Genomic DNA, 144179 nt, shown 5'->3' with positions numbered 1-144179 from the left:
AACAAAACTCATATTGTTAGTATTAAGTTCTGAATAAAGCTATATATTCTCCAATGTGGGAAATAATTTCCACACCACTAAAACGCCCATACAGCTGTGGTAAAACACTATTTAACAGAGCACCCCAACACCCATTTCACTTAGGAAAGGAAATAAAATTTCTCTAAATCTACAGAAGTCTACATGTAAGTAAACATGTTAAACCAGTAAACTTTTGCCAGAGAGGACTTGGCAAAGACATTAGAATTAAAAAGTCTTTAGATAAAAGCTACCATAGGGAGCAGACGTAAGCAAGACTCTAGTTTCAGACTACACTGAGGCATTGTTCTACTTTTATAGTTGATCCTATGTAAGGCAAAAGAATCTAATAAGAGTAAAGAATTTTATTTGTTCTGTTAGTGCAGGCAACATGAAAGGGAATAAGCAGCATGAGCTGGTCCAAAAGAGGAAAAATAGTAAAAAACCAACAACAAATCATAAAGCAGACTAAGATTTTCTAGAAAAGAAGTGACACAGGATTCAATAAAAGAGAAACTATATTGCACAAACTAGTTAAATGAGTATTAGTGATGTACATTATTTTCTTCCCGTCACAAACAGAAAAAGTAGAAAATGCTTCAAAAAGTCTTGCTTCTCCTGATCTTATTTGTTTGGCAAACAAACTCCTATTTTTAATAAATGTAATGTTCTGCTTACATACAAAAAAAGTAGCAGGTAGAATAGAGGACAGCAAGCATTTTATCTGTATCTTCCAGCCTGAAAGTTTGTGTTCCTTTGAAGGAGCCCTTGTGTACTTTAAAACACAGAATCCAATTGAACAAGTGTGGTCACTCCAGAGATGCAATTTCTGTAACTCCAACAACAAACAAAAAAATTTTAAAAGTATATGAAGTATAATGAAGTTCATGCTTTTGTTGCCCTGATTTTTAAATAGGAAATAATAATATCGCACACACAGCCAACTCCAGAGGGGAATATATCCCCTTCTAAGGCAGATGTAAGAGAGGGCCTTGGTGACAACTGAGAGACAGAAAAATCCTACCTTTAGTATAAAGATCTGTGTAGTAAGAGATGCACAATTATGGATTCAAAACATACATAAGGCATGCAATTGAAAAACAAACAAACACACAAGAAACCCCAAACCAACAACCAAATAACACTTCCAAGTCTGCTCATGTCTCACAAGAGGCTGACGCTTTTTCCCAAAACAACTTATTTTTTAAAGTGTCTCTGTATAATTTAGTCTTTTGTTTTATATACACCACACACAAAAAGAAAGGTAATGACATACAGTGAAATGAGATATAACAGAATATATTCTTAGAATAATGAATATCAAGTCTCAGTAAGTCAGTGGTACCAATTATTGAAAATCAGTATTCCTGATCAGTGTAGATACATCTACACTACTACTTCCAATAGTATTTCATAGCAACCAGAGTCTGAAAGGGTGAACCTTATCTACTAACTGGTTTTATTCTATCAGAAGTTATGACTGATCTATTTGTAAAAATCTGCACTGATCTACTTTTCTAGCCACAGTTCTGATCAAAATGAAATAGTCTGCTGCAAGGTAACAAATTGCCAATATCTAGATGCTTTTACTGACAACAGTAGATTTAGGAAAATAGTCATCTAAATTTCTGAATTAATTTATTCAGATTTAATAAAGAGATCACCAAAAAGCTATGAATGCATTGAACTGTGGATGCCTGTTGTAACAATGAATTGAAACTTACGAATCTCACTTCTCCCTTTTTCAAACACTTCATTAGTCTTTTCAAAAGCCTAAATTCTGTTTCCCTGAGCTGATTTTCCTCTTTCCCCCATTTCTCCTTTTACTGATACTGGCTACAAGAATAATTAAAGCTAGAGGAGATATAGATATACCATATGCATTTGAACAGTTAGAAGTCACAGAAGAGCAGTGATTCTTATCTATGCTGTGCTTTGCAAAGCTACCTTTGAATGTCTTTAAATGATGATACTTAATTTGAGCACATGTCCTTATAACAATTCCCTGCTACTAGGTAATTATATGGAGGATAACATGGATATGTTGAAAATAAAATTTAAAAAAATCATAGCTCCTTGTAAAGGTAAACTTAACTGGTCTATATCTGTAGTTTCATCACTACCTGCTGGTTGCCAGAGAGGTTCCATGGCACATATGCAACTGACAGTAAATTAGAGGAAGTGGTGACAGTTGATGGAAGAGTCTTTAGATGGAAAAACCTTTATACTCTTGAGGTTTAGGCCAAAAGAAACCTCATGATGTTCCCAAGGTGGCGAGGTGGGTTTGCAGCACAGGATAACCCTTAGCATGAGTAGGAAGCAGGAGTGGAGGGGGGCTTGACAGACACCCCCAGCAAGGGCAGAGCTGCGACTGCCCTCATCTGAGTGGGCAATGGTCCCACCTGGAGTGTGAGGACCCCTTCAGAGGGCCTCACAGCCAACATATCCCTGAGTTTTATACATAATCATGAGTATTCCAATTATTTAGCTGATTGGAAAAATATATGCAATTAAATCTTTTTAAAAACACTTTTATTTGGGACTATATGTCTTTTAAGTATCTTAATACCATGTTGATTATTTCAGAATAATGCTCATATAAAAATCAAGTTCCAGCATATATATTTATGTACCATAAAACTTCAAGAGCTCTGAAATAATAAGCATTCAGAAAGGAACTTTGTCTGCTAACTGAAAGAACAAAAGAAATTTGTTTTTCTATTTTTGCTGTCCTTCTCAGATGTCCCCACTGAATCCAGGCAAAGCAGGCAAGAGACGTGACAGCACATGTGGTGATGCCACATGCTTCCTCCTGCCAGCCCAGCCACCCTGAGAAACAGAGAAGGGGAACACCTGGCAACAGATCTGCCTAAAATTTACAGAGGCTGCAGTGAGCAAAATTCTATGGTGAACAATCAAAATATAGCAACCATTGGATCCTATATAAGATAGAAGAGCTTCCCCAAAACTCATCTGTTACACCAACCAAGAAGAACTCCAGAGAAGTGGTGAATGTGCAACTGTTGGCACTTCCTGGCCTCTGGACTTGCACTCAAATGATGCTGGACAGATCATCCAGATGTGCATTTCAGTGTTGTGAGAATTCCAGTGTGACAACACAAATGAGTAAAATCAACTTGATTATATATTATCTAAAATAAAGCCACCTCTCCCTTCAAAAGGCTCTCACAGTTAGTTGCACTTACTTCCTGCAGCTCAAGGTCTAACTGTGAGGAGAAGAGCTGGTGCTGGCACCAAAGGCAGTTGATCAAAAGAGTTGATATGGCTCTCCTAGACTGTATGCCATATAAACCCTTCAAGCTTTTCAGGATCCTTGTGATGATTTTAAGGCTATACCTTCAATTTCTTCTCACAGAGTCTGAGCAGAAAGGTGAAAGAATGTAAATAAATCACAATTGGGTGTAAGAAAGCAAAATAATGATTATTCTAAACACTTCCATTGGAGGGAGAGAAACGTTTAAGAGTCAGTACTCAAAAACAAGGTACAGGCAGTCTCTCAGTCTGTCTGTCTGGTATTTCTCTGCTGGGCAGTTCTGCGTTTCTCCTCTTGCTTTTCCAAGATAACACACACACCCGCATACTGACCTTGAAAAGCTAAGTTCCTAACAATCTCTCTGGTTCTTGGCTTTTTTCCCCTTTGCCTGCTAGCTCTGGGAAGGGTGGGGGGTGGGGGGGTAGGGGAAGAAGTGGGGTCCCTCTGGAGCCAGGGGGCTTTATTCTTTTTTTCTGTTAATTGTACATGCTTGTAAATGTTGTCAATAGTGTATATTCGTACATATTCGTTGCATTTCATTACAGATTGTAGTTTTGCCTGTAAATACAGCTTCATTTGCTTCTGAACTGAGCTAGTCTGGAGTTGTTAATGTGGGAGAGGAATTTCAGCCCACCACACCACAACAATCCTCTTCTACCAAATTGATAATGGATTGGATATTTCTGTACTGTAGCTTGGCTTTCCGCTGAAAATTTTACCTTCATAGTAGGGGAATAAATAACTCAAACAGAATATTCTGCTATCACTAATGGTGAAAAAAACCCAAAACACAACAAAACAAAACAAATAAAAACCCAAAATAAACAAACAAATCAACCAAAACCCCAAACAAACAAAAATCCCCCCAAACCTAACAAAAAAACCACAACCCAAACTTAGATTAACATTCTAAGGACAAAAACAAATAATTGGCTTATTTGTATTTGTATGTGGATTTTTTTTTCATGCTAATAAAACTGACAAGCCTTTAGTTGTTTGCAGAAAATGTCTGTCATTGCTTTACTATGGTAGCATAGTAGAAAAACTAAAAATTAATTATTAATTCATTGGATATATTTTCAAGCCTTCCAGACAGGGCTTTAAACCCAGCACTTTCTCTAGGAGCCCAATCCAGTCAAAGGGTATACAATTTAAATGCAACAGTAACCTTAACAGAGCATATTCTCATTCCAAACATCTTTACTCATTTACTTCTTTTTGTAAAATGCAAAAACCCCACGGAGCTAGTTACTTAGCATACATACCTTACACATTCAGAAGAAAACTATGCACAAATTCAAACTTATAGAAAGTGAAAATATTACTCTGTTTCCATCCAGATAACGAAATTGTTTGGAGCAGTGCATTTAAAGCCAAACCCTATCACACTCACTTTAGAATGGCACACTTTAAAAGGAAATAGAGTGACAGACCTATCTGTTGACTGGCACAGAAATCAGGACACGCTGATAGAAAAACATTAGTCAAGATCCCCTACTAATAGAAAATCATTAGTAGACAGCACATCTGCAGCAATGTCTCTTAGGTTACTTAGCCTTCTTTTAACCAAAACCTAACTATGGGGCTAGTTTCTCTGTAGCTTTTGAAGCTTCTGTGGCATAATTTATTCAAGACTCTTGGCATAGTACATTCCTTCTGGATCACAGTATCAGCTTGAAAATTAAGTACAGAGTAAGCATGGAAATAAAAGGGACAAGGGGAGTTCTTACTTTACTTGAATATACTGAGCCATCATTAAAACCCCTAGTCTAAACTCACACAAACCATAAATTTTCAAGACAAACGCTAACAGTTATTCCTTTGTTTCTGTTTATCAGCCGCAGGCATCTCAGTTCAGGATATATCTCAGTAGGATTGTGATTACTGCCATAAATAATGCATGCTTCATTTTGATTCTCTAAGTGTACCTGCTATGCCATTTATTCTGATGTCTTCAGGCAGCCTGGCTATCAGGTGGACTGGCAGGATGGACCCAGATTCACTGAATGCATCTGTGTGAATTCTGACCAAGCAACACTCTAAGCAAAAATCAATGGCATTCAAGGGAAGTCTGCATTTTCACAATAAGGACAAAGCACGGAGATAACAAAAATTGATTGTTTTTAATACTTATTAATCACAATTTACAGTTCAAATGGAATGCTTCAGCTACAACTGCAATGAGCTGCAGGAAGGCTGAAACAGGGTTTCAGAAGCAGATACATTCAAAATGCAAGCACTTTGTTACTTAGTGTTTGTAGAGGAGGTTTCAGTACACATTTTTTGACAGACTTTTGAGTTGAGAAACCCAGATCCAGGACTAGACTTTCTCCATGTTTTCTTCCTATCTTCTTGGGGTTTTGATGCTGATTTTTTTTGGGGGGTTTGGTTGGTTCGTTTAGGGTTGGGGGGGTTTTGCTTGGGTTTTTTGGGGTTTTTTTGTGTGTCAGGTAATAGAACTGTAATACTGCCTGCTATGATCCACTTATGTTTTTTGTGGATGTTCTGACCTTCAATGTTTTATATATTCTGAGTTTATTATAAATGCCTCGTAAACAGCACCTGTGTTCTACTCTTTATTGCTTTTTCATCATCTTGTGATAACTTCACATGTTCACTATCTTTAAAAGAATCCTTTCAATATTAAAATACCATATGAAGTTCCTTATTACATAGAGGACAATTAAGATTTTCCACTTCTTGTTGTTGGGTTAGGGGTTTGTTTTTGGGATTTTGGTTTTTGGGGTTTTGGTTTTTTTTTTAATCTCAGTACACTTGACCATTTTCAATCCACAAAAAAGTGGTGAAGCTAGTATCAGCTGGTCCAAGGCAACATGAAGATACAGAAGACACTCAATGATTACAGACTTATGTACAATTTTGCATTTCCAGCACTTATTCCTTGTAAGAGATTCCACTTCCCTTTTGCATAAGTTCTTCTCATATCCCACCATCTCTTCTAAGAGCTTGACTTCATCATCTTACCATCTCTTTCTGTAATAGGTTGCCCTGGTCTAGCTAATGGAGTACAGGATTCAGGAACAAACCTGAACTATTATCATTGTTATTATTTTAAGGATTCTAGATGTATAACTGTTTTGAATATTGATTACTCTCTAGTTGAATTTAACAAGTAATGCTTATTGAGCCTCCAGATATCATTCTGCTAAAGGTAGAAAATTCTCTAGATTTCACATCATGTGTAGTGACACTCAGTAACCTAGTTAGAAAGAAGCGGTGGGGTAACTCACTGTGCTTTTTAGAGCCCACATGAGTCTTGAGTGGATACAATTGTAAGGCCCTTTCACACACAGTATTTGCTTGAAGAGCCTGACTGCAAGAGGAACAATTCTGACAAACAAGACTGCCAAAGCAAGCAGTGTTTTTTTAATTGTCAGGGTAACATAAAACATCACTTCTTAAACAATTAAAGATGTTATCGCATAATATTTTTTTATTTTTTTTTTTGGCCACAACGGAAACATGCAAACTGGACTCTCTTCTCCTGCTGGTGGACACAGGGAATAATTGCAGTAAAATGCCATGTAGCAGACCTCTGAAAAGGAGACACAAGCCTGCAGTGTTTGCACATATTGTACAGACATCCTTTTCTCTGTTTAAAGAAGGTAGTTCTTCCACCAGACCTGTCACAAAGCCCTTATTTCATCATGAATCAGTGCACATTCAGGATGCAAGAACAGGCTCAGAAATATATGGCATACTGCTGATAAGGAAGAGGAGAAAAGAAAAGGTCAAGTCTTTGAAGCAAAGCAGCTAATTTGGCAAATAAAAAGCCTGGTTAGGGAACAACTAAGAACTCAATGAATACCCAGGGAACTGCCTTGCAGAATCAACAGGTACTAGATAACCCATGAAACAATATCTTCTCCCTCCCCCCACTAATAATTTGCCAGCAGAAACAAGTGAGGTAATATTTTCTTTGCTATTTATCTGACTTTCTGGTTTCAGAGTTGTATGGTTAGTACCTGGGAGACATATTTAAAATGCTAAGCCAGCTGAAATGTACCAGAGAGGCAGGAAGAACATGCCCTCCAAAGGATGTAAAAGATGTGCTGTGTGTCTGTCCATTTCACTGTGTAAATACCTACCTTCCAAAAAAAATAGCAACTAGTTTTGCTGGCAAATATCTCTATACATTTATATGGGATACTTAAACACAACTTGCCATTATTACGTGCAAATACACCTCTGAAAACTGTATTGCCTCTTAGTCCATTACAGTACTTAAGCATATCAAAGAACAGCTTTGACCATTACTTTGCCTCTTCTATTCTCAATGCTTTCATCTCTCTGCTGTTCTCACTACTTCTGCATACCTCTAAAGACCCTGGAATCTGGAACAGGAACAGAAAAGATACCTTTCATGCTGGCATGTCATGTCTTTCCTAACTTGAACCCTAGATGCAGACATAAGGTAATAAACACTTAGAGGCAGATTTTAACAATGGCTAAGCAACCATTCCAGAAAATTCAATACCATTCACAAACACACTTTGGCATAAGAGCCATGTCAAAACCCTTAAGGAGAAGGGCAAGAAAGTAGGGATTGTAACCTCAAATGTTTAAACATTTGACAGGAGACTGGACTGCTATTTCTGGTCTGTTAAAGAGCAGTCAGTGGAACATTTTGATATCCAAATTTGGTTGGTCAATGTTTTAGCCAAATGAACAACCAGCGCTTTGGATCTCATTATTGCATGTTTGGACACCGTAATTCAGTTATACTATGAGAAGCCATGCTTTTAACATTACTGTTTATACAATATTTATCATTGCTCACAGATACTATAATCAGATTAGTTGCAGGCAAAAAAATAGGAGCAGTGGAAAAATAAAAATGAAAACTGCTTTCCAAACATTTTTTATAATTTATTTTTTTCCCTGCATTTTGAATTATATTTTTAGCACAGTTGCAGTTATTTTGTTCTTAAGTACATTGTGGTATATGTCATACTATTTGGATGGAATATAATTTTGACCTAAGACACTCCATACAGATGGGAAGATACTTTCAAGCTGAAGGGAAAGACAACACTTCAAGATATGTATTAGAATCACTTAGGAAAAAAAAAAAGTGTGGTTACTTTTTGAAGTTAATCTTTCTAAGCATTGTCAAACAGCTTACATAAAATGACTGGAGTTTATGTATTCAGTAAATTAACAACTCTAAACTAGTCAATATGAAAACAATGGGAGCAACATCCAGTGCAAGTCACTGCAAGCTTTTGGTTTCTTCTCTGAAGTCAAACATTTAATAAGAATGAGCAAGAACAAAACTTACCAAGGTCAAGGAAGAGAGGAAGTATGCATCATGTTTCAGATGACTTTAAATCATCCAACTGGTAACCCATTATACCATATGTTGATGAAAGATTTTGCCATAACCATCAAGATCCTAAAAAAAACACACCAACCAAACAAAAATCGAAACACACAAAAGTTAATCAGACATTGAAACAGTGAAAATTGAGTTTAAAGTCAGGCTGGAGAGTTGGTCAGTGAGAAATTTAATGAAATTCAACAAGGGCAAACACAGAGTAGAGTCTTGCACCCGGGAAAGAACAAACCCAGGTATCAATATAGGTTGAGGACTGACATGTTAGAGAGCAGTGAAGGGGAAAAGGACCTGGGGGTCCTAGTGGATGGAAGATTGACCCTGAGCCAGCAATGTGCTCTTGCAGCCAAGAAGGCAAATACCATTCTGGGGTGGGTTAGAAGGGGTGTGGCTAGTAGGTATATATACGTTCTCCTTCCCCTCTACTCTGCCCTGGTCAGGCTGCATCTCAAATATCATGTCCAGTTCTAGGCCCCTCAGTTCAAGGATAGGGAACTGCTTGAGAGTCCAGCACAGAGCCAGAAAAACGATCAAGGGAGTGGAACATCTTCCTTATGAGGAGAGACTGAGGGAGCTGGGGCTCTTTATCTTGGAGAAGAGGAGACTGAGAGTGACCTCATTCATGTTTATAAATACGTAAAGGGTGAGTGCCAAGAGGATGGAGCCAGGCTCTGCTCGGTGATGCCCAATGACAGGACAAGGGGCAATGGGTGGAAGTTGAGGCATAGGAAGTTCCATGGAAACATGAAGAAAATTTTTTTCACTGTGAGGGTGACAGATCACTGGAACAGGCTGCCCAGGGGGGTTGTGGATTCTCCCCCTCTGGAGATATTAAAAACCCGCCTGGATGCATTCCTGTGTGATCTGGTATAGGTGATCCTGCTCTGGCAGGGGGGTTGGACTGAGTGATCTTTAGAGGTCCCTTCTAACCCCTAACATTCTGTGATTCTGTAAAGCATACTTTTTAAAAGACAGACTTGCACATCGTTGCAAGAGTTTCTCTCCAACCAATGCCATGTATGTTGCTCAGATACTTCATTCACAGTTCTTTCACAGGGTTTTTTTGGCCTTCATCTGACTTTTCAAGATTCAGATCTTTTACTTACTGTTGTTTAATTACAATAGTTTTATGTGTCAGCATTTTCCTCAAACCAACATTTTTAAATGCTACTTGTTTTCCTTTTTTTTCCCTTTTTTTTCTTTCATGCAGGACTACATAGTGCATTTTACACAAAAACATAAAACCTATGCTCCAACATTCAGTACGAAGGTACATAATGGGGAAGAGAGCTGTGTTTGAGCAGGCAGCCCAGCAAGGCTCACAGACCTGCATTGGCAGGTGGCTGACAACACCAACACCTCTAACACAAGGTACACTGCTTAACTTGGGTTAGGAGCGTGCACAGAACAAGGAACAATCACCATCCCATCAACAGTAACATACTCCTATTAATTCCTTGTTTCTACTTCAGTAAGCCTGAAGGTCAGTGAGACAAAACTTATTTAAGGATCTGATCTCCAAGTTACATTTTTAAATGCAGGTGATGAGCAGAAAGGCAAGAGAGGCAGGCTCCAAGCTGAGTGACTATATAGCACTGAGGTAAAAGCCACTGAGGTCAAGTTTTTTTTATGTTTATAAAAACTGCAAGGAGACTCTCCTAATTATTTCCTTTAAAAGATACAAAATTAATGTGAAAACTCCAAAAGTTTTTCCCACTAAAGCAGTATCTTCCCCAAAATTTTCACAAACTTCACATATTTTTCTTTGCAGTGTGAAAAGCTGTAGAATGTAGAAAGCCATCAATGCGCACAATGAACAGGGCCTGGTCAGACGATTTTTGCAGTCACATTATAATTTCTGAATAACTGCACCTTTGTTTAAACAATTACACTGTCATAACTTGAAGGAAATTTGTGGTTAAAGTAAGTGCACTCTGTTTATATGTCAACGGACTAGTTACATATACATGATCAATCACTGCATCTCAAATGCAAAGGAATTGATTTACTGCCATAAAGTGCAAAGTTACTAAAACAGAAGCCTCTAAGCCATTATCAATTATATGATTGAGGGCTGTATTGCAGGACTAGACTCACAAGATGCTCTTAAGGGTGGCTTTAGTGACCAACTAAAAAAGCTGGAAATGTTTGCATATTCTGCTGATCGCCTTAATCCTTCAAGAAGGTATCTACAGAGTGAAAACAATACAAGTTCTGACCTTTCTGTGTCATTTTGATTGCCCATAAAATTAAAAGCAACTAAAAGACTTTGATGTTTTCAAGTATTTTAAGATTATGAAAGAAAAATAAATCTTGCAAGGAATAACATCATTGTAATTTTTTTTAATAAGCACAAAACCAAATAAGATAGCATTCACAATACAGAGGCTTTTTTTAGGGAAGCTAATAAAATAGGAGCGAAAGCTACAGAACCCCTGAAATGCAAACTAAAAAATTCCTCATTGTAGCCACTCTTGATATGTTCCCAGCACGTAAGTGGCAGAGGAGGACAGTATGAGTTTATTTGTGACTTCACTGCTGGACACAAAACCTCTGGTTGGAATTAGTTATGGATACAACCGCATGAAAACAGTGGTCAGTCTCTGTGCATCAGCAATACATAGGCATCCCATCTTCCTGAAGTCAGCCCCAACAAGTTCAGCAGTACCCCAGCACAGGTACAGGGACTGGCACCAGAAACCTCCTCCAGCAACCACCTCCAGCACAAATGGCAGCCTGTTCCATGAGCAGAAGCTCTCATGTCAGTAGAATACAAAAAGACAGTATCTGAGGAAGTAAAAATTTTATCCTGGGTTTAATTCTCAGAAATGTGGAGACAGTTTTAGACTGTATGTATGCCTCTCCACTGCCATCTCCACAAAAGCCTTTCTAAAAGAGTATCACAGAGGAGAACATTCTGTGTACCTGTACCTCTAAATTCTAAGCATAACTCTTGATCCTTGCTCTTTCTTTTATTAAACTAATTAAACCTATTGTTACTACCAGGTACAATGTAACAAAAAGAAAACAGAAAAGCCCAATGGTGCTGCCAGCTAAGCACTGTGCAACCCAGGATGGACATACTTTGTAAATGTATACAGGTGTTAAAGAGTTTTCATGATAAAAGCATTCAACATACATCTTGTTTTAAATCATTGACTATATTCAAACTGATTGCTATTTATAAAAAGTTTTCTTTATTTAAATTAAGCCTCCTCCACTACTTTTGGTTATGCTAAGACTTGCATCAACAACATGCTGAATGCCAATTGATTATTGTAACACAGTGAAGAGTAACAAGATATTAAATGTTTACACAGCAGGAAAAGAAACTGGACGCATTTGTCCCCTTATAATGAACAAACCTGGCTCATACCCAAATGACCAAACATTTTGGCCCTTAGCAACTATTCTGTTATTTAATCATAATATTAAACAATTTGAATATGTCATATTTTAAAACTGTGGAGTAGCATAGTATTGCTTGCAACTCTCATTTGTCTTAACAGTGGGACCTTAAAACCACAACGTCTAAAGAGTACTGATAAAGTGCTTTTTAGTCCTTACACAAACTCTGCTAGCCACTGATTTATTTTGAAAGTGCAACAAATTAAGTTTACATACACAACAAAAAGTCTACTACTCAGAGGCCAAAGAACACAATTCTCCAGTAAAATGCTATCCAAGCTGCACTGGGAGCAGAGTTAACTAAAAGGGCATCTGACAGCAAGTATTGATTTAAAAAAAAAAATTACTGATGAAGAGCATCAATTTGGTTTAAAACTAACTTAGGGCTACACATAGTCACTAGGATCCATTATTTCTGTTGAGCATTTTTTTGAGTATTCAGATAAATGCTTTGTTCCCAATTTGCCATTCAAACCACAGCCTTCATTTAGGCTGTTTATTTCATATTTGTTGAAGCCTTACAATTTGTTGAAGCCTCACCAGTATCTGTCTGCACATATTTTAAGAAATTTGTGGGAAAAATACCCATTTTGCTGCTGTAAGGGCACAGAACAGAGGAACTGACATGTCTGGGTTTTAATCAAAAGGTTCTGAATATCACTTCTATGCATAGTAATAAATTGTGCATATAATATCATCTGAGAATAATTCCTAAAAGCTGTATAATTTAAAAAATACTTTCCTCCTAAAAACATTCCATGAGCTTCCCTTATCACCCAGTCTCTTCCACTAGCATGACATAGGAAAAAGAAATAGGGCTAATGTATTTCCAGTCAGAGATACTGGTCCTGAGCAAGAATGTCATGAAAATGTGACATTCATTCTCCAGTGCTGCAGTGCACATCTTTTCTATGATACAAGATTAACTTTCACAGCAGGTTTCTAACAGATTCTTGACCAATGGACATCAGTAGCAACTGTGCTTTTTTCTTGTCAACAGCCTGTTTATTCTTTTTATGCTAGGAAATAGCTTTATATATCTTTTCCACCTTGCAGAATAAAAAAGCTTGAAATACCACATATATTGCAAAAAAAACCTTCCAAGAAGAAATGAGGTTGAAACAGCTTCATGGCACCTCATCCTTAATATGTCAGCACCAGCAAAGTAGACTCAAAAGTGAGATGGGACTGTTTTTAACCTCCTCAGAAGGGTCATTCATCCTCCTCTCCACTGGTATGTAGGACACTCAACTTGGTGCAGCAAGTATCCATTACACACATTAACTGGGATTACAAAATACAAAAACAATCCTGGTTTCTTGGAAGCAAAGATAACACTTAAAATGTGGGGGAAAGAAAGCAGCCAATCTCAAAGTCTGTAGATTACAACACGAAGTCATACTATATAAGGTAATTTAAGCAGTCAGTAATTGACCATTATGCTGTGCACAGATTGATGTTAATCATATCTATTAAATAATATTCAGCTGTCTTTCCATTCATGGCTTTCCTGTTAGTTAACATCAGTTGTCCCCACTTAGAAACTTTTGGTATTACATGCTTGTCTAGAGTTTATAAACTTTGATTCCCTCACAGATGTGTACTTGGGTTGCTCTAAGGCCAGAATCTACTTCAGAATAGAAAATAACTGGTCAGGAAGAAGATCAAACGTGTCAATACTATAACTCACCTACCTTGTACATTTCAAATGTTCCTTTACCCTGAAGCTTGTTAGTAATGCTCTAAGCAATTCAGAGGCTACCTTTTTAGAGCAACAGGTCGGGGGAGAAGGAAGTTTAGAACCTCAAGTCAGGTTACTCTGTTTCTTGAGTAAGGAAACCAGCTGGCCCATTTCCTCTGAGGGACCCAAAAAATAATGAAAATATCAGAGGTAGCAAGCAAATTTTTTTTCTCATTGTTAAATGGGAATGGAAGAAGCATCCCAAAAGCAGGAGGAAAATCACAAGAGATGGGGAGAAAGTAGAGTTAGAAAGTTTCATTACATTTTTTTTCTCTGAAAACACCATATAGCAAAATTGTTATCGAACAATTTTGTTATAATGAATAAGAGATACAAAGTTCAAATGTCTTTGAGATAACCAAGAAATTCCATCAGTTCAAATTGTTGAGATTAGTTCAGCAGATATTGTCTGTTTTAAGGCATACCTACATATTGTACAAACCCTAGGTAGTCGAGTTGTATTACTAATTGTCATAAAGGCAATAAAACCCAATGTTTAAAACACTATTTTTATTACTGTTCTTACTATAACTTAACACCAGGCACCAAAAAAAGAGCAAGAAAATTCAGCAACCTTTTCCCCCAAATTTAGCACTGCTGCCCTGACCAAGATGCTGTTAGCCAAATCGGAGCATTCTTTTTGTACATTACTCTTGCTCTGTGGTACCATACTGCCTAGAAAGGGCCTTTTTGGTGGGGAAGTGAGACAGGAAGGGCCCTCTTTTTTCTTCTAATAAGATAAACAAATAAGACAAAGAATTCTAATACTACAAGGATGTTCTGTACTTTACTATGTAGTAGTTTTGTTAGTAATAATTTCGAACAAGTTACACACACAAATCATTAAAGAGAGATTAAAGGCTTATGCTAAACCTATAAAAGCTGTGACCTAAAGGCTAACCTTCAGATATTAAAAAAAAAAGCTTCCAAAAGGCAAGCAAGAGCATGCTATATATGGAAGGGTAATCACTTCATAAAATTTAGGTAGGTGTCTGTATAAACAAATGGAAAAAGAAATAGTAGTTTTCAGTCTTGACAGACTTCAGTAGAACACCTTCCTTTGAAACTCTTCTTTATCTCACCCCTTTTCTTTAGATGAAATGGATACATGTAGGAAGATAGCAAACCTTTGAACAACTTTTGAGAAGGCTATGTTTTGTCTTTTAGTTGGAAAGAATGTAAACACCTTGTAACTGAAGAGAAAGAGTAGGCAGAAGTTGACTGGAAATGTTAAGAAGCTTGTTTGTCAGTATTAACCTATTGTATGCTTTGCTTGGACCCATGTCAGTGAAAGGATAGCCAGTTGGGATGTGGCAGCTCTGTATTAGAAAAGTATGTAAGTTGACTATGTAACAGAGTAGTAGGCTTTGGCTTATGCTTAAGCTCTTGCTTTGGTTTTGCTTTTTGCTTGTGCATAGGAGACAGCAATATTGTGCAGTCAAAATAAAAAACTTCTCTCCTCAAAGGATTATAACTTTGCTAATTCTACCAACTGGGTTATAGATTTCTATGCCAATGAACCTTTTCTGATTTCAGACACTCAGAAAAAATGTTTTAGTCATTGCAAATTTGTATTTTGACAGAATTCCAGAATACCCAGCCCAAATGCTAACTTTATTTCCTCCCCTGGTAGCCAAGCTTGAAGAACTCAGCATGTGGCCCACATGCTTAGAAACATCCCTGTGAGCATAGATGCAAAGCCTCACTCCCCCTACATTAAAGAGGTCAGTAGTTTGTGAAGAAAACTGTTTTAACTCATGTTTCAATGGTAAGCATCGCTTTTATTTTTACTGAAATTTCTATTTCGTTCAGCTTAAAATAGTTGAAATTTGGAAATTTTAGAAAACAACATTTTCTTTGAGATGTATTTTTTGCTCAAGGGACATCCTCTTCACATGGAAGATGCTTAACCACATGGTTTTATCGGTTCTAAGATTTTTTAAAGTATTAGAGGACTTTGAAAAACTAGTCTGAATTTTGAGCATGTTCAAAACATACTTGTATTTGCTTCCAAAAAGTTAAAAGGGAAGATGGGGAGGCATAGGGTTTTTAATACAAATTTGGTTCTTGTTATTTTTTGTGTTTAAGAAAGAGTTGAGTCCTTGCTAGAAAGAAATCCAGTCACTAAAGATGCCTTATAAATATTTCATTTTCATTAGCATTTTGCTACCACTGATGGTGATGTTCTTCCCAGATACTCTTCACAAAAACACTGTTACACTTTCTGTCCACATTCATTTTGCAATTTGCTTCCAAAGCCACATAAACTACACAAAATCAAGATTTCAAATATTACTTCATTTCATATCAATAAAGCAAAATCAAGATCATCTAGAAGAAGGGCATCAAATTACCTCTATCTCCACTGTAAATAATTATCAGGTTACATGTGAAATTCCTATAAATCTTTTAGGTAATCATGGAACATCCATTGTTGATGGTATTGAAATGCAAATTCAGTAGTAGATTTTAGGCATTTGAAATAATAGAAATATCTCATTAATTTAGGAAGTTTTCAACCAAAACATCCAATGCCTGGATGCAAGAAAGTTACTGCAGTGACTGAGTTCAAGTCTTCTGTTTTCTCCATCCTATTGGAACATAGAGTAAACTGGATAAAACTAGAGATTGAGAGAAAACGTAGATTGAATTATGGTAAAATAAATTCAAGAGTAGGCTTAACACTTTTGACTGGCAGTGATCGTGACTTCACTACCCAGTTTTTTAGTTTAAAAATCTGTAGTTCAAAATTAGGCAGAAGAAAGTATATAAGAGGTAAATAGCATAAAATGAATCTGAGTGATAGGACTGCTGCCTTGCAAGGGACAATTTCGGTATAACTACCAAAACAACCCAAGGAGCCCTCTACAGAAAAAGAGCCTTAATGCAATGAACAGTTATACAGAGAGAGGAGATGAAGACTGTGCATCCTTTTCTAAAAAGAAAAAAAAATTGTTTTTAAAGTAAATCACTCATGAATTAATGAAAACAATGAGATACTCAACAATCTTAAACAAAGCTGATGAGCAAGTGCATGCCAAAACCGTAAGATGCTTGGGATACTTCTGAGACTAGCATCTACAGGCAAGACGTCTTGGGGAAGGAGGAATAGGAAAGGGTGAGGAAGAGGTATTATTTAAAAATAAATAAAATTTAAACAAATAATAATCTATTACTTACATGAAGTTTCAAATTATCCAAATGAATTCTAGAACGATCAATACAATCAACAGCTGTAATTTCAACAGTATATGACAGTTCTGACAGGAGATCTCTCACTGACATTTCTCTTTAAGTAGAGATAACCAGCAACTCCTCAAATACTCTGATTAATTGGAACTATGTTTATATTTTAAAGGACGACCATAAGTCAATGAATACTAATAGTAAAATAAACCATTTTTGTAAAACCGTTTCTCAAAGAATTTCTAAAAGACAGTAATTGTACATGTATGATTTGAATCTCAACTTGTGGAATTTGTGCTAAAGTTCACTCTGTACAGCCAGACAAATGAAAAGTTTTCCTGATCAGCAGCCTGAAAACATTTGATACTCCCAAAGATTATAATGTCTTCCTTCATAAACCAGAGCATAGGCCAGCAAAGTAAGACAGTCAAAGACTTCCTAATAAGAAATACAGGCTTACACAGTTTAATTCACATAAAATACGAACCACACCATAAATACTCTATATTATAGTTATTTCTTCCCAAGTAAAATATATGCATGGATGGGTATTTGGATTTTTTGTTTGTTTGGTGGGAAGGGGTCGGTGTTTTGATTTTTTTTTCTTTTCATGCTTTTCCTTTCCTTAGTTCTCTGTCATGCTTGAAACAGCTTTTCTGGCTTTTTAAACGCATTGTCACTTCAGAAACTTGTCGGAACATACGAATGCTGCACTGCCTAAGAAAAGAGTTCAACAAGATCAGACTGTCACTTCCAACAGTGGTCAAAAGCAAATGTCCAGGCAGTAACACAAGTGATCCCCAAGCATACCCCACCTTTCTCCCAGCCCTCAGAAACTTGACAAAAATTACTGAGCCACAGGTGGTAGTGGCTTCTGTGTATGGTATCATCTCCATCTCCTAAAATCTCTGTGCAATTCTTTAGTTTCCCTTACTATCCCAACCAAGCTTACATAATCAGAAAACACTGACACTCATATGATCCCAACAAAATATATGTTCATCTGAATGAGCAGTTCTAACATCAAGTTAATCAATTTTTGTAACATCAGTTACAATGAAATCACAATAATAATAAAATGGAGCTGCATCATGCCTAAGTGCTCATAAATGTGCAGGAAGTTTTAGAGAAATACAAACAAGTAAATGCTAAATCCCCAGCTGGGATTTTGTAGCCTAACTCTTAAATCCATGGGAATCTCCCTGATTTCAAAGAACTGACAGCTCCTTAAGCTAAGGGACCTTAAAAATTAGCACACTGAAGGCAGGCAACAGAAAATGCAAGGATACCAATGGGCAGGAAGAAACCATGCAGTAAGAGGGGAGAATGATTACAAAGTGAAAGGCTGTGAACTAATCAGATTTTATGTGTTCATCTCCACAGGTCTTTGAATTAACAAAAGTAAAAACCAGTGCATGATTCAGGACGAAAGGGAGGAGACAAGGATGCTGCTGAGAAGGCACCCACACACCAACTGAAATTCAGGAAATTTCTCTATTCAATACAGAGACAAAATTTGTCACCTTGTCCCACTGTTGGCAACTGTTCTGAACAAGACATACAGTCACTACCATGGAAGGCAGAAATTACTTAAAGCTCTCAAGATCAACAGCTCAGTACTTATATGGTATTTACAGGGGAATGCTGCCAAGACATTGACCTCCAACAAAGATGAGTGTGTGAATCTGTGATACTCAGTATAATCTCCTCATAAAATCTGACGGTGAGTCACCAGGCACAAATAGCTTCCTGCTCGTTTTGCAAACAAGGAGGAGGCAGGAAAGGGGTGAATGAATGAATGAATGAATGAATAAATGGTTCGTATATTTCTTTTCCCTGAAGCGCTGTCTCTGAAAATGACAAAGGCAGAAGGCAGGCAGGATTGGTACAAGCACAGTGGTTGCACAGGGATATCACATACGGAAAACAGCAAAGGAAATGGTCACAGTGAAAAACTAATGTAAGATGTGGCTCCAGGAAGGAAGAATAATGCTCTCTTAAGAACGAATGATGCTCAGACATCTTTTCAGCTTAAGCATTGCTTATAATTCTTAGCCTTGAACAAGTAATGTCTGTCTTTTTCAATGTAAAGATTTTACAGTCTTTCTTCCCCAAAAGACATGTAATCTCTAAAGTGTAGCCCTGTATGGACTTCAGTTGTACATACCTATATACGAACAGGGGAAAAAAAAAGTAATTAATCTGTTTCCTAAAAGACAAAAAAAAACCCCAACCAAACAAACAGAAAAACCAGAAAGGTCTATAAAATAATTTAAAATTAGATTTTGATGTGGAAAGTACCTACCAGGTATTCACACATAAAACCACCTTCAATACCCTGTGAGAAAGTGAGTATTTTAAAGGATTATTTTTTTCCCTGCAAATAATTAAAAAGGAAAAAAACTTTTCTTACAGTTTGTGCCAAGTAGGCTGAATATGTACAATTTTATCTGAAATATCCTAACTCCTCACAGGAAGTTCACCTATTTTTCAGTTCATTGCTTGGCTAGATACCTAAATTAAATCTGGACATGTCACATCCTTGGAGTAGCCTTACTATACCAGGAAGCAATTTGCTTTCAAAGACAACAACGTCAGCAGATGTCATCAAGATTTTGGTACCAGATTATCTCTCACCTGGAAGATCCATTCCTTGTTCCAATATACCATTCCTACAAGGTCTTAAGAAAGTCCCTTAACTACTTCATACTCCACCTTCAGAGAATTATGGTGTGAGAAAATCTATAAGGTTATAGGGATTATATCAAGACCCATTTATACCTGGATTCAGATTCATCAACTCTCCCTAAAAAGGATTCCCAATTCTTAAACATTTTGACTTCTGAAAAAGGTGGAAACTTAGATTAATCTTTTTAAATTTTTATCATTACTTCTTACTGTAAAAGTGTTGACTGATTCTGAAGCACTTAAAATGCTTTGGTATGTAGCCAAATAATAGGAAAAATTAGATTTGTTCTATGCAAATTTTATTTTTCAATTGTCAAAATGCAAGTTTTTTTTCTGGTCTAGCATTTTCTGGGAATAGCCAGAAAATCACAGATATCTACAGAAAGCTCATTTGGCTACTTAGAATTCACTTGTGCTCCATAAAAGGTAATCAAAGTAAAATTTCATGTTAAGATGTCTTTATCTCGTCAGATACATGGATGATTCATTTCTGCTTCATTACTTTGATGTCCAATTGGAATAAACTAGGATTATGATAGTAGAAATAGCTAAAAAAAACCAAAAATGATTGGCAAAGAAGGGGAGTGAAGGGACTCAATACCTTCATCTCAGAATGCAGATGTCTGCTAGCATCCTGGTTTGAGCTACAACAGAACTAATTCTGTTCAGCGATTCCAATTTTCAGTTAAGTCTAAGTGACTGCACTGTCTGAAGTTAACAGCCTATTTCTGCAGACAGCATCTACATTTAGAAATGATAGTGCTTGGTGTTCACAGGTGTTACTAAGGATTGGTATGCAGAAAGGCTCTTGCATATACTTGCTCCTAGGGAGAAAAAGGTCATTGTTAATCTTATGTGCCACTTTAAGGGTACAGTAAGAGGTCCCATCTGCAGGGAAGACAGGACAGGTGACCCTAAACTGACCAACTAGGCATTCCATCCCATATGTCATATGCGGTATAAACCTGAGGGATCACAAGGATTAAGTCTTCTTCAATGGACAGTGTCCAAGGAGGATGCTGTCTGTTCTGCCTTTGAACACAATCTGTGTGTTCCTGAATCCAGTTCCAGAATCCAGCTCCTGAATCCAGTTCCAAATTCCCACAGAGTCCAGTCTGGGACTTCCCCAGTGCCTGCCCACAGCACCAATGGTGATGGTGACTTAACTGCCATTAGGGCAGTTGGGTTCGATATTGGTTTTTTATATATTTCTATGTATTGCATTTTATTGTTCTCATAAAGCAGTTTTAGTTTTCTTTTCCAGTCCATAAGTCTCTCTCTTTTATTTCCTTTCTCCTTCCCTTTAGGAAGAGAGAAGGGCTAAGAGAAAGCATTTGTCATTTGTTTACTACCCAGCCCAGCCCTAGCCCATGACACTAAGCTACAGGAAGCCTTCATATAAAGAATCACCTTTAACTTTCCATGATTTTTATCAGAAAGTCACAGTGAAGAGACCACAGCTCCAGGGACAGAAAGCTAGGAAAACATAAAACTTTTCTGTGCCATTCCAGTGAAGGAACTTACGGAGCCTCCAGCTGCCTTTCATAACCATAGCAATATATGGTGGAGGAGCTGAAGTCACAGTTAAGAATTCCTAGACTAATACCCTGGGTAAAAACACTTCAATTTTGGGGGGGGGGGGAAAAAAACCAACAAAACCCACACCCAAAAAACCAACAACAACAAAAAAAACCCCACACATCTATTTGGTGAAACTGCCTGTCTGCCTGCTAAGGTAGAGAGGTGCTCCAAGCCATCCATATCCCTCCAGACTTGTGCCAGTGTAAGTGATGTGACAATGCAGAACTATTTTTTTTTTTAATGCTTGTTGAAAAAGTATGGCTTCTAAGTCTCAAAGGAAAATAAAAACCTAAAGGTGTTTCTCAATTGCAAGAAGTCCCACATACTATATTTATTGCTTCATTATCTGACCAGCACTTTTGTTATTACTTTGTACTTGGTTATTTGTAAAGTATCAATTAAACACAGTGAATCAGTTTTCTCTCACTCCTGAAAACACCTAGAGGCATCAATGTTTGATGTACAGTACACAAGAGGGGGTTGAGCCTTACAAACACATGGTGACCAATGGAGCTTTCTGGGTTTTTACTGTGTAATGTTGCATTTCATATCTATTTTATTTTTAATCCTATTTCCTAGTAAAAAACTTGTCTTCCTTTGTCCCTGTCTATTTTCCTCCCTTTTTCTGTTATGTATAAAACATTACAATTCTTTCTGCATAGAGTTATGCCAGTTGACTTGCCTCTATGCTGTAATATGAGAATATTAGTAATAGGAAAAAAAATCTAATTTCCTAATTACTGACATTTATGTTTTGATTCAGAAGGAGAATGGTGTGTGGTAAGAGCATAATATGCCTATTATTAGTGGACATTATATATTGGACATGCTTTGGGAATACTGAACATTCACTCCAGGTTTATACTGAACTTTGTGAACATAAACTGTAATTCTGCATCTTATCTGGCCACTCCAGCACCTCATTACCCTGCCAGGGAATGGCTGAGCCCCTAGGAAGAAGAGGTGGAGAGATACATGAAGCAAGAGGATTCAGCTAGGGTGACACATGGACCCAGAAGCTAACAACCTCTCCCAGGTCCTGCATGAGACTATGTCTACGTTACTAAAAAATACTCGGGAGCTGGCCTTCTTTGAAAGAAAATTCTTGATGCTGCCTGAAGGAGAGTGTAGAAGCCGAAGAAGAAGCCCGAGTAGGAGACTACTTTAGCAGTAGCTACCTGGTGTCCCCGTCACATAGAAAAGGTCAGCTGGCCATACAGATGGGATATTACCACCAAACACATTTAGTAGAACATACCAATACCAAGTCTTGCATCTCCAACAAGCTGGAGACAAAAAGCAGCCAAGCTCAAATTATATATCAAAGACAAGCAAGATTAGCAAATCCAGATTAAAAATATTTGCAAAGCAGAGAGAGAATCATGTGATGCTTATTGAAACAAAGTGTGCTCTCTCCCTTCCTACACAGGCCACAACAAATAAAAGCCCTAAATGCATGTTCTAATAAACTAGACACCACACTCATGTACTCGAAAATGCCACCACTCAACAGAGAGCAGACAGGTCAGAACTGGAACAATCTTCTTATTTCAGCTATCAGTTTACAACTGAAGCATAATGCAAGCACAAAGCACTGCAACAGAGAGGCTACCCACATGCTCTGATGACAAGGTGACCCTGACATCCTTTCTGAAAAAAAGTCATGGATGTTGCCTATTTCCTCCTAAAACCAACTGTATTTTTTTTAATAGTTTCATATTATTTTTGTTTGATTTCATGCTATTATGTGCACATTATCCCAAACCACACATGGGTTTGCTTGCATTATACAACCAGATGACCATGGTCATCAAATGTGTCAAAGCTGTGTCCCATCCTGCTTCAGTACTTGTGGAAGGTTTCTAACTGCTGCTTCTTCTCGAAGTGCAGCAGGGATATAAGACCAAAGGAGCCATAAGTCAAAAAAAGCAAACCCAAAAGACAACAAACAAAACCCACAGGCTTTGTCTCAGTAATCATAGAATTATAGAACTGTTTTGACCTCAAAGATCAAGTTCAATCATTGACCTAACACCACCATGGCCATTAAACCATATCCTTAAGTGCCATGTTTACATGTATTTTGAACACCTTGAGTGACAGTGACTCATCACCTCCCTGGTCAGCCTGTTCCAATGTTTGATCACTCTTCCACTATAGAAATTTTTCCTACAATCTAAACCTCCCCTGGCACAAGATGAGGCCATTTCCTCTTGTTCTATCACTTGATACTAAGGAGAAAAGACCAACACCCACCTCACTACAACCCCCTTGTAGGCAGTTGTAGAGCGCAATGAGGTCTCCCCTCAGCCTCGTCTTCTCCTGACTAAACAACTCCAGTTCCCTCAGCCACTCCTCATATGACTTGTTCTCCATGCCCTTCACCAGCTTCACTGCCCTTGTCTGGACACACTGCAGCACCAAAATGTCCTTCCTGTAATGAGCAGATCAAGACTAAACACAGTAGTCAAGGTGCAGCCTCAGCAGTGATGAGTTACAGGAGCACCATCACTTCTCTACTCCTGTTGTCCACATTGTTTCTGATACAGGCCTGGGTGCTGTTGGCCACCTGAGCACACTTCTGGCTCAGGTTCAGTGAGTGCCTGTCAACCAGCACCCTAGGTCCTCTTCTGCTAGGCAGCCTTCCAGCTACTCTTCCCTAAGCCTGGAACACTGCATGAACTTGGTGTGACTCAAGTGCAGGATCTGGCACTTGGCCTTGTTAAACCTCATGCAATTCACCTCAGCCCATCAATCCAGCCTGTCCAAATCCCTCTGCAGAGCCTTCTGAATCAGTACAAACTGAAACTTCCATTTCCAATTTTTAAAATACGTAGGCAGAAAAAAAAAAAAAAAGGCCTTTAGAATAGTTTCAAGCAATCCCCTACTTACATATATACTTTCAAAAGAATTTTAAATACTTGCCTGTACCACTGTGAATTTTAAAGAAAACATTATTTTCTTTGGAAGTGCTTTCCCCACAGAAGCATTTGGAAAATGCTGAAAGAAAAACTGCTAAAAAACAACCAAATAAACAAAATACCCAAACCAAAACCATGGTTAATTGAAATATTAATTTAAAAGCTAAATACCAAGGTGGAAAAAACAAAATTAAGAAGCATAATTCACTTATGCTTTCTGTCCTACCTGCCTGAAAAATTATTATAAAGCAGACTTAAGATTTCAAACAACTTTATAATCAATATAATGTAATTATCCTATATAGAAAAACAACTTTCTTTTAATTAACATTTGAAGAGGAGCTAGATATCTGGCACTCTGTTCATACCTTCTAACTATAATCTGCTTCTCACTGCAGTGAAGAAAAATTTCAACTTACCATGCCACAAATTCTGCTGTATGACTATTTCTGGGACCAGATAAAGTCATGGGATCAATATTATTCAGATCAAAATTCATAGAAAATCAAATATATAGCCTGAATACCAGCAGTTCTTAGATTTTTACCTGTTACTAAATTTTATCAACATAAAATGTGTAAACAAAGAATCTGTCTACCATCAACAAAGTGCAGCATCTAAAAATTAGTATTTGTCAATCTATCTAAGCAGCCAGATTTCTAAGATAGCTGGGCTCCTTAGATCTGCTTTGATTCTCAGCAAAGTTGGTAGTTAAAAAATTTTGAGATAAACAATCCATTTAAACCAACTTATTTTGAAAAGTTAAAATATTGTTCCTTGAGGAAAAAACAAAACAAAACACAAAAGCCCACAAAACAAAAAACAAACAAAACCCAAACAAAACAAGCTAAAAAAAAACCCAAACAAACCAACCAAACAAAAAACAAACAACAAAGCAGAGCTGACAGAGTGAGGCTCAAGCAAGTCAGTCACAAACCTACTGGCTCTGAACATTCCCACAGGGAATGAGACAGTCACATGTAAATGAGTTATGCTCTGACCTTTGAAATTGTTTTTTCTTAACTGTTAAACTTTCTTGTATTTTTTCAACTTTGTTAACTTGCTGTAACTGCTTTATCATTAATCACTAGTTACATTATCAACTTCACACTTTATTACTCACAACACTCTTCTTTAAAGCCCCCCAAGACTTATATTTGTGATCCAACACTTTTCTTCCTGTTTCTTCTCAGAGGAAGGATTGCCTTCTTTTGGTAGAGAAATCTTCTAGAAACTGTACAGTTCAAATTTTATAGAGAATGGGTTTAACTGAATACATGAGGGTAGATTCTTAGAAAATAAATTATTCCTGAATGTCCTAGTACTTGAACAATTGCCATCCTTCTATCACTCAGGACATGTTAAGATTTATGAACCAGCTTTGTCTGAACTGCAATTTGGAGCAAAGGACTCAATTACTAAGCCTTTCAAAGTAGTTATATTAGTATATAGTAGTTATAAAGGCTACACACTAAACAGTATTACTACAGTAGTTTACTATAGCAAGGAGATGGAAAATACACCACATACTAACAGTGATTAAATACTTAATGTTCTTTCAAAAATAAATGTTATTAAAAAACAGAAGAGCCTCTTGAAAGTAATTATGTGGGAATAAGAAAGTACTCCTGTTTTGGGCAAATTGATAGAAACACTGTATGCAACACTTCTTCTTGTTTGTTTTCTCCTTTCATTAAAATAATTTTACCGGTACCTGATGATCATTAGGACTTTAATTCTCTCTCATTTAATTCTCTCTCTCTTTAATTCTCTCTCATGCATGAATCATGCAGTGTACTACACCATGGGAACTGAAGAGCTTTCCACAAGAGAACTTTTCCCTTTCATTTTTCTGATAAACAATAACTGCCGTATAAAGTGCATTCACTGGGCAATGCCAAACCCAGTTTTAAACACCACTTTTTCTTGATTATTTCGGCAGCTTTGGACCTTTTAATAACATACATCTGAATCTCCAGAATTTCAATAATTTTCCTCTACCCCTCCAGAAGCAATTCATTACAAAAATTTTCTCAATTACCAAAAATGGAAGTCTTTACAAGAACTGTTTTCTTGAAGACAGAAAGTAATTTCATGCCAAACTTGTAAGCCAACCTGGTTTCCACAGCCCTTCCCACCCACAGTCCCCTTAAGTTTAACATGAACTTAAGTAGTTACTTTAATGAGTTATGGTAAAAATATTTTTAACTTATGTATATCATCTTTAGCTTAATTATGCATCACAGCTAGCTTAATTGGTAAACTGTTATAAAGGTAGAAAGCTAAAGAGATTCAGCAGAAATACACATGGAAATGTCATGCAGAACAGCAGTAAAGCAGAAGGGTGATGATATAAGTGATGATGCTCAGCAACAGAAGAATTATCATTTGCTGGCATTTTCCAGAGGCAAAGGACCCATTTGCAATAAACACTGATCTGTTCTGATATACAGTAACTGTAAGAATGAAATTCAGGCAGCTGTAAGCCATAACTCCTCCTGGAAAATCATAGGACTAAATTGATAGTTTGACAGTCTTTAGGGTGGTACTTGTCATTGATCCCAGAGGTATCAGGCAAATGGTACTTTCAGGATGATTGGTTCAATGTAAAATATTAATCTTTATTTAAGCAGAGTTCACTCCTCTCTTCTGTTTCTGAGTTGCTTTGCATGTACAAAATTGGACTTTTGAGTCATTTGAGCCATTTGCTGTGAATGACCCATGCCTGAAATCAGAACCGCAAGTGGATTTCTCATTGGTTTTATGGCATAGCTGAGGAACGAAGAACAAGGAGCTAGTAATGGTGATTGCTTTTTTTTTTTCTTTGTCACTTATTCAATTATTTGCTTCTGTCTGTCTGAAGAAAGCTACTGCTCCTGATGGGGCAGGGTTCTCAGACTACTCCCTTCAATCTGGCAAAGTTCTCTCCGACCAAGTGTTTAAAACAACATGTTTAGGCTCAATTTCCAATTTCAAAAGACATTTGCTCTTTGTTTCAGAAAAATTTATAACTAGCTTTAAACAGTGTGCATGTCTATACAGTAGACTTCTCAGAAATTGTTCTGTTATGTTCTCAGGTGTTAAATAATAAAATTACAGAATCAAGTAACACATCAAAGCTAAGAAGAAGTATTAAGATGAAAGGTAAAGAAGAAACGTGTTTTTAATTCACATTTGGAAAGAAATTTCACTAGGAAGTTAAATTCATGGGGCACTGCATACAAATGAAGTATAATGAAGGGAGATACCACCTGGTGTAACTTGCAAAAGTGCATGTATGTGAACATAAATACAGAAAAGGACCCTCCCAAAAAAACAAACAAGCAAACAAAACCAAAACAAAGCAAAACAAAAACCCCAAACAAACAAAGCAGAGGAAAAAAGTTTAACTCAAACCAAAAGAACACTACTGCACAGAAGTACTGTTTTCAGGATTATTGTTTGTACATTTTGCACATTTGGGAAAGGAAAATTTTGAACTCTTTCAGGAAGCTGCTGAGGAAGAAAATCCAGCCAGACCAACTTCTCCTTCCTACTTCTTGCTTTCCCAGCCAAATACAAGGTAGCTGATTGCAGCACATCTCCCCAAGAGACAGCCAGTTTGCAAGCACTTACTGGGTAGCAGGATGCTGCTTCTCCAGATGGAGATGAAACAGAGTTCACTCAGCTTCTCCGTCAGCATGACACCACTTCTCACAGATTGTCTTTCAAATAACCCAGTTTCACAACTGATAGGGGTGTACTAGCAAACTGCACTAAGGCAAGTCTTCTTTTCTTAAAGAAAAGTGGCAACGTAATAAAAACAAACAAACAAACTAAAACAAACGTCCCAGAATGTTAATTAAGAATTTGAAGCAAATGTACTAAACAGAGTTTGGAAACCATCCTGCCCAGATATTTATTCTTTTCCCTTGGCATTTAATTTAGAAACTGAAGGTAAAGGTAACTTGTATGAGAAAGTCACAGGGTTGAATATCATCTGATTAAATTGCATAAATTCATCAAGTTTGGAGATAAATACAGCTTTGTCAGAAAAACTGTTTTCTAAAATTTACCTGGAAGATAAAACATTTGGAAATTATGAAGCTGATGCATATTAAGACTGAAAATTACATCATACATTTTACAGAGTGCATCACACTAGTCTGCATCTTTCATCATAATATGCCCATCTTGCAAATGAAATTCAGATTGATTTATATGTTAAGAAGATACTGACTATGATCATAGAAGGAAAAACAAAAGGTAAACTAACTTCTTTGAGTATTGTGCTATATTTCAGTGTTCCAGAGTGCTCAAAGACACAGGGAAAACAAACAAACAAACAGTTATCAATTATAGCCTAAGTCTTTCTAATCAGAAATATCCCCTTCTTAGCAAGGGTACCTGGCAAGAATGTTTCTATTTTAACAAGTTTCTCCGAAGTTTCTGTATAAACTCCAATCGCTTTGGTGGCCAGAACAAGAGATTGAAACACCTGCTAAGAGTATAATGTGTATACATGCCCCCCAAAAGTATTAGCCTTGGCATCACTGCTAGGGCACTCTAGAAGAGCAGAGCCAGATGGGATTGTGGGTACCAATTCATACTGGCAAGAGTTACTCTAGAAAACCGAAATTTCCTGAAGAAGAAAGGAAGAAATTTGGTGGGAAATCATATAAAACACAGAACAAACTATTCAAAGTGAAAACTTGAGGGTTTTTTAGAAACAATGCTATGGAAAACCGCTCAAAAGGGGAAGTATGTGGATGGTCCTAAGGCAAAATGAGGCAGTTCTTCTTGCAAAAGAAATGCCACACATTTGAGAAGAAAAAAAATAACAAAAAAACATGGAAGGTAAAGATTATGTTTATAGCAGCTGCTAAGACTTAAAATAAGAGCTGCAGTATCTTTTAATATCTAGTGTTTGTTGCGGATGGAAAAAAAAACATAAAGAACTTTGGGTTTTATGAGTGATATTTTTTCAATTTATTATCTTAAATACAAGCAAACAAACAAACAAACTCAAAACCAATGATGTATGGCTATGACTTTTTTTAAGATTTTTATCTTTTAAGGGAAAATACAGCATCACCTAAGTAAGCACCATGTACGGCTTCCCAGCCCATTTATATTTTTAGAGAATAAAGAATCATTAGCTTTCTTTGGAAGCACATCTAAGAACAATTTCTGAAATAAGTCCCTCGATAAAGAGAATACAAGTAATGGTATTATAAACAGTGTAGGTGAAATATAACTTCAAGCCCAGTCTCTTCATATGCAATGTGCACAGAATAAGAAACCACAAATGATTAATGTGTCTACATTCAGACTTAAGCTCACAGTTTCTACTAAGACCATAATATGTCTGGCCTAACTTCATTTTTACATGTCTGCACAGCATCGAAACAATTCCAGATGGTTAGATGCATCATCATACCTGCACCCGGGTTCACAAAGCACATACACTTACAGAATGGCACAGATTTGTGCATTTACATCCATGCTGGCTTATCACCAGTAAGAAGTGTGAGTAATAACTCTTAACAATTATGCAATTGGTTCTGGTATAACACATAAATAATGTATGTGTATAACGTTATTCATATTATAAATACAGTTTGGAGTAAGTAAAAGGAACCAACTTGGCCATGACAGAAAATACAAAAAAGTAACCGTTCCCATTTTTGGCTGTGGTGTCTCTTTCAGAATAAAAAATTGTGTCCGCCCCAGCTGTCCAAAGGAATGTATCCCCATGCTGCAGTCCAATTTTATGTTATTTTAGTCTAAATAGTATGCTTCCTTTTTTTCTTTTCCTTTTTTTGTTTCTTCCTTTCTTTTTAAGTTTCTGACAATCATTTGCGTTTAATCAGTTCTGCCTTTTTTTCCTAGGTATTATCTGCTGCCATGATGTTGCCTCTACAATTCTGAAAATGCAGGTTTGAACTAAGAATGTGCAATAATTTATTTTAAACATAACAATGACAATAATATTTAGTGCAGTTGCCCAAGTAGGGCTTATTTTTCTCAGCTTTGAATGCAAGATGAATTCGTCTATGTAGTTCAGTGCAAAATCCTGCCATAACCGAAGATGGTGCTCCAAAACTATTAGCCACTTTGCAATGACAGCTATCCTGCAGACCAGACTGCCAAGGAGCTGCAGTGCTTCATCCATGAGGTTGTTACCAAAACACAGCCCCACAAACTGAGCTGTATTTCATAAGATTGACAAACTCAGTTAATGTTTTCAAAAGCACAAACTGGAACGCAGTCTTGCCTTTGAACACCTTTAAACCAGACTCAAATATAACACCTGGGATCTGAAAAAGTACTGACTTTCTCCAGGTAGGGGCAGAAATCACCTGTAGCCATGCAGATACAATACGGAACAAGCACCCTGTCAGTCCTACCTATACTAGAGGTTGTCAGAAATCCTTAGCAGCCAAAAAACCTGAACTAGGGTCTGGAAGAACCTATGCCAGGCTGGATAAAAAACAAGAATCCCTCTGAATAGGAAAAAAAATCCATTGAAAGGCAAAAAGAATCAAAGATTAAAAGGCATGGGAGCAGAGAAGAGGCCTGCATTGGGGTCATATGGTGGAAGGAACCAGGGAGGGGCTGCCTACCTCATGCACCTCTTCTCTAACATGTACACTGAAACCAGGGAAGAGGGATGAAGAATCTGCTCTGTGTGAGCACCCAGGCTTACCATGGCAGGAGACAAGAGACACCTGCCCAAATATGTCCTTGGAACCACTCCTCCCACTTGTGTATCCTAAAATCTCTTCTCTCCCTGCCCTCCCACTTTGCAAAGAGTGCAATAATGAGAACAGTATGACCTGCAGAAATTAAGAGGACTGCCAATTGTAATCAGCCTTTAAAAACACCTAAATTTCCTCTAGCCTCACAGTCAATGCTTCATCCGAGGGAGGAAATACCTTTCAGGCAGAGGAAGGAACCGAGCCCAAGTTAGAGAACTATTTTATAAAAAGACGACAATTACTTAATCTGCAGCAGTTTTCTTAACACATCCTTCCTTTTCTGTTGCTTTTTTTGTAACCAAAAAGGCAGTTAATCACGTTAGCTTTATAAAAGCTCTTCTAAAATAGCAATGGCTTCCTTAAAGAGACAAGAGCTTAGTTATAGATGGGGGGAGGGGAAAAAGGTCAACTGCATGACACACACTAGGCCTTAATTCTTTGCTTAATGTTAGAATTTGCGTATAAGATATGGTCCAGATCTTTGATTTGTTTTCTGATTAGCTCTATCATAAAATATTCCCCATACTTCCACAAACTACCATTAAAACAAGAGTTAGCTAGTAAGTTAAAATAATCATCATAGGTGTGAACTTGACTACTTCTACAAAGTGTAAGTATATTCCTTCTAATTAAAAGCAAAATCAGTACGGAAATAAACTGTTAAAAGTCTTGTTAATTAAAAGTTACGGTTGCCAGCCATGACATAGTCTTGTCAAATACCTGATTTTGTAATAAGAGAAAAATATATGCAGAAAATAGAGTTAACTACCAAAGAGTCATTTAACAGTAATACTTTAATAAGGACCATAACATGCACAACCAGCTACATTTATCCATTAGCGTTCTCTTGACAGCACTAGACCTTTGTCAGAGAAATATAATTGTCACCAAATACATTTCTTTGTGGAGAAAATCGGATCTAATTTCTATTTAGTCATATAAGTATACCAATCTAGAGTAACAAAAAGATAATTTGGGACATAACAGTTAAAAAAAGCTATTGAAATTCATGAATTGCAATGGGCAATCTTTGGAATTTACTAGAGGAGGGAGAAAAAAAAATTCCAAATCCAATCTCTTCCATCCTCTCTTCAAGATCCCAAATCCACCCTTCACAGAAAACATCCAGTTGGAAGAGACCTCAAAGATCATCCACTCCAAGCTTCAACCCAGCAATGAAGGGTCAATCCTAAACCATGTCCCTAAGCGCCAGGTCCACACACTGTGTAAACACCTCCAAGGACGGTGACTCCACCACTGCCCTGTGCAGATCATTCCAATCTTTGATAACCCTCTCTGTAAAGAAATATTTTCTAACATCCAGCCTTCCCTGGTGCAGCTTTAAACTATTTCCCCTGGTCCTGTCGCTTGCCACCAAGGAGAACAGGTTGGCCCCCTCCTCACTCCAAACTCCATTCAGATAGTTGCAGAGAGTGATGAGGTCTCCTCTCAGCCTTCTCTTCTCTAGACTGAACAACCTCAGCTCCCTCAGATGCTCCTCATAGGCCATGTGTTCCAGGCCCGTCACCAGCCTCATTGCCTTTCTCTGTACATGCTCCAGAAGCTCAATGCTCTTCCTTTAGTGAGGGGCCCAGAACTGAACGCAATACTCAAGGTGTGGCCTCGCCAGTGCTGAGTACAAGGTGATGATCACCTCCCTGTTCCTGCAGATCACAATGTTTCTAACACAAGCCAGGATGCTATTCGTTTTCTTGGCCACCTGGGCACACTGCTGACTCATATTTAATCAACTGTCAAACAGAACCCCCAGGTCCCTCTCGGAGTTGCAGCTTTCTAACCACACATCTCCAAGTCTGTAGCTTGACGTGGGGTTGTTGTGACCCAGGTGGAGGACCTGGCACTTGGCCTTGTTAAACATCATACAATTAGCCTTGACCCATCAGTCAAGGTCCCACTGCAGGTCCCACTGCAAAGCCCCCCTACCCTCTAGCACCCTTTCCAACAGAAGAGAAAGAATGACATGAACAGTCACAGATTCTGACCCACATGGGTGAGCAAGGTAAATCCAGTGTGTTGAAAAAAAATAACTAAAGAGAACATACATGCAAGAATGAACCTCCCTGATTAGACACTGTCACCTGAGATAAGACAGAGACACTTTTAAACTGTGTCCTCTGCACAGGTGTCAATTCCTTCCTGTGTATTTTAACTGGGAAGACAACTGGTTCTACATATGCTGTCACACTATTTAGTAACCAGCTCACCAGCTGCATGGAAGGGGGAACCAGATACTCTTACAGGAAGGACCTGAAAGAGGCCATCTACCCTCTTGGTTCTTTATTTTCTCTCAGTAAACTAGTGGATAGTCATCCCTTATATGAATATTATCAAGACTTTGATGTCTCTGTCATCAACAACAGCAGTGGGCTTCAAGACTTTCTGATAACTATCATTATACTTTGTGTCATTAGTAAACAATGTCACAAGTACAGAATAACAGTGGGAAAGCACCAGGATTAGCCACCAACAAATAAAACATTGATCTGTTTTGCTTTGTGAGTTCAGATAACACAAGCCACACTTAAATGCTTCATTACATAGAAGTGCACAATAAAGCTGTAAAACTACATGAATTGCCAATACAGACTAATCATTTTATATTTACCTAAGATGATGGCAACCAAGACTACTGCATTGCAAAACAAACTTACTAATTAATGTTAAGTAATTTATTTCATGCTGTAAGAATGCACCCATATTTTACACTTCTATTGTAAGTCCTGAACAATATGAGCAAATGTGAAGCAATACAATTATTAACAGGACACGTAGTGACCAAAGTAAGTTAGCAAGTTTAGAATAGAATCATAGAATCAAGAAGGCTGGAAGAGACCTCAAAGATCATCGAGTCCAACCTGTCACCCTACACCTCATGACTATCTAAACCATGGCACCAAGTGCCACGTCCAATCCCCTCTTGAACACCTCCAGGGATGGTGACTCCACCACCTCCCTGGGCAGCCCATTCCAATGGCCAACCACTCTCTCTGTGAAGAACTTTCTCCTCACCTCCAGCCTAAACCTCCCCTGGCGCAGCTTGAGACTGTGTCCTCTTGTTCTGGTGCTGGTTGCCTGGGAGAAGAGACCAACCCCCTCCTGGCTACAACCTCCCTTCAGGTAGTTGTAGACAGCAATGAGGTCACCCCTGAGCCTCCTCTTCTCCAGGCTAAACAGTCCCAGCTCCCTCAGCCTCTCCTCATAGGGCTTGTGCTCAAGGCCTCTCACCAGCCTCGTTGCCCTTCTCTGGACATGCTCCAGCAATTCAACATCTTTCCTAAACTGAGGGGCCCAGAACTGGACACAGTACTCAAGGTGCAGCCTAACCAGTGCAGGGGTACAATGACCTCCCTGCTCCTGCTGGCCACACTATTCCTGATGCAGGCCAGGATGCCATTGGCTCTCTTGGCCACCTGGGCACACTGCTGGCTCATGTTCATCCAACTGTCAACCAGTACCCCCAGGTCCCTTTCCACCTGGCTGCTCTCCAGCCACTCTGACCCCAGCCTGTAGCTCTGCATGGGGTTGTTGTGGCCAAAATGGAGCAGCCGGCATTTGGACTTGTTGAATGCCATCCTGTTGGACTCTGCCCATCTGTCCAGCCTGTCAAGGTCCCTCTGCAGAGCCCTTCTACCTTCTAACAGATCAACACTTGCTCCCAGCTTGGTGTCATCTGCAAATTTACTGATGATGGACTCAATCCCCTCATCCAGATCATCAATAAAGATATTGAACAGGATGGGGCCCAGCACTGATCCCTGGGGGACACCACTAGTGACAGGCTGCCAGCTGGATGTGGCACCATTCACCACCACTCTCTGGGCTCGGCCCTCCAGCCAGTTCCTAACCCAGCACAGAGTGCTGCTGTCCAAGCCATAGGCTGACAGCTTTGCCAGGAGTTTGCTGTGGGGGACAGTGCCAAAGGCCTTGCTGAAGTCCAGGTAGACTACATCCACAGCCTTTCCTACGTCCACCAGGCTGGTCACCTGATCATAGAAGGAGATCAGGTTGGTGAGGCAGGACCTGCCCTTCCTAAATCCATGTTGGCTGGGCCTGATTCCTTGGCCATCCTTCAGGTGCGCAGTGATTGCCCCCAAGACAATCTGCTCCATGATTTTCCCTGGCACTGAAGTCAGGCTGACAGGCTTGTAGTTCCCAGGTTCTTCTGTCCGTCCCTTCTTGTGGATGGGCGTCACATTGGCCAGTTTCCAGTCTTCTGGGACCTCTCCAGTGAGCCAGGACTGGTGGAAAATGATGGAGAGAGGCTTGGCCAGCTCATCTGCCAGCTCTTTCAGCACCCTAGGATGAATCCCATCAGGTCCCATGGACTTGTGAATATCCAAGTGACTCAACAAGTCTCGAACTAATTCCACATGGATTATCATGGATTATCATCACATCATTTAAAGATCCAGTGAAAACAGATTAATACCTAGTGGAAACCAAGGACAGGTTAATGAAAATGCTCATTTTCATGATTATGGGGATCTGTACAATGGGATGATTTGTACCTGTATTTCTCCTCAGGAAGAGTTTAGCTTAACATTTCCTTTTCACTTAAGTGATCCCAAGAAATAAGACAAACTTAATGTGGCAAGATAAATACTAATGATATGCTGAGAAAGCTTTTACATACTTCAGACTTAACCTGCAGTATCCCTGACACTCAAACTCACCCATGCAGAAAAGGACAATTATTCTGCATTATGCTTTACTATGGGACAGAAATTCAAGAAAAGACTGACAAAATAGTTTAAATTCTGCCTTATAACAGACTTAAATACAGATTCAGTACATGAATATACTGGGGTTGGACTAGATGATCTCCAGAGGTCCCTTCCAACCCCTAATATCCTGTGATCCTATGATACTCTTTCAGCAAAACTCCCAAATGGCAACAAAAAGGGCAACGATAGGGTTATTTAGAATTGCAAATACAAATAAAAATTGTATTGTTTACACACATAAAATAATATCTTAGATAATTTTTTTTAATTAATGACAAGTACTCATAAGGGAAAAGAGTTTTGTAAAAGATAAGCAATGAAATTGGCTGATTACAGTGCTTTAAAACAAATCAAATGAAGAATCTAGGAGAAATCTGTATTAAAGTGACAGTGAAAAGCATGAAGGAAGAGCATGAATTAGAGATACAGAAAAGAAATATACCCAGATCTGAAGAAGGAAAATGAAGAAATGCGGTGGTGACACTCAAAGAGATCACAAACCCTGAAAAGATACAGAAAGGAGTGAAAAGGACAGTATGTGGGATCAAACATTGTATATTCCTGAAAAGGGTGTATTACAGAAATGGAAAACTAAAGGATATGTTTAACAGTAGGCCTACTTCTTAGAATCCACTTTTAAAAAGATATGTGATTATCTGCTTACATGGACAAAATATTGGCTCTCGTCAGAAACCTCCTGCAAGAATCAATGTAAAAAAGTTGCATGAAAACTAGACTTTATTCATTCCTCCACAAAATTCAGACCTGAACGTTAACTGGTGTATTTATGGGTTAATGAAATATACTGGTAAAATTGTCTGTTATAACTTATGCCTGAAAAATCTGTGAAATGCTATGTAAAAAATACCTTAAAATGATAAGCTGTCATCTAGTTGCCTTCATGCAGATGTGAAAGAGGATGGGCTTGGGCATATTTTTATCCTTGAGATAAAGGAGGACAAATGGTTCAACATATGCTGTCACACTGGTTATAATATTTGCTCCTTTAGTAATAAGCTCACCAGCATACGTGGAAGTGGGCATCAGATCAATTTGACATCTGATTTTAACATTAAAACTAATTCTACTACAAAGGACGAAATCAAATATTTTATTTATAATTTAACAAAAAACAAAAACTTTACAATGATGGGCTACCTCACCAGGAAGTACACCAAGTTACTCTACATACAGTATAACACACGACCCAGCACTCTTGGCAATGTGGAAGAAAAACTACTTTTTAATCACATATTAGTACTACAACAAGTCATAATAGAAAAGTGGTAAAAGTCACCAATATGTAGCTCTAAGTCAGGCAATACTTATTTGCTCGTAGGATAACATGTTAAGAAGAATGCTATGTACCAGCTACAAAATGGTACTTTTGGTCAGCAAATTTCAACTACTATCCTTCAAAAACTTTACAAGGCTTAGCTAAGAAGTACTCTATACCTTAAACTGATGCTTGGAATTCAGCCACACTTCCAGAAGACTGGAAAACAAGCAAGCTATGGTACAAAAATTTCACAAGGTTAATGAGTAAACAAAAACAAAATTAAAAAAAATCACAGGTATTATGAATTTACCAGAAAACAACAGAAACAATGACAAATTACTCAAGAGTAGTAGTGGAAGTGAATAAAATTAATTTTCATTCAATGTGAGGGTTTAGAACATTGCTTTCATCAAATTTATAGGATTGTACACTTGGTTAAGTATATTACCACTTTAGCTTTGTTTTTATTAAGACCTGGTACCATGCAGCATCTTGATTGAGAAGCTAATACAATAAAAAAGCATCACAACTCTCACTGAACTGGTTACAAATCTGAATTCAGAAAATACCCTGCAATTAGTCCCAGTAGTTACTCGGAAGTTTATTTGTTCTCTTTCGTAACTTGCTTTGTTCAGATTAAGACATAAGCTGAATTTTTACCACTTGCTTGACAACTGAGGAAGAAAAAAATATGGTGTTGTAAAATGGTAGTTCTTGATGGAAACTCTTGATGAGTTCTTGATTTCAAAAGTATTTATCACTTCAAATAGCTTGTAAAGAGCTATTAATCTTTTTTGACATGGTCTTTGTAATATATCCATGTTATAATTGGAGTCCTATTAGGATGTTTAATCTCCCAATAACATTGTGAAAATAAACATTAGAGACCAGAAGTGAATGACTGGCTGCTGCACCACTTGAATAAACTTTTGTTCTCAATTTAGAAAAAGTGAATGAATGTTTACTTTCCTAAATACAAATATTGTGGCTATAGAATATTGGCTTGAGAGCAGTCTTGAGGAGAGGGCCCAGAGGGTGTGAGTTGATGAAAAACTGAAGAACTCAACATGAGCCAGCAGCACAGCCCATAAGTCCAACCATATCCTGAGCTGTATCAAAAGAAGTGTGACCAGCAGGTCCAAGGAGGCGATTTTCCTCCTCTACTCTGCTCTCATGAGACCACAATATCTGGAATACTGAATCCAGCTCTGGAGCCCCCAACAAAAGGAGGATGTTAAATTGTTGGAGTGGGTCCAGAGAAGGGCCACGAAGTTGATCACAGCGCTAGAGCACCTCCTCTATGGGGACAGGTTCAAGAATTGATGCTACTCAGCCTGGAGAAGAGAAGGCTCCAGGAATAATGGCCTTCCAGTACCTGAAGGGGGCCCACAATAAAGCTGGGGAGGGACTTTTTACAAGGCCTTGTAGTGATAGGATGAGCAGTAATGGCTTTACACTGGAAGAGGGTAGATTAAGACCGGATAGTAGGAAGAAATTCTTTACAGTGAGGGGTAAGGGTGGTGATATAGTGGAACAGGTTGCCCAACAAGTTGTGGATGTCCCCTTCCTGGAAGCGTTCAAGGCCAGGTTGGGCAGTAAGTATTAACAATAAATTTTAAGTGATTGGTTGGATTCTAAATGTTAAAACTGTGTAAACTGGGTAAGAACATATACTTTATTCCAGGATACACTTATGTCTCCTGAAAATGCTAAGAAGATCATATAAAAACCTCTAAAACTTTCTTGGAAGTATGAAAGAAAACAAGATTTGCACAGAATTGGAAATAATGCCGTTTGGAGAACATCTTCCTGTAATTACCATAACAATTCAGACATCTCTTAGGTCAAGCAAATATGCATAATAAGAATTTTCCCATCTCCAAGATTAAAACAATTTCTTTAATACTTTATACAACAATTAACTCAGTGTTTTATTTTCAGCAGTGATTTTAAGTAATGCCAGGAACCTTGGCATGCACAACATAGAGAAGTCATTTTAAATACCTTGTTCACTTATTGTAATTTAACCTCACTATACAAGCTGTACCTACAAAGAAGAGCCTCAGAAGTAGTTGTCTTTAACTCAAAGCAAATTTAAAAACTACTTTGCAACTTCCCAAAGCTGTACTGCTAAGATACAGCCACTGTTCACTCAATAGGTTTATTACTCATGCCTTTTTTAAAAGAGCTGTTAACGCTGTGAGAATATCATTATTTTCTGTGGACTGGTTTAAAAAACCCACATCAAATAATGTTGAAAAAAAAAGGTATGGGCTGATCACAAGTGAGAAAGTGCAGAGCTCTGAAAGCAAGATATCTGGTTCCTGACACTGACCCACTCATTCAGATTAAAAATAAAGAGAAGATTATGAAAAATCTGGTCCCTGATTCAACAGCTATGCATATTCTAGTTATCCTACCAAAGCTAATGGAATTACCCACTTAAAAAATTATTTGTGTGGTCACAGATGATGCCAAAGGAGAGACTGGAGGTGACTTTAGGGAAGAAAAGTAAGGCAAAGCATTTCAGGGGGTCAGGTAGGACGCCTTGTATTGAGAAGTTCCATAAACCCCCTGTTTCAGAAAACAAGCAGATTTAATCAGTTTGCAGCTGACTTCCCAGTTTTCAGACATGCAATAAACCTCATCAGTGCAATGTTTACTTCCAGTATCACCTAACAAATGGCCTAAGCAGCCTCACTGAGAGATAAACAGCAGCAGAGGTTTGAAAAGGAACAGATGGAGAGAGAAGTTGTTAAGCAACTCCAAGAATCCTTCCTTTGGGAGAACCAACAAGTTGCAGACACTAATTTTCTGTATTTTTCAGGATATATCAAGCCATGATTTACTAACAACGGATACTTCTTGCACACCTTTTTCTGCTTAGGAACAGCAAAATATGTGTGAAGAACTTGAAGAATTAAGCTATTAACAATTGCTAAGGGAAGATTAATAGACACACACCCCAAAAAGTTAAAAGCAGTTTACCAGGAAAATAAACATTGGAAAGGAAATTAGCCAGCATACCATTGCTAAATTATTCAAGGTTGCAAAACAAATCATTACTATTCCTGTTTCTATTATGGTGACATTTCTATATCTTGAATAAAAATTATACAATAGAAATAAGATAGTTTGGAAATATTTAAATAACCTGCATATTTATGGAAATAAATAACAACTATTCCTTCATATTCCAGATAAATCATTCCATTTCTGTTTGTTAAAATAGATAAAAAATAAATTATAGAATCATAGAATGGTTTGGCTTGGAAGAGACCTTCAACAAGTCATCTAGTCCAATCCCTCTGCAGTGAGCAGGGATATCTGCAACTACAGCAGGTTGCTCAGTACGCAATGTACAAACCAGAGACTGCAAAATTAAGTGTGACATACAGAAGATTATGTACTGCTAATATGTCATGTCACAAAGTAACATGATGTAGGAAAACTCAAAGCTCAGCCATTAATGTTAGGCCACAGCTCCTTAGGTTCCTCTGACAGGCACTGGTATCCAGCTGAGAGCTGGGGTTTGTCACAGTTCACACAGGACACCTGCCCTGTAGACTGCTGCTGGCTCTAGTGCATCTGCATCCCAATATGGTGACACACATGGCTGATTTCCACACACTTGCAAGAAGATTCCCCCATGGCCTTTAAGAAAATCATCAGCTAACTCACGTGTGCCCTAAGTGTTGCCACCATTTATAGAACAACAGAATGGCTTTAGGTTGGAAGAGATCTTTAAGATCATCAGGTCCAACCATCAGGACAATCAGCTCTGCCAGGTCACCACTAAAGCACATTCCTCAGCACCCCATCTACACAGCTTTCAAATCCCTCCAGGGTTATGGACTCCAACGTTTCCCTGGACAGCCTGCACCAGCACTTGACAACATTTTAGGTGAAGAAATTGTTCCCAACATCCAAACAAAACCTCCCCTGGTACAACTTGAGGCCACCTCCTCCCATCCCACCACTTGTCACTTGGGAGAAGAGACCGACCCCCACCCCGTTCCACTCAAAAATAGGTGCTGCTAAAAATTAAATAAAATATCAAGCTACGTTCTCTTATGGAATATGTGTTTCAAGGACGTTGAAATGAATCATCATCAAACATTTTGTTGAACTTTCGTTGAAGTTCTGTGGACATATTCAAAGAAGAACAGGTTAGGCTGTTACTAATTTTCATTTTTCGTCCAGCAAAAAAATCTGAAGAAACAGAACATTTAGTCATACATTATTTCAGTGGAAATAATTAAACAGTCTTCAAGAGCATGGAGGCAGGAAACTCAACAAGAGGAAAGGAGCACTTCAAGGAAAATATGGAATTGGCAAACTCTTTTCAACCACTGAAATTATATTAGCTGAAATTGTCTCAAACTGATGTCAAACAGGGCCATCATTCACAATTCCCTTAATCTACAGAAAAAAACTTCAGTAATTCAAATGTTGCTATTTTCCTGATTTTGTTCGTTCTATTATAATTTGCAACTAACAGAATACAGCATAGAAAAGCTCTACTCTTGCTTATGCTGCCTGTTCAGTTGCTGACTGCTATTTTCTATTATTACAAAACATTAACTTATCTAGCTTCCTGCTCTTGCATGTGCTTCTTTTTAAATTGTTTTATTTAGAACAGACTAACAAAAAAATTTTTTTAATAGTTAATTGCCTACTTGGACACTTAAAAGCTTAGGAGCTCCTCAGCACCCAACTTTGAAGTGAGACGCTACTCTGATCTTCAGTATGTGTTACCTCACTTACCAGTAAACTGGCTAACAGACTGAGTTGATAAACTTAACAGGCACTGTCTCCTATATTATAATACTAAGCAGCCTCCTTCAAGGTACATCTCCATGACTAACTTCTCAGTCTGCAAGTTATGATGTCAAGTTTACCCAGGCTGTATTTTCCTAATTATTGCAAAAGCTGGGTAGATGAGGGAAGAGCAGTGGATGCCATGTATCTTGACGTCAGTAAAGCTTTTGATACTGCCTCCCATAACATCCTCATAGAAAAGCTCAGGAGATGTGGCATAGATGGCTGGTCAGTGAGGTGGATTGAAAACTGGTTCCACAACAGAGTTCAGAGAGTCATCATCAGTGGCACAGAGTCAACTTGGAGGCCTGCGGCAAGTGGTGCCCCCCAGGCATCGGTACTGGGTCCAGTTTTGTTCAATATCTTTATCAAGACCTGGATGAGGGGATTGAGAGTACCCTCAGCAAGTTTGCTGATGATACAAAACTAGGGGGGGTGGCTGACACCCCTCAGGCTGTGCAGCCATCCAACGTGACCTGGACAGGCTGGAGAGCTGGGTGCAGGCAAACCTCATGAAGTTTAATAAGGACAAGTGCAGGGTCCTGCATCTGTGTACATCTGGCACAACTGGTGCCTAACAACAGGCACCAGTACAGGTTAGGGGCTGCCCTGCTGGAAAGCAGCTCCACAGAGAAAGACCTTGGAGTGCTGGTGGACAGCAAGTTCTCCATGGAACAACAATGTGCTTTTGTGGCCAAGAGAGCCAATGGGATCCTGGGATGTATCAGGAAGGGTGTGTCCAGCAGGTCTAGGCAAGTTCTTCTACCTCTCTACTCTGCCCTGGTGAAAGTACACCTGGAGCCCTGCATCCAGCTTTGGGCTCCCCAGTTCAAGAAAGGGAACTGCTGGAGAAAATCCAATGGAGAGCCACAAGGATGATTAGGGTACTTGAGCATCTCCCCTAGGAAGAGAGACTGAGATCTAGGGCTATTTAGTCTTGAGAAGACTGAGAGGGAATCTCATCAATGTGTATAAATATCTGAGGGGTGGGTGTCAAGTGGAGGGGACCAGGCTCTTTTCAATGGTTCACAGGGATAAGACAAGGAACAAATGGGTTCAATCTTGAACATAGAAGATTTCACCTCAACATGAGGAGAAACTTTTTTACAGTGAGGGTGACAGAGCACTGGAACAGGCTGCCCAGGGAGGTTGTAGAGTCTCCTTCTCTGGAGACTTTCATGATCCTGCTTTGGCAGGAGGGTTGGACCTGGTGATTCCTTGAGGTCCCTTCCATCTTCTGATATACTGTGGTACTGTGATACAGTTTAATAAATTGGAAGGAGGAAGAGATTTTAAAATAAAAAGGATTTGAAAGATGATGTTCAGGGTTCACACCTTGCTCTATTGTTGGTCTGAATCCCATGGCCTACTTCTCTATGAAGTACAGAAAGCTTCACTGGAAGAATGGAAAATATGATTGTGAAAGGCAAAAATAATCACTTGTTTACACAAGGTGTTGGATCGTATTTAGAGTTTATATATACACGTGGCTTGCAAACTCCATTTGTAAACACAGTATTTCTTCACTTGGTTTCCTACGGCATATAACATGCAGCATCTGCATGTCCATGAGGGTTGCAAAGCCCTTGCCCACTAGCAGATAGGTGGGCATGAGGCTGCCCTGCCTTCCTGTCATTTGGCCATCGCAGTGCTCAAACCAGTTCAAGCATCTGGGGCCAGGGAGACAGGCAAATGACAAAGACTGAAAACACCTCTGTAAAAATGTGTATTCTTAGCCTCCAGACATGCTTCACATTAGTCCATTGCACAGTTCCACAGGCAATTCTGCATTACACCTGAGGTAACTGCATGCAGGGGGCAAGTAGTATTTGGGGGGAGGAAGTTGTTGGCTTTTTTGTTTGTTTAGTTTTGGGTGCTTGTTGGCTTTGTTGTTTAATAGATTTCATATCTTGATATGACAGAATAAGATACCTATGTATATTTTATGGTGAATGAGTATGTGTGAGTAAAATAAGGTAACAAAACTATACATTTTTCACAGAAAAAGTGAAGTCAGAAGAGGTCTCCTGGGAACATCTAGCCAAACCCCATTGCTCAACTAGAGCAGATAGTCCAGGACTGTGTCCAGTAAGATTCTACCTATCTCCAAGGAGGAAGGCTCTACAGTTTCTCTAGGCAACCTGTGCCAGTGCTAGGTCACCCTCACAGTAACAAGATGTTTCTCAATATTCAGATAGCAATGTCTGTGTCCATTGCCTCTTGTCCTGTGACAGGGCACCACTGGAAAGAATCTTGCTCTTTCTTCATTGCACCGCTTCAGGCATTTGTATACATTGATGTGATCCCCTTGAGTCTTCTCTTTTCCTGGCTGAACAGTCCCAGGTCTCTCAGCCTTTTCTCATAAAGATACTCCAGTTCCCTAATCACCTTGGTGGCCCTGTGCTGGCCTTGTTCCAGTATATCCACATCTCTCTTATACTAGTGAGCCTAGAACTCAACCCAGGACTGCTCACATGGTCTCGCCAGTGCTGACTAGAAGCGAATGATCACCTCCCTCACCCTGTAGGTAACACTTCTAAAACAGCTCAGGAGTCCTTTTCCTCGTATTACTTTCAGTTCAGACTCAAATTGAAGATCTCTTAGTTCTCTGAGGCAAGCCTAAGGGCACAAAAACTCCATAGATAAAGCAAATAAAAATAACAACACTTTGCCTCTATGATGAACCATATAGGTCTTGGTGCTTCATCTGCCAAAATATCTTTAGGCTAATCATTCCCTCTTACACTTGAATTCAGGCATGGTTCAATTATCCACTGTAGAAAAGTATATGCCAATGTGATAATTTCTAACTCTACAGGCCAACTGGAACTGTCTCCTGTGTATAAACTGTATGTAAATGGAGGGAGAGGTAATGAGAAAATGCATCTATCTAGCCTCATGGGTAGATTAGTCACTTGGGAAATGAGACATCTGGTTCCAGTCCTTGCTCCCCCGAATGTTTAATTTTGTATACAAAGCAGCACAACGGACCTTATTTCCGAGTTACTTCTAGCCTGGTTAACAGAGCATTGTCTTCAGAGAGAGGAATTGTGTGTTCCGGTGCCCTTAGACAAAAATGTCAGTTGAATATGGGTTTACTACATCTAGTATGACCACTCCCATCACTGGGCTAATAGTATAGCATGTCATCAAAAGCAGTTTACAACCACTTTTTTTTTCTTTTTCCCTATTTCCCATTTTAATACTATGTATTATTTATAACAATTAAAAATAAACGACAACAACAAACCACAAACAAACAAAACAAACCCCTAGTTGTTCTGCTTCAGATGATATTTGACAAGATTTTTCTATTTTGAAATTTGACTTCTCCCTAACTGGGTGGGTTTGGTTCACTAATTAAAAAAAATGTCATTATATAGCCTTGATATTTTCTTACTCATTTTGTTGAATCCTCAGTGGACTCAATGCAAAAGATTTACAAGAGAAGGGACCTCTCCTCCCTGAATGCTACTACCCTGTCTTCCACTAGCCCACATATCTAAAACACTCCTTTCCATGCAGCACCTCCCCATTCTGTTCTTGTTGCAAGGTTAGACTTACACCTAGACTTCAAAGCTTATCTGCTAGCTGTTTTCACAGGTCACGACAATGAACAGAGGAAGCTCTCTCATATGCAAACTGCAATTTCCTAGAATGTAGATGCAAAGAAAAAAAATATTTTATATATATATATATATATATAAAATAACAGGAGTATATGTTGTCGCATCAGATTAGAAATCAATGGTAAATGGTTCAGTCTAATACAAGATGAAGCATGAGGTATAAAAATAATATACAAAGGTGCTTGATAAGATTAAAAAAATAAAGGCATCATGAACAAACCAGATACGTCAGCAAAACAACTTCTGAAAGACTGGTATGTAGTATACAGACAGCAGCATCCTTCAGAGTTATGTGATTACTATTTTATGTAGAACAAATACGTCCAGTCAAGCCTGATTCAGCTTCAAAAACTAGCACAATGAAAACCCACTTTATTTCAGCCAATAAGAAATTACTATTTAAAGAAAGTCTTTTCCCAAGAAACATTCAATCACAGTTTAAAATTCTAAAAGTGGCCTAAGATTCTGGCAGCCAAATCCCATTAAAATGTACACGCATTTGTCACTTCACTCTGAAGCATCCCATCTGTAAATGCAGGGGCAGCAGCAGCCTTCAGGAGCGGTGCAGCCACCCACAGTTCCTCCTAGCATGTCGCTGATAATTGCACCCACATACAGCACCTTCCTGAAAACAGTTTCACATGATCAATTGAGGAGAAATGGGAAAGGTGACTTTTTAAGAACTATAAAAAGTAAATATGTGACCTGTCTAGCCCACTGTTGACAGTGGAAATATACAAAGATAAGAAAACAATTTCTTATAAAAATCAGACATATTTATAGGTGAAAGTTCTATTTTGGGTAATGAAGTCCTCTAAGGATTTTGGATGCATGTTCACTTTTAACACTCACTTATTTTTTTCAATAAGATGTATTATACACTGCATAATTCCAATCAGGTCAGACTAAGAGAAAAAAAGAAAAAAACAAAAAAAAGGTTCTCTGGCCCAGACAGGAATCAATGACAGGCCGCTTAAACCACAGAAAGTTTCTTCCTCTGGTACCTGTATGTGATTCAAATGCAGTGCACAAGATAACCTTCCCTGACAGCAGAAACAACCAAAACGGTAAAAATTGTCCTCCAGCTTCCTCCCAGCAGATATGTACAAAGGATGTCTCTCCTGAACTACTACCACAGGAGCAATCTTTTAAGTTAGTCATAGGAAAACCTTTGCAGGAATTTTATATATTAACACTTCTGTTCTTTCTGTTTTCTCCCTGTCTAGTTCCCAGTTTAGATCATGAACACTTCTTTTCAGTCCTTATATCCCCTGCCTCTGCTCAGGAAAGGACTGGGCGCTCTAGAGCATGAGGGTCCTCATAATAACTGATGCTACCCAAGACATTCCAAAGCAAGTGAGATATTCCCCTGGGGCTTTTGGAGATGTCCTGGTCCACAAACAGTCCCCTGCAACGGCAGTTCTGTGTTCTGTAAGGCATTCATGGAGAGGCAGGCTTGCTCATGACATACTGGTCCAATACCAGAAAACTAATTTGTCTACATGACTTTTACAATGGCTTCTTCTATGTTTGTCAGATTCAGAGCTTTTTGTAAGCATTATCTGATAAATGCATGAAGTCTTCCTACAAGATTTATTAATATTTTTCCAAATAGCAATAAAGTATCAAGTTCTGCTTTCAGTTAGGTTTTCTACTGACAGGAACTACAAAGAGAGATCAGGTAAAAGAGAAGGAAAAGCATATGAAAATAGTTAAGAGTACATTTTAACACAGGTCTGCTAGAGAGCATAAGAGTAGGGTCATTTGCTGCTCCCACTCCCTCAACTACTTAAAGCTATAGTAACATCTAGAGATTTTTAAATACCAACACTTTCTAAGGGTGCTAGTCCCACCCACCAAATCTGAACACTAAATGAAATTCTTTTAAAACAGACTGAAGAGCACACCAAACCTTGAAACTGATCCTATTATACCACAGATGCACAAGAAAAAGTTGTAACCAAGCAACGCACCTGTCTGAGAGGAACACAAAAAGCAAAGTTTGGATTGCAGCACAATCATCTGAGCATAGCAGAGCTGGCATTTCTCTTGTGCTCTTATGTATACTAGAAATAAAAGTATGAATGCATAAGTCGGGTATGTACTATTTTCTGTAAGTGAGGGAGCTTCTGCCAATAAAAAGGCTGCATTACATATCACAGAACAGTAAGAACTGGAAGGGACCCCTGAGATCATCTACTCCAATCTTGCTGCAAAAGCAGGGTCACCTAGAGTAGGATGCACAAGAACATGTCCAGGCAAGTTTTGAGTTCCACCTGAGCGGAGATTCCACAACCTCTCTAGGCAGCCTGTTTAACTGCTCCATCATCCTCAAAGTAATGAAGTTTTTCCTCTTTTTGTTCTTTTTGTTTGTTTTTTATTGTTTCTGTTGTGGGGGTTTTTTTTGGTGGTGGTGGTTGGTGGGTTGGTTTGGTTGGTTGGTTTGTTTCTGTTTGTTGTAGTTGTTTTGTCATTGGGTTTTACTGGTGGTTGTTGTTTGCTTGTTTATTTGTTTTTTTTAATTTATCAAAGAACTGTAAACCCTGTGAATGCTTTAGCAAGATAGTTTATCATTTCAAGTGATACTGAAGTTGGTGGCTCAAAACACTTCCTGGCATGTGCTCTCAGGAGGGGGACTTTGCCGTATGGTGTCTTGCAGAGGAGTTAACTGTGTGCAAAAGTAGCATCCCTCTTCTCCCAGGGCCCAGACTAAACTAACTGCCCCTAATGAATGGGAACTGCATCAACTAGAGGAAGCAATGTTTACCAAAGAATGGGTTACCTTTTGTATTTTATCAAACAGCTTTTAGTGAACAAGAGTAGAAAGAGGAAGAGCTTACCTCCAAATGGTTAGAGACATTTCAAATTAACTCCACCAGCTCTATACTTATATAAAATCAGATTATACATGTTTTTTTCTTTTCTTTCTTTTTTTTTTTTTTTTTTTTTTTAAGGAACAGATGTTCACAGAAGGAGTTACACCTGCACTGTGTCAGAAGTACATATCTTAATGAAAATATTATATAAAAACAGGCTGGACTGTGATGTTCCATGGCCTTTGTACCTAGAGTGCAGACAACATCTGCTTCTTTATCTAAACAGAAATACTTCTTCCTTGCCCTCACCCCTGAATTTCTCAGCCCTGCAAATCATCCTGGGACTGGAAGATCAGACTCAGTTTTCCCTTCACAGCTTATCTATCACACCCACCACCACAACTACAGGCCAAATCATTCACTGAGATGCGCCTGTTCTGCTTGAGCGAAGCTGAGGTATAAATTCACTGATTTCTGAAATATTGCATTTGTACAACATGAAAGATCAAACGGTCAAAGCTTGGTGTGTTACTGTACTGGTTCTTTTAAATTTATTTCATTTTGTGGCTGTTCATCTGTTATTGAAGGACAGGCATATATTTTATAGGGTTACTCAATATTGTTTGCAATAGCTTTGAACCCTAAACACATATTTAATATTTGTCCATCCTTTAAGTACAGGAACAAGAAGATAAGACTGACTTTCATCTATTTCCTTTCTCAGATGGTAGGTTTGATGGTGCCCCAACACTAAATTTAATGTAACTACTTCAAGCAAATATGCTCAAAAATATTAATGTTTTCCAGTTTGCAGGGAGAAAGTAAATCATACTGTTATGAGATCCCTTCGTTTATTTGTACAGCAGAACTGTAAATGCAGCAGAAAACAGCTTACTGTAATGTAAATAAAACTTTGCATGCAGTGTTGACAGGACAAGTTTATTTAATATAACATATTATACTAAGTCATCATTGCTACCTTTCAGTTTATATTCCTATGGTAACAAACTTATAATAAACAGAACCCTTGTGTTATGTCCAACACAAAGTAGCAACACTTGTCAAACCTTATACATAGCTTAGTTCTTTACTCTTAACTTTGTAATTTTAGTTACTGAAATAAGAATTAGTTCAGTTATTGAAAATAATAGTTTAGTTTACATATACTAATAGTCTAGTTTATTTTATAAAGAATCAGTAATACAAAGTTCAAATTGAATTCTTATTCTTGAACATGGATTAGCTGTAAATCTAATTAAATTTGACCAGCTCTGCAGGTTGTGAAACTCACAGAAAAATAACAGAAATTAAGGTAGATTTATATCCAAAACCCAGAAAAAAAATAATGCTCAGTATATGTTCAGGTATTCTGAACTTAAGCTTGATTCTGATACTGTTGTATTCTGCAAGTTAGAAAAGGAAAAATAATCACAGAAAATTTTATATTGTTGGATTTCCAGACACATACAATATTTAATAGCAGGTAAAATACATCCTTTAAATAAAGCCCACAGAGTACTTAGCACTAAAGCACCAAGGTACCTAAACATCCCCAATTTTGGGAGTTCAAATACTGATAATTTTGTGCTTTAGGTCCTTCTTTGTAAAACTGGAACATGGAAAGATCCACTTAAGAAACTTACCAACCTGCAGAAGCTCTGTTTGTGACCCTCAAAAAAAAAAAAAAAAAGAGAAAATAAACTAACTAAACTCTCAAGTAATAGCTATGAGAGAGGTGATAATGCCAGCTTTAAACTAGGTCCAAGAATTCAGTATATTGGAGCAGCTGGTAAAATGAGTGCATGCCCTCAACTATAGTTAAGACATCCTTCTTGCACCCTGTACCTTCCTATGATTCTCTATACATAAGCAAAACACACACACACAAAATTATTTTTTTCCCCTCAAAACAAGAATTACATCAGTACAGATTAAAATGATGAGGCAGGGAAGAAGGAAAAAGGAAAGGAAAACCTCCCAAGGCGGAGCAAGGAGGGAACGGCCATAGCACCCACACCTCACCAAGCTGTTAGTTACATTGCTTCACTCACAGGCACTGCAGAAACTTCCAACTTGCTTTTTCCTAGATCTTCCCCAGTTCCTGCCTTGGGAAAACACCTCCACGGTGGCTGAAGCTGAGGGGCCACTGATGTGAGAGGACCTACAGGTCACAGCCCACCTCTCTTCATTAGACTCTGCCTCCACATCATTTGCGAGCATCTCCTCCCACTCTGAGCCAACGAGGCCAGGCTCCTCCAAAGGACTGCCTGCTGGCTTGTGCACATGCACTGGCTCTGCAACCAGTCACTTAGAGAAATAAGTGGGCTTTTTGAAAGTAGTTTTGCTGTCAGTATGCAAAATAAAAGCAGGAAAGAGAAAAACAGAGGGGAGAAAAAAAAAGATGAGACAGAAAGGAAAAGTATATGGCTGAAGGGATTATAATGTGAGAGGGTGGAGGAAAAACAAAAAAAAAAGAAAAAAATCCAGGTGTTTTCATTCAAGTACATGAGACTCTTCTTGGGATTTATTATTCAGATACATCAGACTTCAGCTCTTAAATAGAACAGCTGCAGAGCTTGTTCTGGGTTGGCTCCGCTACCTGTACAAAGGGAGGGTCATGCCCCAGGGCCTCTGCTCGAGGAAGAACAGCCAGACATAGGATGACTTGAAGACACAGAACAATGGGAGTGAGGAGAGGAATGCTGTCCAGTACAAAGGAGATTCAAAACTGAAGGGTTTTTTCTTTCCCCTTCTGCGAGTATCTGCCGGTCAGAGGACTTTCTCCTGCACTGCTGGGCTTTTCCTTGCATGCTTCAGACTGAAGGGCATTGAAGGCTCCTGCTGGGACAGGCTAGATTAATTCGAGGTGGGCAGGAAAAGTGAAGCATCAAATAGCAGTATCAACCATCACACCAAGAAAGGCAGCCACCGCAGGGAGAGGACTTACACACTGCCTTTGCAGGAGAAGGCTCAGCTGATGGGGAGGTGCTTAAGCCAGGCACCCCGAGGTGTCAAACAGCTGCCCTACCATCTGCTGTTGGGTATCATGAGCAGAACAGGAACTACTAACCATGTGCCATGCCCACCCTTCTTAGTAAACACATCTCAGGTGAGATCACTGATCAGCAAGGTTCTGTTCTGCTCCTGCAGGCACCCACCCAGCCACCCCTCACCCCCAAGAAGGGCAACAGACAGGCTCAGCCAAAAGGGAGTTTTCCCCAGGGAACCAGAGAGTGACCCCTGCAGTGCATCAGACCCTACTGTGAATGAAAACACCAAACCCTTTAACTCTAGGTATCTTTTCCCAATTTACAGCCCTGTAGACTAAGAAGCAACACAGCACCAGGCAGGGGTTTCTGTGTTGTTTCCCTCCCTCCCTACCACATTTCTCACTGGGCTCAACAGAGCTTTTCCAAGTCCTTTCCCTCTCCCTAGGTTGGTCTCATTCTTCTCTGGACGTGCCTGAAGGTGCTTCCAGAAGATTACAACACCACTGATCGCAGTTAGGGGTGGGGAGAGAAAGCAGGGTGCCCAAAAAATGAGGAGTAAGCCTAGCCCTTTTGACTACAGGATATTATAGGAGACAGTCAACTAACCAAAGTCATGGGAATACTTGGCTAGTAAAGATCATGTAGTTGCAGCAGAGGTGGGGCAGATGGAAGGTTTCCCCACATCCCAGCCTCTCCCTGCTGACGAGGCACCCTGCAGCAGTTAACAACCAAGGCTGAGTCCAAGAAATAGACATGCAAACCACAAGTGAGATCAGTGCCTCAGCCCTCTCCTGGGGCTTGCTGAAGGAAGTGAAAGCTTCTCCCCTCCAAAATTTACATCTTTTCCAGACCTTTGACAACACAGTTTTAGCCACACAGCAGCATACATCCCAAATCTTATTTCACAAATAGCAAGACAAGGGCAGTTATCTTGTTTATATTTGTCTTCTGTTTTTAAATTACTTCTATTTTGAGAATGAAATTGTGAATAGCCCTCTTGACAGAAGGTAACTTCTTTTGGGCAGAGAACATGTATGTTCTATGCACACCTAGGTACTGCACCTAGCCTGGTCTTTGTGCCTCATTCTTGAAAGCCAGACAGGCTTGCTTGGGAGTTTTCCATTAATATTTTACCCACAATATATTTCCTCAGAGAACTGCAAAATTTTAGTCAATGACCATGCAAAACCAGCAAGTTGACAGTGATCTCCTTTTCATAAACAGGAAACATATACATTTCTCCTAATTTTACATTTAGTATTTATAGGTTTTAGCACCAATCTTAAGATGGCATATACAGGACAAATAGGTCTGGTGTTTTCTTGGGGAAAACAGCCCAGGATGCAAAAAGTCTCTGCAGTTCTCCTTCCCTTTGAAGACATTTGCAACAGCCACTGAAATCACTGTGTGAGAAAAGCAAAGGCTTTTTGTGAATGTGGGCCTTGGATTTTTAGAAAATTTTTAAGACCCCATTGAGCTTAATAGTAACAAAAAAAAAAAAAAAAAAAAAAAAAGTAAGTCTCTCTCTGCAACTTTGAACCATAAGAGTTCACCAGCTGCAACATAGAGATTAATGTAAAGCAGGTACTATGGTACAACTTCAGCTTAAAGTGCTCAAGATAACCAGCACTAGTGATTGCTTTTACTCCAGAAGTGGTTTGCAAGAACATCCAGGATGCTTACCCCACCTCCTTCAGTATGAGTCAATAAAACTCATACTGAAGAAAGCTGAAAGGGAAATTGGGCAGCAATCCTTTACTTGAAGCTTCTCAGGAAAACAGTACAGAGAAGTACAGCTAAGACCAGAGGTAGCTTTTACAGAGCTGAAAATGTTACCAGTACTACAAGGTACAAGAAAGGCTCAATAACTGTGTTCTCACTTGGTGGCTCAGCTCTGTCACACCTCTCTAAACACAGTCAAACAGTACTCATTAGGAATAACCTGTTGCATTTTAACAAACTGACTTTAAAAGTTAATACTTCCTAGAGCATCTCAAAACATTTTTGTTTTTCTGTACCCTTAACAATGAAGATTCAACTGGTATTGTGTATCACTGCCACAGAGACATGCAAAGCTAGAAAAAAAAATAATTTGTAGAGATCTATCATTCCCACTGCCAGGGAATAACAGAACTGGTTCTGGTTACAGACACTGCAAATCTTTACTCAAACTTTCAAGAGACACTGAGACTAGAGGGTAATTACAGATACAGACAAATATCATATCATAGGGTAAATTCAATCCTGAACTTGCACTTTGTCAATAGCTATGTACATTTCCTTATTCCCCAGTACATACAATCACCATGTTTGCATAGAAAGAGGTTTCCCTTATTTTTGCCTAGGATGCAAGGCAAGGAGCCCTGGATACCTCCCTCTCATGGACACAAGTTAGCCTACTTTATAATACTCATACAGTAATCAAATGCATTTGGACTCTGTTGTCTCCTCATTTTTTTTTTTTCTAAAGAAAGGATAAAGATATTACAGCCTTGTTATACTTCTAAAAGTTTTGGAAATAAAAGGAAAGACCATAAATTTTGCTTCTGCATTAAAACTGTAGTCCCAAGTAAGCAAGTTTATTTGCAACAGGAGCCCTTTCATAAACAAAAATCTGCTGAAAGAATACTTCTCAAAAATAATAAAACCAACTAATCCTGAATTTTTTTATTTGCATGCTTACTTGCCATCAGTGTGCATCCATTTATCACAAATCTACTCCTGGGATAGCACCCAGTATCTAGACATGGATCTAAACTATCAGGTATTTGCCATGACACACAGAATGTTTTACAGATGCTGTGATAAGAAGTTTTTGACATGCAGTTTAAAACCATGCAGTCCCAGAAAAATAATAAAGGAGATGGACATTTGCTTTGACAAAAAAATGCTTCTTGTTAAAATACCCTCCTGAAGGAAGAGAAATAGCTACCCCTCCACTACCACATAAAAGTCTTAAATGTTCCATAAACACATTTGTGCTAAATGCTCAGAAAAATGAGCAGCTAAACCACAGATTTGCAAAGGAATCATTTCTGCAAAGGGTGCAACATATCCCTAGCCTTGCTTCACATCAGCAGAGAGAGCACTGTGTAGCTCTAAGAGCACAGGAAGAAAGAAGATTTTTGAGCACATCATTTTTCAACCAGTAACAAGCTTTTACCTCCCTCCCTGAAAGCCCAAAGGCTACTCTTAGACAGGCTCCACGAAAAGCACTGTACCTGTGGCTGGTGCTGCTACAGTGCACACATGAGGACCCCTTCCTGGGAAGGGTCAAAACCCTCTTCTTTTCTGTGCTCCAACTTTCTCCTTGCACAACCTCACATTTGAGGAGTCTGGCATTAAATGAGACCCCCATGACAGCACCATTTTCCTCAATTTCTATTCTAAGTCCAACAGGATTTCCAAACTAAGCAATTCACAGAAACCTGAGTAAGAAAGTAAAGGCTTTAACTAGCTAATTCTTCCAAAATCAGAAAGTAATACAATACACTTCATGACCAGATCTCAACTTTCAATCCTGATTTAAACAAAACAAGAATGCTGACAAGATTTAAAGTTATAAAAAATACATGCACTAGTTTGGTAGAAGCCAAGTGGCCGTATGTATTGTCACAGATCACCTGTATGGCTTTCCAGCATGTCAAGGATTTGCCTTTATCAGAATGGTGACCATACACATTTTCCTTAAACATTGAATACTGAAGGCATTATTATGAATACAAGGTGATTGCCATCGTTAGTCACACAAAGGATTTTAAAGTGGTCTTCATTGTGAGGCTGTTTTCAAAGGTCATTAAAAATCTGTTTTAAAGCTTATTCACACACTGAAAAACATAACCAAAATGTATGATCAACTAAAACTCTAATTCTGAAAATGAACAGGAAGGTTCCTATTGGCCATAGTTGGTCTCTTTTATCTTACCTTCTATGACATGAAGGAAAAAAAGCTGTTATTGGAAATAATGTGTAAAGAGGAAAACACAGTCTTAACAGGATGAAAAGCAATGCCTGAGAGCTTAATTTAAAAGTCTTATTTACTTTGTGGTTTCTGCCCTTCTTTTTTCTATGGTTACAGTATCAGAGGAAAGACTCCTAAACCATATTAGATTAAAGTACCTACCTGGGAATGATCACCCCCAAATTGTAGTCCCAGCTCCTATGCTCACACACTGCAGCAGGGCAATTCAATTAACCTTCCTCTGCATTTGCTTACCTTCCTGTGTAATGGGGATAATATCTGTAAAAAAGGGTTCTATAAATTTAGCTTAATCTTTATAAGACTCCTAAGATGACATGGAAGTGTGCCATACAAAACAAAACAAGCACAAGCCACTTTATACTAGAGCTAGTTGGAAAAAACTACATTTGAACAATTACCCATCAGAAAATGCTGCTTTATTGACATCAAAATGCTTCACAAAAACCACATTCACTCTGCTGGCATTTAATTTCAAAAGACTTCTCTTTTTTGACAGTTTTTGAAGTGTGTGTGGGTTCATTTTTAAATCAGAATAAAATAAACATCCTTTACAAAGTGCTTCATAAAGTGGCATTTATTTTCAATAATTTTATTTTTAAAATACTGAAATGCATTACACACTTTGGAAATTTTAAGTCAAAAACTTTTACCTTTGCTTTAAAATACTTTAAATCTCTTCCAAATGGACTTTTGCATAATGTTCCTGGAAAAACTTAGTCTTTAGTTTTAGTGTTAACAATAGAAATTTGAATTACATGCTACCACACCCTGATACGACTCTTGTAAAATGAATCTGTATCTTTACATTTAAACTACTCTTAATAGGGGTGAATTTTTTTAATATTTAAAAAAATATTCATTAACACACTGATGAATCCCAAGAACTTGATGTTGAATTAAGCCCTCTTCCCCATGTTAGTGTTTGGGTTTTTTTAATTCACATTCTTTTTTAAAATTATATGTAATCTGAATTGACACTAATCATTGTAATTTTTCTGCATCTCTGTAGAGATTTACTTTTTTGCTTCAATGAATACATGAAAAACAGCCCTTAGAAAAATAACTAGTATACTAAGTTTTACTGTTTCCCCCCCGACACTTAACCACATCTATGGTTACAAACTAAACCAGGGGTAAGGCAGACAGTGCAGCACTAAAAAGGGCTAAGCAAGTTACAGAAAGTTGTTAACTCAGACTTCTGTTTTTTTTTTTTTTTTTTCTGAAATAAGCACTATTATCACACACTTAAAAAGCATCATGATATACTGGTTTGCATAAGAGTTCCTCCAAAGGGGTTACCTGATTTAAACAAGATAATTTTTTTTCTCCCCTGTCATTTAGGAAATTTTTTATGCTTGGTCTTATAAGGTAGCTGGGCCCAGGTCAACAAATGACTAGAAGCAACTGAGGTATATCAGTTGAAAACAGCAGCCTTCAAATATCCTGCCTAGTAGTTGCTGTGCTCCTATGGGATTTAAATTTGCACAAGCAAACATCCTGAAACTGAGCCCTTCCACTATCTTTAAAACACTTACATATATCTTCTAATAAATAAAGGAGGGAGGAGAGGGGAGGGGCAAAGAGAGATGGTATGGTACTCCTTCCACTGCCATTCAAGAAATAGATCCCTGGGCTACAGGAATTGCTTGACTCTACATTAGGGTCCTCAAACAAGGATGGGTACCAAGGTTTCCCTTTCTCCATTTGCAAGCCTTCTGGGCTCAATCAGATGCTTGCCTATATCTGATTACAGAAGTCTTACTCTTAACATTTCAAGAGCTGCTTCCATTCCAGTGTAAAATGGAAAGGTCTGAGGGTCTCCTGGTTTTAATTTTAGTTACAAAGACTGCAAAGAGTTCTAATCTTTACCTGTTACACACCACATAGAGCTACACACCTATTTCCAACAGCCCAGCTGCTGCTTGCATGCTATAAACACATCAGTTTCATCAGCAAAACACAGTCAAATCCTTTTCACTGAAAGTATGAACACTGACTTGAATTAAATTTGTGGAATCACCTGCATACATATATTTGTCTGAAGTTTAGAGTTTAACAAGATATATTTTAAGTTATACAAAAATATATGTTAAAGATTAAAATAATTAAACAAGACTTTCCTTACAAACACTGGCCATTCCAACTGTATAAATCAAGTACACAGAGCTTTATTTTCTAATTATTCAAGATCAGTGACTCAGGGGATCAACATGCTCTCTAGGGTAGAACACAATGTGACAGAGATGAAAAAAAAAAATTGCAGTCAGATGTGGCTGGATAGCAAATCCAAAAGGCTTCTGACAAATATGCTTTCTCATGGCTTACTCAGACACTACACGTCAGATAACCCACAGTCATCAACCAGGTTCATATTTTCGGCTCCTTGCAAATTCAAGTGAAAATGCAGATCAGCTGAACTACAGTAACACATTAAGGCACAGTACTTGGGACAAATGTTTGGTGCCTACAAAGAAAGTGTAGCACAGCCTAGTTTATAAACACCAAATTGTTTGTTTAATCAACATGGTTATTCTGTCATAGGCTGAGTTAGATCAGAAAATCGCAGAGAAAAAGTTCCTTACTCTAGCCAGGAAGTATGAGTGGCTGGAAAGGCTTAGGGAGATATAACTACCAACACTTATGGATTATTCCATATCCTTCAAGGTATTTTTAAAATCAGTATAAAACACAATTCATGTTTTTAACACCACTACTCAGGGTTAGGTTTTGTGGAGTTTTCTTTGTTTGGCTGGGTTTTTTTTGTTTATTTGTAGTCTTGTTTGGGCTTCCCCCCCACTCAAAAACCTAAGCATCCAAATAGACCTTGCCACTATATTTCCTGGAGAAGAAATATGGATCCTTCTACCACGTGTCAGCAGATGAACATAAGGTTTCTCTTCTCAGACATACAGGAATATGCACTCGAGTTTTTTATTTCAAGCAAATGCTTGGTTTTGTGATCCCTTGGAAAGGAGGACATTCACACATATACAAAAGCTAGGAACCTTCCCAAAAGCCCCAACAATCACCATGCACAAACTGAGGTCGAAACATTTCATTTCCCTTTCCTATAACAAAGCTAAAATAAACCCCATATTAAAAATTCTGATACAACATCAATAAGAAATAGAAGTTATTAAGCTACAATACAAAACATCTGGATTTCTTAAATTTCAGTTTCTACGTCTGGGAGATAATTTTGCAGTAACAGCTATTATTTAACACAAATGTAAATCAGAACTTTTCACAAAACTCAGCAAGAGGCCAAGAGAAAGGTACACTAAATTATTACTTTTATCTGCTGTCGAGTAGCACAGTTCAGCATCAACTGCAGAGTTTCCTTGAAGTAAGCACTTCTGGGCACATAACACCACCGATCTCCACCCCATTTAGCTGGCTGCAGTCCTTGTGAGATATTCTCACTATTGCTTTGGTTTGGCTTTCTCTAAAAATCATGACAGTAAGCATATACTTTTTCCTCACACCCTATATAACCTAGTGTGAAATTTCAGTGAATCAGTAGTACTGAAATTGATCAATACTTTATTTTTCTATAGATTTCTGCCAGAGATTTTTGGAACAGGGCCACTGTAGCCAGTATCCTACCTGCTGCTTTAGGAGAGTAGAAGGAACTTGCAGTTTGCCCCTCACCCTTTTCTAAGATACCACAAACTGTGAACTTGTGAAAGTCTCACAATGTAGCAGTTTGCAGCTCACCAGCTGAAGAATAAGCATAAGCACTCTTAATTTGACATAACTGGTGCCTCTCTGATTCACACCAATGGAGCTGTGCATCAAGTCTTTACCGGACAGCTTATATATGCATCGTTGATGACGCTGTAGTCATATTCATAGCTTAGTGTCTTATATCTACAAGTCAAGTTTGTAAGTGGTGACAGAATGCAATGAAGAGCTGGATCCCCTGGGATGAAACTCTAATGCAGCTGTCAAACCAACACACACCAGTGGACTGACCTCAGGAAGAAAGGAAAAGGTCTGTGTGTGCTGCTGAAGACCCAGCCTCCAGTCAGCCTCAGCACAGCAGGGACAAACTAGAAAACATCTGGTCACAAGGAAAAAAAAAAAAAGTGACCTTATGTGCAACTCTTCCTGATCAGAGCACCATCCTAAAGCGTTGCCATTTACCTCTAGAGTGAAGCTGATGAATTTTAATACATTTTCTGCTTGGCTGCCCTTTCATCCCACCCCTTCTTAAAGCGTAAGACTGCTAGCTTTTGAAATGGCCCTCTTATGTGCATAACACTTGTAGCTATGAAAGCCTCACTGATGTGATCTTCAGTCACAGTATATTCACTGATTTATTTCTCTGTGGAATGATGCCTTTGTTTTGTTTATAATATAAAAACACCTCTATTTATAGAATCAGATGTCACCAGAAAATAGAGGAGGGATTATGTAGGCTGCTGATGCCCTCTACGTCCTTTTCAGCATTATACTTAAATGGCTGTATATACTCACACCACTGTAGTCTCCATCTGCTACCAACCATCAAGTGTGCTTCTTCTTCCGAGAACTACAAATTTGATTTGGACACTACACTACCTAACTTCTACTTATGTTCACAGGAGTAAATTTTCTCTTCATGTTTCAGTGTCAAATATACACACAACATCCATGTTCTATCATGTTCATGGAAATTATTCCAAGTAGGGGATGAAGTAGTTTAATAAACAAGTCACTTCATTTTGCAGGATATGTGTACTTTTGGTTCTTATTTTAGGTACATTATGTTCTTTTCTGCACAGTTTTGCAAGAAGCATAACCATTCTACAAATCCAATCTCTCTGTCCAAAGAGAAAATACTGCTTATGCCAGTATGAATGCTTCCCTCTTCCATGCTTCACACCGCTCCTTTCAAGCAAATTGTTTGCATTTTGAAGATTCCTCCAAAGACCTTTTCCTTTGCCTTGCTTCTGTTTCTTTCCTTGAGTCAGATTTGCAAGTTTTGAATTCAAAGTTACATAATGTCAGAAATGTATTGTCGTTTTCAAAAATCCAGAATATAATTACTGTATTTTTCTCCCCTAAATGGACGTACTGGTTTTCATACAGAATCACATCCAGGCATCACTACAGTGGTTGTACTCCTGTGCTGTGAAATCCCATTTTCAGTCTCAAATATGCAAATAAAATCAAACAGATTTTTTATCTTTTATATGATGCTAACAACAAAGCTATTTCAAGTGTTACTTTATTTTATATTTTTATAATAAATTGTTACCTGATTTGTTGTTCTTAACTGCACACTAGCAAACAGCTATTGGCTAAGAAAAACACAGACAGGCACCACATTTATGCAGAACATCTCTTTCAGTAATTCTACTTGTCTTTAAGCAACAGCATATGGCAGAAAGCTCCAACTGATCAAGGAGTAGAACTAAAGCCTCAAAAAAATTTTTTTTTTTACTAAAATCCATTCCTAATCTATTTCTTCAGCACTTCTATGGTATCTTTAATATAGCAAGCAGGATGAAGAGGAGAGGGGAGGCATGCTTACAAAGTTCTAATAAGAAAATGTATACTGCACAGGGGTGAGAGTATTGCACATGCTATTACAGTTTTCTTAATAAAAGCCCATCCCATACTGTTCTTTTCGTATCACAGATCAGGAGGATATGAAAACATGATTTTTAGATCTCTCTGCTTCCCATGCTAATGGAGAAGCTGCAAGATGAACAGATGACATGGCTGGCTGAACTATGGACTAATGAACATGCTCACAGCTAGCAGCTCACATCAAATTATTTTTCTGTTTCTTTTTCCTTACCACATCCTTTCTGCCCAGACTTTTCTGCACCACTGTAACTTTTGTTTGTATTGCCACAGGACAGTGACAGGTCCAACATGGTTCCTGAATTACTTGCTCATCTCTGAAGCAAAACTGTGCCCTACTAAGGAAGTCAGATCTTAACAGATACCACTGAATATGTATTTGTACATTTGTGAGGTCAAAGTGTGATAAATAGCTGAGATTTTAACTCTGCTTCAAACATGCACTAAAATGATTGAGTACAGCATCAGTTAAATATATACAAAATGCTAGTTACATCAACATTAAAAATGAGACCAGAGGCTTGGGTCAACAAGGATGTGAACTGCCCAGAACAACCAACATCCTCAGTTTGCAGAAGAGAGACAAGAATACCCAATCTACTGGCTCCCAGCCCATCCCGCCTTCCATGTACTAAAAGCTTTTATGCTAAGGAGGAAGTCACTTGCCTTCCCCAACCCCCACCTTTTTTCAATGATGGCATATCACCACAGATAAGCAACTCAACATAATAACCAGGCAATTATATTGTTGCCTTTATTTATTTTTTGTTTTAACCAACTACAGAGAGAGATATAGCCAACTGCAGGTATGCAACAAAATAGGGTAATAAAAGTGTTAGCAGCAGCACCACAGACGTAAAGATTGTAAGGTCAAAAATAATTAGGAGACTTCTAGAGATAACCATGTACAGGTCAATGGGATTCTAAGATGTTCACTGGAGAAGCAAATGTTTGGGAGGTGGGAGTGTTCAGAACATCTTCTGTAACATTTTGTCTGAAGTGTTTCTCCTAACAGCAACAAAGAATACTTGAGAAAATTGAAATGTTGATGTTCTGCCTTGCTGCCATCCAAATTCATGGTATCACAAGATTTCTCTCATCATTTAACCGTGCAAGAACTTCATGGTGCAGACAGTCAGAAAGCCAAGACAACCAGATAAAAAGCACATAAAAGACCTAACACAATTATCATCAAGAAAAGATTAAACTGTTGAATAGAAAACAAGGCAAGCATAAGTTTTTTGTCCACACACATGTACTGATCTCTAGAAATGCACTACATGTGAGGTAGAAGGGAGGGGCGGGGGAAAGGTAAATTTTAAAACCCTAGGAATTCTGATTTCAATACAGTTTCTTGGACTTGGGAGAAAAAAAAACAAAACAAAACAAACCACCCAAAACAAATAAACACACAAACACATGTACACAAACACACACACACAAACATATAAAAAAAAGAGAAAACACCAAACCAAAGACAACCCAGAGATTAACAGCATAGTGACAGAACAAACCATAAGGTGCACAAAGGCACACAAGCCTTACTTTCCCTTCCTTCCCTTCATCTTTCTCTGTTCCACAGGGTAGAAGAGTACAGAAAGTACTAAGGTTGCCATGTGATCAGTAATGAGTGTTAACAGCCACAGTCTTCATTCTTTTCATGTTACAGGCTTTCTATTGTACTAACATATTCAAAACAGCTACTGAATTAATGTTACTCAATTTTTTTTATTCTTTTTTTTAAAAAGTTACCTGAATAATATTATGCAAACAAAGCTGACAGCTGCATTTTGATGTTTTCTTTCCACTTGTCCAAATGACACCCATCTATTCAGAGATGCTAAATGGGAATGGATAAACTAAACCAAGGTTTCCTTCTTGAAGAACTCCATCTCTTTCATCAGACAAACTGTAAGGATGTGGTCATTCCCAGCTGTTCAAGGCTGAATGAAGAGTCCCTGCCAGTATTTGTGCACGTGCAGTGGAGAAAAAGGGCATCACTTATGGATACAAATATGGATACAAACCAAGACACATCTCTCTGCTCTGCCATGCCCCTTTTAGGGCTGCTATAATGAGAAGGAACAGCAGTGGTTTGGGAAGTTTAACCAGAAAGCAAAACAAAACAAAAAAAAAATCTCCACACTATTACTACTATCTAACATTACTGAAAGATTCTTTAGCCAAGTAGCTTACTGCTATGGTAACACCAGAAGCAACAGACATGAGCATTTTAATTAAATCTCATTAAATTTTTAAAATATTTTTGTGGTCTTAAAGCACAGGGGATCTTTCTTGCCTGAAACTTTAAGTGAATATAAATTATTTAAGCCTTACACAACTTGAATCCTTGCTTAGGCATTAATACACAAATTAATCATAATTTCTTGGAAGGAAACTTTAAATTAAACATCTTGTGATTATTAGTGCAAGGTGAAAGAATCATTCCCCTTGAGCTCTCCAAAACAACCAGCATATTGAGGTTAATGTGTCATTATCTTCAATTCTTCTGAACCAGGGCAATAAGGGTTTAGATCCGAGTGTTCATTAGGTCTTCCTTTGAATTACCATTAAATGAAAAATTCAAATATTATAAAGATATACTTCTGCTACACGATTTCTTAAAGCAGGAGGGAGGGGGCACAAATATTTGGGAAGATGCATTTTATTCTTTTCAAATTCCATCAAATCAATGTTTCCCCACTTCAAATAGCACTTTCCAGATTTCACAGTATTGTTTGGATTGGAAGGGATCTCAAGGATCATCTAGTTCAAATCCCCCTGCCATGGGCAGTGACACCTTCCACTAGAGCGATACTAACCAAAGCCAAGCAACTGAACCACATTTTAACCAAAATCACCTTGTCATACAATTCCTGATTAGAATAATTAATCACACAATGTTTTGGGTTGGAAAGGACATTTAAAGGCCATCTAGTCCAATCCCCCCTGAAGTGAGCAGGGACACCTTTAACTACATCAGGTTGCTCAGTGCCCTATCCAACCTTACCTTTAATGTTTCCAGGGATGAGGCATCTACCGCTTCTATGGACAACCTGTTCCAGTGTTTCACCATCCTCACTGTAAAAAATTTCTTCCTTAAATCTAATCTGAATCTCTGCTCTTTTAGTTTAAAACCATTATCCCTTGTCCTATAGCAACAGTAGTCAACTCAACTCTGAAACATTAATAATGCTCTTTTGACATAAAGAGCATTTAATCAAACTTAAGGTGAGAAGATACATATGCATGCAAAGACCTCTGCTGACCTCCAGTATATCACAAATCTCATTTCAATAGTTTATTCTGCTGTGTTTAATTCCACTAGTGCTGGCTTGCCAGCACAGCATGGAGGCATGATGAAGGACTGCATGGAACTGGAGAACCTCCAGGGATTCGGGTAACTGATCCATGCTGATGCTAAAATCTGGATCTCATTCTAAGTAATCCTGTCTGTAGCACTAGAGCAGAGAATGCTTAATTCTTGGCTTTCTATCCTTAAAACACCTCTGTGCTATTATTGATTTATCTTCCACTCTTTGATTTGGTCAGCAATCTGAGCTCTCAAGTGTTTTACTCAGAGACACTTCTCCTATGTCCTTGTTCATGTGTTCTTTTCAAACACAGCAATGTGCCCTTGCAGCCAAGAGAGCCAATGGTATCTTCCAGAGTGCACCAAGAAAAGCGTGTCCAGCAGGTCTAAGGAGGTTCTTCTCCTCCCCCACTCTGCCCTGGTGAGACCACACCTGGAATACTGTGTCCAGTTTTGGGCTTCCCAGTTCAAGAGACAGGGACCTGCTGGAGAGAATCCAATGGAGAGCCATGAGGATGATTAGGGGACTTGAACACCTCCCTTATGAAGACAGACTGAGAACCGTGGGGCTTTTTAGTCTTGAGAAGAGAAGATTGAAAGAGGATCTCATCAATACCTATAAATATCTGAGGGATAGGAGTCAAGTGGAGGGGGCCAATCTCTCTTTGGTGACATGCAATAAGACAAGGAACAACAGGTACAAACTTGAACATAGCAGATTTCACCTCAACAGTGAAACACCTTTACAGTGAGGGTAACAGAGCACTGGAACAGGCTGCCCAGAGAGGTTGTGGAGTCTCCTTCTCTGGACACATTAAAAACCCACCTATGAGGGATGGTTTGGTTTTGAGCAGCATTGAGGAGGCTATGTTCTGTCCTTGAGTCCAGAAATGTACACCTTATCAGGAACTGAGAAAGACCACACAGGACTTTGCTGGACATATTGTTACTTCTTTTCAGTATGATTACCAAAACAGCATGCTACCTCTTCCATCAACACAATTTTTATTTTTATTTTTATATGTATTTATATATATATATATGTGTGTATGTATATATATATATATAAAAAAATAAATATATATAAATATATATGTGTGTATATATAAATATATATATATGTGTGTGTATATATATATATAAAAAATACACACAGACACCTAGAGAGAGAAATATATATGTATGTACATTTTCATGTACATACATACAAAATTAATATAAGAATATGATTAATATTTTCTTCTACAGCACCACATAAGGGACACAAAACCGGCTACTGGTCCTTTCAAAGCTGTGTTTCAGACTGTGGTAGTTTAGACTGTGCCTAGGAAATTTTCCACAGTTCTTGAGCAGAAAGTGATAGAATGTAAATAAATCACCACTGGGTGCAAAAGAAAAATAATAAGTTCTAAATAATCCCATTGGCCTGACTACTAACAAAGTCAGTGTGTATAAACTAACTTTCTTTTTTCGACTTAGTTGCTCTAGCAGATACTAACTACTGCTTCTGCTGGCTTTGCTTACCTTGAATGCATTCTTGTTGTGGTTAAGTACTAATAGCAATTACCTGCCTTTTTTCTCCTTTTTCTCTCTTGTCCTGTGTACAGGAGGGAAGGGAGCAGGGAGGGGGAAGCTGCTGGTAACGCCCTGGTTTTGTCCAGGGGGGTTCTTGTGTTTTTTATAAATTGTAAATATATGTAAATATTGTATATTTTGTATCTATTCATTGCATTTCATATCTCTAGATTGCAGTTTTGCTTGTAATTACAGCTTCAGTGGCTTTCAACTGAGCTGGTCTGGCAATTTTATGTTGGGGATAATTTCAACCCACATTATATTAATTGGCACTCACAATGTGGAGCTCAAACTCATGACCCTGAGATTGAGAGTCTAAAGCTCTAGTTACTGAGATAGCCCTATGACTAGGGTCTCACCTCCTCATTTTTAGAAACCAGCTGTTTCAATTGTGTTACACCTTTGATTTCACTGTCACAGTTGTTTACTGCTTTGATAAAACTGTGTAGACAGCTTAATTGTCAATTATTTCATCTTTGTTTCTAGGACATTAAAAAATTATTTTAAGCTCTGAAGAGATGGCCAGGCTTCTTTTGAAGAGCCCCTTTTGAGATGGCAGCCTATTCTTAATCCATTTAGCATACACTTTATTGTTAATGTAGTTAATGCAGTTAATGCAGTAAAGTAATGAGCACATTCCCAACTTCAATTATTTGCTTCTGAGACTGCTTACGTATTTTATGTTAGGCCTCACTAGAAATAACGCATAACCTGTCCTGGAAGCAAGGAACAGAAGCTACTACTCACCTCCCAGGGAGGGCCAATGGACTGTAAAAGTTGTGCTGCTTCTGCTGCCTTCCTGTCAGTATAGTTACCTCCCCAGCAAATGAAAAACTTTCAAAATTCCAGGCTGCTACAGAAGACTGACCTAAGTCTTTCTTCCTCAAGGAGATGATGTGATCCCCTCACATGGTTTCCATTTGTGTGACCTTCATTCCCTCCTCGGCTGCACAACCTGGGCTGACTTTCCAGTACCAGCTCTTTTTAAGCCCTTACCAGGGCAAATAGAAATCTCAAGGGGGGCTGCAGCCACCTAAAGCTTTGGTAACTCTGAGGCATCAAGGAAATAAATGCCCTCCTTCAATTTACAGAGAAAGGCCAGCAATCAGAAAGCTTACTGATGCTTTTATTTTCCCTCCAGTTCACACTCATTCACTGTAGACATTTATTTATTTTTTATTCCTTCCTTCCTAAATCACTTACTGCTAAGTGTGTATACAGCCCTCCCCATGCTGTTTCACTTTTCCCTGTATAGTGATGGAGAAATATTACAGCATCAAGACATTTTCAGCCTCTGTCACTTTACAAGCAAGGTATAAAGTTCTTTAGACAGATTCCTGAATTCTGTTTCAGCTACACTTCAGATAATTTCTTCTGTTGGATTCAGTCTTTTACCCGAGACTGAAAATAGAGGCATAAAGCAGCATTATTCAAAGGAACAATAACATTAAAACAGTAGGGAGTAAGGGTCTGTGTCCCTCCATGGCTGACAGCTAAGCACCTATCTTACAGACTTCCCATTAGTGAGCTAAAGTACTCTACATAGGCACAGTGGACTAACTGAACAAGTTACAGGTGAATTAATATCCAGAATGAACTGAAAAATCAAATAAATAGATGAAACCACAACAAATAAACAACTAACTTCTGCAAAAATAAGCAACTTTTAGAAAATGGAAGAGACTCTTTATTTCGGGTCACCTTTAATTTCTGAACAAGTCAGGCCACAAAACGTGCTAATAATTGCCATGCATTACACAGAATGAAAACTTGCATGGTAGGAAGCACAGCAGCTCTTAAAATGCACCACAATTACTTAGATTAAAATGTCAGTCTCAGCCAAACTGACTACATTAATTTTAATTTTTCTGAATAAACATGCCTATTTCTTCCTCTACAAAATATCAGAATAGGATATAATTTATTCCAAGAAGCATTTCAGACCAAGAAAGTTGACTAGACTAACATTAGACCATAAACACAACTGTTGAGGCACTAAACAAGCACGACGTGCAAGTATTTCCTTTCCCTTCTATCCAATAAATTTAAAATCTCACAAGTTTTTCTTTTAAAAGATCATCCATAAATTGAAAGTATCACTTAAAAAAAATACTTAAAAGCACTAGATTTCAACATAATTTCTAGAAAATGAATCAAATGTTCTATCTTTTAATGCAAGCACCTTCAGAGGTAGTTCTATGTGTTAGACAGTCTTAGTTGAAGGCTTAGATTCTTATGAATCTTCAAGATTCATAATCTTCAAGTTTTCCCATGAATCTCTGAAACTGCCATAAATTATTTACTATTTCACAGAAAACCAATCCAATAAAATAAAAGCATGAATTTCTACTTAAATTATTTTTCTCTAACACATTTTTCCAAAATAGTAACAATAATGTCTTTCAAATTACTGTATTCTCTTTCTAAAAAATTACAACAATCTTTTATATTAATGAGTATACATATTCTAAATGAAACATGCAGTATGAAACTAACTAGCTTTTCAAGAAAAAGCATTGAAAACTAAGAGCACACATTTTCCTCAAGCATACTACCAGTAACAGATAGGGACCAACAATGAAACAGATTCCAAAACACACTATTCAGTATCCAAGGGACAAACTGGTATCATTGTGAGCTTCATATGATTGTTTTACAACTCTCCTACTACTTATTAGTATCTCTAGCGCTGCTATCTCTGTAGTAGTGCTGCAAATCAAATGACAGGCAATTGCAGACACCTTACCTTTAGTTAAATGAAAAATCAAAAATAGGAGGCATCCCATTAGTTACAAATTATTCTTACAATAGATAAAAAGCCAACATCTGGCAATTTTTTGAAAATGTGAATGAAAGGATACATCTATGACATTACACCACCCAAAGAGAGGTTTGAATGAGACCAGTTTTACTAGACTTTAGATGTACAAAATGTCTAGAAAAGACCTAAAAGCAGGTGAACAAAAGATGAAATACAGTAAGAAGTAAAATGCTCTTCTTGTTATTTAGTTCCCATCACAGAAGCCAACGGAGAATTTGACTGAAAGAGCGAAGGCTGTCAGCTCCTCAGTCTTCCCAGACAAGCATTCACCTCATCCTGTTACCTGAGGGAAACGGTAATAGTGTTTTGCAATCACATTTGTATCCAAAAGAAGCAATGAAGCTACAGTGAAATCTTACTGAAAGCAGTTTATAACCCAAAAATTGAACTTGAAAGATGTTTCAGTTTACATTTCAACTCTTTGTTTCATCCATGAAAGTTTCCACTTGTTGCTTAAAATAGCAAAGACAGAACATTTTTGTTTACTTCCACACAAGAACTAAACTCCCTGAATTATCAAGGCAATGAAGCATACATGTACATGAGAGAGTGGAACAGCTTCTGTGGTCAAATTAATGAAGAGTTTGTATATGGACTATATCTGCAGGGAGAGCTTTCTGTTGTTAGTTTTCCTGCCTTTTGGTAGGAAGCAATTATTTACAAACTAATTAATGTAATTCTCATATTCTTGCAAACACTTACATAAGAGGAATAAGAAAAATATTTCAGAAATGCAACTACTGTACCTATATTAGCCTCTAAGTATACATATATGCCCAGACAATTTAGTGTTGACTTGTTCTACCATTTTAAAAGTAATGGTATAAAAAGCTCCTTTCTTACTCACATTTGCTTATTACTGCAAGAAAGCTATCACCAGGTCCTACGGGCAAACACCCTCTCACATAAACATACGTGAACAGGAGGGAATTTTGAGCTTCTGAAGGCATACTACATTCATGCACATGTAATTAGAACTGAAGAACAGTCACCATTTATGGAAGCTCTTGCCTAACTCCTGCAATGGTGAAGGGGGTTGGGTTTGGCATTTGGGGGGGGGTGTTAATTATTATTCTTCTGTGATGTTGTCAGAAAAAGATAACTTGCTTTATGTCCAACTTATATAAACAGACAAGAAATTCAGAAGTATAAATCTTTTCTCTTTTAAATAAAACTGTGAGCCCAACAGATTTAATTAATTTAGGGGGATTTAACCTGAACTACTATTGTTCAAGATTTTTTTTCCTGGTGAAACAGAGACCAAACTGAATCTTCTGTCAAACAAAAATATTATATCCAACCAGCTAGAAAAAGGCATGTAAATACAGACTTAAGTTGGCCATGTGCAGGGTTTGCAATTATCACACAGGTCAAACTCCAGTCAGAGCCAGCAGGTATTGAACTAGCCTGCTTCTAAGCACTACTGATCCAAAGCCTTCTCCTCAGAACACTCCGGATCAATTCTTCTCTTGACCTGCAAAGACATTCCACTCAGTCCGTGGACTAAAGAGCAAATCTACACAATGCAAAGATATGTATTCACTGTACTCACTGAGAAAGCAAAACAGCTCTTAAATTACCTTCTCTGTTTCCTTTTCGATTTTTAACCTGATTGCTTTCTACAGTAACCTCACAGAAACTCTTCCATTTACCCCGAAAGGGGATTAGGACTTCTTGGAAGCATTTTTAAAATAAACAGTTTCCTTACCTTGTTTAAATGATTGTTTAAACCATGGAGTCAAAATTACTCAGAGGAGCTGTACTTGTCATTGTATAATATTCAGCATGATACACAACGTGACCAGGCAGCAATGACCTGTATTAATGATGGGCCAAAATATAATTAAGGTAAAATTAATTGACTGTCATGGTATGACAATAACTGTCCATGTTCTCACACTTTGGTGCAGAAGTGGTCTACAACTGAGGCCAAGCACAGAGAAGACTCAGGGAAAAAAAAAAAACCACACCACCACACCAATTTGTGCGAGTATACAGAGGAATTTTTTCCATTTGGATTACAGCCAACAGCTCTTGGGTGTAAGAACACTGACAAAGCCACACAATTCAGCACAATGATCAACATGAGCTAGAAAACTGCCTACTAAGGTACTATCCCTGACCATAAAGGAGAAAACAATTAATTTCTGATCTGTTACACGATTTAAAATACCTTATATGTGTATAAAGAAAGTCTATAATCTTCTAGCACCAACTCTAATTCTGCTTTCCTTCCCCTGTATAAGGGCTCCTGAATGCCTTAGTCCACAATCATGTATACTCACTCATTTTCTCCCCAACATACGTGATTAGCTTCTGTCCTGTGACATACTGATAGTTCTGATTGCAGTTCACATTAATGATTAAGCATGCTACAACGACACACAGCAGTACTGACTTAAAGTTGTCATTTGCAGATTTTTCAGCAATCCAGCCAGCAGAAGACTTAGACTACTACAGCCTTAGAGTTTAGGGAGAAATACACTGCAGCTTCAAAAACAACAGTTTCAAGACAAAGCTTTAAGAGACAGCTGGGAAATTGGAACCCCACTTCCAAACTACTGCCTCTGTCTGAACACCCAGAAAAAAAAAATCATCACTTGACCCACTTCATGGTCAAGGTCCCATGGAATTATCTGTGACAAAATAAAGCAAATTTGGGGGCATACAGACTTAGAATTTCCCCAGTTCCTCCCCACTGACTAGAGCTATTACAAGCTTTAAACTCTCTTGGGTGGCCTGTCTGTGGTTAGATAGCTGTCCTCATCTCCTTTCTCTGAATTTTAACTAAACAGAGAGGAGTAATAGGAATGGGGGAAATCCAATAGAAGCAACTCAGTGAAAATTAGACAGTATTGTGTCCATCTGCTGGCTAGGTTAACAAGTTTAAAAGTCTTCCTAGAAAGTAATATGAAACTGCAGAGATCCATCCATCATGCCTGAAAAATCAGATAAGCTCCCTTGATTTTAGCTAGCTAATTTTTACAGGCTTTGTCAGAGGACTAAATAATTTCCTCAATTCAGAGTTATTTCCCTCAGGTTTCTGTACTGAAGTCATTATGCAATGAAGTTACTTCCCAGCACATAAAATTTTGTGCTTTTAATTTCAACTCTCATTACAACTATTTCAAGGAACTCCTGAAATATAGGACCGGCAGTCAAAACTTCTAAATATCCACATGGAAATTCACAGTTCAATACTCATGTGCTTGATTTTCCAATATGGAAACTGCAACACTCAGCTGACATTTTCAGCAATTTTCAATGAAAAAAAAATCAACAAAACAATACAGAAGGATCACAGAAGTGCACAACACCAAAATATTTTTGGTATAAGTGTTTCCTGCAAAAGGAAAATAAAGCAGCAAGTGAAAAGTTTGCCTTTTCACATGCAAAGTTTGCCTCTTCATATACGGGGGTTTTGTTTGTTTGGGGCTTTTTTGTTTGTTTTTTTCTTCCTCTCCAAGAGGCCTAAAAAGCTACAGTTACAGGTATTTTAAATTCTGAGGGCTGGCAGAACTTGAGTGCACAAACTAAGCGTTCTGTGCAAAGCTGAAGATGACTTTAAAGGAGCTACAAAATGACATAAGTAAATGTGAGGGGTCATGGGATATGGCTAATTCATACCCACCCAGATGCTAGCCTACATTTCTTTACATTAATCAGTTCAGGATAAAATATTGCAATATAACACTTCTAATGCTGTTTGCACATCATATTTGCAATTTCAAAAGTAAAATTAGCCTTTCATTCAAACATACTATGCATATTCAACTTCATATCTTTCAGTAACAGCACAAACTTATTAATAACTCTCATATTTTAATTATTTTTTCTACAAATCAGAACTTTTAATTAATTTTACATGATCATCAATTTAGGTAAAGATCAAATGATTCAGAAATACTCAATAAGTATTCTGCTCCATATAGCTGACTGTGAAAAGCTTTAATATGCAGTCATTTATCCATTTTTAAGCATTCTGCACTGCATTACTGCTGTAGCCATTTTCACATATTTATAGAATATCTCAGTGACATCCAGAACAGCTCAAGTGGACTAAATCACTGTAACACTAAATCCAGAAAGCAAGGATTTAGTAGCAAGGTAACAAATAATGCAGTCCAGCACCCTATTAATATCACTGAAATACCACATTAAAGCTGTTGAAAACTGCTTGAACTGATAAAAGTTTCCAGTAACTCATATTTTTGTTCTATATATTATTCAGCTTTCAATTGGGATTTTTCTCTCCAAATTTTGCTGTTCAGATAAAATGCCAAAACTTCACAAATCCACACTTAATCCTGTTCCTACTACAGCAATACTACGTATCAGGAACCTTTCACTCTTAAAGCTGATTTGGAACATGACTTTTACCTTCACACACACACCACAATTGGGGTTTAATCTATAGAACTCCATCTCAACTCCATGTGTCTTTCACTCAAGTTTTCCCAATGATTCATATTTCATCTACACTTGAGATCTATTAACAAAGACAATCCAAATAAAAACTTTCTACCTTAGGCCATGGTAACAATCTCTATTCTTATGATTTTGTGCTTAATTAGCTACTTAATATACTTGTTTCATTTCCATGATTCTCACAACTGAAAGTCTTGATTTATACACAGATCATTGTATCAGAACCAAACTTGTAAATAACAGACAAGCAAGAACACTTGGAAAAAATTACACCGGGGGGGGGGAGGGGAGCTGTGACTAGAAATTCAGAAAGGAAATAATAATCCTCAAATTAAAGGTTCTGGCCTGGTTGCTACTCTAAACTAGGATCAGACAAAGAATATTGCTTAGAGCTTGTCTTCATATGAGAATAGCTATGCGTATTAAAGCTTTAATCTCATTTAAACTAATATAATTTAACTGCTGCAAATAGTTTGAGGATATTTATTTCAATTTATTTTACTTAAGTTGGTTAGGACAAGCCTTGAAGTATGTTTTGCACACGTACACTCTGCATATCAGTGATCAAAAGACCAACTGGCCACATATTTCTAGAATTCTCATTAACAGGGTAGTAACTTTAGTAGAAAACAAGGGTAGGATTTTTGAAACACTGTTACTAGAAAACGCCAAAAAATATATTGTAATGTGAAAATACACATGTAAAACTGAGCAGAAAAAAATCCACAACTTTTATTGTCCTAACTCAAAAAAAAGGAAAGTGAAGTACAAACTGAAGTGAAATATCAATTTGTCCAAATAAAAAAAGAACAAAAACCAAAACGAAACACCCATCTTTAGCTTAACAGTGCTAGGTGTTACTCCCCTCTCTTTAAAGACAGAAACACAGCCAGATGGTGTATACACACAAACATCAAATTTATGAACACCTCTACAGTATTTCCTCTTAATGTTTTATCTTTCAGCTTTAAGCTTATGCACGAGCTAGTCAAGCATGAGGAGTGAACCTTTTCTGCATCTATTCATTGCCCTTAATTATTAATAACCCAAGACAGTTGGCATCAGAGTTTGGGGGGGAAAGGTGTCAGCATTAAGTTTTGTAGTGCACACCTTCAGGCCCAAGAAACTTACCATCTTAACTACAATTCTCAGATTTCTTACAGAAATGTTTCTTTTTAGGACTTCTGTCAAAACCAGTATGGTAAGTATCTTGCATTCCCTAAACTGACAATACTAACCTTGAACTGGCCATGAGGTAAGTGCAAGACTTTCCACAATCCATGTAGAAATTAAATTAATCATCTAATATTGTACATTCAACACAGTTGCCAATGAATCCACAAAGCTTTGCCTTTGTTTACACTGAGATCAGGCACAGCACCAACTGAAAAAAAAAATCAATGAAAGGCCATCAGAAGTTATTTTTAATATAGTAAAGAATAAATACATAATAGGAAATAAAATATCTGCTAAATCAAAAAATAAATAACATCACAGTTTGAAAAACATGGTTACTATGAACAGTCTGAGTAATTGAAAGGAACAATCTTGGCATTCATTTTACAACTTAACATTGTTATTCAGGTAGAAGGCATGGAAGCAGACTAATATACACTACAAGAATCATTCTATCTATTCAGCTTCAATATTTTATTCATGGATGGCAACACACTACACTGAATCATGTAATCATAGAATGGTCCAGGCCAGAAGGGACCTCCAAAGGTCATCTAGTCCAACCTCCCCACAGTCAGCAGGGACATCCCCAACTAGATCAGGTTGCCCAGTGCCTCGCGGAGCCTCACCTTGAGCATCTCCAGGGAAAGGACCTCGACCATCTCCCCGGGCAACACGTTCCAGTGTTCCACCACCCTCATAGTAAAGAACTTCTTCCTGATATCCAATCTAAATCTGCCCTTCTCTAACTTGAAGCCATTGCCCCTTGTCCTGTCACCACAAGCCCTTGTAAACAGTCTCTCTCCATACTTCCCGTAGGACCCTTACTGGAAGGATGCTATTAGGTCTCCCCAGAGCCTCCTCTTCTCCAGGCTGAACACCCCCAGCTCCCTCAGCCTGTACTCATAGCAGAGGTGCTCCAACCCCCTGATCATTTTCACGGCCCTCCTCTGGACCCTCTTCATCAGGTCTATGTCCTTCCTATATTGAGGGCTCCAGACCTGGATACAGTACTGCAGGTGAGGTCTCACCAGAGCAGAGTAAAGTGGCAGAGTCACCTCTCTGGATTTGCTGGCAATGCTTCTTTTGATGCAGCCCAGGATGTGATTGGCCTTCTGGGCTGCAAGCACACCCTGCCTGCTCATGTCCAGCTTCTCACCCACCAGCACCCCCAAGTCTTTTTCCTCAGGGCCACTTCCTAACACCTCATCCCCCAGTCAGTACTGATAGTGAGAATTGTTCCAGCCCAGAACACAAGTGAGCATAACAAATGACATTTTCCTTCCCCAAACTGGATGGAAAGGTAAGTATCTTTAAAGTTCTCTTCTTCACAGCTTGTAAGAATGTGCTTTTAAAGATAGATCACTTTGCTTATGAGAAACATAACTCATATAAAATAAGATCTTCAGAATCACAGTAATGGAAATTCGATTTGAATGAACACTATAATTACATTTTATTGCTAAAATAAACATCCGATATCATTGATCACTAAATTTGGACAGCATCACAAAAAAAAAAAAAAAATCATTTCCATAGAGTTTGGACATTAAATAAAGGATCAAAATGGTTTTGCATTTAAATTCATAAAAGGAATTAGGAATTTGTAAGTCTGCTGAAGATGGCAGCATCCAAGTCAGCATAACTGCAGAAGAAAATTGGAAATTTCTAGACAAACTGCAGCAGAAAGTGATCACATCTTAGAAACCTTTTAATTAGTCTTTAAAGACTGCCTATGCATTAAACACAATTTGTTGGGCTCTTTTAATCTCCTACCTTTTTTCGAAGATGAACAAACCTACTGCTATTTTTATAAACCTTTTTACAATTTTGCTTGCACATTTTTGCCTCTTTAGCATTCCCTTTGGCAAACAAACACAGCTTTCATTGAGTTGAGTGAGAATGAAAATTACTGACTCAGTAGTGAACAGTATAAACACCGTCTGCTGCTTCTGAAAAGTATAGCTCATCTTCAGAAGTATCCGTACCTTCCATGTAGTTCTGTTCACAAAATGACTTTTTTTTTTTAATGGAGATATGGAACGGAAGGAAAAGTAACAATCACCAATATTTGTATTTAGAAGTCTTCGGAGACATTGTCTTTTTCACTGGAAAGTGCGTGTATGAGACTGAAATGGAAAACTCTGGCAACATGAGGCACATACCTGTGACTGTCTATCAACAGAAAAGTCAAACAATATTTGACAATATTGTTTTGTTGATATCCCCTCGTCACAGAATGGTGGGGGTTGGAAGGCACCTCTGGAGATCATCTAATCCAACACCCCTGCTAAAGCAGATTCACCCAAATCAGATTGTAGAGGACACATGCAGGCAGGTTTTGAAAGCCTCCAGAGAAGGAGACTCCACAACCTCTCTTGCCAGCTTATTCCGGTGCTCTGCCACCCTCAAAGTAAATCATACTTCAATTTAAGACCAATGAAAAGGAGACCAAATACCTTTGCCTATCATGTCATCACCAGCCAGTAGCTACCAAACTGCAGTCTCCAGAAACAGAGCTGAAAAATATTCTCATTGCTTTTCTGTTTATGACAGTTCCTTCTGCATTGTGCAGCATTATTTTCAGCAACTATTTTCTACAGCACAACCCTTAACTCCTAGAGTTGTAGGTTGTTAAGCTTCTCTTCCACACACATTTAGAGGTTAGCCCCTTTAACTGTCTGCTTCAATGTAGACCTTTTCCTTTCTTTCAACAGTGTTTGTTACTAAAGTCATTATCTGTTTGCTCTTCTATGCTGCAGACACTAGAGATCGTCTTTTTTTTCCTGTGTTCCAAAGAAACTCTGTCCTTTCTTTTAACAGTGAACTTTTCCATCCTTTCTGATAGAAATCTAAAATAATTTTACACAAAGGAATAACTAGAAAAATAATACAAAGACATTTGAAATAAGCAACTCTATCCTCCAACCAAGCCTCCTTATAAGATTTAAATCTCCCTTAATTTACCTCAGCAGCTCCAGACTCAAGATTGGACTCTAATTCTTCTCTTTTTGGAATCCACCTTAAGAGACATTTTGTTAAGGTGACTTTTTTCATTCTCTATTAATTGGAAGACATTTTCTGCAATAGGTATTTTAGAAAGATATTTGCATACATAAATACTCCAGGGATCATATTTCTTCCAAGAATCCTGGAAGTAGAACACACTCAGCATTTCTTCACTATAGGCTTTTGCAATTATCATTTAGCTTTCATCGTTTTTTCCTCTAAGATTTCTGAAATAACAAAGCCAGAACACTATGCTCATAAAAGGAATAACAAAAAGATATAAAGAGAAACTTCATGCTCTGACCACTTGAAAACAGTGACTGACATTATGCAAAGGGCTCCAGAGGGCTCCCAATGAAGAGGGGCTCTAAAAAGAGAAAGTTGCAGAACTCTGGCCTTGCACACTATTGTATTTTCAATACTTGCCTTCTAACAACGACTACTTGCAAGGTTAATAGCCTGGCCAGAGGAACCAGAGAAGGTCTGGTGCATAGTCAGTGCACTACACATAAAGAAATATACTTCTAATAACATACAGAAGAGCCAGTATTAACATCCAGTGGAGGATTATGAAGAAGCCACCCCATGCATGAGATGAAGCAAAAGTCTACACAGTGACCTTTATTCTCCAGAAACTCACCACATCCTTCCCAGGATCTCTGTCTCAGGCACTGAGTCACATGATATTTTTCTTTTACCCTCCTCCTCCTTCTCTTTTTTTCCTCTATCCTGTATATTTGCAAGAGTCACAGACTCCTGGGATACTCACTTCAGACTTATTTCCTACTATTCCTCTTTCAACTATCTCCTTCATATCCTTATTTTGAAGTTTTATGGGGTTTACCCTTCACCTGTCCTTATGCTTCCATCTCACATAGCCTTCTTCCACTGCAATCAACATCATCAGAAACATAGTTCCCCCTAAAAATTTACGAGCTTTCAGTACCTCAAAATCACAGACAGCAACACAAATTACAACTTGCAGTCAGAGACAGTTCCATTTTATTCCACTGTTCCTCAGGTATTTGACACTGCCACACTCCTTACACCTCCTGATTTGTCTGTGTACGCATATATGGATAACTTCTCTTGTCTGCTTGTTATGAAGAGAGATGACATGGTAAAATGAAAACAGCAATCCATTTCAATAAAAGAGAGAAGGATAGTCCAGATGGTGAAAAAGTATTCATAAAAGTAGAGCACTATCTAATTCTGACTTCCTAAACTTGGAATGTTTGAGGTCCATCTAATCCTGAAAACGACTTTGGGTTTTCCCACACATCCACTGCCAGGACTGAAGACAGTCATTCTTTGAGAGAAAATGCAGCACTTTATGGTGAAACATCAGAGAGAAAAATCTGCAGAGCATTCCACAGAGAGATGTATTTTGTCTCTGAGGAGACAGTGTGCTGCAATTATTTTGTTAGAAGCAAGTACGCACTTTTATACAGAAATTGGAGATGATTAATAAAAAGACAATTCTAAAAATTGTCAAGGTCTGTTCTTCCATGACAGTTTTGAGTGTCTGCATTACTCCTCTTCTTTCTAAAAGTTCCTTAATCATTTGAATACTTCTTACTATTGTGCTTATTACATATTGGGATTGAATACTCCTACTAATTGTCTGCAGTGAAGTTTGAAAAGATTTGTTGCTATAGCAATACTTTGTGTTGATTCAGAAATTAATGATAAAAGAAGTGGCAGTTAGTACCATTAATTTTTACTAGAGAAATACAGGAAAGTGCTAAAAGGCTTCTGGGGAAAAAAAAAAAAGCAATAAAATTGTTCATTGCCAATCAATATAGAGCTTGCCTCTAAAACTCGAGCATAAAGGATATTTCAAGCTTCACTATGTGCAGCATGAGTATTGCTGCCTTAACACCTCAAGATGGACTCAACCTCTGCTGTATTTCAGGAAGTCCTATGAGAGCACAGGGACACATCTCCTTTCACACACAATGGCACTCTGAGGGAAAGCTCATCTACATTAGTAAAAGAAAGGAGAATTGAATACTTTTCCGTGAAGATTTGACTGTTCTTTCAGTGTTTTGCAGAGACCATTCTATTACATTACTAGTGAATGCAAGTATGTTGCTTCAAGACAACGACCTATTTGCTCTCATTCCTTGAGTAATAGCCATGAAGCCAGTGTTTTCCAGATCATATGAAACCAGAAGTAGTTCTTAATATTCTACACTAAGACTTCTGTTACCCTATCAAATCATTTGGCTTGGTTGCAGCCTAACACCTTCTACAAGGTATTTAAGTTTTTAGAGAGAATTATCTAGGGTTTTCTTTTAGGCTTGACTTGCTATTTCAATCCTATAAAGAAGAGCACGGCTCTACATGACTGTTTATAATGCAAGGCTGAAGGAAGTGAAATGCTGTCATTCTTCAGTATGCATTTATTAAGATTTTTTTTAAAGTATGATTTGACAGCCTTATTAATGTATTTTCAGCTACTAGAAACCTACATAACTACTGAACCCAATAAATTTACCTATTTCATAATGAAACGATGGGGTTAGGTTAGTGGTAGATCACCCGTCCGAGGTATTTTATAAATCCTTGTGGATGATATATAGCATTTTTCCCCCCTTCAAAACTGTCAAGGTTATTTCCTTAAGATGCTACAGATGATACCTCAGTCCTTCATACAGGAATGTTGGGAAGACTTCTCAAAAATCATTAATCCTAGATGCTGGAGGAGCTGTTTCCTCCTTAGGAGAAGAACAAGAAGGAATAAGAAGGCTGCAGGATAATCCACATTGTCACTACTCTACAGACTCAACCTGGAAAGCAGTCCCTTTACACTTCTCATGGAGCTTTGAGGCCCATGGAAAGCCATCAGCATCTGGCCCCAATATACCTGATGCTGTCAAGTAAGATAATAGTGGACAGAACAGTACAAGTGAATACAGCTAGAGCTAAACAGGCAAACAACCTTACACAAAACAGCCAAATGATTTTCTCTAATAGAAGTGAGGCAGATCAACAGAGGTATGTTCTAGAAGCTCTATGGATTTTTTTTTTTATCCCCCCCAAAATTTCTCAATTGTCTATGAAATTACAGATAACAGGGAATCTTCCAATATTCTTTTTAATATAAGCTTTTACATGTTATGATTAATGTTTTTCCACAAGGATATACTGGGAATGCAGAAGGAAAGATTATCATCTGTCCATTATCATCACTACAGTGAGAGACTGCCCTTACACACCATCATACAGCCTTCTCATTCAGAGGGGAAAAAAAAACCAAACCAGATCAAACAAACAAAAAAACCCCAATAACCAGAAATACTACCAAGCACAATTCTATCAACTGCTGAATATAATTTGAGACCTCCAATCTCCCAATCACATTCTCTACCCTAACAAACACTTGCTACCAACTAGCAGAGCAACCACAACCTCCTGAGGACTGATACCAGCCATAAAGCTAACAGAAACTGGGCAAATTATCACGGGTAGGTCTGTATGGAGCTCTGTGATACTGGGACTGCACTGCTGTATTGCATCTGGTTAAACGGACAAAACTACAAATTTGCCTGCAGGAAAGTTTCCTAACTTAGACAGTTAAGGATACATTTAGTCCAACTTTAGAATAAAAGCACAGAAAACAGAGGAGGAAAGGTAATGGCATTGACAAGTGGCTGCATTTTCAAATCATATCCAGGAAGACGTTCTCCCATAATCTGTACTGCAGCTGTATTATTAAATATTTCTCTGTAACTACCTCATCAAGATTAATTTACAGAAGTATCTGCCTCCAACTCTCATTTCAGCTACTGAATATTTATAATTTGTAATATAAATTAGACATTTTGCTTTTGTTTTTCCAAAAATTCTCCAACCATGGATAAGACATTGCCTTTAGTTTGCAAACACTTAAGAGATTCACTTAAGCCTAAATTCCTTTACACTAACATCTCTGCCATGAAACCACATACTCAGAATAGGTGAGAGAGTTAATCTTTCATCCCCTTCTATTTTACACACAGTAGTTTCAACAATTTATATGCATAAGAACAGCTTTTCCTTGCCCTCACTGAATCTCTTAGCCAGGCTTACACACAGATGGCATTCAACCAAGGCACAAGGAGCAGAAAGTGCAGCAGCATGCTCTCATCCTCTCTTAAAACAAAAATAAGACAAACAAGTCCTGAAAACAAAGTCCCAATCTAAATATGGCACACCAGGCTTACACTAAATTTATTCTGTTTTGCACCTTAACACCATCAGGAATGTATCCCAGTGTATATTCTACTACACTCTGATGGATGGACTGAGAAGCACAGTTTGTGCATCTAGAGATGCAGTTGATACATACTCTCCTAGCACCTCTAACTGACAGAGCTTCACACATTAAAACAGTCGTGCAGTCTAGCAGAACTGACATTCTTCTACTGAAGACAGACATAGAAGGAAGTCATGGAGGATGTAGAAACACTGCTGAATGAATTTGCAAAATAGACTACTTTTGTTGTTACCAGGCTCCTTCTTTTCATTCCAAGCTTACAGATCCATCTAAACATCTGCTATATATTCACAAACTAAGATACTTAAATATAGCTGAGGATACTGATAGAGATGGCATTGCACATCCTCCCCCACTTATCCATACTGCTCCTTATTTCAAAGCCTAATTATAGGTCACTAAATGAAAACTGACACTACCGTAAGAAATACTAATAATTCTAGTAAACTGTTATATTATGTACTAAACTCAGTAACCATGCATTTACATGCACTGAGCAGAGATTTCATTGCCTTCAAATATCTCACAGATACTTTTATTCACCCTCACAGCACCACCTTTTCTTAATGGCAAAAAAGCCATAATATGATAAGGCACAAAATTAATTAAGGTCATCCAGATCACATCAAACTTTCCTCTACCATCAAGCACCTTCTGCACCCTTTCCCTTTCCTTGTCAAGTCACATAGCACTGTGTAAGCACAGTAATTGTACTCAGCACACAGTATTCATTTAGGCTTTCTATCTGCTAAAATCAAGACTAAAGGACAAGAGAAGGTATGAACATAAGAACCTTAATATTGTAGTATTTACATAGAATAAATTTCTGTCTTAGTCATCACAAGATTTTTCTTTAGCATTTCAGCATTTAATCCTAAAAACGTTCATAGCAGTAGGACTAAAATCTAAATACTAATGCAATAAAGGGAGGATGAATAGTTCTAAAGCAGTAACTATAGCTTTAGAATGAAGTGTCATAAGTGTCACAATTTTTCAGACTGGATCACATACAAATTCATAAAGACGTTTTAATCCTTAATATTAATACTTCAAATTGTAATTTAAGACACTACTGTCTGTGATGCTTCATATGGTCACAGTTGGTTTTCACCATAAAAACATGCTTTTGAGACTGCTACTCTAAAATACATTTATGATTTGTTAGATGCAGACCATTAATTTCTTTCAATAATAAAGAGATTGCACTTGACAATATACAGTTATGAAATAAAGTATGCAGTCATCTCTGTTACCATCCATCAACTTTAAAATTACATTAATTAGCACCTCATAACATTTTCTGTAATAAATTAGTTCTATTTCTTTTGGTTAAAGTGTGAAATAATGGCAACCTGAATTTCTGTGTTTAGTGGCAGACTGTAGGTGGTAGAAGAAAACTTGCAACTTGTTTTGATATAGCTAGCAGCAAGTCAGATGAATTTAATACTAGATTATCCCTGGAGTACTTTGTTGCTACTAAAATCCAGCAAAAGTGCTCCATCCAAAGTAGTCCAAGACAACAGCTTTGAGCAGTTCAGTTCAAGTCAACCCATTTTTCCTTTCTAAAGCTGAAGTTACCCTGTTAACATGCACACAGCACTGAAGTAAAAACATTCTACTTGAAATGCAATTTACCACTGGAAAATATAATCTTCGTATTGCTCTACAGGGAAATAACGTACATGTAAAAAACTCTGGTAAAAACTGAACTATTAAAAAAAATATAGAGAGAGAGAAAAAGGTTTAAAAAAATTTGAAAATTCAAAATATGAAAACTTTTTAGGACACAACATCTGAAAACCCTGCAATACGTCTTCCATGTCATGGAGAACTGCTACTGTACAAGTGACCAGCTTGCTTTTAAGCACATTTCTGAAAGCCACCAAACCGGGCTTCAATTCTGAAAAAACAAAAGCACCACTACCTACTGCGGTCCTGATCCAAAACAAGTTAAAAAAAAAAATCAAATACTGTCAGATTAAACATACAGATGGAGAGGAAACAAAATCAATAGATCATTCATTGACTTTGAGGTGTATAGGCATGCAAATAAGAAAAGTACAAGCATTTCTGCCAATGCAGAGTGTAAACACAGGAAAATATACTGCGTAGGCAAAAAATCCTCACGATATATTCCGGCTTTTGTTTGCCTCTTTTTAAAGTTTCTCGACGTGTGTCATCAATACTGAAGTTATCGTTCTGTCTACAATTACTTCTATATGTGGCCAGCACAGATATTTGGTCGGACTTTTATTTTTCCAAAAGTAATCCCAGACAAAAGTATGTTAATCGGTAAGAAAACCCACATGAGCAGATCCATGGCCCTGAACGCAAGGCATTGGGGTTTCTCTGCCCTGAAATTCACACAGCGAGGGGCATATGGCTAGCTCCGGTTTTAAGTAAATACTTGGGCTCCGCTTCAGACGCTCCCGTGGGTGCGTTGGCAGTGAACACCCTGCCCACTGATGCCTTCCCAAACTCGCGCTGCACGACAGCCCGCACTCCGGCACAAAGCTCCTACAAACGTCGCTCACCCAGTAAGGAGAAGACACCGGGCGCAGTGCGCGGAGGCAACGAGGGAGGGGTGGGGACCGCGCACCGCTACGCACTCCCGCACTGCCCCGGCGGCACAAGCCGGGCGTTACGTCGAGCCGTGCTCCGGGTCTTCCAGTGCGACGCACGGCAGGACGAGACGGCCGTGCTGTGCGGCCCCGGGCCCCGATCTCATCGGCCCCACCGAAGAGACGAGACCATGAGCGTCCACACCGAGGCGGCCGGCACCTCGTCGCGCTGTGAGAGGGGCGCACCAGTTCTCGGGAGTGGCCGCTCTGCGGAGCACCGCAGGGAGCGGGGCAGCCCCGCCACGCTCCGCGGGAACCCTCAGCAGCCGCTGCCGTTTCCGCCATCCCAAGAGCAGCCTTTCGCCCCGAGTGGACGGGGAGCAGTAGGCAGTTGGTCCTGTGGCTACACAAGCCTCCCTGCACGCAGGGATCGTTCCCGCAACTTTCCCCGCGGGGAGTCCCGCTGCGCTGTCGGCCCGGGCAACCCCGCGCACCGCCACCGGCACTCCCGCAACACAAGAGAAAAAAACAAAACAAAACAAAAAAACAAACCCAAAAGCTCTTCAGATCGTCCCGAACCGACGTTTCTCTTCCTACCTGGCTGGTTCCCGGCGACCTCGCGCCGCCCGCTCCCCACGGCGCCCAGGTGGCGTTAGGAGTGCGCTTCCCACGGGCGGCGCGCCCCCGGCGGCCGGCACATCCCCTACCGGGCGCCGCCGGGAGGAGGGCGCTGCACACCCGCCCGCGCCGCCGCCGCACCTGTGCTTGGACAGCGGCGCCGTCTCCCTCAGTCCCCGTTCTTGGGTGGGCGGGGGCGCACCGGGACCCTTCGCCCCACGCCCGCCGCCACCGCCCTCCCCATAGAGGCGCCGCACGAGGAACACCCTAGCTCCACCGCCTGCCGCGCCGCGTTGTTCATTGGTCCGTCCGCCGCTGACCTCACGGGGCCCAGCTCCGCCCCGCTTCTCCTGCTCTCGGCCCCTGGCCCTAGTGGGTATCACGACGCCGCCCCGCGGGGAGTCGGGGAGCAGTAGCGGTGGGGCGGAAGGGCTGTCGCTTACAGGGCGGCAGAAGCCGGGTGGCCCGGCGGACCGCAGGTTCCCTGAGTCGGTGGGACAATGCAGAAGCTGGAGATGCGTGGGCGGGCGAGGATGAATGGGTGGAGATCTGCCTACGACCCTGCCTCAGCTTGCCAGGGTTTTAAAAAAGAGGTTTGTGAAAACATCCCCTGCTCTTGCAAACTGCCTGCGAAGTCGGAAGGACTCATGGAAAACGAGATTACATGGGGAAATCTTCCAGTAGTCTATGATGGCTTCTTTTCCCCTTCCCCTTCCCGTTCCCCTTCCCGTTCGCCTTCCCATTCCCCTTCTTTTTCCCCTTCCCTCATATCTGCCTCTATTGGTTATAATTGAGACATATGGGCAGCTATTGCTTGAACATTGTGGTCCTATTCATGGAAAGTAAATAATTTTCCGTTGCATATTAAATATGCCTCTTAATGGGGCACATAACATCAACCAAGTCACACAGCATCGTGTAACCCTGTAATATATATTAGTATAATATTGGTTCATTACTAGCAATGTTTCAAAAGATACGCTTAGAACACTTTCAGCTAGTCAGTGTGCTATGAACTCACAGAAATCCAAGTAACGTGTTTATATATGTTTATGCACAATTAAAACATGAATCAAAAAGAACGTAGGAAATCTTACACATTTTAAAGATCCTGTAAATGTCCTTGATAAATTATTAATCAAACGGAAATGTCTCACACTTAGAATCATGGAATGGTTTTGGTTGGAAAGGCCTTTAAAGATCATCTCATTCCAACCTACCTGCCCACAGACAGGGATGCCTCCTGCTAGTTCGGGTTGCTCAAGACCCCGTCCAACCTGACCTTGAACACTTTCAGGGTTGGAACCTCCACAAGTTCTCTGAGCAACATCTTCCAATGCCTCACCACTTTCCATCTCTTTTTAATGTCTAATGTAAATCTAGCTTCTTCCAGTCTAAAGCCATTACCCTTCAACCTATCACTACATGCCTTCATAAAAAAGTCCTTCTCCAACTATTTTGTAGGCCCCCTGCAAATACCAAAAGACTGTTCCATGTTTCTTCTGTCATAAAAAATAATAAATTTAACTTGAAATCATTCAGCATGAAGCACTCATTTTTGTGGCCCACATTGCTTTCCTTGAAGTTGTTCTGGCATAAAGGAGTAGAATGCGTTCTGTTTGCCTGCTACTGGCTTTCTTAGCTGCATGTAAGAGAAAAGTTTACAAACTGATGCTCTAGAAAATATAAACAAAACAAAAATGCATACTTTGGGGGGTTCAAATTCTCTATTGATTTTATAAATAATATTAGTTCAATTATCTGCTACTTTAAGAAAAAAAATTACAGAACCTTGAGATGCTCCCTGTATCTTGTGCTTTCAGGGGTGGATGATTACCTACCTGCTGAAGGTCCCTTCCTGTGCTTCTCAGATGCTACCAAGAGACTCCACCCTTGGCACTGTTCATGCGCCAGCCATGTACCCTAGTCATATGTGTGAGTGCCTGAGTCCTGCATCCTAACACTAGGATTATCATAGAACATACCATAGGGCCCTTTGTAACCAGAAGTTGTGACCAGAGCCATTGAAAGTCCATAGAAAATTTTGAGTGCTAAATTTCCAGTGCTTAAAAAAAAATAATTATGAATGTGCTGGTTTTCAGTGAATTCAACGGGTAACTCACAATGCCCAGAAAATAACTGTGGGATGAAAAAGCAAATAAATTAAATTTTTTGCACATGAAAAAAATCGAGACTTTTTGCGTGCAAAGGTTCCTTTGCTCTTGATCTCTGCATGTGCTTGCTTTACTGCCTGTCTGTGGTTTACTTTTTACCTTGCATCTAAAAATACTATGCAAAATAACTCTATACCCTGTGACACTAGGCAGGGATTTCAGAGCACCTGAGAGTCCCTGTGATTGACTTGTCTCAGATAACCCTCCAGTGTGTGACTGTCCTTGAATTTTCTACACCTCATCTGCTGAGGCCTCAGCATCCCAGTGTGCCAGAAATGAGGTCTCAGGATGCATCCATTTTTTAAGGTGGCATCAGAAATAAGATATTTTTCTTTACGCTATTGAAGCTTAAAAAATAATCTAGGTAATTTGACTAAATCTTCCCCATTGTCTCTTGTACTAGCTGTTACACCTGCTTAAGGACTTTCCAGTTGTGACCACAGAAAATACAGTTTAGATGATCTCAGGCTTAAGTGGATAATATATTAACACGTGCACCATTAATGTGCAGGGGGAAAAAAACCCAAATGGTAGATCACACTGTGATTAGACCAGAGTCAAAAAGTACGTAGCTTTGTATCTACCATAACCTCATTAATTTCTGGGGTTGTAGCCAAAATCACCTAGGTATATAACTCACACTGAGTTTTAGAAAATACATGTTTTTTAAAATTCAAAGCAAGCTGAGATCAGCTTGGCTTTGAAGTTGCTTTGCTCTAAGACACATATCAATACTTTATAAATCAGGGCCCAGTTACCAAGTACAATTGTGTTCCATAAATATATTTAACCTTGAGTCATGCAAAATAAGCCTTTAAAGCTAGAGTGTACACATTAAAATCAATGATCCTAAGAAACACATATTGGATAATGTCTTGTATGAAGAATTAAGTGTCAATACAGTCAGGGAACTGTTTAGCGAAGCCTGAGGTAGGGGAATAAATTTTGCAGTGACACTGCTAAATAATACCCTTTACAGAAAAAATCCATTGACTTTAACAAGATCTTTGTCTGAGCATAGACAAAAGGTTCAAACTGGTGTAGTCAAGCTTGTGGGTATATTACAGGTCTTTACAATATATTTTAAAAAGGGACGGAGGCAAAGATTAAGTAGAAGACTGTTGGTTAGGTTTTAAAAAGGAAATACTGCTTTATTATCTTTCATAAGTATATATGGGAATAAGAAGCAATTCTGGCATCAGTAGTTGCATGTCTCTCAAGGTCTTGATTTATTTCTCCACTCGCTGAAAAACTTAACTGCTGTATGGGATGTCCCAATGGAGGATCAAGACCAATTCACTACAAGCGTGTTAGCTCCCATAGAGAACAACTTTGTAAGAAAGAAAATGAGCTCCGTGCCCTTGAATTACTGGACAACTTGATATACAACACACACTTTTTGTTCAAGGCCACTGAATTTTCAGCCTTGTCTTTGTTGATGCTGATTCTGTTTCGTTGGCCTCCTACACTTTTTGTGCCTGTGTGCTTGCCAATGCTGCTTCCAGAGTCTGTACAGTCATCCTCTGGATGCCCTGTTTTTGTGTATTTGTAGCTAAGGTCCAAGAAGCTCATGAAGAAATTGACTCAGTTATCTCAGCTGAGCACTCCTTGAAGTTATCCTTGAAGGACTTTCTTGGGAAACATTACTCATTTTTAATGTGTCATTTATCACACAGAATCATGAATCACATACTTTCATTCAGAAGTTCAGATGATTAAAATAATCTTTTACTTTTTACTCTCTCCCTTTTTGCTTCTTTGGAACAACAGAACCTCATGTCTCTAAAGGTAGGAACTTCTAATTTTAAGCTTCAATATATTTCTGAATATATGCATTTGTCTCATTGACAGCCTCAGCTGGCAGATCTCTTCCTTCGGCCAAAGCTGAACAAATGCTGCTCCCTGAGGACGTTCACAAGCAGTATTTCAAACCATCACAAGTATGCATCTAACCCAATGGTTTAACAGCACAACACACCTCATTGTCTTCCCTTTGGCCTGTACCTTACTGTATTGACATTCTTGTACTAATCCTCATCCTATTCAGCTTAACTAACAATTTTCCATGTGTTGCTGTGCCAAAAGCTTTACTGAGCTACAAATAGATTAAATCTGCAGAATTACCCATGTCAAGAAAATCATTTCTGTTGTCTGAAGAAAGGGATCGAGTTAGTCTAGCACAGCCTATTCATAGAACCATAGAATCGTAGAATCGTTTTGGTTGGAAAAACTTCTAAGATTACCAAGATTACTTCTAACTTTACCAAATCTGGTGCTAAACCATGTCTCTGAGCACCACATCTAAGTGTCTTTTAAACATCTATTCCAGTGCTTGATAACCTTTTCAGTGAAGAAGTTTCCTTTACTATTCAATCTAAACTTCTTCAGCCACAACTTGAGGTCCTTTCTTCATGTCTATCACTTGTTCCTACAGAGAAGTGACTGACACTCACCTCACTACAACCTCTTTTCAGGTGGTTCTGGAGAGCAATAAAGTCTCCCTTCAGGTTCCTGTTGTGCAGACTAAACAACCCCAGTTCCCTCAGCTGCTCCTCATAAGACCTGCTCTCAAGACTCTTCACCAGCATCATTGCCCTTCTTTGGACCTGCTCCAGCACCTCAATGTCTTTCTTGTAGTGAGGGCCCCAAAACTGAATGCAGTATTGGAAGCGTGGCCTCTCCAGTGCTGAGTAAAGGAGGATAATCGCATCCTTGGTTTGCCGGCCACACTATTCCTGATACAGGCCAGGATACTGTTGGTCATCTTGACCACCTGAACACACTGCTGGCTCATGTTCAGCAGCATGTCAGTCAACACTCCCACATCTTTCTCTACTGGAAAACATTCTTGACACCCTTCCCTAAACCTGTAACATCACACGGGGTTGTTGTGACCTAAGTGCAGGATGCAGCACTTGGCTTTGTTGAATCTCATACAATTGGCCTTGACCCATCAATCCAGGCTGTCCAGGTTCTTCTGGACATTAGAAACCTCTAGGACAGCTCCCTCTCTCCTCTGTTGCATTTTCAGCAGACATCGAGAAGTTGAAGTCCCCCACAAGAACAAGGGCTCGACACCATAACTCTTCTCCCAGACACCTACAGAATGTGCTGCATTTTATCTGATTTTCAATAGCATAAATCAATGCAAACCACACCCTGTTCCATAACGTCAGGTGGATCTTGCAGTTTTATAATACTTTGATTTTATATAAAGGGAAGGATTTAAAAAAAATAATAAATCATTTCAAGATCTTTGAAAGCTTAGTATCATTATTCCCAAGTTTTGAAATGGATGTGGTGTCAATAGCAGATCTAACAATGAGGTAAATAGATATAAGTTGTCTTAATGTAATACAATTAAAATATATAAACAACACCTTCCTTCTCCAGCACCTGTTAATGCCCAGCAGAAATATAAATTGACTGTACACTCCCTGTAATAGCATCTTTTCCTTTTTAAAACCAGATTTTTCCATATCTCATTTTCAATGTTGTGATTTTCCATATTCTTTTACCTGGCTTGTTTTTAGCTTCCACCTCTTTCCATGCTAAGGGAAGAGACTCCTAAGGATGCCTCAGTTTAGAAAGGGTAATATACATTGTGCAGGACAAGGTGGGGGAAATAGCATAAGAAGAGATTCCGGTAAGCTTGAAGGAGTGGTTGGGTTGCAGAGCTTCAACCATGGAAAAGTGTGGCAATCCATAGGCCCCTTACCCACACAGAGGAACCCACAAGAATTGCTGTCCTCAACCAGGCTGTGTTGCCAAAACACAGCTAACATAAGAGCTAGCTCTGCATGGAGCCCAACAGCTTCATGACAGGACCTGGTGTTTCTTTTCCTTTTTTATGGTTGGTTGGTTGGTTGGTTTTTCTCTCTGTCATGGATTGAGTTGAACCTGTGGCTGTTATTCATACCATGCTGCAGTCATGCCAGCTTTAAAAATGAAAGTGCTGGCTGGAGAAAAGTATGATGGGGCTTGAAGTTCAGATTGTAATATAGGAGGTTTCCTGTTCCAGTTGCTGCTTCTGGGTTCAGGGTTATTTTCCACTGGAATGGTGGCAGGACAAGGAGGGATGGGGGAGTAGTTTTCTGGCTTGGGTTTTTGGCTCGCTTCTGCTTAGTGCTGCTTCGCACTGTGCTTTTTCTGCATATAGGCTAAGGTAATTATGCATTTTGTACTATGTCTATCTGATTTTTATCAGTAAACTCTATTCTTATCTCACTTTTTTTTGGTCTCAATCACAAGTTTTTGTGTGTTACTTTTGCCTCACTTGGGGGAGCTGGCAGTTTAGCGCTTATGCTAAACCATTACACTCTCATTTACTTTTTATTTTCCATGATAATTTTATACTATTCCACATTTCTTGAACTATGGAAATTCTGCCAAGTGGACCTTTTTCTCCTATAATGAGATCCATATCTCCACAGTGGCCTTAACTCCTGTCTGAAATAATTGTTAAGGGTCAAAAGAAGAAACAAGGAAAAAAAGCAGAAGAGAGGAGGACTGTGCACTCTTTCTCAAGGAAAGGTGTTTTGGCTTTTTTACAGAGAGGATAGAAGCATTTGCCATTAGGGTAAAGGAAGCTTTTGCAACCAAAGTTGTCAGAAACTGGAAAGGCATTTTGGTAGATAAACTTTTCAATGCACCAAACATGTATATTCTCTCGGAGAATGTGATCCAGAACGTCTTTAGTTAGGTGGGGAAAACAAAAATATTTTGATATTTTATGTTTGCCTTGGAGACAAAAATAAATTTGTGAAATACTAGCAGCTATAAGAATTATTTCAACTTCTAGGCAACTTTTCAGAATTACTAAAAGATGTGTAAGGGACATATTAGTCACCTCAGACTACAGAGAACAATGAAGCACACGAAGTAAAGAAGACAAGTTTAATGAAGTAGGAAGGCTCTTGGTGCCAATGCAGAAATGTAAAAAGTAGATCAGTAGATCAGACAGGAGAAGATTGGAGTCTCAAATCATCTCCTTTTGCAAAGTGAGTATGCACAGGCTGCTTAGTAAATAAATTATGCACTCAAAGCTACTAGAGGCATGATGTTCCCAAGCAAAACACTTCTTTTTAGTGTGTCATTCCATCAAAGCACTTCTCTGTTAGTCAGACTATAAAATGTACAGATCTAATGCATCATTATGCAGTTGCAACATGCTTAAATATTTCTGGTTACTGCATACTGAGAGCTATTTAAATTCTACTGCAGAATAATAAAATACAGTTGAAGAAATAGACTGCTGCTGTAGTGAAAGACAGATCAGTAGTTCTGTTATGACTCAGTAGCTCACAATAAATTATTTAAACCATTTCTACTCAAGAGTGACCTTTCAGCCATCGCAAGACAAGAACAATATTTTCCTTCTTTAACCTCCACAATTCAAGTTCCACTCCTTCCTTTAAAACCAGATGACCAGAATTGTGAATTTGATCATTAATCTCAGACTTTGAAGTACTGAAGTGCCACTAATCAGATATAGATAGTGACATAGTAATGGGAAAATTGGGAGAGGGTTGACTGGGTGGAAATCAGAAGCAGACCATGTTGCTTCTGATTTCTCAGTGTTTATGACTGAATAGTTTAAACTGATATATATCTTCCAGATTATTCAGGTTGATAAGATGCAGGTCTCAAAGCATATATTTTTCTTAATTCTATATTGTAAAAATAAAGAATATTTCAGAAATAGATTTATTTAGTTAGCTAGTTAGTTAGTTATTTCAATTACAAGAATCACCAGTGTGAATAGCAAGGTGAGAGCCGAAGGAAGTGGAGGTGCTCCAGGAACCGGAGCAGGGTTTTCTTTGCAGCCCCTGGGGAGGATCACACCACAACATGTGAGCTTGCCCTGAAGGACCTGCAGCCCACAGAGGGCCCAGGCTGGAGCAGAGAGCAGCATGAGGACAAAGCGGCAAAGAGGAGCTGCCATGGACTGATCACAGACCCTGTCCTGCCACCCTATAGTGGCCAGGATTAGTGGAAAGGTAGAGGAGATGGATGTGAAGGAATGAAATTAAGCCTGGGAAAAAAGAGCAGGGAGTGGGGGAAAATCTTTTAGGTTTATTTCTTACCATCCAGCTTCATTACTAATTGCGATAAATGAAATCATTTTTCATCAAGTCAAGCCTGTGAAAGTAGTTGATGAGTGATTTATTCATCCTGACATTCAAGCTTTTGATTTTAACTTCTTTCTTTTTGAGGAGGGGGCTTGAGAGAGGATCTGGTTGGGTGTCTGGCAGCTGATCAAGATCAACCCACCACATGTTTATAGGTGAATTTGCAAGTGCTGTTGGAAGACCTATACGGACAGCCACCTCTGCAGTTGTGCATGTACTATATGGGGAAAAGCCAGCACATCCTATTTGTTACTATTTTGGAAAATACTTTGGAATAACAAAGTTCAGTAGTTTTGGGAGACAAAAAGTTAATTTTGGAATCATCTGTTGAGTAGAGACAAGTACTCATTCATCTAGCCTTGGTATCTCCACACCTGAGTTACTCTTCTTAGTCATTCCTCTTAAGCAAACACAGATTTTTAACAGGTTTAAAAAAAGTGAAACTTTTTTTCTGCCACGGTGAGTTAAAATGTTTTGTGTTTGGTTTGTTTTTTTGTTTTGTTTTGGTTTTCTTTTCTTGGTTGGTCTTTTTTTGTTTGGTTGGTTTGTTGGGTTTTGTTTGTTTTGGTTTGTTTTGTTTTTCCTTTCTCAGTAAGGGAAACTGATTGAGTCCAATTCTCATAGAACACACTAAGGAAATTCTTCAGTGAACTATCAAATGAGCTGGAAATGATACTTCTTCACATTACAACAGAGACAAATCAGCACTGTGACAATTCATGCAACTTCACCTTCAGGATGCAGGTAATATTGCTTGATCATTGACCTGGAAATTTTTCAAAGAGTATGTGTTTTCCACTTCTTATATTAATTCACTTTCCATTATTTTTGTTAGAAACAGTGTAAAAAACCTATAGGAGTTTTTTGAAAGTGTAGTGACTTGCACAGAAATTGGAAGGAGGAGAAAAGGCTTTAGGGGAATCAGTCTGGGAGGTGAAGCCTAGCAGGTCTTTAGCTATGTGACTACAGTGTTAGTCAAAATTTCAGCAGTTCAGCAAAGCCTTCTGTAATAATATCAGATCAGTTAGCAAATATGGAAAGTCTTCAATTAAGTACTCAGAACATGGTACTAATTTTAACTAGATGAGAGTCTGAGAGAGATAGGAGGGGAAATAACATGGAAAAGGTGTTCAAAAAACATGACATTTCGGGACATGTCTAGTAGTTGTGGAGCTGCTGGGTATAAGGTTGGAATTGATAATCTTAGAGGTCTTTTCCAACATTAATGATTCTATGATTCTGAACTCATGCAGCCTCAAGAAATGTTAACGGAGTACATTTGACATGGCTCTCTATCTTCTCTATCACAGAAGCCAAAGCAGAGATTCAGGGGAGAGAAACATACCACTTAGCCACTTGCAATTCCTGTTCACTTTCTTTTAGAGCACAGCAGTTTACACAACAAAAGGGAGGTGGAAATCTTGCTCTGGGGATACTTCCTTCTTTCCCTCCAGAGAGTTTCTGCAAGCTTCTGTGTTTTGTCCTCCCCTGCCTAAGAGCGTAAAAATGAGCATAAGGAGGTCTGAAGCCTGTATGGTGTATTCTTAATGTATAGCAGCTGCCTGTTATTCAAGAAATGTTGTAAAACATCTCAGGAGTCTATGACTAACAGTTTCAGTAATGATCCAGAAACAGTCAGTAGAGCAGGAGTACATTATCTGCCAGTCGGCAGCGCCAAAGTAAACCAGGAAAAGGCTGTGTTTAAAACCCCATGCCTTCTCCAAGCCACATAATTCACGCTCATCTCTCAGTGTTGAAGAACAGGCAGTTAACTGCTTGATTCTCAAAGTACAAAGCCAAAACTGGGCAAATCTTTTCATATGCTTTGCAGTACCAGCTGCTCTAGTGTCCTTTTACAGGTAATTAAAAACACATGATTTTCCAATTCACTCAATATAGGAAAATGAGTATTTCTGTGCCATATCACTTCGACAGAGCTTATCATGCTGCAGACTAGAGAGCAATAAGTACAGTCTTGTTGAGATCTGAGAAAAATAACTGTAATGGTTGACCTTTGTTATCAGGAATCTTAACAAGTTCTCATAGAAATCCCTTGAGGTATAGTTAGATGCCATCTCTGCAGCAAAATCCTTACAGTTTCAACAAGGATTTGCCAGTTTTCCTTATATCCTTACATTCAGATGGACATTATCCATAGAGAAAGGTTCATCTGTATGTCTGAAGTTGTTTTCAAGGGCACCTGAAAAATGCCTGTTCCTGGGCTAGTGCAGCCAGAAGCAACAGTGGTCTCTTGAAAGGTAAGATGGAAAGAGGCAGGGGGAAAGAGACCGTTGTTTTGTCATGAGATCCCGGATTCTAAAACAATTAAAGTTTGTGATCTACTTTGAGGGCTCTAAGTAAAAAAAAAAAACAAAACAATCTGTACAATTTATAAGTACTGAAGTTCCACTATTCTGAATTTCCAGTATAATTATTTTTATGGAAATTAATTATGCAGTCAAAAGGCTTACAAATCAGGTTCTTGTTTTTTTAAACAGCTTTCAATATGAGGGTAGTTCTCTGCTTTAGAGTCAATAGTGGATTTTTCATATTTTTTCTATGTTTATATTTATATCCACATGCAAAAGTCATGCCCTTAAAATAACATCTCATTCTGGAACAATCCAGCAGATATTTTAATCAGTTAGGAAAACCGATCAAGAAAATCACAAATTCAAAAAGCGTTTCGCACTATTGCAGAATAGGATTCAGACACAGGGTGCATCACAGTTTACATTACAAAAACAAATGAAGATGGAATTTTCTCTCTCCTTTTTTTTTTTAGTTTGGTCTGCATGTTAGTAGTTGTGATTGGTTCTAACTGCCTCCTTCTCACACATTTCAGTTTTGCTCATGGTAACCTCTCCTCAGGGTTGGGTGCAAAACTTCTTCTAGAGAGAATTTATTAGCAAGGTCACATGTTTACAAGAGAAGAATGATGATTATCATGTTAGTCTTTTTTTGTTTTGTTTTGTTTTGTTTTTTTTAATAATCCTGAGCATTTTTAAAGTGTAAGCAAAAAGCTATGCCAACACTGACATGGATTTATTACACACTAGTGTTAAATATGAATCACACTAACAAATGGAGGATTCTATTGTGAATATTTGGTAAATATTTGGTTTCATTGTTGTGTGAAGCCAAAGCCTAAAGTGTACATATTTATACTGATAAGCATGCATATATTCATAGAGATCATGGTCAGTTAAAGAGTAGGAAACAAGCTGCTCCCAATTTACATATCAGTAGAGAGTGACTGCTAGATATGGAATGCTAATAGAAAGAAACAAAACATGGAGTTATTGGATTAACTTCTCTTATTAACTTCCTTCTGTATTGTGTTCAGAAATTTTATAAAAAGGAAACATGGACCCTTTCAGGAACATTTGAGAAAGCCTTCAGGAAAGCAAATCCTGGATCCTGAGTTAGTAGGAGAAGTAATGAATAAAGCCTTAATTGTAAATGCAAACATTACAATTTGGTGTAATACAGGCTTTTTATCTTTTGGCACAGAAAGAATATTGTATATTGACCTGAGTAAAAAATGATTGGAGAACCTCTGACTTTGGAGCACTTGCAAAGGAGTTCTATCAGTACAAGTTATACCATACAAACACACCCAAATCAGTATGATTTGAAAGCAATATATTAATAATGTACATTGTATAATGTGTAGTCCCATAGGTCTATGAAAGCACCTCTGAAAAACTGTAAGCCTGCTGGAGATCAAGGTGCAAATACTATAGAAAACATAAAGTAGGCAGCTGCAAAGAATGAGCTTCTGAAGGGTAGCATTTTTATATCAATTGGCTTAATGCAGAGTTTTGTGAGCAGATGTTCAGAGCAGGCTGATGCGTGGCGTTTGTTCCTGCTATAATTCTGCTACTAACCTGTTAGTTAGTATTAGTTCATTTAGTCAGTCTGTAGATGTTAAATGGTATAAGATTACATGAAAATAACATAAAATATACTTCAGTAAGAATATAGAATAAGTAAAAGCTCAGCAAATATCAGAAACCATCTTAGTTATGGTGCTAGGAAATTACGTGATAGGGAACCACCAAACATAAAATGTTTCAGAAGTAAAAAATGAGCCAGAATAGAAGCCACAAAGATAGTTTAAGTGTCTTATCTTTATATACACATTGAGTGTCTTTTTACATTAATGACAGGAATTTATTTACTTTAAAAAAGATTAATTTTGTGTTAATAACAACAAAACATTTATTCTAATATGGTGCCTCTCTGTCATTGAAGCTGTGTTCAAACTGAGATTTTCCATCTGTGCATACCTCCAAACCCTTTAAATCTATCCTCTGAACTTAGGCAAGTGCTTCATAGGTTAGTCATATACTTTATATTATATTCTAATTTACTATGTAAGAGGCTTTTTATGTATATTTTCCTTCTCATCTAGATTTACACATACATTTTTGTAAATTGCCTCTATCATGTCTTTCCTTATATGCTGTTTTTTGTTTACTGTATTTGTATTTTTAAGTCATATAATAATTTTAAGTCATGCATGCAGCTCATGTTTATCACTACCCAACACATTGCAGAGGCAGAGGTTTCTATAACTTTATTAGGAAAACTTCCTTGTTTTTCAGCCCTAACTTGTATTCTGTGACCCAGCAGAAGGCATAGTACATGAGTTAACAATTTAAAAATGTATCAATGTCTAATATGGGATAAAGAATGTATCGTAAAGCAATTTGTCACTTTGTTCAGAAATGCTACTTTACAGTCATTTATGAAAATTAAAGAGAAATACCAGTAGTGACATTCTGAATCTTAAGCCTTCCAGTACCTGAAGGGGGCCTACAAGAAGGCTGGAAAGGGAGTGTTTAGAAAGGTCTGTAGTGATAGCACAAGGCACGAAGGTTTCATACTAGAGAAGAGCAGATTTAGGTTGGACATTCAGAGGACTTTACCATGCAGAGGACTTTACCATGAGGGTAATGGAACACTGGAACAGGTTGCCCAGGGAGGTAGTTGAGGCCCCATCCTTGAAGATATTCAAGGTTAGGCTTGACGGGGCTATGAGCAACCTGATCTAATGGAGGATGTCCATGCTTACTGCAGGGACTAGATGACCTTTGGAGGTCCCTTCTGACCCAAACCATTCTATGATTCTATGATTCTACGATTCTACAATTCTGTGATACTATCATTAAGCTCTCCACTCAGAACAGAAATAAAAGCTTAAAAAGATCATCAGTACTGCTTGCCTTCAATTTCTTACCTTTATAGTATACCAAAATGGATGGAGAGAGAGAGACAGATATAGAAAAAACTAAACCAAACCAAACCAAATAACCCTCAAAACCCCCTTAAGTCTGGCCTTGGAAAACACCATAATTTTTCATATCTGTATATAACAAAGAATTGTTACAAATACATGAACTGGTATGGCTAGGAATTCACATATTGTCAGCATTTGTTAGTAAGCAGTCAAGCAAGTTCAGAGATGTCATGGCAGCATTTAAGATCCTTGAACAACCATTGCATGACTACCTGTGAACTGATACTGAGAAAGCCTCCAGGCAATTCCTTCTGTGGGCATCAGTTTGCAGCTTGTAAGGAAGGCATTCAGTGGTGGAATGAGATGTTCAGTTTCACTAACAAGTTATCAGTTATCCATCATTATGAAAGGCTACTTTTGAAAATTCGCTGTCATCCGTTTCAGGGCTAGACTTCTCAGGTGTAAAAATTCTTATGTGTTTACATAACTCGAGTACCCAATTGCGTGTACATCGAAGTGTTTATTTTCTCTTTTAAATAATGCCTTTGCCTAAAAAATATATCTTTTTATATTATCTAAATAATTATTGAAATACTACACATCATCATTACTACAATAACAATAATACAAAATTTCGTCCAAACTATGCCAAGCCTTTATCTCTAGTGCTTGGAAATGGCTAAGTAATATTATGAAACAGTGAAGATTGCTCAGAAAAAGCTTAACTGAGAGGCTATAATTCTTTATAATAAACATTTTTGTTAAAGAATGCATGATTCATTTTGTTTGTATATCACAGAATGAGAAGGTCTTGATCTATCTGTCATGCAGGGCATTTAAAGTAGCAGTTGGGGGTATCACAGATGCTTGATTGTGTCTTTAAAATAATATCTTTCAAAATCTATTATCCGGTAATCAAAGGTAACATTTGATGACAAAGAAGAAATATTTGAGAAGATATCTGCACAAACTTGTGCTTTTCTAATAAATATAATTGCTGTAGATTACATAATTTACATAATTTGCATAGAGCTATTAAAAAATTATCCTTTTCTCCAATGGTTTACATCTTTCTTCAGTGATTTGTGCCCTTTTTTTCTGTTCATATCTTCCCAAAATAAGTGAAAAATATTAAATTAGAAATGCAACAATTCGCATTTACTTATCTGTACATGGCAAGTGGGAACCGAGCTCACTATTCTCCAGGGCTTTCTCTACATGGGACAGATGTAGCTGTAGCTGTGGCTGTGAAATAAGAGTTTACCTAGGCTGGATTCAACAGAAGCAGTAATGAGCACAATGAGACAACAAGCAGAATGACTTCAGAGGTCTTATAAATTGCTGTCTGTTTCATTTATGTACCAAGGCTGTAAAAGCAGAATGAAAGCAGAGAACACTCCCTATCTGTCCTCTCATTCTCAAGAATTAACTTTTGCTGTCTCAATGAAGCTGGGAAAATATTAAGGCAACTACATTTTTGGCTCGATCAAAGTGAAATCAGCTGTCTTAAAGCTGTAGATGTCCTCAAGAAGGATGTGTAACTACTAGCATCAAAATACGGTTCTGTATTAATAAAACAAAACTAATTTATTTCCATGTGAAATTCCAGGCAGCTGGAAAGTAAAAGAACCAAAGACTTAGCTTTGAAAGGCAAATATATATTTGACAAAATGGAGAAGTTCTTAATGTTCTGTTTGCTTCATCAGGAAATGAGCAAGTTAAGAAAGGCATTTCAGAGAGAGTCTTTGGACATCCTATGAACTATGCATTGGCCAAAGCTAATTCAGTGGTTCCTCCTTATTAATCTTACAGTTTTGGCATCTTAACCAGGTCTATGTTCTTTCTGGTAAACAACTTCACCTCCAGCTCTGGAGATATACTATTGATGCCTTGTATGCATTTGTTCCTGTCTGTGCCAATTAATCCTATGGATACTGTGAAGTGTTCAACACATCACTATCAGATGTATGTCATTATAGGTGCCACAGTCTGAATTCCATCTTGTTGTCAGCTTCTGTCATTACCTTGCTAGTTGATACATGAAGTAGAAGGATCTGTGTGAGAGAACAATGAACAACCATTTGGACTAATGAAAAGCAAAGGGATTAAGATAAATGTTATTGAAGGAATCATGAGCATACTTGTTGCTAAGAGGAAATTGTTTTGGGACTATATATGCTTAGAAGGTAAGCCATGGATGTGTCTGAGGGTATGCTACACTGCAGAGACTGCAGAGAGATGAAGGGAACTTAGTAAGGAGCATGACACTCCAAAACTGCTAGGTCTGTGTCATTCTGCCCACCGGGTCAGCTGAAAACCATATCCATCTGGACAGTGAAAGCTCTTTTTTCATGATTTATAGATGAGTAAGTATGTAATGATGTTGACTGGCTAAATTTTTTCTGTGTTTTGATGGGAAAAGGTGTTCCATGATAAGCATTTTTACACAAAGTCCTTGAATTCCTGGAAAATATTCCTTGAAAATCCTTGATGGGAAATGCAAATGAAGAATTTCATTTTAGTAGTTTTTAACTTGAAATGTTTGGTGTTTCAGTATTTATTTTCAATCACAGTCAAAGGAATCTTTTTTTTTTTTTTTTTAATGAGCATTTTCTTCAAGAAAACAGGAATACCATTATGCCAAATCTGACAGAGAAGTTAATAGGCTAACTTCTCATGTTGCAAGTCAAGGGAAGAACTGGGAATGAAATTCCTACTCATCAGTCTGTTATTTCCCTCTATGTGTCATTCTTTGACTTGAACCCCTGTTCTGATTCCATCAAACATACTGTGTTCCTAGTTTTTTTGTTAATACATAATTCATCTTCATCATTTGCCAAAGACTATAATGTAATTTCCATAGTAAGTGTCTCCTCTGGCAACCCTAACTGGGAAATACTGTCTTGTATCTTTTGCTGTATCCTGTATTAAAATCATACAATCATTTATTCCTCTCAATATATTTAAGATACTCTTCAGGATCTGCATTGTGCTAGTACTAGAACACACAAAAGGTTGCTTGTTTTACTGAGGATAGGGAAGTTATGCTTGAAAATGTTATTTTATGAAATCTGAGCATGACAAAATAAACTTCCTTGTAATACTGCTATTGTGGAAGAATGTAATTCATTGTAAATATTAAGTTGAATGCATCTGAGTATTTGAGGTCACAAACTCTCCATATCTCTCTGTATGGTTGTATAATGCTAAATGTACACTTAGTACCATTTATCATTATGACCAGGGTTTTTTATTAATATGTTGTATTGATCTTAAAAGACATTCTTATATTTGGTGTAACAGTGATTTGCCCTCAGAATCTGAACACTGTCCTGTGGCAGCAAGAAATTAGTATTTTGGCATCTGTGGGAAGACAGCTGCCGATATCACTCACCTGAGGCAGCAACAATACAAGAAAGCAATAAAGAAGAGGGAAAAGAAAGTTGTTATTGTTTGTTTTACTGGCATGAAAACAAAGAAAGCTACATGGAGAGAGACCAAATGGTTAATCATGAGTAATATAGCAGGCAGTGTGAATGGCTCAAGATTGCTAGCACCTTGCCAAAGCAAGTCCCTGCAGAGAGGTGTGCAATACTATCACACACACTATCAGATCCAATTGCAAAACGAGGGCCCAAATCTAAGGTGTAGCACATATTAGACAAAGATTAGGAATTCTAACCACCCATCTGACTTGCCCATGCTAGAACAAAAACCAAGAAAGAACAGGAAAACCCCTAAGCAATGATGGAAAATATTATACCTGGACATGGAGGGGAGAAGGAAAAAGGAAGTTGTATACTGAAAAACAAGACTCTCCTCCCAAAGCCCAGCTAATACGCCTCACTAGGATGACACAAAAGCTTTCAAAAGTGTATTGGCTTCATACTGAAAGCAAACAGAAAGGCAGAGCTCTTCCTGGTGTAACAAAACCATCATAAACAGATTGTCACAATAAATCAGGAGACTGCTCATTTGAAGAATATGTTCTTCTTTTGAAGAATATTTTTTCCAAAGAAAAATGCAAGTAGTAGTTACCCTATCAAAGAACTACAACTGGGAATGTTTCTGAGGTTTCACCTGGTTTTGTGTTTTGTCCAGAGACTGAAGCAGGTCTTTTCATTCATGGTGTGGGAAATAAATGCCTTACAGTCTGATGGTGTAGAACTGGGATGATACTGAAATGAATTTCTCTGATTTGACTCAGAAGCAAGCTGCAACTTTCAGCTTTCTGTCTTTTTTTCTTTTTTTTTTTTCTTCTGACGTAGAATAGGAATCTCACAAGTTCAGATGCTTTTAAAGCCCTAGGTCTTCCAGATACACAGTACCAAACAGGAAAAGCAGTTATTGAATTTACCTTTTAAAGCTCAGTAGTTTGCTAACAGTAGGTAAAAACTGAGTGAAAAGGAAATCTATTAGACAGGATCAATTAATTGATTTTCATCCTGCAAGTAAGTTAAATCATGCTTAAAGAGTGTCATTGTTCAGTGTCTGTTGTAGAGACAGACACAGCTGAACAGATAATGTTTGTTGCACAAATTCTGCTAGGGTGCATAGTCATTGTTCAGTGTCTGTTGTAGAGACAGACACAGCTGAACAGATAATGTTTGTTGGACAGATTGTGCTAGGGTGCATAGGACAGTTATATACAGTTTTTATCTTCACAGTTGCACACACAAACACGTTCAGAAGTATACATGTATGTATGTATATTGTATACATTATATGCAGATCGTATATGAAGTTACAGTGGACCAGTGCTGCAATTGTATTTTACCAACACTATAAGCCCTTAATAGCATTTATAGGGAAATTATCCCAGTCTTACAGTTCTCTGAAACACAGGTACCGGAATGGTGACATGGGGAAAGCCAGACTGCTGCCCAGGATTGGTACACCACCCAATCTAACCATTTGGTCAGAAGAGAAGAAAAATAGGATTTCTAACTAGTGACTATTTTGTATCCTTCCTATTTCAGTAAAGCTTCTAAAAACTGCTGAGTAAGACAGTGCTAAATGAAGAAGCCAGCTCCTTACTTCTTCATTACTATTAATTTTTTGATCTGAGTTAAAAAAGAGTAGGAACCAAAACACAATTTTTTTTCTTGGAAACTGTGAGGCCTTGCAACCTCGGCTGGGAAGCTCTGGATGATCCTCCTCTATGACAGCTTATGGTGCTTGTTCTTCATTGCTGAACTGCAGTGCAAAAGCTATCATTACAAAAGCTAAAGTTCAAGCAGTGCAGCCACATCACAAAATTAGGCAGTCATTTGTCTGGCTTAGATCTTGATCATTAAGCCCCATATACAAAAAAAATAAGTAGGAGGTTGTAAAGGAATTTATCGTCCCAGAGCTGACCACCTTCTTTCAATTCCCCATAAGCAAGTTTAGCGATCCAGGACATTGTATTGGAAGCCTTGATGTTATGTATCTTTTGAGTATGAATTACATGTCTCATGATGAACATCTGCTTTTTATATCTTCAATGATGCAAATCTCTCTTTGCTGATTTATTTATCTCTTAGGGGGAGTTTTTTGTAATGCAATTCAGATTAGGAGTTTTGACATTCAAATATATACTTGGTATTCCCAACGACACTATTTAAATTATCCTGAAGTATGAGAGAAGTAATTTTAATTTTTTTTCTTTTAAATAGAAGTTCTAGAATTTTAGTAGGGAATGAATTCCAGATTATACAATATTAGAAGATTGCATTTTAAACTGACAGAAAGACAATGCTTTTCCTATCTTTTGCACGTTTTTAGAACATAGAAATAACATATAAAACTCCAACTTTCATTCCTCTTCTTAACAAAATTTAAAAAATCTGTTTAAAAAGTACATTTTAAAATAATAAGTTTGTAGATTTAAGTAATAATGCATTCAAGGAGTCATGTCTGCCTTTTGAAAAGAAATAACAGTTAGAAGCAGGGAAATAAACCCAGAAAAAGTCACAGCTAAGGTGGTGGTACTAGTCTGTCCAATGTCAAAGGTATGGTGAGTGGAGTCGAATTGGATGAGTTACACACAGCATCTGGACTGTTTAAGGTTGGGGATAACTTATATGGATTTGTGTTTTTAAAGTATCTGCTTTCAAGGATCTGTATGTTTGTGTCAGATCCACCTGTCATGTAAATCTAGAGGTATTTTGATAATTTTACACTCCAAGTAGCTTTCTAGTTACCATTAATATTGTTAGTAATTGCATAAGAGAACCAGACCACATCTTTCCACAATGAGTTGAGGTGTACTATTTGGCAGATTATTTTTTCCTTTGATGAAGACTTGCTAACTTCCCTAAATGATAAACAGAAATTATGCAAGCTTTGATTAGACCTATCTGCTTTCTAAAGGGACTATTAAAAAGCAAATTATGCACAAGACTGATGATAGTATCATAGAAGTAGTGCATGTTGTTCAAAGGAAATGTTCTTTCAAATCTGCAATTATTTATATGTTGCTGGAAATATTCCTAAGTAAACTTCATTTTTGTAGCTTATCCTCAATAGATGTCATTGTCATAACGGTGTATTTGTAGCAATTATCAAGGGAATATATGAATTTATTTTCACAGCTGAGTAAATAAGGAGCGCTTTCCTGGTAACTGTTGAAGGATTAAGTTCATATTTATCATATTATATTGATACATTATTAGCCAAACAGTACTTAGAGTAACAGCTGTAAGAATAACTATTTTCTGAAACTCAAATGATATTCCTCTGTTTCAGATGTCTGCAATGGAAGCAATTGAGCTAGTTAAGTTAGATAAACACATACCACATAAGCAGACCAGCCTATCTATTATGACTTCGGTATGTTCTGCGGCTCTGACATTACCAAAATTTTCTTCAGTTGATTAGTATGCAAAGTATGCTAGAGAGATGCAGCTCTGTCTCATGTAATGATTAGTCTGGATTTAACTACACTGCTTTCATTAAAGTAGAAGGAAATGATGACTTATATGTCTAACAAGGCTTAGCACAGGATACTGTATCCCTAGCCTAGGAAATATTCAAATGATCTCAAGACCTATTGTAGTCTACCTGAGAAGAAATTTTTAATTGTTAAAAGGTTTTACAGGAGAGATCTTTCAGCCTGCCCCTTGATTTGTCAGGAATCGAGAAGCAATAGCATTTCCCTGTCAGAAAGAATACCCCTGAAATTTGGGCTCTGTGTGTGTACAAACTGTGATCCGAGCATATTGTCCCTCTAGTTATGCACTATGAATATAAGAAAATAATCTATTTGCCCTGACAGAGCATTCAACTGCTTCATCAGTTTATACAACCTTAGTTAGCTGAGACCAGAACCCAATTTAGCTTGTATTGGATAAAGCAACTGTACCTTCCCTCTCACAGAAACTTGTTAGATGTTTTGGAAGCTGCTTCTTTCTCAGCCAGGAATTAATTTAGGTCGCTGTAGCGAAGGAGGAAATCTGTCATCCTCAGAGTCTTAAAACTCCTGTAATACTTTTTTATCATTTTGCTACTGTGTGAAGGAAAAAGAAAAATTCAAAGAACTTTGAATAGAAAGAAACTCTCTCCCAGAGTATGAAAAGAAAGCTGTGGGTTCGTGGACATGTATCCTTATCAGAGGTTTATTTAGAAATAAATTACTCTTTCTCCAGATTAAGTGAATTTACTCTCTCTGAAATTCTTCTTTGTTGAATTTGTTATTTGCGATTACATTCAATTTGTTATTTGTGATTATATTGATTAATCTACAGAAAATCTGTCACATATATTTTTCAAATTGTCTTTCTAGTTTAATTAACTATGTTGAATCCTCAAATTAGCAGTCAAGGTACTCTCTTAATTGCCCTTAAAGCACAACCATATTCCAAGAAATAACTGGAAGTGATATTGCAGATCTCACTGAGATTTGTAGATAAAATTAGTGTTCATTTACATGAAGAAAATAATTTCTTTCCAAATGTCCTGTTCTACAACCCCCAGATGAATACTGAAATTATCCTGGACTCTTTCTGACTTCCTGATTTCCAGCTGTGACTTCTGACACAAGACCATGGAAGAAGGACTGATGGGATACAGCTCAGTCCCCAATATGTTTGCTGGTGCTTTTAGTGTATTGCTATTCCAAAAGGAGAATCAAACCCCACTCTGTTAGATGTCTGATATTTAATTGACTGCTTTTAGGCACTAGGTCATCTGAGCAGAAACCAATTTTAAAATAATGACTTTTCATCCACTTAAGTAATATTTTGGAACAAACATTTAATATATTTAGGACTGTAAAAGTGAGTCAAAATCAGTGCAAAGTGGGTTTTGTTGTAAGCTTTGCATGTATTGTTTGTGCAGGAGTTCGATTTCCTGATAAAGTTTGCAGGATACCTCTTTTTGAAGGTACAGGAAGTTAAAATACAGAAGTGAAATAAACATTTCAAATAAAAGCACAGGCAGGGAGCTGGAAGTGTTTAAACGTTTCAGGCTCACTGGTGAAGAAAGATGTGCAGGAAAATGATAGAAATTTGGCAATAAAGACTGGTAAGTACTCAAGCTTGACTATGTGACATGGTGTGCAAGCTGAGCTGTATATGTGCTATGTGGGAGTGTTCTTTGAGGTAAAAAGGGTGGAAGTACAGCTCATGCAGATTCACTTGGGTTTAAGTAGGGAACTTTTCAATTGAAACTAGAACTTTCTTTAATAACAGTGTATCTTATCAACTTTAAACATCTTCACAGTGTTCAGTCTTGCTAGTTATTTTGTTTCACAAAGCAAATAAGCTGACAGACTTCATTGTACAACTTTAAAATTACTTCATTATGTTAAAATAGTATAATCCCTTTATGCATATATATTTCTTGAGCTCCTTAAATTAGTGCTTTTCAGTAACCCTAGGCATAATCTGGAGAAAATTAAAAAATGTCCTTATCAGAAGAAAAGTGGTTTACACAAAGTCTGATAAAATGCTATGTGTTCCTGAGGACAAAACAATTACATGTTAATCAGAGACACATGCCTTTTGGCATACTTAAGTAAAAAGTCAGACATCTAGGAGCCAAATAATTTGCATACAAATTCCCAATGCAGTGTTGGAAGTGATAAACACGAACACAGTCCTCGAGCGTTTTTGCTGAGGACTGCCAGGAAAGGATAGAGACATGACAGTCTTGTGCCATCACAGTGAGACTTCTATGGGGGAGGAGCAGGTTCGACTCACACTTTGGAAAAGAACGTTGGAAGTTTAGAAAACTTCAGGAAAGGGCTGCAAACTTGATTTGAGATGTAGAGAGAATGAAGAGATTCAGGGTAGTTAATTATTCTACTGTGATGTGATCACAGCCTTCAGAAGTACCTCTGTGGAGAGAAGACTTCCTATAATGACTTCTTTAATTTAGTAAAATAAGGATAATGAATTCCAATGCCTGGAAATTGAGTTTAGACAAATTCAGAGTAGAAATTATATGGAATTTAGTAGCAAAAGTAAAAAACACTGTACAAATTTGCCTAGAAAAATACAGAATCCTCCAACCTTCAAAGATTTCTATCCAAAAAGTAGTCTGTCTAAAAGATATGCTGCAGCTTTAACAGAAGTTATGGTCTACATATGTAAGTTATCAAGGATCTTCTCTTTATTATTCAGACTAGATGATGGTCTGCAACAAAAATCACAAAATCAGAGAAAAAAATCTTTTAAATTCATCTTACCATTTGGGCTACAATTGCTCCAGTATATGAGGGTGTACAGAAAGAGGGTGCATGCATTCTTCCCTGTATTACTCTGGGTTTGTATATATCTGCTACATAGGAAGCACTAAGTGTGAAAAACGCTGAGATAATGCTTTTATTATTGTTGTTGTCATTTTGCCTTTATATGTTTGTAAAATAAAAACATTCAGATACAAAGAGGTATTTTGTGATGATTAGCCTACACCCACATGCACAGGGCTTGAGAGAGTCCCATATGGTGAGCTATTTTTGTTTTATTTATTTTGGGGAAAGTTGAGTGTGTGGTAATTATTTATTTCAGGAATGTAATTATGGTACTTGGATTTCTGTGGTGGGTTTTTTTGTCTTTCCCCAACCTCCCCCCCACACCCCCAAATATAGCAGCCCAGTAAAGTGTGGAGAAGTGAATGAAGGAGTTTCACTTGTTCTCAGACAAATAATAAGCATTTGAAATTATCTTTGGAGGCTACTGCTAGGCTATTGCTGTGTTTGTCTGAGAGAAGGAAAGCAGGAACAACAAGCAGAAGTAGTCAACCGAGCGCTGACACCAGCAGACAGGAGTCGGTGATGCCCAGTAAATCAGCAATAAGTATCATGAAAATTTAATTTAAGAATGCACTGCCTGTCTACTTCTGAACTCGAAAAATGAAATTTGTGTATTCTGATTCTGAAACTGTTAGATTCTATTAAATTCTGTTTTGTAGGAGGCAGTCCTCATGTTTGTATTTCTTTTCCTTTTTTTTTTTCTCTTTTGATTTCTTTATTTGTTGGATGCTGTAGTGCTCAACTTACAGACATCAAATCCCCAAAGCAGATTTTTGGTCTCTGGGGGGATGCCAAAATCTGATCCAAAAAATGTCTTTGGTTAAGTAAGACAATGCAGAGCTATGAGGAGAGGGAGAGGAGAGGAGAGGAGAGGAGAGGAGAGGAGAGGAGAGGAGAGGAGAGGAGAGGAGAGGAGAGGAGAGGAGAGGAGAGGAGAGGAGAGGAGAGGAGAGGAGAGGAGAGGAGAGGAGAGGAGAGGAGAGGAGAGGAGAGGAGGGGAGGGGAGGGGAGAGGAGGGGAGGGGAGAGGAGGGGAGGGGAGAGGAGGGGAGGGGAGAGGAGGGGAGGGGAGGGGAGGGGAGGAGAGGAGAGGAGAGGAGAGGAGAGGAGAGGAGAGGAGAGGAGAGGAGAGGAGAGGAGAGGAGGAGGAGAGGAGAGGAGAGGAGAGGAGAGGAGAGGGAGAGGAGAGGAGAGGAGAGGAGAGAGAGGAGAGGAGAGGAGAGGAGAGGAGAGGAGAGGAGAGGAGAGGAGAGGAGAGGAGAGGAGAGAGAGGAGAGGAGGGAGAGGAGAGGAGAGGAGGAGGAGAGGGAGAGGAGAGGAGAGGAGGAGGAGAGGAGGAGGAGAGGAGAGGAGAGGGGAGAGGAGGGAGAGGAGGAGAGGAGGGAGAGGATGAGGAGAGGAGAGTGAGAGGATGGAGGAGAGGAGAGGAAGGAGAGGAGAGGAGAGGAGAGGAGAGGTAGAGGAGCGGAGAGGAGAGGCGAGTCTCGGTCACGGCGCGTCGCGGCTCGTTCCGGGCTCGTCAGCTGCGCTCGCTGTCGCTTCTCTGCCTTCGGTCGCTCGCTTCTTCGTTCGCGGCTCTTCGCTTCCGTTGCGTCGCGTGCTTCCGCTCGCTTTCGCGTCTCTGCTCTCTCGCTCTTGCTCTTCTTGTCTCTCGCTTCTCTTTCTCTTCTCTTCGCTTCTTTTCTCTTCTCTTCTCTGTCTCGCTTCTTCTCTCGTCTCTTCTCTCTCTCTCTTCTGCTTCGTCTCTCTCTTCGCTGCTCTTCTCTTCTGCTGTCTCTTCGCTCTCGTCTCTTCTCTTCTCTTCTCTGCTCTCTTCTCTTCTCTCTGTCTCTTCTCTTCTCTCTTCTCTGTCTCTTCTCTTCTCTCTCTCTCTCGCTGTCTCGTCTCTTCGCTTCTCTTCGCTCTCTTCTCGTCTCTTCTCTTCGTCTTCTCTGCTCTTCTCTTCTCTTGCTCTTCTCGCTTCTCTTCGTCCTTCTCTTCGTCTTCTCTTCTCTTCGCGTCTCTCGTCTTCTCTCTCTTCTCTTCTCGTCTCGTCTTGCGTTCCCCCGTCCCCCACTACCCCACATCCCCCACATACCTACACAATCCACTGCACCCCCTGCCACAATGCAGATACAACCAGTATCCACCCCCCATGCCATACCCCCTAAACCGTCTATGGTACTCCACCACCATGGACCATCAAGCTACATGAGTATGTGTTTAATGGCCATTTCCCCTAAAACAGGTAAATCAAAATCCTTATTAACATTTATTGTGAAAAAGGAATTTGTTCTGATGTGCCTCAAAGTTTAATCAGACACACCTCAGAAAGAAACAAAGCCAAGGAATAAAGCAAAGACACTTAACCCTTAAATGCACTACTTTTACTTTACTTAGTTTCTTGTTTAGTTGTTTGGGGTTTTTAAAGATACCTTGTTATCACACAGTGGCATGATCATGACTCGGGCTACATTATTTCTAATCCTGATCACCTTCATTATCTGGACACATTTTTCATTTAAGAGCAACTAAATTGGATATTAACTGCAACATTTTCAAATGCTGCTTTAGTGTCATCCACAGAGAAGGATGACTTATTCATTTTGTGGCATTTTGGAAATATGGAAGAGAAAACGCAAGAAAGAGTCTTCCAATAGGTCATGCTTTTTAAACATTTATGTAATATATCTTGATAATTTTGTGATTAAATCTTGATCTTTCATAAAAGATGTCTTCTGTTAGCCTGATGCTGTCTTTTAACTCCATCCTCCAACTATTTATAGACCATCATGCTTTTGCCATCCCACTCTCCTCAGCCATCTGTTAATCAAGGCATATACAATTAGGACTTTGGTTTCACTCCATGCTTTCATTTTTCCCAGTTGGCCAGTATCTTTTGCAAGCAAGCAAGCAAGCAAGCACACAGAAGTGAGCACAATGGATGCAGATCTCAAAAACTCGTGAAGCAAATAAAACCATTTTTCAGTAGAGCAAGGTAGTTCTGTTTCCACAGAGGATAAAACCATTGAAAAGGTAAAACATGGGGACATTGGAGAGGTCCCTCCTGTGACCCTTGTCTCAGGATTTTCTGTGAAACACTTGAGGTCTCAGATGCCAATCCCAGAATGTCAGACCCTGGCAGCTCAAGGTAAGGGGAAACAGCTCTGCTCTTCTCTCAAATCTTTATCTGCCTGCTGCATCTGAGATCTGATTGCTTTTTGCCTTGTGATTTAGTGGTCATGGCCTGTTCCAGGAGCTGTGGTATATTATGGAGAAATGGGACAACTGTAACATCTAAATGTGAGTTACAAGTTTACATGAGTCCACAGAAATCCATGGCACAAACTATATGCACAGGAACATCTATTTTCCCCTTGAGCTTACCGGTCTGCATCTCCACCTGAGGGTCCCTTGCTTGCTTCAGCTGCATGTCAGATTCAGCTCCTTGCCCTTATAAACACAGGTTCAACAAGGAAGACCTCAGGCCAGGCTCTTCAGGGAGTACTGTGTGAAGATGAAGACTACAAATGAACAAAAAGAATTTAAGTCTTGAACTGCTTCTAACCCTGTTATATTCCCCTCCAAACCAAGCAAAATCTGCCACCACTCTATTTCCAAGGGACAATACTGAAAAACATTTCTAAATGTCTTGTACTGGAAGAGACCAAATCAATATTTGACCAAAAAAAAAAAAAAAAAAAAAAAAGTGTAACCAGTTCTTCCAGCAGTAGCAAGAAAATCTTAAAATGAGTAATAAGAAGTACAGATTTTTTTTTTTTAATTGAAATTAGCTCAACTTTGAAGCAGCTTACCTAAGGACAACACTTGAATGTTACCAATAGATTTGAAAGCATACCTAAATCCAACAAACACATATGATAACTTCCTTATCTTTTAATAGCAAAAAAACCACTCAATGAGACAATAAATGTAATCACCTGGCCAGACAGACCATCAGAGTTTCTAGCTTTACTTAAAGTTACTGTGGCTTCAAACTCAGAATGCATCACTTCTACTATTTCAGTCTGATGGGTAGTATAATGTAATTATCACTTTTGCCCTACATATGCAGCATCTTTGACAAAATAATAGAATCTAAACTGAAATGAAAAATGTCATGTTGGGATGGATCAAATTAACCTGACAAAATAAGTATGTGAGCATCCTTTTTTTTTCTGAGTCTGAATGCACACTCTCTCTCCAAAACCAGAAAGCAGATGTACAGACTGCAAACCTTTCACCTGAAAGCCAACATTTCTCTTTTAAAATAGCTCAGAAGAGGCTACGCAACCCTGAGTAGTGCTATCTGGAGATGTATAGCAAGTGTCATCATACCTGCATTCATGCATCTGTGGCCAGAACTGGACAGTTCTCTCCTGTTAGACCGACTGCTTCTCTGGAAAAAGCATAGTGATCTTCTACACAACAGAAAGACTGACATCAGTTTGCATTTTGAACAGCTTCCACTACCTAGTAAGAAACACTGATGAGTGGATTGTGACTGAAACACTACTTCATTTAATGTGAAGACTACTTTACAGAGTTTCTCAAGGCTTTGAAGACTAAATTTGCTCCCAAGAAGCCTTCTCTTTTCTCTTCAGTGTCATCAGTACACAAAAATGTGGCCCTAATGCAGAGTTAACTGATCACAAAGATCTACAAATAAAATATAAGCCATGGAAGGTGTCTGTATCATCTTACTGTAATCAGTACAACCATACAAATTATTTTAAAAAATATTTTGAAAATTTTTGGTCATCAAGAAATAATATCAAAACCCTGAACAGTCTGTAAGAGTTATTCTAACACACTCTACATTATTCCTGACCCTGAATTGTCTTTCATTATACTGAAAACTCTCCATCTAGAAATGTTTGACCACAATGAACACTTATATGTATCCATACCTGCATTTCTGGATATGTTTTGAACAGTCAGCTACAGAGATAATTTCATACTTTATCACAGTTTTCACTGCAGCAGGGAAATCATCAGCTGTTATGTAGAAACCTCATTATGATATTTTGTTGCAGCTTTTGGAGACTCAGCAAGTGCTTCCTTTTATAACTTCTGAAATTTGAAGTGACAATGCTAGGTCATAGAATCATAAAATCACCTAAGTTGGAAGGGACCTCTAAATATCATATAGTCCAACCCCTCTGCAGTAAGCAGGGACACTCTCAACTAGATCAGGTTGCCCAGAGTCCTGTCAAGCCTCACCTTGAATATCTCCAGGGATTTGGCCTCAACCACCTCTCTGGACAACCTGTTCCAGTGCTCAACCATCCTCATTGTGAAGAACTTTTTCCTAACACCCAGTCTGAATCTACTCTTCTCCAATTTCAGATCGTTGCACTTCAACCTATCACTGCTGCCCTTTGTAAACACTTCCTCTCTAGCCTTCCTGTAGGCCCCTTTCAGGTACTGGAAGGTGGCAATTAGGTCCCCCTGGAGCCTTCTCTTTGTGCTGAACAACCCCAGCTCCCTCAAAGCAGAGGTGCTCCAGCCCCCTGATCATTTTTGTGGCCCTCCTCGGGACCCTCTCGCTCAGGTCCATGTCCTTCCTGTGTTGAGGGCTCCAGACCTGGACACAGTACTCCAGATGAGTTCTCACCAGAGCAAAGTGGCAGAATCACCTTCTTTTGAATGCTTCTTTGATGAAGCCCAGAATGTGATTTGCCTTCTGGGCTGCAAACACACAGTGCTCAGCTTCTTATCCACTAGCACCTCCCAAGTCCTTTTTCTCAGGGCTACTTTCTATCACCTCCCTACCCCCCAGCCTGTATTGATGGTGAGGATTGTTCTGGCCCAGGTGTAGAACCCTGCACTTGCTCTTGTTGAACCTCATAAGATTCACCTGGGCCCACCTCTCCAGCTTTTCCAGGTCCTTCTGGAGGATGTGCCATCCCTCTGGCATATTGACAGCACCACTCAGCTTGGTGTCTTCTGTAAACTTGCTGATGGTGCACTCGATCCCACTGTCTATATCATCGATAAAAATATCTTTGCTTGCTTCCTCAGGTACAGCCACAAGCCACCCAACCTGATGAACTTGCACAGTGAAAATGAAGAATTATGCATTTTATTTGCTATTCTTATTTTCAGGACTCTCAGACAAACTAATAAAAAAAATCAGAATATAATCTAATTCCATTATTTCTGCAGAAATTAAATTATTAATAATTCCTTCTGAGCAAAGATTTAAACTTGCCTTTGATTTATGTATGGTTGCATGATTTTGAACAAATAGCAGAAGAATTTGATACAGAATTGTTTCTGGAAGAGCATTATTAGTAACAGGGCCTGGAAGGAGTTCTGCAGAGTCCTGGGAGCCAAGGCTGTGATATTGGAGAAAGAAGTATGAAATATGAATTACCAGACACTAGATCCCTATGTTTTAGAAGAAGGATGCATTTTTTTGACTGCTGAATTAGAACAACAGTTTCAGTATTATTTTTAATTGTGAGGTCAGAGAGTTTGCAATGTTAGAGAAATGAGTATCACAGCAGTACAGAAAAAAAACGTGATTGAGTGTCCCTCCCTCCCAAACTCCCTACAGGCTTTCCTCCTATCAGAAAATGTAGGCTTAGGATAGTTAACAGAGCTGTAGCCTGCATAAAAAACCCCTCTGGGCTACAGAGTCAGCCCAGGACTGCAGAGGAAAGCAACACTCCTCTCGTCATCCCTATCTCCCTTCTTCCTCCTTCAGTCATGAACATCAAACCCTGAATTCTTTCAGGTTTAGGGTGAAGGAAGACATGTTGTGCTGTTCATACTTCCTTGTGAGTGGGAAGATGATTAGAGACAGCTAAAAGGCAAAGAAGGCTGGGCAAACTATGTACCCAACTACTTGTTTTGATAGATTGTGTAATTAATCATTTGATAAGAGGAATGTAGTGGTTATCCAGCCAAATGCTCTAATGGATTGGAAGAAGCTATACATCCAGAATGAAAAGTGCATTTCTTCTTGGGGGCAGCTCAAGACTGTGTAATGCCGTAAAGAAAGATTTGTTTTGTGTTTTTAGCTTAAAATGTAGCTGTTTTAAGAAGCACTTAGAACCATGATGCCCATCACTATATGATTTCTATTAATGTTCCTGAATTATTGTCATTGCTAATTATCTACAAAGAAGGCAGGATAAAAGCTTTAACTAAAGTTGTTCTAAACCATCAGTGGATCTAAAACTTAACTGGAGGATGTAAATTGCAAACTGGAAGAAAAATACAAACGCAGCACTGTATAACAAATGGGCCTGGCTGGGGAAGCAATGAGGACAAGATGACCTTTAAATGTCCCTTGCAACCGAAACTGCACTATGAATCTGTGTAGGAATGTGTTGAGGGAAGCTCTTGCAGATGTAGGGAAGCTGGAAGTCAAGAATGTGCAAACATAGATTTCCCAGAAAGTCAAGAGAAATCAATGCAATTGCAAGCTTGTTTCCTTCCTGTACCTCACTGTAAAACAACCCAACAAGTTAATCACTAAAAAAATTTGTTTTGATGCGTGTTTCCAGAACAAGGTTGCCTGTATCTAGTGACTGAGGGAAAGAGCACAAATCAGAAAGGAGATGGGCAAACCCCAAAATCTAAGTAAGCTAAGGTATCTGTTTTCTTCATTGGAATCTTGATCAGGACATCAGAGCAACAGAGAGGAAAGTGTTAAAATAAGGCTGATGGAGGTGAAGAACCTGGCTGTGGGCCTGCAGCACAACTAAGCTCAAAAGTAAAAAATTATTTAAGAGGAGGAAAAGGCTGCTTCATTCACCTTCCTTACAAGCTTTACTGTTTATCCTTAGTTTGGAAAATTATGATATTTTCTTGCACAAAGGCAAGCAGCATTCATCAGCTTTCTGAGTCACAGATTATTCTGGATGAAGCTCTTGCTGAAGTAAAAGATGGCTCTGTGTGGAGAGAAGACATTAGGAAAATTACTTGATAGCCTCATGGTGTGGGCTGTCACGTAGGAAGTGGAGGTTTTTACTCCCCACCATGTTCTAATAACTCCATGTGAAAGGAGTTCTTGAACAGGACTAGATGTTTCAGGAGATGGATTAAATATAGCCTGTAATGTTTTGCTTGCAACATCAACTTTAAATTTAGATGAAGCTAGTTAGTAGTGCAAGAAAACTCTTTGTAAGGCATCATGCATGACCAATGGAAGTTTTGCTATGTTTCAGCGAGATTTAAAGACACAACGTTCCCAAACATAAAAGAAAATGGATAAATAATCAGTATTAATGGGGAAAATGACACATTTGCTTGAGAATTTCAACATGAATACATTTTTCTAGGCAGGTCATTGTTAAGGGCTATTTCTACAGCAACTAATTCTGTTTAGACTTTTCAGTGTTTTGCCTCAATGTGATGCAACAAAGATGAAAAAGACAGAGAGAGATTATCAGAAGGGATGTCTATGTAAATAAATGGTTTTCAGTGACCTGCATTAATGGGGACCCATGGTCACAGTCAGGAATTGCAAGATAAGAATGAAAAATTACTTCTGCTTACATCCCTGTGTGTAATCCATGCAGTCTGAGACTGAAACACAGCAATTCAACATAGGAGGGAGAAGGTTTTGCTACCAACAGCTGTGTTATTTCCTTTTATAGACTACAGCTTTTTAATTGCTCATCCTTAAGAATTCTCTCAATTCAAGACTCTCATTTGTGTTTTGAATACCCTGTTGGCAGGACCCTTGTAATATGTTAAGTAATGTTGACAAATAGCTGGCATGCTTGACTTAGTATTAAAGCACTCAGATTTAAACTCATGAAAATCATGATGTGAGTGGTCTCACTTCAGTACCTATGCCGAAGCAGGGTCATGTCATATTCTGAGTGATGCAGTGTTGTGCTGGCAACTGTGGGAACGGGAAAGAAAATATATGCCTTTTCTGATCACACAATGTATGAGATGTGAAATGAATGCTATGGTGGATGAGCAGCAGCAGGCGGTAGATTTGACACAACACACAAGATTTCACTGGAATCACTGCATCTCACCTTCTTTGGGCACTGACATGATGGACTCAAATGAGTAAACATTCTGGTTTTAGTTTAAAATGGGAAAAAGAGAAGCTGCTGGAATTTGGCAGGCACTAGAACTTCAATGGTAACAACTGTTTGCAGAAAGGGTGTGGTTTTTCACTAAGTATTTAAATTCAAATTATATGAAGTACTTTGGAAAGTTTCTTTTGATTTCATTTGTTTGAAATCTCAATATTGGATAGTTATTTTGGCTTTCATGAGATTAAGATGGTAGTCCTCATGAATGTAAAATATTTTTCAGGAGTATGACAATGGGAAGGCTCATGAGAAATAAACAAATGTTCCAGATCACATGAGACCAGAGCAGATCTCTTATAAAGATGTAAAAAGTGATTAGTTAGAAAAAAGACAAAATAATTGTTCGAATTACATGGACTGAAAACTCAAAAAAGTAATTGCCTACGGTTCATAGATTCAAAAGACATTTCCTTGCTAAATGTCTACCCCAGAAACCAAATGGGACTGCCACTGAAATAATTTGGTGACACGGCTGGAGGATAGGTGCATTAAAATTATTGCTGTCTAAACCTAACAACTTTAATATATGACCTGAAGTATGTGTGTAACCAGCTGCAGAGGGACTTATATTTCATGAGTACCAATTGGTTGACTAAAATGCCTCTGGCTTGCTAACAGTTTTTTTGAAAGTTCACTGAAAAATCCTGCTATAAAAGAGGGAGGCAGACATATATATGCACACTTGCATGCATGTGCACCAAGTTTTACATTTTCAGAGCTGTCATGTCTCACACATTAACTTGCTGCTTAACTACAGTTCTCAGGCCCCAGGTGCTATGTTCCCTGGCCAGAGTTTTGCACATGCCTCTCTGCTTTCCCTGTGGAAGGAAAGAGCTGTGGGGCTCCCCGCACTGCTTTGCCTAGGCACTTGATATCTTGATCGTTAAAACTGTTTTCAGTGGCCCAGCTCCATGCAATGCATTCCTCTTCCCTGTGACAGTTTTGTTGTGAAGCCTGGATTCCAGATTCTTCTGCTCATGTGGGAACTGTAGTTACTTACTTTATGCAATATGTTGGTCTTTATTGTATAATGTCTGTCTAAAAATATATGTGTAAAATAAATAATGAAACTAATATATGCAGCTTTCTTTTCCACTCCCCTCAAATATCTTTACCCTTCTAGCACTACAAAAACATTATTTTATAAAATCATTCAACATTTGGATTTGGAGTTACTTGGAAAACTGATTTCCAGGATTCAAAGTTACATCTCTTACTTCATCATCTTCTACTGCCAGAACTGGCAGTCACTAGCACAGCACTAGTGCATGTTAATGCTGTTGAGATGTCTTACTGTGATTGTATTCTTAGCATGGCTAAAGAGAGCTATTACCTCACTGAAAGTTTTGGTCTTATTTTTCAAACAAAGAAACCTTTTGTTGTCTTATATAATCCAGAGTTCAGTTTTAATTGCAATGAAAACAAGAAATCTTTTTGTACTAAAACAAAAATGGTACCATAATAGAAAAGAGTATTTTGACTAATAAGTTATTGTGACCTTTCACAAAGAACAGAAAAATTACAACACATTTATTTTTTCAAGAAAATTAAATTTGAGAATTCAGGAAAAAAACAGCATGATAAATTCAAAATATGTTTTGATGAAAAATTCCCAGCCTTCTCTGTATGGGAGTAAACACCTATTAGCACTGCAAACACTTAAGTCATTGTGGCTGTATCATAGTTGCTGCTACAAATGACATCACAGCCAAGTGTTTTCTACTTTGAAAATTATTCTTTCCAGGTTGTGCTGCCTCGTGTTGCCTTTCCTCTAAAAGCCTGGATAAAACACATTCCTGCAGAATGTAATTATTTAATTTCCTGCAGTTATTTTCTTAATTAATCCTAATTGCATAAAAGATATGAAGTTACAGAAAGGTATGATTGTGGGTGAGGAAGAATAATTGCACTACCCTTCCCTCATCTCATTCCTTGACTGCTGTGTTAAAAAAAAAAATAAAAACAGCTCAAAGTATAATGGTCTCCACCCAACAAAAGAAGACCATACTCCTGAAGCCATCCAAAGTGGAGGTGGGAATCCAGACAGAGCTCCCACAGAAGGAAGTGACAATGCAGGTTGCAGGCTACAGGAACACAGCTGTCCAGACTACTGGTTGCAAGGAATGTCTTGGCCTGCTTGTAGAATCAGAGGATAGTACAGAAAACACCTGCACGAGGTGTGAGCAGGTAAATAATCTGCTCCATATGGTGGCAGAGCTTAAAGAAGAGGTAAAAAGACTAAGGAGAATTCAGGAAAGTGAAAGGAAAATGGATTGCTGGAGTAACAACCTTACATCTCTGAGAGACGCTCATCAGAAGTCAGAGGAGCCCCATGCTACACATCAGGCTAAAGGAAGGGGTCACCAAGCAGAAGGAAGTGGCCTAAGAAAAGGAGGGGAGCAGATACAGGTCCCTGCTCAGGGAAGTAGAGAACCCCTTCCCAGCCTCCCTCACCTTCCCAGTTAACCCTACACAACTGATAGGGAGCACTGGAAGTTGATAGTCCAGATTGAGAGGCTCCTGTGTCCTACACCTGTCAGGTGGAAGACAGTAGTTTAAATGGAGGGGATGAAGGGTGGAGAGTTCATGGCTGTGACAGGGGACAAGTGCATATATCAACCTCTTCTACGAGGAAGAGAAGAACGCTGGTTGTGGGAGACTTGCTCCTGGCAGGAACAGAGGGCCCAATATGCAGGGTTGACCCTTAACATAGGGAAGTCTGCAGTCTCCCTGATGCCGAATCAGGAATGTCATGAAAGAACTCTCCAACATGGTGCAGTCACACAACTATTACCCATTGCTGATCTTCCAGACAGGTGGGGAGGAAGCTGCATCCTGTAGTCTGAGGGGGATGAAGAGAGACTTCAAGGTATTGGGACGGTTGGTGAAAGAGTGTGGGGAGTAGAATGCAGTCTGTGAATACCTGGCTCAGAAATTAGTGCTACTGGCAGGGCTTTGGGTTCTTTGATGATGACTGGTTTTGTAGGACACCAGGATGTATGGCAGCACTTGGGAGAGGCTTATCTCTCAGGGGAAGAAGGATTCTAGGACAAGAACTAGCAGGGCTCATTCAGAGAGCTTTATACTAGAGTTGAAGGGGGATGGGGCTGTTGCTGGGGTTGCACCAGTGGGGCAGTGTCCTGGTATTATTGTGGAGCAGAAGACCTCCCACCCCCCCAGGGTGGAATTGGTGTGCTCAGCTCGCTCCCTGAGCTGTCTGTACACCAACACGTGCAGGACAAGGAATAAACAGGAGGAGTTAGAAATCCATGTGCAGTCATGACTGGAATGCGGTCCTCGATGGCTATGTCATTTTTAGGAAAGATAGATCAGCTAAGCTGGGTGGTGGTGTTGCTCTCTCACATTGAGAATGTGGTGAGTTCTGTTCAGGGACGTATGAAGGGCAAGTTGAGAGTTTGTGGGTGCGAATTAAGGGGCAGATTGGCATGGGTGACACTGTTGTGGGTGTTTATTAAAGACCACCTGATCAGGATGAGGAAGTCAATGAGGCCTTCTAAAGACAGCTGACAGGTAACTATTGACTGCTCAGCCTCACCTCCATCCCTGGAAAGATGATGGAGCAACTTATCCTCAGCACTGTCCTTAGGCATATCAAGAACAAGAGGGTCATTAGGAGCAGTCAACATGGTTTTACCAAGGGGAAGTCATGTCTGACCAACCTGATAGCTTTTTATGAGGACATAACCAGGTGGATAGATGATGGTAGAGCAGTGGATGTGGTTTACCTTGACTTCAGTAAGGCATTTCACACTGTCTACTACAGCATCCTTGCAGCTAAATTGAGGCAGTGTGTTCTGGATGATCAGGTAGTGAGGTGGATTGAGAACTGGTTAAAGAAAAGAAGTCAGAGAGTTGTGGTCAATTGGACAGAGTCTACTTGGAGGCCTGTATCTAGTGGAGTCCCTCAGAGGTCAGTACTGGGACCAGTGCTGTTCAATAGATTCATCAATGACCTGGATGAGAACACAGAGAGCACTGTCAGCAAGTTTGCTGACGATACCAGACTGGGTGGAGTGGCTGACACACCAGAGGGTTGTGCTGCCATTCAGTGGGACTTGGACAGGCTGAAGAGCTGGGTAGGGAGAAATTTAATGAAGTTCAACAAGGGCAAATGTAGAGTCTTGCACCTGGGAAAGAACAACCCCTTGTATCAGTAAAGTTTTGGGACTGACCTGCTGGAGAGCAGTGAAAGGGGAAAGGACCTGGGGGTCGTAGTGGATGGGAGGTTGACCATGAACCAGCAATGTGCTCTTGTGGCTAAGAAGGCCAATGGTATCCTGGGTTGTATTAGGAGGGGTGTGGTCAGTAGGTTGAGAAAGGTTCTTCTCCCTCTCTACTCTGCCCTGGTGAGGCCACATCTGGAATATTGTCTTCAGTTCTGGGACTTTCAGTTCAAGAACGACAGGGAACTGCTTGAGAGAGTCCAGTGCAGACCCACAAAAATGATTAAGGGAGTGGAACATCTTCCTTATGAGGAGAGACTGAGGGAGCTGGGGCTCTTCAGCTTGGAGAGGAGGAGACTAAGGGGTGACCTCATTTATGCTTATAAATATGTAAAGGGTGAGTGCCAAGAGGATGGATCCAGGCTCTTGTCTGCAATGCCCAATGACAGGACAAGGGGCAATGGGTGGAAGCTGAGGCACAGGAAATTCCATGGAAACAGGAGGAAGAATTATTTCACTGTGAGGATGACAGAACACTGGAACAGGCTGCCCAGGGCGATTGTGGAGTCTCCTTCTCTGGAGATATTCAAGACCTGCCTGGATGAGTTCCTGTGTGACCTGGTATAGGTGATCCTGCTCTGGCAGGGGGGTTAGATTGGGTGATCTCTCGAGGTCCCTTCCAGCTGCTAACATTCTGTGACTCTGTAAACGCTCTACCAAAGCCAGACTTGGCAGGAGGTTTTGAAAATTATTAACCTTCCACTTAATGCAGATCTTTGCAGTCATTTGGAACACACTTGGTGGTTATATGCTTCATTTTGAATGTACTGCAATCATATTACCCAGGACATTTTAATTGATTTTGATTTTCTTTCTTTTTCCACACTCAGTTAGTATGCATATGTGGATTTTATAAGTACATACAGACATACATGTAGAAAGTGAGACACACACACATGCATGCATATTTGCACATACACTCCTGTATCCTTCCAGCTGTTCTCCAATTATAAAATTATAATTGTATTTCCTGGCAGTGGATGGTCTGCAGGATAAGCATAGAATATATATTTGCATATAGAGTGCCTTTGAGTAATTGATCTGTGAATCATTTAATAGAGAGGCACACCAGCATGTGAGGAAATTTAGGAAAAATTTTATAACAAATATTTTTTAGTATATTCATGTATCTTTGAAATTCCACTCTGTAAGGAAAATAGCAAGAGAAAAGCCCTTAAATATATACATAAAATTATAACAGTAAGCATCATAAATTTGTCCTGATTGCTTTTAAGAGATTTATAATAACCATACCTGAAGCAAGAAGAGTATTTTGAAAAGTCAGTGGATGCAATGAATTGCAAAAGCATTGCTAATTGTGTTTGCTGTGCACAATCTCTGGATGAGAAGGTCTTAGAGGAAAAAAAAGGCTAGAGATATTGCATGAATGAAAAGGCTAAATCCTTCTGTGGAGGACATCTGCAGGTGGGCTTATGCCAAGATCAGGACACAGTTTGTGCCAAAATCATCTGGAGTGTTGGAGGGTACAGGTTGCAGGCAGGATTGCCTTCCGCAGCCACTTCCTCCCCAGTCTCCAGGGGCAAGATTGATAAGAGGTGATGCAGCTTGCTGTGTGAGAGGGCAGGGGACGTCTGATGGGAGATTGGAACAAAGTTACTGAAGGGGAAAGAGTGCAGAAGTGAGAAGGGAAGCAAGAGGGAAAAGACAGGAGCAGCATCACAGTACAGAAGCAGTGACACCTAAAGAGAGGACTTGGTTAGGTGCCAGGGAAATGTCTGTGGTTAGGAGGTGAGAAGGCATGCACAAGACAGGCACAAGGTTGTCTCTTGCAGCAGATGCTGTCAGTCAGTCTCTGGGTACTTATTTCCAGCTTAGAGATGAAGATTGCTTTCAAAATTAGTCTTTGCTTTTTGACTATTGCTTTCAAAAATAAGATTTTACTTTTATATATAAATAATATTTCAAGTCTTTCAGAACATTTGATGGGAACTGTTGTCTCCTTACAGCCAGTGAAAGGAGCTAGTGAAAAAAAGTTATTCAGATCCATTTGCAGCCTCCCAGAGAATTACAAAGGAAAGTCAACTTGAGATTTCACAAGCCCATGTTTTTGTTCTCAGTTTTTAGGTTTGTTTTTAATTATTCTTGGAAAGTTATGAGAAATGACAGACTGTATGGGAGCTGCTGGGAAGGAGGAGATTCATGAGCATCTTGTGATACAGAATGGACAACTTCAGCACGGATATTTGACGGACAAACACTTGAGCTGTAAACAGCTAGAGAAAGCCCTGAGCACCTTCTGAGAGGTGGAAAGGAATACAGTTGTCGTTGAATTATTGAAAAAAATCAAGCTGTTGTACAATGGAAGGGAAATTTGAGCTGCTCATGTCCTCTGCTATAATAATTGTTCAAGTCCAGAGCATTGCTGGAAAGAGTAAGATGGGAAAAATGAACTAGAAAACAGTATAAAATTTATTATGCTGTCATTACAAGGATCAATTACAGGCTCTTCTTTGGAATATTTGGCTCGCTTCTTATCATTCTATCTCAGAAAAGGATATAGCTGCAATAAAAGAGGTCCACAAACACACAAGCAGTGTTATTAGAATTACAGAAATGATACTCTGTGGAAGGAAATTGCAATATTGTTTCATTTAAAAGAAAATGAGTAAGAGGAGATATCCTATAAAGAGATACTACAAAGCAAATGTAGAGGGGGGTAAATATTGTTCCCACTCTGAGCAGGAAAGCAGCTAAGTAAATAAAGCAACTAAATCTAGTTAAGCTACAGAATAAATAAACTTTGCTAGCAAATATAAAGGTTGGTTCAGATGTAGCATTCAGGATCAGCAGTTCAGCAATAAGTACATGAAGGCTTTCTGTCCATCTAGTCTATTTTACATTCTTTCCTAAAATCAATTGCAGACATTACTTTCAGCTCCTGTGTCATATTTCCTTTCTTTTAAAGATTCCTAGGCTTTTTATGAAAAGCTCACACTTCCATATTTCCATTCTTCCAGCTACCTCCACTGGGAAATGAGACTGTTCATTGAAGTCATCCAGGACAAGAGCCAGGAAAAGATTATTATTACAGAAAAAAATACTTAATATATTTTTTTTAATGAAGAAGAGATAATAAATACTCCAATATTAATAATTATATGCTGCACAAATGTAACATTAAAAACCCAAACAAACATGTCAAATATCATAAATTATTCTGAATTGATAAATGAAAGAGTTGTTGCTCACCTCCTCTCTTTCTTATCTTTTCCTTTCAGGGAAGAAACCTTCAGAGAAGGTATTCCTGCAGACAAATCCCAAGACTAAAGTGGCACTTTGTTATCTACTCCTACTATTCTCTCAACTTTGTCTCACTGTTTGATTTGTAGACACAAATCTGAAAACACAGATAGTTAATGTATTGAAATGTGACAAGCAATATTTTTTTTCTTTTTGAAACTTAAGTCTGAACTTAGAGATAATTGGTAACATTTTGCAGCAATTTATCCTTCATATAAATGGATATATTTGGGGCTACTTCCATACATGTAACTTCCAACATCAGGAGGATAGGTTCTAGCCCTTGGTTTGTTTGCCACCATATTATTTATAAACTCTTAAAAAAAAAAAAAACCTTTACCAACATTTGCTTGGTGTATGAACTGAATCAAGTCATCTTCAGAACTCAACACAGACTTCAGTCTGGCTTTTGACCAAATATGTGACAATTAGATAGACATCAATGTTAATTTATCCAGGGAAAAACTGGTAGTTTATATCTAGAGTTGTATGCTTGGATGGCTATGCTCAAAGATACTGCATTGTTTTCTGCACCTAATAATTTTGCAGACTCCTCCCACTGGAAAATAAATTGTTGCAGCCAGTTCTGCTTTGTCCTGTGTGATAGACAATACTCTGACATGCAATGGTTCAACATTATCTGTGGTGCTGTTCCTTCTCAGTGCAGACAGCAGGAAATTCATGTCACAGATGAAGTCTTATAGGCTCTGTAAGGAAGGGAAACTGAGCTCACAGGCTGCATGCTGCTTCTGTAGCTTAAAAGTAACAGGTACACAGAAGTATGGGTTTGATGGATGGACCATTCAGTGGATAAAAACTGGCTTGATGACTGCAACCAAAGAGTGGCTGTCAATGGGTCCATGTCCAAGTGGAGGCCAGTGACAAGTGGAGTCCCTCAGGGATCACTACTAAGACCAGTCTTGTCTAATATCTTTGTTGACAACATGGACAGTGGCATTGAGTGCACCCTCAGCAAGTTTGCTGACAACACCAAGCTGTGTGGTGCAGCAGACAGGCTGGAGGGAAGGGATGGCATCCAGAGGGACCTTGACAGGCTGGAGAGGTGGACCCAAGCCACCCTCATGAAGTTCAACAAGACCAAATACAAGGTCCTGCATCTGGGCCAGGGCAATCCCAAGCACCAATATAAGCTGGGCAGCGACTGGCTTGAGAGCAGCCCTGAAGAAAAAGACTTGGGGGTGCTGGTGGATGAGAAGCTCAACATGAGCCACCAGTGTGCACTTGCAACCCAGAAAGCCAATCTCATCCTGGGCTGCATCAAGAGAAGCATAGCCAGCAAGTCGAGGGAGGTAAATCTCCCCCTCTACTCTGCTCTGGTGAGACCCCACCTGGAGTACTGCATCCAGTTCTGGAGCCCCTATTAACAAGACGGATCTGGAGGTACTGGAATGTGTCCAGAGAAGGGCCACGAGGATGATCACAGGATTGGAGCACCTCTCCTAAGAGGACAGACTGAGAGTTGGGACTATTCAGTCTGGAGAAGGCTCCAAGGAGACCTTCTTGTGGCCTTCCAGTATCTGAAGGGGGCCTACAAGAAAGCTACAAGAAAGCTGGGGAGGGACTTTTTAGGGTGACATTTAGGTAATGATAGGGGGAATGGAACAAAATTAGAAATGGGTAGATTCAGATTGGATGTTAGGAAGAAATTCTTCCCCATGAGGATGGTGAGACACTGGAACAGGTTCCCCAGGGAGGTGGTTGTTATGGGCCCCTCAGTTTAGGAAAGATGTTGAATTGCTGGAGCATGTCCAGAGAAGGGCAACAAGGCTGGTGAGAGGCCTTGAGCACAAGTCCTATGAGGAGAGGCTGAGGGAGCTGGGACTGTTTAGCCTGGAGAAGAGAAAGCTCAGGGGAGACCTCATTGCTGTCTACAACTACCTGAAGGGAGGTTGTAGCCAGGAGGGGTTTGGTCTCTTCTCCCAGGCAACCAGCAGCAGAACAGGAGGACACAGTCTCAAGCTGCACCAGGGGAGGTTTAGGCTGGAGGTGAGGAGAAAGTTCTTCACAGAGAGAGTGGTTGGCCATTGGAATGTGCTGCCCAGGGAGGTGGTGGAGTCACCATCCCTGGAGGTGTTCAAGAGGGGATTGGACGTGGCACTTGGTGCCATGGTTTAGATAGCCATGAGGTGTAGGGTGGCAGGTTGGACTCGATGATCCTTGAGGTCTCTTCCAACCTTCTTGATTCTTGATTCTTGATTCTTGATTCTTGAAAAGTAAATTCTCTCCTAAAATAAGCGGCGGAGATATTTATAAAGGTTTAATAAATATTTATTAACACTATATTACGAGTGATATATAATTGCTATTTACAGGTTCTAGTATTCAGTCGGAAAGAATCAACTCTGCAGAATGTATATATACAGGCACTTTGAATAGTTTGAGGAAATCTATATGTTTAGAAAGTGAAACTAAATTGGAGTAAGAGAGAGAGAGAGCGGGGGCGGGGTGAGTGCTTGTCGGGAATCGGCAAGCCCACAAACAGGCAGTTTGCACAAACTGCCCCAGAAACTCTATGAAGAAATGTTCCGTTTACTCACTAACTGAAGAAAGTTCTCGAGGTTCTTTTCTTGATACTGTTTTATAGTCCCGGAAATCGTAGCACGGATGTATCGTAATAACATGATACAAATGGTGCCGTGCCGCGTGGTAGCGGCTTCTCTCGGAACAAAGGGTCCTGGAAGATTACCGGTGATTCCCGGAGGCTTTGCAAGTCAGTTCGCCGTTGCGCTGTGTAAACAAGCTTGCCGCTCCAGGGGAAAACCCTTGTCGATGCGGCCGCAGGATACGGCCAAAAGCGGCTCCTCTGCGAAGCTGGAGCGACCCTTTCCGCGATCTTACGGAGATCGGCTGGGGAGCGTGCCGGTCCTTTGGGCAGAAACGGCGACTTGCGGCAATGCACTAAAACGCTGCCGGCTCGAGTCCCGGGCAAGGCGGATCTCTCGGCGGCAGAAGGCACGAGGCAAACACGGGCACGCACATGGGAACAGGCGCGGGTATTAACACGGAGCACCGAACACGGATACCGGGCATGGAACGCGGAACACGAGTTTACCGAAACCACCCCTATTTAACATTTGCCGCACGGACACTGGTCCAGTGAGCATCCTTGTTAAACAGAGCAATTGACCAATGAACTGGTGTTTCACCAAATATAATGTGAACATAACTTGTGAACAAAGCCAAGCATGGGCATGTCGTCGGCTTGCCATTGTCCCAAATGACCCAGGAGATGGTCTACTCAGACAGAGTGGTGCCCAGCCTTCCCCCCCCACATTCCAGAGGGGAGAGGGGGTTCCAGCTGAACACGTAGGCCATGTCCCACCACTTTAAGGATATAGCCTTGGGTCATAGGCTTCTTTCACCACAGCGGTAGAAGCCCCATCCCTGGAGATTTTTAAGGCCAGGCTCGATGTAGCTCTGGGCAACATGATCTAGTATGAAGTGTCCCTGCCCATGGCAGTGGGGCTGGAACTAGATGACCCTTGAGGTCCCTTCCAACCGTAACAATTTTATGATTCTATGATTCTATAACTGAAAATATACCTCACATTTTGGGACTTCCTTACGTGTGAAAACCCAAAGCCTATGACTTAGGTGGGAAGTGAGACTCTTTTTTCACTCACATATCATGGATTGCTATGCATAGAAGTCAAACTTTGCATTTCTATATAGAGTTAATGGCACTGTCCATGCCAATTCCATGCCAATGACACTGTCCTTCAGTCCCTTCCTCTCTCCATTATAAATCCCTTTGTGCTTTCTTCCATGATGTTATTTACATATTGAATGCTCTCCTCTTTAATTTGTCCAGATGGACCTCTCTTTTAGAGAATTAGATACAACCTTTCTTCACATCATTTTCTACTTGGACCTTTATTCACATTATTTTGTTCTTAAGCCCTTATTCACATTATTTTGTTCTTGAACCTTTATTCACACTATTTTCTACATGAGCAGCTCACTCACACTTAAGGTTTTCACTGTACAGCTCTTAGATGAATCTCCCTTAGAAAACAGCTAGAAGATCACTGTAAAAGAAAAAAAAAAGAGTCTGGAAGAGCATTCTTCTACTCAGATATGACCACTTTTGGTCTTGTTCTGCTGGGGGATACATGAAGTTCAGCTGGTTGAGCACGTTTGTTTAACTTGAACAGATCATTTTCCATTTATTGCATATGGCACTTACTCTGACATGGGGGATTAGGATGGAGTTTAGGTCAATGGTAGTAGAGCCTTTATCAGTGGTTTTTGATCCAACCATTTTGTCACATTTTCCCACACTGCTATAAAACCCAGGCTGTGGTGAATTCAGTAAGTAATTCACAAGGCATCTGAAATTTGATGCATCTGAGGAATTGAGGTTTTCCCATTTGTGTCTTATAATAGTTTTCAAAATTTTCCTGTCATTGGAACAGTGACTAGAGTTTTAACTCCATTTCCAGCTTGTCTGCCTTCTGTAAGCAGCTCACCTAACTCTACATTTAATGAAAAACAGTCGTCTCATGGATTGCTTTGAAGGCAAATTATTCACCCTTCTGCAACTTGCTTTGAATGCTGCACATTTGATTTCCTGATGGCTTTCACTGCAGGTATCTGATATAAGAAATATTAAGATTTAAGAAACTACTGATTGATTTATGTCAAGATAGTCAATTACGTAAATCAATGATTTGAAATATCAGTCTCTTTCATAGTAAAGTCAGATTTTCCACTGCTTTCACTGAAAGTTCAAGAACAAGGGAAAAATGTGATAATATTGGACACCCCATCCCACTTCTGCAACTATCAGGATTTCAAACTCAATTCACTTTCTGTTTTATGCAGTTAAAAACTTGGTGTCACTGATTCCTCTTCTATCAGAGGCAAACCTTTGCTGGATAGATTGAAAATCTGTCTGGTTGTTTTGGCTAAATAGGAAAAGAAGCCACATGTACTACAACTGTTTGTTACAGTACAGGGATTGGACACAACAATAAAAGCAAGTTCTTTTGATTCCTTTAAGTTTTGAATATCTGGTTAGGGAGATGCTGAGCATTTTTCAGTCTAGTTCCAGAAACTGTATGAATATAAATTTGCAACTCAGGTCACAGCACTGCTTGATGTTAAACTTACCTGTGTAATTATTCAGATGAATAGGAAAAGTAACACTAAATGTAATTAATGAAGATGCTAGAAAATCCCAGATTATTTTTGTGTGATGGGACATGAAAGACTGGTTGAACTTGTTTAAGTTTAACACTAAGCCCCATGAGCCCTAGTGAATCATTAGGAGTCCCTAAAGGGCTTTGAGATGAGAGAATAAGTATGTGGGATACTTCCACTATCTCTGTTTCTTGGTCAAAGGACATGTCATCCCTTATACATAATACAATAAAAGCCTCAACTTATTTCAATGTAGCATATGATGGTGAAATCACATAGCACTCAGATTGTGTTTTCTGCCCAGGAAAGCAGAGTAGAGCAAGATTTTACATTGACACACAAGCTATGCAATGAGCATTCATCTATGTTAGCAGTCCCCCTCCAAGGCATCTGGAGACAACCCCTCAGTGCTCTGCTCGGCACCTGCAGCACGTTCAGGTGTGTTCATAAAGTATCAGATTTCATAAAATCTGATATATAACAATTTGAACGACTTCAAGACCTTTCCTTGGTTTGGATTGAAGGAATTGATTTAGGGACCAGAACCCCAGACACTGTCTTACTGATAGAAGGAGATGCTTTAACCCTGATGGGCAGCAAACCCTGGGAACAGAGTGCAGCTAGAAAGGAAAACATAGATAGGTTGACTCCCAGTAGTCACTGTGACCTAGGGAGTTATGCAGGGACCTGATAACAAGAACAAAGCAAAACTTAGGACAGAATTATGGAATCCCTTTATCTCTTGCTTGACATTTGCTTAAGCCTTCAGAAAAATATATGCGTCCGTGTGATACTTTCTCCCTGTAGCCAGTCATGAATTTACAACTGTAGTATGCACATACCAATTACAAGCTGCCTTCTGATGTTATGTTAACCTATATAAAGAAAAAGCTTTGTACAATAAATCGACACTTGGCTTGCATCAGGCCTCATCCCGTCTCTCACATCGCAGCATTGGATATGCACAATGCAAATGTATAGATGCATATATTATTGATATTTGCTATTTAATATCCTCATTAATGATTTAGATATTAGAATTAAGAGTAGTCTGATAAAGTTTGCAGATGACACAAAAATAAATGGGGAATTTGACACCCCAGAAGGGAGAGCCTTGACAGGCTTGTCAAGTGGGCAAGAAGGAAGTGAATGAAGATTAATCAGGACAAGTGTAGGGTCTTGCACCTGGGAACACATAACCCAGGAATGCAGCTCAGATTGAGAGCCTTCTGGCATGAGAGCAGCACTGTTGAGAGGGACCTGAGGATCTTGGTGGACAAAAGGCTCAACATGAGTGAGCAGGGTGCTGCAGTGGCAAAGAAAGCCAACAGGATGCTGAGTTGCATTAATATGGGTATCACAAGCAGGAATAAAGATGTCGTTCTTCCACTTAGCTCTGGTCAGGCTGCATCTTGAGTACTGTGTACAGTTTTGGTCCCTGCTATACAAGAAAGATGTGGACAGGCTGGAAAGGGTCCAGAGAAGGGCTGTGAGAATGATCATAGGACTGGAACACCTATCATATGAAGGAAGGCTGAGAGAACTGGTTTGCTCAGATTTGAGAAGAGAAGGGTTAAGGGAGACCTCATAACCATGTACAAGTACACAAAGGGCAGTTATCATGAGGAGGGAGGGACTCCCTTTTTACAAAGAGTCACATGGTAAAGACAAGTGTATTAGTGGGGACAAGTTGCTACTGGGGAGATTCAGACTGGATGCCAGAAAAAAAATTTCACCATTCAAATTATTAGACATTGGAATAAACTCCCAAGGGAGGTGGTGGATTCCCCTGCATTAGACAGTTTCAAGGCCCAGCTTGATAGGGTGCTGGCCCATCTCATTTAAACTATATTCTTACCTCGAAAGGTTGGACTAGATGATCCTTGAAGTCCTTTCCAACTTGGTATTCTATGAATCTATAAATTCTCATTAGTTGTGGTTTAATTTGATGTTCGTTAACTTTTTTAATCAGATAGGGCAAACAGTCAAATGTAGGAAACAATAAATGCTTATTGCAAGCTATGAACTACAGCCACTCAGTCACATAAGAAAGAGATAATCAATTGAAGGTACAAAATTTCCATTGGTAGTCTGCTACCAGTGAAAACACTTTTTAGCCCAAAATCCATTTGCATTTTTATTTTAAATGTGTGATTAATAAAATTTCTAAGTGTTTGTGCCCTGTTCAGTGCATATTTTGTCATAGTATCTTGTCTTCAAAACATTCTAGAACAAAATTAAGTTTACAGGCAACACCAGTTTGGGTGGGTGTGTCAATCTGCTGGAGGGTAGGAAGGCTGTGCAGAGAGCTCTAGACAGACTGGATAGATGAGATGAGGCCAATGGTATGAGATCCAATAAAGTGAGGTCTCAAGTGCTGCAGCACTGGCTGCCTATGGAGGCGGTGGAATCACCATCCATGAAGGTATTTAAACGGTGTGTGGATGTGGTGCTTAGGGACATGGTTTAGTGGTAGTAGCTTAGCAGTAGTAGTGGGTTTGTGAGTTCTAGGCAAGGAGTTGGACTTGATCTCAAAGGTCTCTTCCAGCCTCAACAATTATATGATTGTAATCCTTCCCATCAGCCCCACGGGTCTACTATTATGCAACTACAAGTATCCTGAGACTTATCTTCTATATAAAATCTACAACTCAGTCCTTTTCCAACATCTCTACAGCTGAGCTGTGCTCAGTAATATTTCGGGTCTTAAGTGGTGCTGCCCTAAACAAATCAGTAGTCTATCTTATCATTATTGTTTTACAATATTTTGAGTTTTTTGGACAGATGTCCCTACTCCAATGTGTCTAAACATAAGATGTTATGATTCAACTCCTCCATTATGTTAGGTAGGGTAACACTGTGCAGCTGGGGTATGGATCTGGCTCTTGCTGGCTGGAGGTAAGTGCTAGAAACAACTCTGTAAGTCGTATCTGAACATTTACAAAAATGCCCCAAACTTTTGAGCAACATACTTCCAGTTTAAAAAGATCAAAAAAGTAAAAAAAAAAAACCCAAAAAAACCCCAAAAAATAAAACAAAAAAACCCCAGATCATATCACCGTGATACTATTAAACCACTCTTATTAGTATATACATTTTCAAGAGCCAATCAATCCACCTTTGACATCTAGAAAAGAAACCGCAGACAGCAGGAATCACAACCTAGAACAGATAGCACATCAAGGATGGCTACAACATTTACAGAATTAAGATGATCATAAAAGTGGTTTCTTTGTCTTTTTGTAATGAAAATATTTGGGTTTAGGAATATGGTCAGATATTGTCTTTATCAAAACGCTGTCTTGCATTGTTTAACACTGCTGAAGTTTCACTGACTCTGCCAGGGTTTATGTTGATATTCAATCCTCTTCATGATCAGATAGGTCAATATTCATTTTGGATTTAGACTTCCAACAGTTACAACCTTGTAAAAGGTTGGGTTAATTTTGATATTCGGGTTTATTTTGCCTTGCAACCATCATAATTTTCAGGTTTAGCACAGGCCAGCATGGACACTACTATCTCGTTTTAGCTTTGTAACATTTACTGTTAGAACTGATGTTCAAAACAAATTCAAAGAGCTTGATGCAGTTGCACAGGCACAGTGGGAGAGGAAGACTGGCAGCGCTGCTGTGCCCCATGCATAGAGAAGGAGCCTGGACTACAGCCTGTCTCTGTGAGACTGGCCTGCCTCAAGCTGACCCAGGGTGTAGGTCTGACATGGTGCCCACACAAAACTCTGAGCCATGTGAGGAAAGAAGAGGGTAAAACAAGATCAAAGTGAAGTAGACTTTCAATTCCAGATTTTTCATGGATAAAATATGGATTCCACAGGAACCGTAACTCAGTAACTGAAGAGAGAGTTCATAAAAGTTAGGACTCAACTTCCCAGCTTTCAATTTTCAGAACAGATGAGCAAACTCACTTGTAGTTACACAGAAGAAACATCAAACCTGTAATCACAGAAGAGAAAGATAGATGACCTTGTCAGATGTAGCAGTATCCCAGCAATGTTAGTGCAACACCAGTGCAGTGCTGGCCTTGTGGAAGACATAAAGTAAATGCATTTTGTCCTAGATCTTACTTGGGAAGTTTATCAGCTTTTGAAAAATAAAATACAATTTTGGCTGAATTATTTTATAGCTATTCTCTTCAATTTAACTTGAAACAGTTAGAGAGCAATTTTGTCTCGGCCTCATTATGCATGTACTTACACACTAAACTATGTTTAAATGCACAGAAATATAAAAAAAAAACCCAAACAACAAAACCAACTGAAAATTGTGATTAGGATTTCAGTGAAGTAAATAGGTTCTAAAATTTCACAGCTGAGGCTTAATCTGCACAGCAATTTATTGCACGGATACATTTTTACTTCTGAAAAACAAAAGTAATTAGTGTTGCTGCAGGGAGCACATGCAGTTACCAGTTACACAATAGCTTTATTGAAAACACCAAAACTCTTGTTCCTTATACTTCAGCTTGTCTGTGATGGCATGTTTAACACTGAATTTTCTTCAACCTTACAACTACTACTTTTCTACTGAAGGCAGTAAAATAAAGGGAAACATTTCCTCGCTAGAAATACAAATAGAATATTTTGAAATGGAAGATCTTTAGGCACTTCCTGAGAAGGGAGGTGGTTTTCTAGACACACCCATTATTCTGGTGGAAGAAATAGGAAAAAAGATTTTGCATGGGATCTACTGATTGCAAACTTCAAATATTTAATAACAGATAAATGGAGCTTTGGAGATCAAATATATTCTTATGAGACATTTGCAAATAGGATTTCCAGACCACATTTGGACAGACTATTTGCCCAAATGAGAGAGGCAAATTTGGCTAGTCTAGAAAGAAAGGCTTATTCTTTTCCCTACTGTTTTTTTGTCACAAAACGAAAGCTGTGAGAATTTTTTTTTTTTTTTTTTTGATCCAAGAAGTTTTTCATTTGGAACGGTTTGGTCTCCTAATGCCATGTCTGTATTTTTCTATGAAGTATTCCATAAAATGCTTCACTTTGTCAAAAATTTCTGTTAAAAAGAAGAAAAGGGTTGATAGAAAAATTTAGATAACAAACATGACAATGTAGTAACTATATATTGTGCAATTCATAATAGCAATGTTTAGACTTGTATCTGGTTTAACTTAATTTTATATAAGCAATTCCTCTCAGATGACTAATATGTGAAATGTCATATACCTAGAATTCTTTGAGAATTTGTTAATATATTTTCAATAAGATTTTTTCCTTGATAAAAAAAATAATTGAAAAATAGCATTATGTACAGGCACTGTTAAGTGTTTTCTCTGCAATAGACAAATACTCTCAAATACAATAGAAAATACAAAATGTACTATTTGCTAGGATTATGCTATGTATGAATCAATGTTAATTGATTGTCTCCAGCCTCCTTCTTATTATGCAGTTGGTAGGTTAACTGCTAGATAGTAATGCAAGCAATAAAGAAGCTTTGCATTAGCAGTGGGAAAAAAATCAGTATTGTTCAGTATCTTTCTCCACATTCAGGATACATATTCTCCCACTGAGATGATTTCCTAACTCATGTTAAAAACGCTTTAGAAAATATCGTCTGAGAAACTGTCCTAGGGATGATAGTATAGATACTATTGCATCCACAAATTTTAATTGTGGTTCTTGGTCTGAGAGAGCCCCATAGTTGGCATTGCATGGTCTGCCAAAAAAAAAAAGTGACATTACAAATGAAAGATGTTTCCTCCATTATCACCATGAGGATCTGTTCTCTCAATGGCCAATGTGACGCACCATGTGGCTGTGTAACAAGTCTCAGCTGCACAATCCTATAGCACACGTTTGCTCATGCTGGAAACTAAAGGTACAGTGATGAAGAAAGATTTTAGGAAACCAACAATTAACTCTTTGTCCATATTTAAATGGTTGACGGGGATACAACAACGACATTTCTTCAGTACAGAACAGCTGCCATGTCCTTCATACTAATAACAACTTCATCACTCCTGCCTCACTCTTCATCCACTCCTCCAAATGGCAACTGCTGGTTGTTATAGACAAGCTACAAAAATTGTGCAGGTTTCAGAGGAAGTTTTTTCCCCTGTTTCATAATTTCATTGCTGACTGCAGCTGAGAGATTTCATTCTTATGGATGGTGTTGTATTGAGATACAGTGGCATTTTGTAGCTGCTGCTCCAGAGTGTGAGAAGCAGTGAGAACTACGAATCAAAGAATCATATAATCACAGAATCATAGATTTGTAGCATCATAGAATGGTCTGGGTTGGAAGGGACCTCCAAAGGTCATCTAGTCCACCCTCTCTGCAGCAAGGAGGGGTATCGTCAACTAGATCAGGCTGCCCAGAGCCCCATTTTGAATATCTCCAGGCATGGAGCCCCAACCACCTCCCTGGGCAACCTGTTCCATCATGCATACCACCACTGCTAGGGTACAGGAGTCAGCACAGCTGAGTGACACCCAGTGGTGCTGGTGGAGTCTGGGGCCTGATCCCATCCCCTGAGCTGTCTCATGTAGAGCTGTGCTGCTGTACTCTTACTTCTTGAGCTCCATCCAAGGACTCAATCTGGTGATTAGATCAGCATTGTTCTTCCTTGTTAAATGGCTTTACATGTTGACTGTAATGGCATTTGCTGCCTGGAAGAGGGATAAAAGACAGAAATTTGTAAAGTAGGATATATCCTGCACTCATTCCTTGATGTAGGAGCCGGTGGGCATCACAGTCTGCTATAAATTTTATGCGGAGCATCATTTTCTCCATCCTTTTCTTCAATGGCTCTCTGACAAGCGGTTTGTGAGTCAGAGAATCATGGAGCTCTTTTGGCTGGAAAAGACCTCTAAGATCGTTGAGCTCAACCATATCTCTGCAGCACAATTGGCTGTGATGCCTTCTCTGGGCTTTTCCCTGATAGTGCTATTTTAAAGCTGTTACATGCTTCTCATGGTCTTTTTAACAATCAGATTTGTAGGTTGACAGTATTCTGAGAGGTCCACACATGAATCTTAGGAAAAACCCCTATAGCTGAGATACTGGGAATGTCCAGATAAATCCCAGTCCAAAAGAATAAACCTGATCTAGGAAAATAGAACAGGACTGGCACCAAACAGTTATGATCAGAGTCATGGCTAATTTCTTGGTTTTCCTCAAATCCATACTTCTCTTTCCTAAAATAAAGCTGCAGTATTTAGTAAAATATTTGGGAGCTCAGAGTACAGAAGCATCCCAGTCTTCTTCCAAGCTCTTTTCACTCCTAACACCTGTGCTCCAGAGACAATGCCCATTACAGCCTTTACCTGCAGCTATTACCCTTCTCAGCCCACCTCTGCCAGGCTTCAGGTTTTGTGCAAACAGGAAATGTGGTTAGAATGGAAGACAGTGAATAACAGATGTGAACTTCTACATCCAGGACAATTTGAACCATTCACTTACCTTCTGCTTTTTTCCTTGTTGATTAGTAGTTAAGTAGTACACATACCAAATTTTGTGGAAATCTTCTGGCTTATATCTCCACTAGTTGCTATGTTTGTATTTTTTGCAGCTGAACAGGAAGCAGATCCTCTACACACCTGCTGATACAAAAAGGGAAAGCAAGTACTGCAGCTAAGCTGTGTCAGAGAAATCTCCATTAGGTCAACATTAAAATCAGAAAAAAAAAAAAATGTGTGATTTCCTAAGCCTACTCAGTCTGATTTTTGTATATACGGGCACCTAAACTTGCCAGGCGTCCAGCGGGTGTAAGAAATAATCTGTGTGGAAATAAAAATCCTGCTCAATTCATTCTACATGCTTACTTTCCTTTGATCCTTTATTGTATATTATTTTATGTCTGTCACCACTCAGGACACTCTAGTTACAACCATTGAAAGAGTACCTTATGTGTTTATTACTTAAGTTCCCATAATCAAATCAAGTAAAAAACATAATGAAAAAAATGACCTGTGACATAAAATAATAAGATGGAAGGCAAGACAAGCAACATTCAGTGCATCACTTAGAGCAAAATATTTAAAACTAAATTGAGAAATAGTGAATAAAGAGATATTAGAAATGGTGGCACCAAAATCCCTATAAAGAGTATAGGAAAAGCTGGACATATTTGGGCACTATAAAGCCTCTGTGATATTAGTTAACACTTCATCAGTTCCCAGACAGTGGATAAAATATTGATCCTGGGTCACATCCCATCATACCATAGCAGTGACTGAAGAGAAATTATTAGGTCTGAGAATAAGAGGCTTGAAAAATAACAAAAAGACTGAGATGACTGGGGCCATTTGACTGCTGCCTTATCTGAGGATAATGTGGCACCCAGTGTCACAGAGAGAACAGAGAGTGACATACACAAAGGGAAGAAGTGCATGAAGATATAAAACTTAGGAAGAGAAAGAAGACAATTGCCATGGTAAATGCTGTAATTTATAACTTAAATTTTATACCACCCAAATGAATGTATGTTTTCAGGACTGAATTTCAGAGATGAGAGAATTGCAGTGACACTACAGAATGCAGGGAAGTGCAGTCCCTATTCTTGATTAACATCTCAGCATCCTGTTGTCCTAGCTTGTTGTTAAGTCTCCAAACAAATGAGTCACAGAAAAATCTCAGATGACAATTTTGTTTTATTGAATAATTCACCCCTTTATTCCAACACTGCAACTTTTCCTCTTGTCCTCCTCCTTCAGTCTCTTTGATTTTCATTTAGAAATTGCAGGTCCTCCACTTCTAATATTTGGGTTTGACATTTTTTAATATTTAACTACAACTTCAAGCAAAAACATGTGTTTTCAAGTGGATCAGAAAACAGAGGACTTTATCAGGCATTATGATCTGTAACATTGCACTAGACTGATGGATAAAAGATGAAAAAAGTCTTTGGTTTTGAACAAATTTATTTTCCTTACTGTCCTGTCTTCTGCCCAGGATGCATGTACAATCCAGAGTGCATATACATGCATTGTGGGAGTTGACAGCAATTGCTATTTTGTTCTTAGAATGTGCAGTATAAAAATAATAAAATACATGTAAATAATACATTTGGGCTTGAAGGCATACTTTTTAACCTAGAAAGAAATGAATGACAATTATTTGGAAGTGCAGCTGTTGCTTTGTTTCTCAACTTGCTAATGGTCTCACAAAATGTGATGCTGCATTTGTGGATTAAAGATTGTACTGAGACAAAAAACCCTCTGATGTTACTGTGACCTAGCTCAGGCATAACTGCTGAATTTCTCATCAATAATGCATCCAGAAAAAAACCCTCCTCTTAATTAACCTAAGATAAAGAAATTTAAGTGCATGTACAAAACAAAGAAAGTAAGTACAGTGAAAAGTCCAAAATTATTAGTTATGGGGTTTTTTCATATGATAAGTTACATTACAAAATCATTCAATGGTGATAGCTACCATTGGTATACAACATGACTGTAAGGCAATTCTTTAGTTAAAAATAATTAGCACAGCTCTGACAGTTTTAGATAAAGAAGTTCCTGAAAACTCCATTTTCTAATATTTCAGTTCCTATTTTCATGCCTTCAACCTAAATATACCTTGAGAATGACGTGATTTCACATACCTGGCTAATATATCAGTGTCAGGTTTTAAACATGGTAGACAGCTCAGTATTGCACAGATGCTCTCTCACTCCCACTCCAGTGGGCTGGGAAATGGGATCAGAAGGGTAAATTTGAGAAAACTCATGGGTTGAGATAAAAGCATCTTAATAAAAGCAAAACAAAACTAGTAAAAAAGTGGAAACAAACAAACAAAAAAGATTATGAGGAAAATTTGCCCAGAGAAATTGTGGATGCCTTCTCCCTGGAAGTGTTCAAGGCCAGGTAGAATGGGACACTCAGGGAAGTGGTTGAGACACCAAGCCTGGATGTGTTTAAAGGTTATTTGGACGTGGTGGTTTAGGGGTGAACCTTGCAGAGTAAGTTTATTGGTTGGACTTGGTGATCCTGAGGGTCTTTTCCAACCTGAATGTTTCTGTGATTGTGTGAGCAACCTGATCTAGTGGAAGGTATCCCTGCCCATGGCAGGGGGATGGAACTAGGTGACCTTTTAAGGTCCTTTCCAACCCAAAACATTCTATGATTCTATGGAAAACAAATGATGCACAAAAGCCCAATTGCTCACTGCCAACCAAATGATATCCAGTGTGGCCTCAATCAATAGCAGCCCTGGACAGCCTGCCTACCTGTCTCCCTTCCTCCTTCCCTCCACAGTTTTGTTGCTGAACATGTTGTCATACGGTATGGGCTAGTCCTTTGGACAGTTGGGGTCAACTGTCTCTTTTGTGTCCTCTCCAACCTTTCATGCATCCCTAGCCTACTCACAGCTGGGATGGTGAGAGAAACAGAAGTAAAAGGCCTTGACACTGTATAAGCACTACTCACCAATAACTGAAACACCTCTGTATTATTGTGGTGGAGGGTGCATTATGCCCAAAATAAGCCCAAAACCTGTCCCTACATGTTTTGCTCAAACCCCGTTTCCTCCTCCCTTCTGGAGTGAGTATTCAGCCCAGAGCTGTGCAGAAAGGGACAGAGAACCATTTGGCAAGCACTGCAGAGAACCAGGTCCTCGTCAGAGCTATGAGGTCATGCTGCTGCCAAAGCAGGTGGAAAGCTGCTCAAATTGCTTTCAGCACCTCCATGTGCTGCTGCAAATTGCAGCCAAATGTCAGGCAGTGCTGAGTTGTACCAAGCTGTGACCTGCTCACCTGAATGGGGAGCGTTGCTGTCATCTGTGGCCAGCCTGGTCCACAGAGGTCTGGAGTCAGCTGAGTCTGGGAGAGGGAGCTGCAGCCTGGTTCTCCATCGCCCGAGAACCTCTATCATTGGGGTGATCCAGAGCACTGTCTGTGCCAGCAGCAGAGAGGAATCAGTGCTGCTTACTCACTTCAAGCTGGAGCCAGCTACAGTCTGAGCTAGGGGATTGCTGTGCCTTCCCCCCAATGGTCTCCAGCCACTCCAGGAGGGGAACTGCTCCCCAACAGCTCTCTGCAAACTCTGCAGCACCATCAGCACTGAGAAACCACCTGTAGCCTGTTCCAGGTGAACCTGCCCTCTAGCAGCCTTCAGCACACCCCTGGGAGCCCAAGGCACACCCCACAGCTGTGGGAGAGAGCTGCCTCCACTGCATCTCCACCAGAGACCAGCCACAGCAACTGCTGAGTTCCCCAAGCCTCAGCAGCTCCCAGTTTAGCTACAGCTACAAAGTACAAAGTGGTCTGTATCTTTTCCAGCATTCACACTTAACACCAGTTTGGGTTTTGTTCAAAATCCCTGCACTTTAGCCCATGTGGTATAACCTGTGGATTATAAATGCAGCATCCCCAGTAACTTCTGAAGTCATAACTTGTGAGTAAAATTGGTTTAAGTCTCTTTGCAAAGGTGGTTTAGCTGCATGCCCCGACTCCTACTTCACCGCTGTTTCGAGCACCAAGATGCCAGCCAAGTCTGTCCCTAGAGGGCAAGCAGCATATTACACCGCAGGTCTCTTCCTAGTTGAGTAACTGTTTTGTGTTTTTACTAATTTGGTTCACAATCATTTAAATTCTTGCCTGTTCCCATTTATGGAGATTACCCCCATGATCGTACACTCGTATCTGTATATAAGTTATTAATAATTTTAATATTAATTAGTAATCATTAATATTTTATTACTATTTCATAGATCATACTTCATGTTTAGTAATCATAACAGTTATCAACATTTTTTTGGTTGCAAATGCAGCATACCACCTCGTGAAACAGTAAGACAATTAACTCTGTCCCAGAAAAAATCATGGATTGTCTATATAAGATACTCTTGTAAATCCTTGCTTATAATCTATTAGGGTTTCACTTTTGTTTTCCCTAAAGACAATTGTCCACATTTTGTCTTCACATATAAAGTCCTTTACAGAAGACAGAACGCAAAGAAAGGTAAAGGTGGTGTGTGATCAGTTCTGGTGGTTTTACTTCTCTGAATCTTACCTTTATTTTTAAAGGTAAGATCTCACCAAAAGGTAGCTCTAATCCTCTTCCTGAGAAAACAAGAGGTGGCTTCTGTCTTATACCTCAGGGGCAGCAATAGCAATACAGAAGACATGAACATGATACAATGTGTCTGAACTTGCATGACTGTTATTCCTTTCATTTATTTGGGACTTAATTTGAAAATCCCATTTGATAATGGGATTTTTACTCCTAAGAGCTAGGCACTTAGAAGTTACATATGTGAGTCATTTGGCAGAAAAATGCCTCACTGCTACTGAATAGATAGCAACAAATCCAGGCTGTCTTCCACCAAATGACGTAATTTTTTCTGCTAGATTCCATGGTACCATCCTCATACAGTTAAGGATTGTTCCAGGCTATCTTGATTTTAATTTTTATTGTTTCTTTCAAGCATAGAAACTTTAGTGCAATGCTGGAACATCAAGAGATTAAAAAATGAATTAATGATGCTTTCTGAATCTCTTCCAGAAGTGGATGGACTTATTTTTTTTTAAAGGAAACCCATCCACACGTTGATTCAACACACATAATAAAATGCAGAGATGTGTATTTACAGAGCTATGAGGTCTTGGGAAAAAAAGATATAAGTAATAGCATCTGATGGTTCAGGTCACTTATCACGCTATCTCATTGCATTCCAACCCTGCAAAATGAATGGGAACTATGGGACATTTTTGTTTCAAATGAAGCGAGCCAGTGTTACTGCAAAAGATAATTAAATTTTATTACATAACTCTTTTAAATTTCCAAGAATATACACTGCAATTTTAATATTTTTTTGTGATTTATAAAATATGTCATGAAGGTTTGGACGTTAAGCCAACACAGTCGAAGTGGACGAACATAAATAACTGTGTGTCTTATAACTATGCTGATTTTTTGACCTTTGTAATTACCTTGTAACTTTTCTAGACTTTGTATTAGATTTAGTGTGTTTATAATAGGACTTAGATACTCAAGCATCTTCAAGGACCTTGTGGAAGAGACATTGATGAATACTGGGATTTTTTTTCCTTCCACAACTCCACTATGGATATTTTATGACATAGAAGCACTCTACGGAACTTGCCCAGCTTCAGGAACATGTGTGGGATACTGAAAGGTACCAAATTGAGATAGTCTTGTAGAAAATGTTTTATTAGAGATCACAAACTTAAAAAGATGAAAACTGACAGTACTCAAGGTGTTTGTTCCTATTTACAAGAGATGAAATTAAGTGTAGCTTCTGTGTCAGGAAGAGGGTGAAGATGAGAGCTATATGCTTTCTCAGCTGATGATGAGGGAAGAATTTTGAGATACAGGTGAAGATTGGCAGTGGATAAATGGAAGGACAGTGTTCTGAACAAATTAAAGAATACCTGTTTTGATGCCATGCAGAAAAGAGTTGAGGGAGTTTTCATTGGGATACTGTATCCTACCTGACCTGAAGCAAATTTGTCCTCGAGAATAAATTATTTGCTCCTTCAAAATTTAGGGATACCCCATGTTGTTTCCCCGTGCTCCAGGCATCTGGTGCCCTGATTAGCCAGGACATCACCACTGCAATAGCAGTACTTTTCTGATAAACTGAAAACAGCCTCATCTCCACTTTCAATCCTTCTTCAAAAGTAATAATGATGTGTGTTCAGAATCAAATTAAGAACTGGTCAGAGCGTTTGTTTGGTCTTTTCTGACAGTAGCTGGATTACAGAGAAGACAAGAGTGTACCACCCACTGTAATCAGCTATCTCCCTGTATACTTAAGAGGTTAGTGGCTTTGGGATGGCAGGGCTGAAGTCCAGGACTGGCTCACAAGATGTGTGCATGATGGCTCTGGTAAATGAATCTGTCTGTAAGCACACAATTTTCTTACACTAGGCCCCAGTTTATTTAAATTTGTGAAATCCTATTGAATCACAAACCCAGACAGTGTGACAAAATTGATAGCTCTACATTAATTTCTGGCATTATTTCTTTTATAAGATTTATTGTGACCAATTGCTATCTTCTGCATGACTGTAGTCATATATGAAGACATATGAAGTTATTTTTACACATGGATACAGTTTGTTGGCTCATTGAAAGCAAAAATAACTGTAAAATAAAATTATTCATAGTTATAGGAGAGCCATTTAGCTAAGATCTGTCTGGAAAGAGGATCCTTCTGTGTTATTTTTTTGTCAGTTAGCAAACATGAGCTTGAATGGATTTCCAGTAGCGTGGAGTTCAGTATCAGGCATTTTGTGAAAAGAACAGGTAACACGAAAATTAAATTTATCTTCTTGCTACCGTTTCTTATTTTCCTTCCCTTTCTTCATCTCACATGTTCCCTTTTGTGCATTTCTCTAATCATGCTAACTAAAAGCCTAAGATTCAGTACTTAACTGATACTGAAAGACAATTCGTTTGTATAGTCAGAAAACCAGTTGTTAAAATCCTACAGACATCTTTTTCTGCTTTCTACAGTCTCCTTTGATTGTTTAATCATGCAACTTGAACTATCTGTTTTCACCATTATGTAACTATTTGCTCTGTTTCTAGAGTGACTTACAGGGTGGTTTTTTTTCTGCTAAAGGTGTACTATTGTGTTAGGTTTAACAAATATGTCTTTTGGGTAGAAATGTAATAATTTTGCTGTCAAAACTTCAAGACTTTAGTGACTTTGTGTGCTCA

Source organism: Indicator indicator, chromosome 2 (assembly GCF_027791375.1).
Source record: "Indicator indicator isolate 239-I01 chromosome 2, UM_Iind_1.1, whole genome shotgun sequence".
NCBI classification, from domain to species: Eukaryota; Metazoa; Chordata; class Aves; order Piciformes; family Indicatoridae; genus Indicator; species Indicator indicator.
Note: the sequence above shows the minus strand (reverse complement) of the source record.